Source organism: Hemiscyllium ocellatum, chromosome 34, assembly GCF_020745735.1.
Source record: "Hemiscyllium ocellatum isolate sHemOce1 chromosome 34, sHemOce1.pat.X.cur, whole genome shotgun sequence".
Taxonomy (NCBI): Eukaryota; Metazoa; Chordata; class Chondrichthyes; order Orectolobiformes; family Hemiscylliidae; genus Hemiscyllium; species Hemiscyllium ocellatum.
In genome coordinates this window covers 32498124-32616137 of record NC_083434.1, presented here as the reverse complement: position 1 = coordinate 32616137, position 118014 = coordinate 32498124, and the positions used below count along the sequence as shown (strand labels likewise).

At 41.7% G+C, this 118014-nt stretch overlaps 2 protein-coding genes across 3 annotated transcripts; both read right to left on the bottom strand.

Moving 5' to 3' along the window:
- Positions 1 to 1836: 1836 nt before the first annotated feature.
- tert (telomerase reverse transcriptase) lies at positions 1837 to 59448 on the bottom strand. Its single transcript, XM_060849908.1, has 17 exons — positions 59227 to 59448; positions 53810 to 56117; positions 52649 to 52844; positions 48692 to 48881; positions 45243 to 45431; positions 37742 to 37903; positions 36042 to 36137; positions 33847 to 33932; positions 31854 to 31967; positions 31640 to 31711; positions 28491 to 28679; positions 23424 to 23550; positions 20585 to 20646; positions 12665 to 12789; positions 11433 to 11570; positions 3102 to 3215; positions 1837 to 1869 (listed from the first exon to the last, which is right to left on the bottom strand). Exons 1-16 carry the CDS (start codon positions 59443 to 59445, stop codon positions 3112 to 3114), a joined length of 4377 nt encoding a protein of 1458 aa, XP_060705891.1. The 5' UTR covers positions 59446 to 59448; the 3' UTR covers positions 1837 to 1869; positions 3102 to 3111.
- A 12478-nt stretch (positions 59449 to 71926) lies between these two features.
- On the bottom strand, positions 71927 to 107387 carry clptm1l (CLPTM1 like). 2 transcript variants are annotated; one of them, XM_060849833.1, is made up of 17 exons: positions 107037 to 107387; positions 103824 to 103924; positions 100084 to 100273; positions 98447 to 98592; positions 96852 to 96930; positions 94793 to 94910; positions 93670 to 93764; positions 92536 to 92620; positions 91238 to 91341; positions 90687 to 90752; positions 80232 to 80282; positions 79848 to 79930; positions 79714 to 79748; positions 79570 to 79625; positions 75611 to 75655; positions 74366 to 74481; positions 71927 to 73790 (listed from the first exon to the last, which is right to left on the bottom strand). In XM_060849833.1, the coding sequence occupies exons 1-17, from the start codon at positions 107205 to 107207 to the stop codon at positions 73703 to 73705; spliced, it is 1629 nt and encodes a 542-aa protein (XP_060705816.1). In that variant the 5' UTR covers positions 107208 to 107387; the 3' UTR covers positions 71927 to 73702. The 2 variants fall into 2 exon arrangements, with proteins under 2 accessions (XP_060705816.1, XP_060705817.1); XM_060849834.1 differs by having other exon boundaries at positions 98447 to 98589.
- Between the last annotated feature and the right edge of the window lie 10627 nt (positions 107388 to 118014).

Below are 118014 nucleotides of genomic sequence, written 5' to 3'. Positions count from 1 at the left end.
CGTTACCTCTGATTTCTCTCCACAGATGCTGCCAGACCTGCTGAGTTTTTCCAGCAATTTTTATTTCTGTACAATAACATGGAAATTACAAGACAAAGCAATGGCCACAATCCCATTTAATTTCTGGTTTCATGAGAAGAAAATACATCAAATTTATCAAGACCTGTAAAATCTGTTTCATCGGAAAAAGGCTTTGAAGACAACCTGATTGTGGGAACTAGTCAAATTTCACCAGCGATGACAACCTCCTTCCCACAGTTGAAGTTGACAAAGAATTCTGGGTTAATGTGATGTGGGAAAGTTTCAAAAGTGTAGTGCACATTCACTATATATCTCATACAGAGTTGTGTGACCTTTTGTGACCGCCAATTACTGGTAAAGGTCACACATTTCCACCAGTGTTTGAGGACAGTAATCGTGACATTTTCACCCACAAAGTGCATGGTACTCTCACTCTACAGCTGAAATCCAGGAGCACTGCACTTTCTCTCACACAGAGTGTTATCAATTCTTCGACTTTATCTTCAAAACTGATCAACGACCAACTGCTGTTTATGCCGGTGACTGTTTTGCTCTTAACCTTTCGTACTGGTAACTGTATCATTGTCGAGTAATAAATGTCATTATCTCAGTGGATGACTTTAAAGACTGTGACACAATTGAAAAGGTTACCCAAATCATTAACTGAGGTTCAGCCCAGAGCTATGATTATTCCCAAAATAACTCATCCATATTCCAAAAAGGGAAGAAAGCAGTGTTAAATTTACCTAAAAGTTCTACCTTCCTTCCGCTGGACTCTGGGGGTGCGTAACCGATGACAATGGCAAACATTGGTCACACTATTTACTGGTCACGCCCCTGTAACTCAGCTATACAATGGTGGCCTAGGAGAGCAACCTCTCTGTAAACACACCTCACGCATGCTCAAAACAATGATAAACAACTCAAGTGCCATTGGTTAAGGCCTTGTATAAGAGAGACGAGTTCAGGCTGTATCTGTATTTGTTATCAGCTAACCTGGCATTCACTGGCATGCTACCATGCTTCAATAAGGAGTGTGGTAGAAGATCCATCAGCAATGCTTTTGCAAACTGCTGACCTGTATTCCAAAGGGCATTGCTCTGTAATGCCACGAGATGTGCTTTTTATCTAATACCAATTTATTGAAACCCAGCCATTTGGCCCGCTCAACCTTGGCTGACTAAATAGAAGTTAACGCCTAATGACTGTGAGCAAACTAACCACAGGAGGGGAGGCAATGGCCCAGTGGTATTATCATAGGAGTGATAACCCAGAGATGCTGGTAATGTTCTGGGGACCTGGGTTCAATTCCTGCTAAGGTAGATGGTAGAATTTGAATTCAATAAATATCTACAATTAGGAGCTTAATGATGATCATGAGTTAGTTCTCAGGAAAAATCTATCTGGCTCATTAATGCCCTCACGGGAAGGAAACTGCAATCCTTATTTGGTCTATAAGTGACCCCAGATACATCGTAATGTGGTTGACACTGAACTGCACTCAGGGCAATTAGGAATGGGCAATAAATGCTGGCTTGGAATGTGATGTCCAAATTCTATGAATGAATAGAAAAGTAGGTTACAAGTTTTCTTTACTGATAAGCTTGTAATATTGATATTTTCTGCAAATGTCACCACTTACCAATGTTATGAGGGAAAACAAAAATCAATGAGTACAATGCAAATTTTAAAATACGGATGATGGGAGAGTCTTCTGGTGATCTTGGGATCCAGATAACAGCGTAAAAACTGCTAAAGTTACTGTCGAGGTATTAGTTATATAGTTCAATTTTTTGGTTGACGTCTTCCAGTATTTCCACTTTCAGCATTTCCATATGTCAGTATTTCCTAGTAATGGGAATGAGAAAAAGCGGGTATGAAGTATTGAAAAAGTAAATGCGTATTTCGTGAATCAACACTTCAGCAACATGTCAGTCGAGCAATTTTTGTTGCTTTCTAATACAATGCATATTGGAGAGGAGCATCAGATGCACAGGGGACTGGGAGATACAAAGGGAAGAAACAGTGGGTCAGAAATTAGCGGGATCAGACAGTAGAGGGAGAATCACTGGATGGAGCAGGATGGATTAGGAGCCAATGGGCGTTAAAAAGATGGAGCATGCTAAAACCCGTTGGTCAGCTGGAGGTATGAATCACCACATGGATTACAATACAGTGACAACAAAAGGGACATGAAAGAGAGGGAAATGAAAAAGTGTGATTGCAATGTATTGGGGAAATATAGGGAAGCAAAAAAGGAATAAAAAATGAATGTTGGTGACTATGACATTACCACTGATTGTTATTAAAGCCCATCTGGTTCACTAATGGGAAGGAAATCTGCCGTCCTCTCCTGGTCTGGCCTACACGTGACTCCAGGCCCAAAGCAATGTGGTAGACTCTTACCCACTCTCTGAAATGACCTAACAAACTACTCCATTCAAGGATAATTAGGAATGGGTAACAAATACCAACCTTGCCAGGAGACAGCCATATCACACATGGAAATTAATAATTTTTTTAAAAATGGGATTGTTGACTTTATAAACAGAAATATTGAGATCAAAAGCAGAGATGTTATAAAATACTTTTTTTAAAAAATTAGGTGTCAGCTGTGTCCAAATGTGGGCACCACTTTTCAGAAAAATATCAAAGTTTTGGGAAGGGAGAAGATGCTAAGACATTGTCTTTCTCAAGCAAAGAAAAGTCTATGGAGATTTTAATAGGAGGTGTTTAAAACTATGAAAGCTTATGACAGAGTAAATTATGATCCAATGTTTGCAGTGGTGGAGTTATGTATAGCGAACCCAGAGTTTGTTTCATTTGTTAGAGAACTAGAAGTATGAAGAGTTGTATCATATTTAAATAATTAGAATGCACCTGAAAAACACTCAATATCAATGTTTCAGAAGGAAATTGGATAAACACTCAGAGGGAGCAAGTGAGAGCTGGAACAAGGGAGAGTGACTAATTGAACAATTTTTGCCAAGAGCTAATGCAGGCATGCAGGGCTAAAGCTGCTGTACTCTGTGGCATTACCACTCAGATTAGAGACAAATGAACATTCTGATGCTGTTTACCAGTTTCACTTCAATTCAAGATGGCTGCAAAATCTTGATGAAGAGCTGGGTGGGTTATAGACTGCAGCAGCTGGACGGTGTCGGGAGGGAGAATTTGCTGCAACTTAGCCCGGCCTTAAAGTGAAAACAAGACATTTAAAATATGCTTCTGTCCCAACCCCCATCAAAATGCATCACTTGCAATGCCCTTCACTAAATGGCATCTGCCATCTGTCTGCCCATTTCACCTTGGCCTGGAGCGTAATACTAATCTCCTCACAGCTCACTCTTCCAAGCTTTATGCCATCTGGTAATCCTTACAATGTCCTTGTATATTCAATCGTAGTTATTGAGATGGAAAAAGAACAGCCATGATCTGAGTACCTGTGCTAGACCTTTGAGGAATACCAATGCGCACGCTCCTCTAGTCTGGGAAACTTCACATCCAAGCTGTTCCTTGCCTTCTACAGAATTCAACCTTTCGGACATTCTGATATTCCTGACATGCAGCTTTACCAAACCCCTTACGAACATTCACCCACATCATCCGCATTAAGCCTCCCTCTTGCCTGGTCAGAAATCTCAATCGGATTCATTAAATATCATTTCCCTTTAAAAGAAAATCACACTGGTATTCTTTAAATTCATCAACACTCATCCACATGGCTCTTAATTCTGTTCTGAATTATTGTTTCTCAAAGTCTCCCTACCACTTTCATTAAACTAAGTGACCTCCAGGAGCAGGACTTATCCTTAAAATCCTTCCTGATCAAGGATGTAGCTTCTACAATTCACCAATCCTCCCCAAATCTAACTCCACAATGTGAATCTTTACTTCCTTTGGCACCTGTACTGGCATCAACATGATATAACCTAGCCTGTCTACAACATCTTTATCAATTTTCAGCCTATCCAATATCTCAACAACTCCTCTTCGATAATGTCCTCTTCTCTGGATGCAAACTCCTCACTTTGTACCTTGATCACACCACTGCTTTCATGTGTAGGGCTGCAACTGGCTCCACCCTACCTCTCACTATTCTTCTAATATTTTTGATTCCCTTTTCACGTTGGGGTGGTGGATTGGTTTAGATCAGTCGGCTAGACAGTTGGTTTGTGATAGAGAGTGACACCAACAGTTATGGGGATTCATTTCCCGGTATGACTACCATGAAGGATTCTTGTTCTCAATCTCTCCCCTCACCTGAGACAGTGTCTGTCAGGTCAAACCACCACCTGCTGTCTCTTTCTACTGAGAGAGCAACCCTACGATCTGGTAAGACTATGCTGACTTTATTGACACACAACTGTTCTGGTCAGGCTAACATATGAATGAAAAAGTCAAACCTGCGTACCTTGAACAGGAGCTTCTTTAAGGTGGAAATATTAGGAACCACACTCCAAAAGAATGTTAGCAAATGACAGTCATTACAATGTCTATCTTGAGGTAGGTAAGTACAGTATCGAGAATGACAAAACATTTTAAATTCACTAACAACAGATCTATCAGAGGGGCTATGTATAAGGAGGTAATGGGGTATGGATATTACTTTCGCACTCTACCCATTTGCCCAAAAGAGAATTTTTAGCTTATGCTACTCTTCCCAGTAATAGGCACACCCAAAGCCACACCAAGGCTCTGATGAAGTACGAAATTTGTCCTCAGTGCAGTATCAACTCTCTTGGTTTATGACTGCGTTGCTTTATTGGCTGGGAGTTAACCTTCTCTCTACCCCCCCCACCCCGACAAGCCATGACACAATGTGCATTGCCCATCCCCAAGTGAAGAGTGGTTTGATGTCTCAAGGGGCACAAATGGTCCAACAGCGGGGGAGGGGTGCCCGGAGAAATGCCGCCGCTGGGTTAATGCCAGCGGTGACTGTCTCCGGATGTCAGATTCTAGCCACAGTGTCAGGACTCGAGGCAGCCTTGGGGATGTACTCCTGGGAGAGTGGTGACGGCCAGTGATAAATTGTAAGAGAAAAAACCCCAAAAATTTACAGAGCACATAGAAGCTGTTCAACCCATTGTCTCTCACTCCAGCCAAAAACAGAGCAATTCAGGCCCATTCCACTCTCCAGCTCTGCTTGGTTAGAGTACTTCAGCTGCACTTACTTTTGAAATGATAATCTACCACCTTTTCAGTTACTGAACTTCAGACACCCACTACCCTCCGAGTCTAAATATTTCTAACCCTCCCCCAATTTTCTGTTTATTCCTTTCAAGCATTGCTTCCTGGGGCAGTGGCCTGTGTGCTGACTGAAATAGGTCCATCCTATACGCACACTCATCTGATTTTATGCTTCAATTAACTCTCCCCTCAGTTTCTTCTGTTTTGAAGACAGCAATCCCAGACTATCCAAACTTTCTTTCTAGCTCGTGTTCTTCTCTACTCTTGGCAACATTCTTGGAAGTTTCCTCTGCACCCTCTCTTAGTAGGATCACATCCTCCTTGTAATGTGGTGACCAGGATTGCTTGCAGCTCTCCAATACTGGCTTAATTTTTTTGTTAAAATAGCTCCAGTATCACCTCCCAGTCTCGGGACATCACTTCACTCTTTTGTCCTACCACCTTTGGCGATATGTGGATGCGTTCCCTAAAGTACCTCTGTCAATACTTCCCTGCATCCTACTGTGGGTGGATAAGGTGGTCAAGAAGGCATACAGCGTGCTTGGCTTCAATGGCTGGGTCATCAAATATAAAAATTGACAAGTTATGTTACAGCTGTACAAAACCTTAGTTGGGTCACATTTGGAATACTGCATGTAGTTCTGGTCGCTACATTATCAGAAGGACGTAGAAGGTGAGGAGAAGGTTTACCAGGATGTTTCCTGGTCTGGAGGGTTTTAGATACGGGGAGAGGTTTGATAAACCTTGGATTGTTTTTACTGGAAAGGTGAAGGCTCAGGGGTGACCTGAAAGAGGTCTACAAAACTGTGAGAGGCATAGATAGGGTGGATAGACAGGGGCTTTTCCCCAGGGTGGAAAGGTGAACTACAAGAGGGCACAGGTTCAAGGTGAGAGGGGGAAGGTTTAAGGGAAAGGTGCAAGGAAAATGTTTCACCCAGAGGATGGTGGATGCTCTGGGACACACTGCCAATGGTGGTGGTGGAAGCAGGCACGTTAACAACGTTTAACATATATTTTGATTGACACATGAATGGGAGGTGAACAGTGGGATAGAAACCACACATGGGCAGTATGTAATGGGTTTAAATAAGGATTAGAATCAACACAGGCTTGGTGGGCCTGTTCCTTTGCTGTACTGAATTATATTTCTTGTGTACTCACTTGCCTTGCTTGTCCTGCCCAAAGTGTTCAGAATTGTCCTCTTGCTATGTTCCTGACTAGCTGCTCTGATCTTTACTTGTGGTCTACAGCTGTCTTTGACACCAGTAGCCACACTGTTCATATTTGGTATCATGCCTCATATGGTCTCAATCATGTCACCTACATTCAAGTCTAAATCCTTGACTGACCACAAAAACCCAGAGACAGTGTTGAGCCCGACAGAATCCATTGGGAGCAGATGTCAGGTCACAAAAAAAAAATCCATTGAGCATTCCCCTTTGCCTTCTGTCACTGAGCTTGCTACTACTTTACCCAACTGTGTCCAATTCTTCACATATAGTTATCAACGGAAAGCAGCCAGTTTTGGAGAGTTAGACTGTCCACCTCGTGCATCCAAATAGAAACTGTTAAGAATCCACAAGAATAGAATCGAATCCCCACAGTGTGGAAATAGGCCATTTGGCACACAAAGACCACACCGACCCTCCAAAGAGCATCCCACCCAGACCGACCCTCTTACCCTGTTCCTGTAACCCTGCATTTCTAACCTGGCCTGTATATCCCTGCACACTACAGGGCAATTTAACGTGGCCAATCCATCTAATCTGCAGATCTTTGGACTCAGGCAGGAAACCCATGCAGTACAAACTCCACACAGACTGCCGCCTCAGGCTGGAATTGAACCCGGGTCCCTGATGCTGTGAGGCTGCAGCGCTAACCACTGTGCCATCCCTAAGTATAGATCACAGACACTGCATAATGTGACTGTCTCTTCAGTAAAAACAGATGCCACCTGTATCCATTAATCATGGCATATTACATACGTGTGCACAGAGACAACATTCAAACACAGAACAGGATTAGGTCATGCACCCTGCTCCTCAAATCTGAACACCCACCTCCTCCTGGTAACCTTTCACCCCCTTGCTTAGCAACCCTCTCAAAAATATTCAAGGACACTGCTTGCACCACCTTTTTAGGACAATATAAAGAGTTCCAAAGACTCATGACTCTCAGAGATAAAATATTGTTCCTCATCTCTGTCCTAAATGGGCAACCCCTGATATTTAAGCAGTGGCCCCTAGTTCCAGATTTTTCCACAACAGTTTGCGAAAAGGAAGCATCCTCTCCACGCCCACCCAGTTAAGGTGTCTCAGGATCTTATTTGTTTCAACTATGTCATCTCTTCCTCTGCTAAACTCCAGTGGATCTAGATTAGAGTGGTGCTGGAAAAGCACAGCAGGTCAGGCAGCATCCAAGGGGCAGGAAAATCAACATTTCAGGCAAAGGCCTTCATCAGGAATGATTTCCCTGCTCCTCGAATGCTGACTGACCTGTTGTGCTTTTCCAGCACCATTCTAATCTTAACTCTAATCCCAAGCATCTGCAGTACCGACTACTGTCCAGTGGATCTAAACCTAGCCTGTCCAACCGCTCCTCAAAAGAACAACCCAGCCATTCATCTAGTGAACCTTCTCTGAACTATTTCCTGTGCATTTACAACCTCTCTTAAATAAGACCGACACTGTGCACAGTAAAGTCATGACAGTCCCAGAGGATTGTATTCTCATTAGAGAGATATGACTGTTGGCAGTTTAACCTGAGGGTCACCACGGCTCATTTAGGGGCAAAGTTAACAAGGTGGGGTCTTCACATTACCTCAGTGGGTGTAGGAATTGAACTGACACTGTAGCTGTCACTCTGCATCGCAAAGCAGCCATCCAGCCAACTAAGCTAACCAACCCAGGACTCTTGATGTGGTGTAGAAACTGTAAGAGTGTACCATGTGTGGTGTAAAAGGCTGGCTCCAAATGTTGCTCACTCTATTCTCTTTTAATCAGCAGCAGCACTGTAGGAAGGTACCGCAACATCCATTTTCAAGGTTACTGATTGCTGCAAAGGTAGAACTTCTTACACATCTCTCAGCGTTAACTTTTGAACAAAGAACAAAGAAAATTACAATACAAGAACAGGTCCTTTGGCCCTCCACGCCTGCACTGATTCCGATTCTCTATCTAAACCTGTCACCTATTTCCTAAGGATCTGTATCCCTGTACTCCCTGCCCATTCATGTATCTATCTAAATACATCTTAAAAGATGCTATCGTGCCCACCTCTACCACCTCGCGTTCCAGGCACCCACCACTCTGCATAAAGAACCTTCCAGACATATCTCCCCTAAACCTTTCCCCTCTCACCTTAAACTCATGCCATCTAGTAATTGAGACCCCACTCTGGGAAAAAGCTTCTTGCTATCCACCCTGTCTCTCCTGATGAAGGGCTTTTGCCCGAAACGTTGATTCTCCGGCTCCTCGGATACTGCCTGGCCTGCTGTGCTTTCCTAGCACCATCCTCTTGACTCTGATCTCCAGCATCTGCAATCCTCACTTTCTCCTCCCTGTCTATACCTCTCATGGTTTTGTAGACCTCAATCAGGTCCCCTCTCAACCTCCACCTTTCTAATGAAAATAATCCTAAACTACTCAACCTCTCTGCATAGCTATTCCCCTCAAAGAGCAAAGAAAAAAAGGGATTAAATCCTAAAAAAAAATAAAATGCATGATCAAAACAGGAAAACAAATTTGTCAGTTTGATGAAGAGGTTAAATATGTAGTTAGGACAGAGAAACAAACAAAAGAATGAAGACAGCAACGAAGAGCATACAATGCTTCTTTGTAAGATGAAGGCTTGCTGGAGGTTTTCAGCCAGTTAATTTGTGGAAATTTCCAGCCCTGTATTGAGACCGCACTTGTTATTGGAGAAGGAAGTACACAGAGAAATGTTTAACTGAACTGATGTCACAAAAAAGGAAATTAGGTGCTATCTCACCTCCTCAGTAAGTAAACTCTCAAACATCTTTACTGAATTAAATGCAGCAAAATGAAGCTTTAATTGTCAGTGGAAACAGAGCATTTAATACTAATGATAAGTAAACATCAGTCTCAATACATGTACAACAGACTGGATTAAGAGTTGAGATAGCAACCTCCTGACGAAGGGCTTATGCCTGAAATGTCAACTCTCCTGCTCCTTGGATACTCCCTGACCTGCTGCGCTTTTCCAGCAACACACTCTCAACTCTGATCTCCAGCATCTGCAGTCCTCACTTTCTCTCATCAGTCTCAATATGCGTAAACAGACTGGATTAAAGGTTGAGATAGCAACTTCTCTACAAACACAATAGGTTGGGTTTCATTAGATACATCAATACTTTTTAATCCTTCTGTGGGCCAGTATTTTGTGCCCATCATCAGATGCCATCCAGAAGGTGGTACTGAACCACCCTTGTGAACCAGTCAAACTCATCTGGTGATCTGCCTACACAGAAGAGCCATTATAGAAACCATTGACACTGTACGTCTCCTGTACCTGACTCTCTCACTGCCTTCCCTTACCATCCCTCTATCTAGTGAATCCACTTCAAAGACATTTTAAAAACAGCTAGAGAAACAAGGGAACTTCATCCTGCACATCAAACTTTGCACTGACAGTTTATACTCAGATAAAGCCCTTCCTTTTCTCAATACTCAGGCACTGTGAACCACTGCTTTTCAGTTTGATTTTAAAATGTGGGGCATCTAAACTTCCAAGTCATTTTTAAAGGGGTGAGCCATTTGGCACATGCTCTCATCCAGATAACTACAACATAGCTCCAGTCACCAGTCTCTGCCTCAGCTTCCAATCCCCTTGGCAAATGGTGTGTGTGCGCAGTGTATGTGTGTATGGTGTGTGTGTTTGTGCACGCGTGCATGGTCTCTTTGCAAGTGTGCCTCTGTGTGCATATGTGTGTTTGTGTGTGTGTGTGTGTGCACACGCAGATGTAAGTGTGTGTGAATGCATACATGTGTGTGTTTGCGTGTTATGGACTTTAGGCTCGGTTCAGCAGTGAGTGGGATATTTATTTATGCTCACATTTGGCAGTCCAGCCTGTGGGATTACAGCAACCTACAGAGACAAGATAGAAGCCAGACTTCCCTCCAACCCAGCAGCCACCTGCTCTCCATCTCCTGCCAACGTGTGGACCCTGCCCCTGTTTTGATGTTCTGTCCTTGTCAACTTGAGGGGCATTTTTGAAGTTTCTGCCACTCCCATATCCTCCAAAAAATACCTTTTTAGCTGGAAAACACTTTGCCTAGTTCAATGGTCATGAAAACCACCATTATAATAAATACAGGCTTCCTTTCTTTCACACAGAATTGACTATTTATGGACACACCAGTCTATTATAATTTTATAAACTTTTAACAGTTGAACTTTGGGGTTACATATTCACAACTTTCTGATTTATCTTGCTCTCTCTACTAAGCTTCACAAATCTAGGCTGTGTTTAAAATTCTGGAAACTTCCCACTCACCCCAAGTGTTTAAAGACTCTCACAGCCTTCCTTTGGCACGCAAGATGCTAACACTGTGATGAATCCAGTGAAAAGCAATTTAGAAAGAGAATTTAAAAACAGGTCTAAAAGAAAACCGCACACAAGGAACAAATGATTCAGGAGATGCACTTCATGTTTTATTTTGTATGCCAAGATTGACTACACAACTCGGTCATATCTCTAGTGCTTATTAGTTTTATTATATGGCCTTTCTCAATTACTCTCTATCTGCCCTATTAGTTTCAAACAAGGCAGCCTGTAGTATTTAATGGATTTCCGATGTCAGACAGACATTTTGTAAATAATACTGCGCGCACACACTGCTTTCACCCAGGAGTGTCTCATTTAGTGCGAAACTTGATCATTTAGATCATGCCCATCATATTTTCCAAACGACAGCTGAGAAATACTATGCAAAGGCAATCTGCTGCCTAAACAGTCAGTGTGAATGCTTCATCAAATAATACTTATAGATCGGCTAGCTCAGTTGGGTGGATGGCTAGTTTTACACAGAGTGACACTACACTGGCAGGGCGGAGATATGATGAAGGACTCTCATTTTCAACCTCTCCCTTTGCCTGAAGTGCGTTGACCCTCAGGTTAAACCACTACCAGTTGTCGCTATTTCTCTAAAGAGTGCAGCCCCATGGTCCAGTTGGACTGTAGCAATTTCATCTTTACTTACAGCTTCTCAGAGGTCCTAGTAAACACTTGTAAACTGCCTTGTGATTGGACAATTTCACGGTGAAAGCTTGGTAGCAAAGCCAATGGGCAGCTTCGTAAGGAAAAGGACCAGCAGCATCTCTGAATCCTAGAGATATCCCTGGGAAAAAAAATTGTAGGTCACATAAATTCTAATAAAAACATCATTTATGTAAGTGATTTAGATGAGAACATGGTTTGTAAGTTTACAGAAGACACCAAAATTGGTGGCATAGTGGATAGATTAGATTATGTACAGTGTGGAAACAGGCCCTTTGGCCCAACAAGTCCACACCGACCCGCCAAAGCGCAACCCACCCATACCCCTACATTTACCCCTTACCTAACACTACGGGCAATTTAGCATGGCCAATTCACCTGACCCGCACATCTTTGGACTGTGGGAGGAAACCGGAGCACCAGGAGGAAACCCACGCAGACACGGGGAGAACGTGCAAACTCCACACAGTCAGTCGCCTGAGTCGGGAATTGAACCCGGGTCTCAGGCGCTGTGAGGCAGCAGTGCTAACCACTGTGCCACCGTGCCGCCCACTATAGTGAAGAAGCTTTTCGAAAATTACAAATGGATTTTGATTAAATGGGTAAATGGGCTGAAAAATGCCAGATGGAGTTTAACCTTGGTAATGTGAGGTACAGTAAACAGGGGTAGGGGCTCATACAATTAATGGGAGACCCCGGGTAGTGTCATAGAGCAGAGAGACCTAGGGGTTCAGGTACATAATTCTTTAAAGTTTGCATCACATGAAGAAGGATGATTAAAAAGACATTTAGCATACTTGCCGTCATTGCTCAGTCCTTTTCAGTCTAGGATTTGGCAAGTCATGTTGAGATTGTACATGACATTGGTGAGGCCTCTTCATAGAATCCCTACAAAGTGGAAGCAGGCCATTTGGCCCATCGAGTCCACACTGACCCTTCAAAGAGAATCCCAGCCAGACCCACCTCCCTCCAACCCTGCATTGCCCATGGTCAATTGACCTTCCCAGCACATCTTTGGCCTGTGAGAGGAAACCCATGGGGAGAATGTGCAAACTCCACACTTTGTCTGCCCAAACAGAGACGGCTTTTTAAAGTGCAGTGTGACACACAGTAACATATACTCTTCCCACATTAGGGAAAAACCGAGGATTCTGTGCTGGCCTACTTAACAGCCATCTCCCCACCTTCCACCATCACTGATGATTGAAGACTAACCTCGGTTTTTAGCTTTCAGTATGGAGTAGCAACAAATAGCCATATCAGAGATGACCTCAAGAAAGAACGAAGGGTTGTTTCTTACTCTTTGGCCAAATGGGAGTCGCAGAACACAAGCATGGAATCTGTAAACAATGAACATAATCATAGTGTGTTTCCTTTTCGCAACTTTCACTCATGAAAGAAAAATGGCTTTGATTCTTTTGACTATAGTTTACTATGCCACAGAGAGATCTCAATATATTAACTGATCATGGGACACGGGCAGCATTTATTGCCGCTCCATAACTGCCCTGGAGAAAGTGGTGGTGAGCTGCCTTCTCAAACTGCTGCAGTTCAATTGCTCAAGGAAAGTCCCAATGCTTTTGGGAGGCGGGGTGGGATTTGACTCATTGGTATTTAAGCGATGACAGCGATATGGTTCCAAGCCAGGGTGGAGAATGGTTTGGAGGGGAACTTGCATGTGGTGGTACTACCATGTATCTGTTGCCGTTGTCCTTCTTAGGTGATATCAGTTAAAATGTTTGGAAAAGTGCTGCCTCAGGAGCCTTGATAAGTCACTGCAGTGCATCATGTAGATGGTACACACCATCTACAACTGAGCATCAGTTGTAAAAAGGAATGAATATTGAACATGGTAGATGGGATGCCAATAAAGCAGGCTGTTTTGCTTTCTGGACTGTGCAAGACTTTGAGTTTTGTTGAAGGTGCACCCATCTAGGCATGAAGAGTAATCCATCACACTCCAAACTTGTGCCTTTGTAGACAACAGACAGGGAGAGGGGAGATTGGAATCCCTGGCTGTGGAATTCCTAGCCTCTGAGCTGAGCATACACCACATTCTGGAGCAGAGATTCCCAATTCCATAGATTCCCAACTCGCCACCATTAAAGGCATATAAATGGTCATTGCATAAGCATATGGACGATAATGGAATAGTGTAGGTTAGATGGGCTTTAGATTGGTTTCACAGGTCAGCACAACATCAACGGGGAGGAGGGGCTTGTACTGCACTATAATGTTCTGTTTTTTGAGAGAAGTAATTTCTCTTTACGTCTGCTTTAAATCTGATACCCCCAATTCTAAAACTATGGCTTCTGATTCTACATTGCCCCACATGTGGAAATATTCTCTCTAGGTCTACTTTGTCAATTCTTTTTAGCATCGGATATCCCTCAAATAGACTTCAAGCAGTAACTCACATGGCGTTGATGGTGCAAAATTCAGCATTGGTAATGTCACTGAATGTCAAGGTGAGAAGGTTAGAATCTCTCATTTGAGAAAGTCAATGCCTGGCGTAGACATTACTTATCATTTACCAGCCCAATTCCCGATGTTGTCTGCGGCTTGCGTTATAACGACACAAACTGTTTTGGTTTCTGTGCAGTCATGGATGCTAGTGAGCATTGTGCAATCAGAGAGCAATACATTTTCAATCTTCAGACAGAGGCAAGGTCACTGATAGCAGAGCCCAGGACACCGCCCTAAGGATCTCCTACTGTAACGTTTGACTTCCGATAATGCACAACCATGTTTGTTCAGAATGTATGACTCTGAAGTGCAACAGCTATTTTGGGTGCAAACATGAGCATTCAGTGCACAGTGGAATTCTGCAAACTGAACTAGACTTGTAGCAGCATGATAAATTTGTACAGCCAGTTAAAGGCAGACTTTGGTCTTTTATAGGACCTTTCAGATGCTTACAGAGGCCTTCATAATCAATTAATTACTTTTTGCAGCAATACTTAAGAAAATAATTTCCTGTTCCATTTAGATAACAGATGAGGATCAATAAAGCACTTCACAAAAACAATGGAGCTATACCATCAATGAATAAATTCCACCTGATTAATTGCAGGTGAAAGGCCCCCATTATCTATTGAGCATCAGAATGGTACACAATGTACATATCACCTCCCCTAGAAGGGGAATGAGGTTAACTGTGAAGTACAGAGGTGTTGTACTGCCACAGGACAACATCAGAAAGGCATTCTGTTGTCGCAATTACTTCTTCATTCCCCAGTGCAAGACGTTATCAGGGTCAAAGAGTCTTAGAACATCTATACTGAAAAAAAATCCGATTAAAGTCCCTCTCATTAACTTTGCAGAGGGAAGTTAAACTCCAGTAAACATTAATTGTGCTGTCAAATCTTGAGATCCAAGAACTAAGTGGAGGGTTTGTAACTCAGTCGGGTCATTAACTAAGATGCCATCTGCTCTCTCAGTTGGACAGGAAAGGTCCCAAGGCTTTTTTTGGGCGGGGTGGGGGCGGGATATTGTTGTTACAGTTTCCCACACTCCTAGTTAACGTAGATACCTCAACAGAGCTGAATGCTAGGCCAGTACTTACTGATCTATCAGAAGTAGTGTGTTTATCACATAAAGTATCTGTGTTTTTGTAACTGGTACCCATGTTAATGGAAACGTTCAGTATCATTGCTCCAATGTCTGCAGCTGGCCATAAGAAGTGTGAATGGTGCAACAATGCATATGAATAAAGTAAAACTCATGCTATAACAGAATCTAACCATTGACATTCAATGACAATACAATCACCGAATCCCCCACTGTCAACATCCTGGGGTTTAGCACTGACCAGGAGCTTAACTGGACCAGGCATATACAGGTGGTGGCTCCAAGAACAGAGAAGAGACTGGGAATTCTGCAATGTGTGAATCACCGTTTATCAATAATCTCTGCCTGGTTGTGCAGCTCCAATATTGAAGAAGCCCAACACCGTACAGGGCAAAGCAACCTGCTTTCTCTTCCTAAGAGAATTGTACGTGTTGCTATACCACAGAAACCAAAATGGTTCAAGAGGGTAGCTCTCCACCACCTACCCAGGGTAATCAGGATTGGGAAATAATTACTCGACATCCAACATTCCCTCTAATTATTTCCACTGCTGCCCACATGGGCCTCTGAGGTCCATGTGTGGCATTTGCTTCTGAAACCGGAAGTTGATAGTGGGAATGGCGTCAGTTTGTCAACTGATCTGTACAAAACTGCAACTAAACAGCTTAGAGGAAACATCATCCACATGCCATTTAAAAAAAACATTTCTTTGTACAGGCTGAAGGCAACAGAAAGAAGTCTTAAGGTGGATCGCAAAGCATCAAAAATATTTGGCCTACTTTGTTTTCAGTGATTTCCCATCAGTGGCTAGTATTAGAATGCAAATTTAGCCAGTTGTTCACTAGAATACAAGATTTGACTGAGTAAGACTGACATGACTGGTTTTGTTTTTCGCAAAATAAATAAACAAGTTAACTTATGATACAGCTTTTTAAAGTAAAACAAATTAATTAGCAGGTTGGCATAACTAATCAATTGTGCTTGTATTGTTTTCTTCTCAGACATGTGAATTAAGATCCAATTGTAGCAAAGTATTCCTTTACACAAAAGGCCTACCTAGCCACAGAAGTGTGCCTATTATGCAGTAAGGAAGTGTTTATACTTTATGAATGTTTACACCCAATGGAGGAAAGACTTTGTTTACAATGTCTGTTTAACAAAACAACCCTCACCAAAGTCCTGCTCCTCCAACTCACTGGCAACCTATCCAATCGACACATTGATTTTACAAAATCAGAGTCTGAAAAATGTTGCAAGTCAATCTTGATACAACTAAAAAACTGTGAACGCCCATGAAAATTGTAAAATCAATGAAAAACCGTATGATGAGTCCTTAGTGAATTTGATGCTGTTTGAGTAATGTGCTATTTCTGGTGTCATTCTAAACATTAACAAAGTTCAAGTGAATTATCAGGGAAGCTATCAAGGCTGTTAAATTGTTAACCATTAATATGTTTTTTTTTATAGGGTTATAAAATGTTAATCAACAACACACTCACTGCTATAGACTAAAATGTTAACTAACTGGTCATAGCACTAGGATCAAAGTCAACTTTATTTGATATGAGGCCAATGTTGTGAGTTCTACCATCCACATCTCCTGGTTCCTTAGAGGTTGAATGATCTAGTAGGTATGTGAGGGCAGATTCCCTCTGGTCTAATGTAGAGTGTTGTCCTGTAAACAAGTTGTAAAACTGTTGCAGAGATGCATTACACTGCAGGTTGTAAGAACAGGCTCTTTGTTACCACAGGACTGTTGGGAGGACATAGCACCAGGGTTGACTCACATGAGATCCTTTTTTACTCTCTTACCAAGTCAACATGACATTATTACAATGGCTGGTGCCAACTGTGCTCAATCAAGTATTAAACCTTTCAGATTCTTCCAGACACATATACAACATCTCTCCCCTCTCCACAAGACCCGAAGAAAAAAGAAGAGAATAGACCATTCAGCCCCTCAAGCCTGCTCCAGCATTCAATAGGATCATGGCTGATCGGAACATACCATCCCCACATCTCCAAGTGTGATCTTTTTTCCTGCTAACTTTTAGGATTATACATTCATTCCAGTGTTATGATGGTGTTAAAATGGAATATCAAATTTTAACTTCCACCATCTGATTGTTATGCCCGCGGTTTTTCAAGGGCTAAGCGAGGATGAAACATGAACCTGAATGGCTACAGTGTTCTAACTGAGGCAGACTTCAAGAGATCCACGTGGAACAAACAAAATCGTCCACCCTGAAATTGCCATTTTTATTTAAAGACGTCAAAACCAGACAACTGAGTCAGCATCAAGAAATTCTCGTTTTCTATTTTAATTCATAATTTTGGGAGCCTCAGATTGGAAGAATAGTGGAGCTATATTCAGGAATATAGACTGAACTATATTTCAACAGCTGTTTCTAAACAGCAGAGAGAAGAGAAAATAAATTTGTGACAACAAGGATTGGTACTCTCTCTCTCTTCCTACCTGTTCCTGTCATCATCTCAGAATTCAGTGAAAAAGGAAACAACCATTCATGAGAACTCAAAGAAATCAACAGATTCCACTATTACTGAGGATGCACGTCAATCACTAAACAACTGTGGTCCCAAATTAAGAATGGACTACATCAAGGATTTGAGGAACTGTTTATCCGAGTGACCTTTGTCTGTTCCAGGCAAGCTCCCTCTTAAACTTACTGCTTGTACAGGTGTTTGATTGGAAATTGCGTTTGATTAATTTGTTGGGAGTTCTTTGAGGATATTGTTAATAAAATTTATAAAGGGAAGTTGATGGATATTAAACAGAAAACAAAGAACTGCAAACACTGGAAATCCGAATCAATTGCTGGAGAAATTCAGCAGGTCTGGCAGCATCTGTGGAGAGAAAGCAGAGTTCACTCTTCATGTCAGGTGACCCTTCTTGAGAACTGAATGTAGCCAGGAAAAGAAAAAGAAATGGTCTGTCAACAGAAGTCAGAACTGAGGGAGGGTCACCAGACCCAAAACGTTAACTCTGATTTCTCTGCACAGATACTGCCAGACCTGCTGAGCTTTTCCAGCAACTTCTGTTTTTGCTTCTGATTTACAGCATCCGCAGTTCTTTTGGTTTTTATGTCGCCAGGAAAAGGTTGGTGTATACTCTGAAGATGGGAAGTGAGAATTCAGAGTTGTGAAATATGTATAGGTTTTCTAGTTTTTGGTGTTAATGAGTTGCATGCAGCATATTTCCGACTTCACTAGACCATGCAGTTGAATTTGTATAGCTTGAACAGTTTATCTTCAATAACCAGTGCCTGCTATCTGATAATGTTGTGATACTTACTCCTAAGTCTAAGCTTGTAATTCATGAAGGAGGGTCAGCTCACCATAATCTTTAGCCTGGATCATTTAGTTCCTTCAACAAAATTTGGATTTGTCTTGTACTGGAGACTGTCCAATCTCAGTTAACTCTTTGTGTGGAGAGTTGTTCAGTCTTTTGCTTTTCTGTGGTTATGTCCCACTTCAACATATTTTATAAGAGTGACCTAATGCTGTACACTAAAAGCATTTGGTTTAAGTAATTAGACACTGTTCACTCCGTGAGTTCTCTTTGCTTCGGTGTTGGCAAGGACTCGAAGTGTTCTAGCCACTGCATTGTCTTATCATGTGTATCTCTTGTGATTCTGTACTGTAAGAATTAAATGGCTTCTGAAAATCTCTTCAATGAAGTTTGATCTGTTTTCCCTTAGGATTAATTAGTATTGCTTTGGACCTTTGCTTTCCTCACCACTCGAAATCGGGTTTTGTCAAAAGTTATGTCTTCTTTGTACTGTAATAAATCTGACAAAGACTCATAAGCAATGCTCACAACAATTTCATCTATTATGAATTCTGACTTTGAATGAACATTATAGAATGTCTCCAGTAATTCATGGAAGGAATTAAAGATGTTATCTATGGGTACACCTGGATATGTATGTTTCTATTAAATGTTGCTTTTTCAAGACTTTTATTAATTCTGAAGTTAAAATAATTGTCAAAGGCTCTCAGTACCTCTTTGAACATGTCTTTTGCTTCTTTTACCCCTTAGAGAGCCATAACATAATCTGTCCCACTCCCAATTCTGTAGAGAAGTGTATTTACTTGTTCAGCTTCTGAATTATTATCAAGTTTAGATGGTAAATAATGATTTTTTTTCCCAGAATGCTCAATTTGCATTCTATTTGGTCCACTCTGAAATTAAACCTTATGGTCTAAATTATGTCTGCTGCCATTAATCCGTAACTATGTACTTCAACCTCTTTGAAAGGTTTTAATTCTTCAGTAATCGTGATTCTCCCATGCTGTGTTGCTGCTCTGGAAGGTTTCCCCACACTTTGCAGCTTTGGAAGAGAACTCTGCACGTCTTTTTCTTATTTGTCCACAGGATGTGTGCATTGTTGGTGTGGCTAGCAGTTATTACCCAGCATGCATTACACTAGGAAAGATGGCTGGAAGCTGCCTTCTTGAACTGCTGCTGTACCTTAAGTAAAAGTAAGCCCACAAAGCTGTAAGAAAAGGAATTCAAAGACTTGGACTCAGCTACATTCAAGAAACATTAACAGAGTTCCAGGTCAGGACAGTGTCTGGCTTAGGGTAGTATTAAAGACAAAAAATTCTGGAGAAACTCAGCAGGTCTGGCAGCATCTGTGCAGACAGAAGCACAGTTAGCACTTTGAGTCCAGTTTCAAAACAGAACAGTCCTGAAGAGGAAACACATCATACATCATGAATGGCATGGTGGAAAGGTCAATGAGGGCGCGCGGGAACTAATGGACAGTGAACAGGATGTGTGTGGGGAGGTGTGTAGAATGAACATTGAGGGTCTGTGGGGGGAATGGACAGTGAACGGGGTGTGTGTGGGGGCGGGGGGTGGAATGGACAGTGAAGGGGTGTCAGTGAGGTGGAAAGGTCAGTAAGGGCGTGTGGGAGGCTGGAATGGACAGTGAATGGTGTGAGGCAGGGGATAGAATGGACAGTGAGGGTGTGGAGCGGGGGTTAGATAGGATAGAAGCAGAGAGGGTGTTTCCACTCGGGCGGTGTGAAACTAGAACCAGGATGCATAACTTCAAAATAACCTCAGATCTGGGACTAAGTTGAGGAGGAACTCAGTGAATGTTTTAAGGCAAAGATAAATAGATTTTTGAACAGTTAAGAAATTAAGAGTTGTGGTGAGCGCGGGTAAGTGGAGCTAAGTCCATGAAAAGATCAGCCATGATTCCACACCTCCCCCATGATTTTAATAATGATCTTATTAAAACGGCAGAACTTGATAGGCTTGATAGGCCAGATGGCCTACGCTTGTACGGACTGGATCGTACACAGCATCCAAATCATTCTAACTTGGAAGCTCTTGGGTTGAGGAGCAGTGAATGGACATAATCCATTTTTAAAACTTTACAAAGACGTGAAAACAAACTTGAAACTCAGATATACTCAAGGCCATGTACAGTCTTTTTTTTAATCATCTAACATTCCAAATCATATGCCCCTTTGTGATGTGATGTTATAAACTACCCAAGAATAACAACTGATACACAAGTTTTTGGAAAGTACCTGTAAGCCTGGAGAAGGAATATCTTGTAGACGTTGATGGTAACTGTTCTCAGTGTACTAACCTGCAGAAATTATCAACATGTCTGATCATCAATTTTATATTTGTCTATACAATACACAATAGCCACCTCCCCCATCCCAAATCTGTAGCAACAATTTAAGGTATGTTAATCTCTGGGCAGATACACTATATAAAAAGTCAAAAAGAATATAACTAGGTTTGCTTTGCCTTACACAGCAGGAAGAAACTATCATCAGGTTCGTTTCTGCTAATAACGAAGTGCAGGTATACAATCCTTTATCCGAAATCCTTGAAGCCAGTTGTTTTTCAGATTTCAGAATAAATGACATTTTCACTGTGAAAGTTTTTCAAAATTACCAAACAGCAGACCCATGTGTGACAAGTACAAGCACTGAGACACAACTGATACCTGTGAGTGCTGGGCCAGGCCGACACATCACGTCTGAGTGATGTGGGTTGAGTGGGTGTGGAGTTGGGTCACTTTTTCGCACACCAAACAACCTTGTTATACAGAAAAAAAAACTTCACAATAAAAACTTCAGATTTCGGAACTTTCCGGATTTCAGAGAATGGATTGTGTACCTGTACAGAAAGCCAAAATGGTTTTACAATTGTGTTTTACCATTACATTAAATAATTATCTTGAAGTGATTTCAAATCAAAACATTTTAGCTACCCAACAGTTTGTAGCAGCAGTGCAGTGATGTACGTTTTCACTTGTGTGAAACCGGATTAACCAAAGGTTCTACTTTGGGCTTTTTTGACATTGTAACATCATAGATAAGCTGATGTGACAGTGAAGATCTCAGAAACCATTGCAGATCTCTCTGCGTGCAAGGTAGAACAAGTGAGCAGCTTAACTTGTGAAGAGGAATTTTGGACAAAAAAAATAATAAAGAAAGATAGGTCCTGATATCAAATTGCGGCAATCACTTTCAACTACAAACTCTTCTTATGAATTTCTCATCTCTCAACTCTTGTTACCTTTGAGAACAACACGGTGTAATCTTGCATATGGTTCATTAATTTTGTTGAAGTTACCAATTGCCCAACAAGCACATGTCTGACTGGATCTGTCAGATGGAAAGACTCAATCTTATTGCAGGTTGCAAGGCAATCTAATTTCACTGAAAACATTCATTTGAATGTTTGGACAGCAACATGAAGCATTTTACCACACATTCCCTATTTCCACAGTAACAGCGATCCAATCAGGAATCTCTGCCCTATGTTGGGCAGTGTCCAATTTGTTTAGACTCCAACCAGTGTACCTAGTTCTGAAAGCTGCCTACTCTCTGCCCTACAACAAAGTTCCCCAGCCCACTAACACTGTTAGAGCTTTGTCAGAAACCTCTCTTCCACCAGTCAGCAGCTGGGGCTCCACCTTCTCCACAAGCTTCCGATGTTCCTGGTCAAATTATGGATTGGTCCTTTGGCATCATCGCACTCTGCTGATAGACTGCACCTCCCTACAGATCAGGGCGAGTGGGGAGGGAAACCCCTTACGAGTGGCAGTGAAACTCCAGCGGGAAAACTCTCAGGTGACAGGGGAGAAAGCAGAAATTGGATGATGAACCGTGATCATATTAAAACAGCAGAGCAGGCTCAAAGGGTTGAATGGCCCACTTCCAGTTCCTACCTTCTTTGCATCACTGTCTGCAGCTCCAGCAATCTTTCAACCAACAGCCAGCCTGTTGCCAAGATGATGGTTGACCAGACAAAGCTATCATTGGCCCAGGTGCTGCTGTCAGGCTCCTTTGGGCCTGAGCTTCTCGAGACATTGATCTCTTCAAAAAAAAAAGTTCAGGGTTGGAGGGTTTGAGCTACAGAAAGAGGCTGAATAAGTTGGGGCTGTTTTTCCTGGAGCATCGGAGACTGAGGGGTGACCATACAGAGGTTTATAAAATCACAAGGGGCATGGTTAGGGTAAATAACCAAGGCCTTTTCCTTGGGATGGGGGAAGTCCAGAACTAGAGGGCATAGGTTTAGGGTGAGAGGGGAAAGACATAAAACTGACCTAAGGGGCAACCTTTTCACACAGAGGGTGCTGCGTGTATAGAATGAGCTGCCAGGGGAATGAGGGAGGCTGGTACAATTACAGCATTTAAAAGGCATCTGGATGGATATACGAATAGGAAGGTTTTACAGGTATATGGGCAAAATGCTGGCAAATGGGACTAGATTAGGTTAGGACATATGGTCAGCATGGATGAGTTGAACCAAAGGTTCTGTTTCTGTGCTGTACATCTGTATGACCCTACGATATGATGCCCTCCCAACTACTATCACCAGTGTTGTGGGTTTATCATGGAACTCGTGAATATGACATAACCAACAGCAGCTATAAATGCCAATTAGATCCTGAACAAACAGAGGAACCCAAATCACCTTCACACATCGGCCCTTTTACAACTGAAGCTTTGGAGAGAGAGGGATGATCCAAAACAGGGGTAGATGCACTTCAGGAATGAACAGGAAGCAAAGCTGCCTCCTAAGTTTTTGGGCCTAAACTCAATCGTTTGAGCAGCAAATAGGTAGGTCTCCAGCTGAATACTGAACTCTTTCTGTCTTACTCACGTGACCCACTATTGATGTTCATGGATGTGACAGATACAGAATTGAGAGTGTGTTGCTGGAAAAGCACAACAGATCAGGCAGCAGCTGAGGAGAAGGAAAATCAACGTTTCAGGCTGGAGCCCTTCATCAGATACAGAATCCACCAAGTCCTCAGCAAGTGCAATAGCAGGGAAGTGTGGCTCATGGGAAAAAGGGATTCACTTGTAATCTATACACTCTGTAAGGAACATCAGTGCTCACCTCCAGATCCAGGAACATGTGGTGACACTTCAACTTCAAGACAGCCAATAGCTTCCTCCTCAGATTCTTCCCAGCTTCCGAACTGCAGTTGAAGGTCATGCTTGACCTGATGGAGGTATTTGCATAGCTAAATATCAAAGAAATGAAATTACTTCCATAGCATAGAATACTGGCTATCATATAGTACAACAGACCTGGTGCCAGAAACTTTTACTATTTTCAATTCCTGGTAATCTTGCATAATTAAGTGATTTTTAGTTATTCTTGACTTTTTGAAAGTTAAATAACAAATTTTATTTCATTTTTTCCTCAACTAAAAGATTTTAATCCCAAAGAAAAATGCAAAAATGCCTTCTTCAACATGGAGCGGTCAGTAAAGCTCATATTTCTTTAGGTTAAAAGTTAAACACATTATTTTCATGACATTATGTTTTTGCTGGTTCAATATTTAATGGCTGTCTTTCATGGGATGATGGGAGACTTGTGATGGCTATTGGTTGCTGCTACAAGTTACCCCTTTTATTAGGACGTCCCACTGAAACCTTGCTCGACAACACCAGCAGGATGGTAGTGGCGGTCACCGGTACTACAGCTACCCAAGGCTCAGCCCAGAGATCCAGGCCGAGGTGAATGATAGTGAAAGGAGGATTTGCAGGAGAGAGGGGAAAGTGTACAGCCCACACAATTTGCAGGCTGCCTGCAAAATGAGGCGTATCACAAAATTCAAGAACCAGCCTTATTATTTTTCACACTGATGAGCCTCAGAGGATACCTTTTGAGGAGGAAGGCACCCGGGCAATTCACTCTGTACAACAACAACTTGCAGTTTAGATAGTGCCTTTGAAGTAGTGAAGAATCCCAAGTCGTTTTACAGGTGCATTACCAAGTGATTTCCCATTGAGCCACATAGAAACATGAAACCTGCAGCCGGCCATTTGACCCAGCAAGCGAACTTCACCACAAACTCATCTCAAAGGTAAGGAGGATGTGAAGAGATGGAGGGTCTTTGAGAGGACAAGTTTTTAAAAATTCATTCACAGGATGAGGTTATCACTAGGCCAACATTTATTGCCCATCCCTAACTGCCTGCAATTAACAGTCAGCCTATGGGTGCGGAATCACACATAAGGGTGGCAATTTCCTTCCCGAAAGGGCTTTAGTGAACTAGATGGGATTTTGTCGAGAGTCAATATTCATGGTCATCATTAGACCCTCAATTCCACATTTTTATTGAATTCAAATTCCACCACATGACATGGTGGGATTCAAACCAGGATCAACAGTCCAGCAACAATACCACTACGCCATCACTTCCCCAACAAGTGACAGAAATACTTCTGTTGAGGCACTAGGCAGCTGAATGTATGACTGTCAATGTAGCAGTGGATAACAGGGAAGAGTTAAGAAAGCAGAACGTGATATATCTCCTCCCACCAATTCCAAAAAAGAACTCTTTGATAAAATCCAAACGGCTCTTGAACAAAGCAGTTACTTTCACCTCTGAAGTATGGCCACTTTGCAGATGGAGGACTTGTACATCAGAACTCAAGAAATCAAGCTTAAATCAGCATAGAGCCTTTTAACCAAAGTCCTAGCATAGAGATAAGGGAAATCATTACCAGCACACTAACACAGCAATAGTTGACAAAGTAATCATTGTTTACACTGAGATGTCCTATTAAGTTTCAAGGATCATTCAGTTCTCCGTCTAGGCTAAACATTAAAAGGATATTGATAACACAAAGAGGTGAGACCACACAACCGTATGAGGCAAAGAGAAAACTGCCAGTTTTTACCAACTTTAAATTTTTTTTTGAGTATCTAGGAATATATGCTTTGTGAGATAACTCAGGGCTGTTTTGAAGTTTGTGGGGAAATCACTTCTCCAAAGCCTTATTCAATTAGGAGTGCTTTTCAGTAAGGAAGCAGGGATACTGAGTAAGACAACACGACACACCCGCTGTACAGCAAGGTGACAGCATGACACAGCATTGGAATGTGCAAATCTGTCCCCTCCCACATTAGCAGGAAGCTTCTTGTGACCCTGAGTCAAAGAGTGCTGAGTCAGGTATTCCAGCAGGTGAATGACAGAACATGTATCTCAGCAAATCAGGCAATTTACTAACAGAAGGACAAAAATTGTTATCTTGCACGTATTTTTAGGTACAGTAATGCTCCCAGCAGGGATCTAACCTGAGTGCAAGACCAATGAATCTATTCACAAATCAGCAGTACCTGGTTTGACTCGGGGTTATAGTTGAGGCACCAGCTTCACCAATGACAAAGTAATAGCTAATAACCTGATGGTCAGACATTCTTTCAGCGAAAAAGGTAAATCTGCCTGTTGACATTTATAGAGGGAGAGTTTAGAGAGAGATGCATTGTTTTCTACAGTTATTGGCTGGCTGTTTCTCAACTGATTATGTATCATAACGACAGTGATAGACACCAATTTCCTTTTTGGAATCACCTGGTCTGGGTTGGACTGTTGGCGGAAGTTGCAGATGCTGGAGATCAGAGTGGTGCTGGAAAAACACAGCAGGTCAGGCAGCATCTGAGGAGCAGGAAAGTTGACGTTTCGGATAAAAGCCCTTCATCAGGAATTCCTTTATTAGCCCTTCATTCCTGATGAAGGGCTTTTGCCCAAAATATTGATTTTCCTGCTCCTCGGATGCTGCCTGACCTGCTGTGTATTTCCAGCACCAGTCTAACCTTGACTGTCCTGGACTGTTGTTATGTCAGAATCTAAATGAAATTGCATTGTTGTGCCACATTGTTTGACCTGAACTGGTACTGGAGTTTAAAAAGAGGCAACTTGGTTAAAACATATACAACCCCTGAGGAAGTCCTAACAAGGTGAATGTTTCCCCTGTGGGAGACTCTAGGACTCAGGGTCACTGCTTAAATATCAGAGGCTACCCATTTAACACAGAGAGGAGGGAAAAAGATTTCTCACAGAGTCTTTGGAATGTTCCTGGTCAAAAGGCGATGCATGCAGGAATCTTTGAACTTCCTTAATAGTAAAAGGCATGGGTAGATAGATTCTTGATGAGCAAGGGTGTGAAAGGTTATCAGGGGAGGCAGCAATGTGGAATAACTAGATCAGCTACGATCTTGCTGAATGGTAGAACTGAATGGCTACCTTCAGTTCCTCGTTCATATGTTCCTAGTTCTGTCTGTGACACGTGGGAGATTGTGAATGCTGTCTCCTTGGAGATGCTGCTATGTATTAACAAGACAGGACTAGTTATTGACGCAACGTTCTGAAACATTGAGCAAGTTAACGACAGAGCTGAATAGTGTCTCATTACTGCAGCAGTGTGCCAAGGTGGAGCGGACTGGAGGCTTGGAGTGGAGCAGGATAGTTGTTGGACTGGGGGACCTGGCGGGGACGGTCAGACCGTGTGCACGCTGAGTTGCTGCAATGTAATGTCTATTTGAAATTCTTTACAGGACTGTAATGTCAACCCTTTAACTATGTTGTAATGACAGCTTATTTCTAACTTTTTTTTTAGATAATGTAAGTAATACTCTAACTTTTCTTTTTAATTCCTCTTTTGTATTCAGGATTAATACCTAGGTACTCATATCTAAGATGGTGCCATTAAAGGCAGCCATTGTAAAGACTTTTTGCTACACTCCTATACTCGAGTACACATGACAATAAAGGATATTCTATTCTATTCTAGAAGTAGCCATTGGAATTTTAACTGGGACTTCTTCATTGAAGAAATATTGTGTATAAATAAATATTACATAACCACGTATTTTAAAGATGAATCCAGCATATAAATGTGTGTACCACTTCCACATGAAGTTTCCAATTTATACCATTACTTGTTCGTATTCTGAAATGATATTTATCTGACAAACCAACTTGATAAAGAAGCAACACTCAATGAAAGTTTCTGGACAAGAGCAACCGGCTGACAAGGAGCATGAGCAAATAAAGAAACTGCTGTTCCAAGAACAAAGCTCAAAGAAAATTTACAACCCAAAGCAAGCCCTCCAAGCCTGAGCCGATCCAAATGTACTCTCTAAACCAGTCGGTCAATTCCTAAGCGTCTGTATCCCTCTGCTTCCCACCTACTCATGCATTTATCCAGACCCATCTGAGATGAATCTACTGTGCCTGCCTCTACCATGTCTGATGGTAACGAGTTCCAAACGCCCACCACCCTCTGTGTGAAGTACTTGCCATGTGTATCCCCCTTAAACTTTCCACCTCTCACCTTGAAAGCGTGACCTCTCGTTATTGAATCCTTCACCCTGGAAAAACATTTGTCTCTATCCATCTTGTCTAAACCCTTCATGATTTTGTGAACCTCAATCAGGTCCCCCCTCAATCTCCTTTTTTCTAATGAAAATAAACCTAACCTACTCAACCTCTCTTCATAGCTAGCACCTTCCACACCAGGCAAGGTCCCGTAAACCTTCTCTGCACCCTCTCCAAAGCGTCCACATCCTTTTGGTAATGTGGCGACCAGAACTGTACACAGTATTCTAAATGCGGCCGAACAAATGTCTTGTACAATTTTAACATGACCTGCCAGCTCTTATACTCAATAACCCGTCCAATGAAGGCATGCATACTATATGCCTTCTTGACCACTCTATCCACCTGTGCAGCAACCTTCAGGGTACAATGGACCTGCACTCTCTGCCCATAAACTTTTCCCAAGGCTCTTCCTTTCATTGTAAAATTCGCACTAGAACTAGACTTACCTAAATGCATCACCTCACATTTGTCTGGATTGAAAACCATCTGCCACTTTTCCGCCCAACTCTCCAGTCTATCTAGAAGCTTGATTTCCCCCTTTAAAATTACATTCTCCATATCCCTTCAGAACCTCGAGAAATAGCCAGTTGCTCTTTAATTCATTTTTAGTAACTGCCAACAAGAATTTACTCCAAAAGTGCTCGACCCCCACCACTCCTTTCTGAGTTGCTGCTCAGTCCCTGTTCCCAACTATACAGCTGAAATAGTTAACTTCTGCTTTCCCTCTAAATCTTGCAAGGGAACTGTGCTTGTGTGACCAGGCATGTGTGAAAGAAAACATCTCCTACCTGGAATAGTCACAATACACTTCAAGTGTCTGTGTATCGAAGAGCAGACCACACCAAGGGAAGAGAGAATGTTCCGGCAATGACGTGATTTTGCTGCAGCCTGGAAGGTCCTCATCAAGAGCAAAGTTAACCACTGTTTTATGGGGGCTTATGAAACAGCCGTACTCCGGGATTCCTGCTGCCAGTATTCTGGACCGTTAAGAAACATAAATGAACATTTGTTCTGTACGAGTTCTCTAAAGCACTAGCTCAAAGCAACAGAAAACAGTGTAGTACTTCCTGTATTAGCGGTCAGTCTGCCTCAGGTAATGGCTCTATTGCCTCTGATATACAAAGTTTCAGGTTCAAATCGAGCAGGGATTAAGGCTGACACACTATTGCAACGCTGAAGGAGTGCTGCACTGTCAGAGGCATTATCTGTTGGATGAGGTCCTCATAGGTGGGTGTAGATGATCCCGTATCAATATTTCTAAGAACAGACAATAGACAATAGGTGCAGGAGTAGGCCATTCTGCCCTTCGAGCCTGCACCACCATTCAATATGATCATGGCTGATCATCCTCAATCAGTATCCTGTTCCTGCCTTATCTCCATAACCCTTGATTCCACTATCCTTGAGAACTCTATCCAACTCTTTCTTAAACAAATCCAGAGACTGGGCCTCCACTGCCTTCTGGGGCAGAGCATTCCACACAGCCACCACTCTCTGGGTGAAGAAGTTTCTCCTCATCTCTGTCCTAAATGGCCTACCTCTTATTTTTAAGCTATGTCCTCTGGTTCAGGACTCACCCATCGCAGAAACATGTTTCCTGCCTCCAGAATGTCCAATCCTTTAATAATCTTATACGTCTCAATCAGATCCCCTCTCAGTCTTCTAAACTCAAGGGTATACAAGCCCAGTCGCTCCAATCTTTCAGCGTTAGGTAGTCCCGCCATTCCAGGAATTGACCTCGTGAACCTACGCTGCATTATTACCTCAATAGCCAGAATGTATTTCCTCAAATTTGGAGACCAGAACTGCACACAGTACTCTAGGTGCGGTCTCACCAGGGCCCTCTACAGCTGCAGAAGAACCTCTTTGCTTCTATACTCAATCCCTCTTGTTATGAAGGCCAGCATGCTATTAGCCTTCTTCACTACCTGCTGTACATGCATGCTTGCCTTCATTGACTGGTGTACAAGAACACCCCGATCTCTCTGTACTGCCCCTTTGCCTAAATTGATTCCATTTAGGTAGTAATCTGCCTTCCTGTTCTTACCACCAAAGTGGATGACCATACATTTATCCACATTAAACTGCATCTGCCATGTATGTGTCCACTTACCTAACCTGTCCAGGTCAACCTGTAATCTCCTAACATCCTCCTCACATTTCACCGTGCCACCCAGCTTTGTATCATCAGCAAATTTACTAATGTTACTATTAATACCATCTTCTATATCATTAACATATATTGTAAAAAGCTGCGGTACCCCACTGGTCACTGCCTACCATTCCGAAAGGGAGCCGTTTATCACTACTCTTTGTTTCCTGTCAGCCAACCAACTTTCAATCTAAGAAGAGTAGAAGATTATCCTCTGGCCAATATTTATTGCTCAATGTAACATTCAAGTCAGATTAAAAGGTCATTCACAAATTGCTGTTTGTGGGAGCGTGCTGTGTGCAAACTAGCGTCATCTTTCCTCAATTAAAACGTTTCAGAAGTATTTATTTCATTGGCTGTAAAATATTTCGAGATGTTAAGCAATCATGAAAGGCTTTCCAGAGGAACCTCGATTATCCGCCATTTGATTATCCAAATATCAGATTATTCGGCAAGATTACAAGGTCACAATGCTTGGCTAAACTGTTATCCGTCATTCGAATATCCAGAATTCGATTAACCGATGAAATACTCCCGGCCTGTGTCCTTTGGATAATCGAGGTTCCTCTGTAAACAATGAAAGTAATTTTTCCCCACTTCACATGTGTGAAACCCACACAATAGCAGGATGAAATTCTCTGGTGTAGTGGAACACTAAAGTGTCAATGTGAACTTCTATTCATAATCCATTCCCTGAAGGAAGGCTTAAACCCTCTCAGCAACAAAAGCTCATATTTATAATGTATCGTTGAAGTGGTCAGAAGGATTTCTTGCTGCAATTGTACAGGGCCTTGGTGAGACTACACCTGGAATACTGAATGCAGCTTTGGTCTCCCTATCCGAGGAAGGATGTTTCTTCTATAGAGGGACGGCAGTAAAGACTGTTTTCTGGGATGGCAGAATGGTATAGGGAGAAGTTAAATCAATTAGGATTATATTTGGAGTTAAGAAGGAATACGGGAATCTCACAAAACCCATAACATTCTAACAGGAGTACACAGAAGGGACATTTCTGATGCAAGTCCAGAACTAGAGGGTCACAGTCTAAGGAAGCAGGGTAAACCATTTAGGATTGGGATGAGGAGAAACTTCTTCACCCAGAGAGGGGTGAGTTTATGGAACTTTCCAAGACAGAAAACAGGTGAGGCCAAAACGTTGTGCGATTTCGAGAAGGAGTTGGATCTAATACTTGGAGCTAAAAGGATGAAAGGATGTGGGGAAAAGTGGGAAATGCTAATTTGAGTTGGATCAGCCATGATAATAATGAATGGAGCAGCAGGCCTGAAGGGCTGAATGGACTACTCCTACTCCTATTTTTACATTTCTATGTTTAAACACTCAAATGGGGATAATTCAACACAACACTTGAGGACCAGTTACCAAGACTTTAATCAAGGAGGTAGGTTTTACAGGGTGACTTAAAAGGAATAGAGGAGGAGAAAGACAAAGAGAGGACATTCTAGACCTTGGTAATAAAGATATGAAAGCTATTGGTGGAGGGATAGACATCAGAGCAGTTCAAGAGGTCAAGATTGGACAGATGTGGAGATCCCTGGGTGCTATCAGATTGGAGAAAGTCACAGAAACAGGAGAGGCCATGGAAGGGTTTGAAAACAAGGGTGAACCTTTTAAAAACTGTATTGAATAAAGTGTCCTGTCAAAGATACCATAACAAAATGGTGGACATGACCTTCCACTACATTGCCCTGTTATACTGAGAATGCTGAGCAAGGAAATGGCAATTTCTGTTCCCATCGATGGGCCATCTTGTTCCATCTGACATACCTTAGGAAGTTCTTGGCACACTCTAAGTGTGGAGTAACCAGCAAGAAGTCATCAACCAATCGCAACATCAACCTGAAGAAAAGAAACATTCCGATCAATCACTGTACAAAAAGTCATAACCTAACCGAAAACAAAACAGCTTTTATAGCAAGTGATGAGCAACATGTTAAACATTTTAAACTTACCAGCTAATTAAAACCGTGCTATCACTTACCCATCCCTCTGAATCCCACTGAGGAGTTTCTTGTCCATGTCACCATAGCACAAGCTGCACAGCAAGGTGGAGAGGAGAGAGCCCTGAGGGATCCCACAACACTGAGTGTAATATCTGCAAACAGAGACACCAGATTGCACTTTTTTTTTAATATGCATTACTAATAAGTTTCTCTTAACAAAAATCTCTGTACACGGTCAGAAGCAATCTTTGGACTTTAGTTCAACTGCTTCTGACACAAATTTAATTCAACTCCCAAGAAATGCCTTTGCAGTTTTTGAAAGAACATGAGAGAAATATTAGTGAGGCACATCATGTGCTCATGCAGCACATTAGCTGCTGAGTGGAAAACTCCGAACATGGCTTCCTGTGTCAAGTAAGCAGATTGTAAGTGTAGGCGAAAGTGAGTACTGCAGATGCTGGAAATCAGAGTCAAGATTACAGTGGTGTTGGAAAAGCACAGCAGGTCAGGCAGCAACTCAGGAGCAGGAAGAGCCCTGATGAAGGGCTTTTGCCCAAAATGTCGATTTTCCTGCTCCTCGGATGCTGGCTGACCTGCTGTGCTTTTCCAGCAGCACTTTAACCTTGACATTGTAAGTGTGTCACTTGTTACTGACAAAAACGGCAAGCACTCTATGGGGAATGGTAAATCCACATATTTATCATGGGCAAAAGTTGGGCAAAGGTTCCATTCCCAACAGTTAAGTAATTATAATTTATTCCAGTCCAGCAATTAATCTGACTCAAAATTCTTCCATCTGGCAGAAGATATGGAAGCTTGAACACACGCACCAACAGGTTTAGGAACAGCTGCTTCTCATTCGTTATTAGACTGATGAATGGACTCTCTAACTTCAAATAATGTTGATCTTGTCAATGTTGATCTTGCTAATGTTGATCTTGCTTCATGCATCTCCTGTGCAGTATGTCTCACTCTGTCTTAGCAGCCTATGATCTGTATGTCCTTGCTTGCTATGATCTATCTGTATGGCTCGCAAACAAAGTTTTTCACTGTACTTACGTGAACACAATAAATAAATCAAATCAAAACTTGATTTGACCTAACAGGATCCAGTAATTGATGTATGTAGTATTGATCTGGGAAGGTGGAGGTCTGTTAGCACAGTTGGCTGGACAGCGTGGGCTCATATCTCCGCACCAGCTGAAGTGACCATGAAGAACTCTCCTTCTCAACCTTTCAGGTTACCTAGTGTGGTGACCCACAGATTAAACCACCACTAGTCGAGAGAGCAAGACTATGGTAACTTTACATTACTTTTATATGGCTCTTTCAGTATTGACCTGCGTGGGCTCATTATCTAACTAGTCATGCTAACCAAATTTCTCTTGTTCCGGTCGAAACATGGACTGTCACTTGTATTTGAACTCACCTCTTTCATACATGTTGGCAGGATTAGTGTCTTCTGCCCAATATTTGTGCAAACCCTAGTAACATTCCACATTGACTGGGAGTGAACTAAAAGTAGTGTTTTTAGTGCGAACAGCTCATTCCCATTTACTAATAGTGCAATAGTCCACAGACATGGTGCAGTTTATAGTATCTGTAAAGATTTCTCAGCGTGGTTATGAGGTGAAGATGTGAAAGTACGCAGAGAATTCTCATGACTGTTCTTCCACAAAATGCTCTGGGGCTGAAATGTTTAGCCTCAAAGCACTTGCAGTAATCCAAAGCATAAGTGCATGCAAACTTAGTGAAGTTGTTTCACTCAGAGACAGTGAGAACCGAGTAAATTGGAGCATTTTGATAACTAATAAAGTGGAAGATGTGAGCATTCTCAATGCAATCTCAGATATGGCTTTTACAAGTCACATGTTTGAGACAGACCATGTGGCAGGACACAGACCCCACCTGCTGGTCACTGTAAAATTTACTTCAGTGAAAATAAATCCTTCTGCAGACTTGTATTTCTTGCATGGTTGTGGAGATAACCTATTAGTTCTCAATGAAAGATTCCAAGAAAATGCAGCTTACTTATCCCCAATTTTGATGGTGCTGTTCTCAATCATTTGCTTGAAATAATCGAATACATGTCCAGAGCTTTCATTCAATATCAGACCCTGAAAAGAACACAAGAACACATCCAATAAAAGAATATAAACCTCATCAATGCATCAAGATTCTCATTTCAGTCTATCATTAACACATCTCAAGAAAGAGAATTATTATTATTGGATTTTCCAAAATAGATGGATGGATAGAAATTTAGAGACACTCAGTAATTATATTTTGGAACACAGTAATAGTAGCCCCACTACTGAGTCAAAAAGTGTGGTGCTGGAAAAGCACAGCCAGTCAGGAATGTCATTCCTGATGAAAAGTTTACGTTCAAAACATCAACACTCCTGCTCCTCAAATGCTGATCTCCTGCATCTGCAGTTATCACTTCCACCCACTACTGAGTCAGGAATTCCCAGCTCAAGTCCCACTCCTGGATGTGCTGGCAGTGGAAAGTGTATTTTTAACAAGGTCAAACAGATGAATGATCAGGTTGGAAATCATTCTCACGCACCCACAGCAGACATTAAGAGTGATGAAGTCATGCTTCACATGGAGCAATACTCTTCACTCCTCAGACTAGCGCCTTGCTCCAGAAAAATCCAGCAACAGAAACAGAAAATCGAGTGCTCTGTTTGACTCGTACATCACTTTGTGCGAGAATAGCATATAAGAAAACAATTTTGCCTACAGCACAATCTCATAAAAAAGAACAGGTTTGATATGTTTATGGACTCTTCCGAGCTCAATCCAATAATGTACCCATTTGTCAATGTTTCTAAAAATGAAACAACAAAGAAAGAAGCATAGCCCTCATCTTTAACAATCCCTGAGGCAAAAACAATAACATAAGAGGTATAGTTACTAAGTTTGCAGATGACACCAAAATTGGAGGTGTAGTGGACAGCGAAGAAGGCTACCTTAGAGTACAACAGGATCTTGATCAGATGGGCCCATGTGCTGAGGAGTAGCAGATAGAGTTTAATTTCAATAAATGTGAGGTGCTGTATTTTGGAAGAGCAAATCAAAGCAGGACTTATACACTTAATGGTAAGGTCCTGGGGAGCGTTGCTGAACAAAAAGACCTTGGATTGCAGGTTCATAGTTTCTTGAAAGTAGAGTCGTAGATAGATAGGATAGTGAAAAAGGTATTTGGTACGCTTTCCTTTACTGGTCAGAGTACTGAGTACAGGAGTTGGGAGTTCATGTTACAGCTGTACCGGAAATTGGTTGGGCCACTGTTGGAATATTGTGTGCAATTCTGATCTCCTTCCTATCGGAAAGATGTTGTGAAACTTGAAAGCGTTCAGAAAAGATTTAAAAGGATGTTGCCAGGGTTGGAGGATTTGAACTACAAGTAAAGTTTTCCCTGGAGCATTGAAGGCTGAGAGGTGACCTTATAGAGGTTTATAAAATCTTGAGGGGCATGGATAGGATAAATAGCCAAAATCTTTTCCCAAGGGCATGGGAGACCAAAACTAGAGGGATTGGTTTAAAGTGAGAAGGGAAAGATTTAAAAGGGACCTAAGGGGCAACTTTCTCACGCAGAGGGTGGTCCGTGTATGGAATGAGCTGTCAGAGGATATGGAAGAGGCTGGTAAATTTGCAGTATTTAAAAGGCTGAAAATGTGTTGCTGGTTAAAGCACAGCAGGTCAGTCAGCATCCAAGGAACAGGAAATTTGATGTTTTGGGCACAAGCCCATTCCTGATGAAGGGCTTGTGCCCGAAACGTCGAATTTCCTGTTCCTTGGATGCTGCCTGACCTGCTGTGCTTTAACCAGCAAGACATTTTCAGCTCTGATCTTCAGCATCTGCAGACCTCACTTTTTCCTCGAGTATTTAAAAGGCATCTGGATGGGTATATGTATAGGAAGGGTTTCGAGGGCTGTTAACCAAGTGCTTGCAAATGGGACTAGATTAGGTTAGAGTATCTGGGCAGCATGAACGAGTTGGACCGAAGTGTCTATTTCAGTGCTGTACATCTCTATGATTCTGCGACTCTGTGATTGCACAATACTATTTAGATAAGTACATAGGTAAGAAATGCTTGGAGGGAGATGGGCCAGGCAGGTGGGACTGGTTTAGTTTGGGATTATAGTCGGCATGGACTGTTTGGAACGAAGAGTCTGTTTCCGTGCTCTATGACTCTCTCGTCATTGACTTGTCTCACCTGTTCAACTAGGATAGTGTCTTGCAGTGAGGCTTCCTGCTGTAGATGGGACACAAATTCCTTCATGTTTGGTAACAGATCCTTCATTGTGGAAACCTGAATACAATAATGTGTGATGGTGAAAAAATGGAGCTAAGTTATCCTGAAAAGATACAGAAAAGCTGCGATAGTAAGACAGGGAGGTAATGGAATAAAACACTAACTCAGGGAGACAGCACAGTTAGAAAGCAGGAGGTCAGCAGGCAGAACACAGAATCAATATTCAATTTGATAGATCAGATATTTCAAATAGGTGAAAATTCTTATGATTAATGAACTCATTTGTAAAAATGTGATAAGGCCATGGGAATTTGCTTCTGAAAATAGGACAAAACCAATCAGATATAGGGTCACAGATTTGCAAAAAGACAAGAAGCTAAGACATTTTCATGAGAGCTGAGGTGGGGATCTGAATATATGCAAAATGTAAATAACAGACAAGAAAATTAAAAAGTAAGTTATGAAAGAGCTCTTTACATAGTGGAATCCTTAGTCATGAACTATCATTGAGTAAGGGGGAGAGGCAATGGCCAAGCGTAATCATCACTTGACTATTAACCCAGAGACTCATGGAATGTTGTGGGGACTTGAGTTCAAATCTCGCCATGGCAGATGGTTGAATTTGAATTCAATAAAAATTTGGAATCAAGTGTCTAATGATGACCATGAGTCAATTGTCAGAAAAACCCCATCTGGTTCACTAACACCCTTGAGGGAAGGAAACTGCTGGCCTACATGTAACTCCAGATCCACAACAATGTGTTTGACTCTCAACTGCATTCTGGGTAATAAGGGATGGGCAATAAATGCTGGCCTGGCCAGAGTCACCTCTATCCCTTGAATGATTAATAAAAAGTTCAGATGAGCTATTTTAAAAAGAGAATTAGATGTTCACTTGCAAAAAGAATTATTAAATGGATTTGAGATACAAATAGAAGTTTGGGAGTAAATTAAAGGAAACTAAATTACTCATTTAGACAAAAACATATGCACATGTTTCATGAAATCACAGAATCTCTACAGTTTAGAAAGAGGCCATTGGGCCCATTGAGTCTGCGCCAACCCTCTGAACAACATATCACCCAGACCCAGCCCCCGCAAGCCCCGTCCCCCAACCACCTCACCACCACCAGTAATCTCACACTACCATGGCCAATCCACCTGACCTGCACACCTTTGGACTGTGGGAAGAAACCAGAGCACCCGGAGGAAACCCACACAGACATGGGGAGAATGTGCAAATGCCAAATAATCGCCCAAGGCTGGAATCGAACCCAGGTTCCTGGCACTGTGAGGCAGCAGGGCTAACCATTTTATGAGCTGTTATTGTTCTGCATGATTCCACAGTCATCTTTCCTGTAACTAGGCCCACCTCCCCATCTCACTGATCCAATCCAGTCTCACAATTCATTGGATCATCTGCTGAAACTTTTCCAGTGACTGCCACAAGCATCATGTAGGAAGCTGGCAAGTAGAGTGGACACTTTCGAAAAATAAAAATAATCCTTTTAAGGTTCAAAATTCATTTTAGCTTAAGATACCACATTCATACAGAACTCAAAACATATTCAAGGATATGCAATTCACCAATAATCCCCATTATTTTCAAGTAGCCATTTCCAGTCATCAGCTAATGCCCACACACAGAAACAAACCTGTACCTGGTTTTTGAATGATTTTTGAATCTGTCCACTGGAATCCACCCAAACCTTGGTGTAACGGCGGATGCAGTAACTTTCTTGTACTCTGGGATTCAGTATTCCCGAAATCACTTCCATTAATTTTGCGTGAGGAATGGTGTCATAGGCACCAGTAACATCTGCCTGAGAAAAGAATTGTTTTATGTTTAATTCTCCAGTGCCACTTTCCAACTGGCCATCCAGCCTGGATTAGAATCACACAATCTCTACAGTTTAGAAAGAGGCCATTCGGCCCATTGAGTCTGCATCAACCCTCTGAACAATATCCCAGCCAGATCCAGCCTCCACCCCCACAACCCGGCTCTATCTCCATAACCCCACACTACCATGGCCAATCCACCTAACCTGCACACCTTTGGACTGTGGGAGGAAACCAGAGCACCCAGAGGAAACCCACACAGACACAGAGAGCACTGAGGCTGTGTAAGGTACACGTATAATCTGGATGAATAATTCAATGCAGCACTGAGTCAATCCTGCATTGTCAGCGATGCCTCTCCTTCAGGCAGGTGCTCACCAAAAATCACATCTGTTGGTCGGGTGGACATATAGGTTCCTCTGGCATTTATCAAAGGGCAGCAGGACATTTTCCTCCATCCCTGTCCAACATGTCCTTCATGTGTCAACAAATTAGACTAATGGATAGCGACTTCATTTGTCATCCACACACAAGGCAACTACCAGATTGGACTATAAAACAACAGGCTTACAAAAACAATTCATTGGCTTTGGCTTGAATTTCCAGCAAGTGCAGTGGCACATGGATAGAATTTCATCCTTGCTTCTTTTTACTGCTTTCCTATCATGCAGCTAAGAGTAATTTCTTTATTTAACGTTATACTGAACTAATCAAAAGGCACACCATTGAGATGTTTGCAGGTACAGGACCTCAAATCCAACAGCCTCAGGACGGAAGTCATGCTGGATCTGAGAGCTGTCCAGAATTCGATCAGACACTGTGGGCCGTGGGCTGTTCAGGTCAAGCCAGGTCGGTTGGGGTCAGGGGTCACTGGCAGAACAACATAGAGAGTAGCAGACGAAGCTGGTAATTCAGCCTCACCAAAGTATCTAGTTAGGCTTCTTTTATTTTAGGCTTATTCAAGTAAAATTAATGCATGAAAGCTTATAACAACATCCAGTTTTCAGACACCACTGGGTTTCTGGGAGCTATATTGCAATGGGAACACACCGAGGTTATAAGTAGAAGAACAGACAAACAGTGCGCTGAGGCCTCACAAACTGCAGGAGGAAAAGTCAAAGGGGGTAAGAAACTCCAAGCATCTGAGGACCAGAGGATGACACACAGGCTTTGGTGCCAATACCGTAAGTATTCCGGATAGGACTGTTGTGAATGAGCTGAAAATGTGTTGCTGGAAAAACGCAGCAGTTCAGGCAGCATCCATGGAACAGGAGATTCGACGTTTCGGGCATAAGCCCTTCTTCAGGAATGAGGAAAGTGTGTCCAACAGGCTAAGATAAAAGGTAGTGAGGGACTTGGGGGAGGGGCGTTGGAGATGCGATAGGTGGAAGGAGGTCAAGGTGAGGGTGATAGGCCGGAGTGGGGTGGGGTCGGAGAGGTCAGGAAGAAGATTGCAGGTTAGGAGGGCGGTGTTGAGTTCGAGGGATTTGACTGAGACAAGGTGGGGGGAGGGGAAATGAGGAAACTGGAGAAATCTGAGTTCATCCCTTGTGATTGGAGGGTTCCTAGGCAGAAGATGAAGTGCTCTTCCTTCAACCTTCGTGTTAACCGTCGTGTTGTGAATGACAGATTTAGAAAAGAGGACAAGTCATGCCAATAAAATCAGAACATAGCGTGGATGAAGCCAACAGCCACAACAAATGACATCAATACAGCACCTTTAATGTCAGGAAACATCCTGAGATGTTTCACAAGAACGTCAGCAAACAAAATCTCACAACAAGCTACGTAAGGAGATTGGGTGCAGGTAGATTTTGAGAAGTGTCTTATCAGAGGAAAGGGAGACAGGGAGGCAGAGAGAATGTAGGAGAGTCCTCAGAACTTTGGGGCCTACTCATCTGAAGGCATGGCCACCGGTGATCCAGCAACTGTCATTGGGAATTTACAAAACAGCTGGATTACAGGAGCTGGGATATTTTGGATGGTTGTGAGTTGGAAGAGGTGACAGAAACTGAGGGATGGAACAGGCGAGGGTGTTCCAGCCAGAGCTTTGCTGTCCTCAGGAGCAGGCAGAGTGTTCACAGGAACATAGAAAATAGGTGCAGGAGCAGGCCATTCGGCCCGTCAAGCCTGCACCATCATTCAATACAATCATGGCTGATCATGCAATCTCAGTACCCCTTTCCCACTTTCTTGCCATATCCCATGATCCCTTTACCTGAAAGGGCCACGTCCAGCTCCCTCTTGAATATATCTAACAAACTCGTCCCAATAGCTTCCTACAGGAGAGAATACCACAGGCTTACAACTCTGAGTGAAGAAATTCTTCCTCATTTCATGGCTTACCTCTTATTCTTAGTTAAAAATCACCCAACACCAGGTTATAGTCCAACAGGTTTAATTGGAAGCACACTAGCTTTCGGAGCGATGTTCCGAAAGCTTGTATCTTCCAATTAAACCTGTTGGACTATAACCTGGTGTTGGGTGATTTTTAACTTTGTACACACCAGTCCAACACCGGCATCTCCAAATCATGACTCTTATTCTTAGATTGTGACGCCTAGTTCTGGTCTTCCCCAACATCAGGGAACAGTCTTCCCACATCTAGCATGTCTGGTCCCATCAGGATTTTACTTGTTTCCATGAGGTCCACCCTCATTTTATAAATTCCAGCAAATACAAGCCCAGTCCATCCAGTCTTTCCTTTATATATCAGGGTTGAGAGTGTGGTGTTGGAAAAGCACAGCAGGTCAGGCAGCATCCGATGAGGAGAATCAGGAATGATGAAGGGCTTATGCCCAAAACGTCGATTCTCCTGTTCATCGGATGCTGCCTGGCCTGCTGTGCATTTCCAGTGTGACAGTTTTCGACTCTGATCTCCAGCATCTTCAGTCCTCAGCTTCTCCCTTCCCAAGTACTGCAGAGATCTGTGCTTTTCAGAGAGCTCACAGCTGTTCAGACAAACAGAAGCTTCTATCAACGGACAAATTGTGCTTCTTTCTACTGCTTTGGATGTGGGACCCCTCTAAAATCAGAGGAGGCAATGTCAAGAGATGAAGCAAAAAGGAAGGTGGAATTCAGGGTGGAGAACAGGAATGTCCTTTGAGCCTGTTCCATCCCTCAGTGGTTTAATGTCATCCTCCCACTTTGGTTTTGTAACCCTTCATCCCTTTTGGAATGGATTATGCAACAAGGTTGAGTACAAGTTAAATAACACATCAGTAGCTGCCATTAACGGAAACTCTGCAGTGCATTGTCCTTTACGACTTCAGGTTTTAAGGAATTTTTTCTTTTTTAATGAGAGATTTCACATTTATGCACACTTTGAATGGTTTGCAGAGGAACCTCAATTATCCGAACAACAGGGAGTATTTGCTCGGATACTTGAATGTTCAGATAATGGAATTCCGGATAACGCGGTTTAGCCAAGCACCGGGACCTTGCGACCTTGTCTGGATAATCTGAAATTCGGATAATCAAATGCCAGATCATCAAGGTTCCTGTGTAAATATTAACTCAGCTAAAATGCAGTATACATTAACAATCTGGTGTCTTGAGCTATGTGTATGATTCCAAGTTTCTACACGTCCTTCAGAAAGATATGAATCCTGTGGTCACCATTACGGTGTTGTGGTGGATGCAAAGGATCTTGTGATACTCTCTGACGAACAGCTGGGATTTCTCCTGTTGTTCTGGCCAGTCTTTTTGCCTCAATAGAAAACATCTTCGAGGAGAAACTGAGGTCTGCAGATGCTGGAGGTCAGAGCTGAAAATGTGTTTCCGGAAAAGCGCAGCAGGTCAGGCAGCATCCAAGGAACAGGAAATTCGACGTTTCGGGCATAAGCCCTTCTTCAGGAATGAGGAAAGTGTACCAAGCAGGCTAAGATAAAAGATAGGGAGGAGGGACTTGGGGGAGGGGCTTTGGAAATGCGATAGCTGGAAGGAGGTTAAGATGAGGGTGTTAGGCCGGAGTGGGGGTGGGGGTGGGGGTGGGGGCGGAGAGGTCAGGAAGAAGATTCCTGATGAAGGGCTTATGCCCGAAACGTCGAATTTCCTGTTCCTTGGATGCTGCCTGACCTGCTGCGCTTTTCCAGCAACACATTTTCAGCTCAATGGAAAACAGACTAACTGGTCAATAATCTCACTGCGGTTTCAAAACATCAGCTGTAAGTTCCTGCACAGCAATGGACTGCACTTGGAAATTGATTGTGAGGAGTTTTTGAGCATTCTCAGAGAGTGAATAAGTTGTGACACAAATGCAATTAATTCTTAAAGGGGGAAAGAGAGGGAGAACAGAATGGAGACTGGAGAGTTTAGAGAAGCGTTGCTACTCCTTTTGGGTAGAAAATTCTTAAAATGATTTTTAAAAACTATTACTACTAATTGACAAATGCTACTTAGGTCATAAGAATGTCAAAAGTTAGTTAGAATCATTGTATATAAGGGATTAATTATATCTTTTTAAAGCATTCACCAGCAAAAATGGGTGGATTCAATTTGAGGTTGGATGTTTTCTCAGATATCCTCAGAAACAGCACTAAAACTGGTCAGATTTATAAATGATTGCAGACTATAATACCCGCACTGGTCTCAGCTCATCTACTGTTGAAACTCTGAACGGTGCCTTTGTTACACCCAGATTTGGCTGTTCCAAAGCACCTCTGGCCAGATTCCCACCCAACAGTAAACCTGAGCTCACCCAGGACTCCCTCCCTGCAGGCAGACATGCAGCATCTCGGGTTTGCTCATCTCTCACTCGCACACTTGCTGTGCTTGGCTCCCAGTCAGGCAGTCCCTCAATTTTTAAAAATCTCAACGCTGTTTACAAATCGTTCCACAGTTCCCTCCTCCCTTCCTCTGCAATCTCCTCTAGTCCTCAGTGATATTTGCAATCCTCTGATTCTGGCCTCTCACACAACTCTGAACTTCACTGTTCCACTGGTGCTGGCCATTGTTTTGCCTTACCAGACTCAAATCTCTCAAATTCCCTTCCAAACTCTCCCTCCCACACTCCCTCTCTCTCTCCTCCTTAAAGTCCACCTCTTTGACAAAGCTTTTGATTTTCGCCATGATATCTCCTTATGTGGTCCAGTGCTAAATCATCTTTGATAATGCCTTGCAAAGCACCTTGAACATTTTGATATGTTAAGGGCACTATATAAATGCAGAAGATTCAGGTTGCTGCCTCTTCTAAATATAGGGGAATCTCGATTATCCGAATACCAACTGTCCGAAAATCGGATTATCCAAAGGAGATTTCGAGGTCCCGAAAGAAACATTACATCAAAGATGTGTTTTCAACAGTGATATCGTCTTTTGTTTACAGTGATTAAACAGGCACCATCCCCAAATGACTGACCTCCCGCCCTCTCTCTCCACACTTTCCCTGGAGTTCTACACAGGGGTGTACCCTAAACCACCCCTCCTTCCCCAGATAATCTGACCAACATTGCTCTGTACAGGGCAAAGGTGGAACCTGTCAAAATGTTGCAGTAAAAAGGTGTGTGTGTGTGTGTGTGTGTGTGTGTGTGTGTGTGTGTGTGTGTGTGTGTGTGTGTGTGTGTGTGTGTGTGTGTAGACTTACCCCACAAAGGCAGCAGCAGTGTTATTATTGATGTCCAGTCCAGCTGCCCCAGCGAGGGGGAGGGGGGAATTTTGGACCTGGAGTGGGAGGGGCAGAGTTGGACAGGGTTGGGGGGGCGGGGGCGCGGGGGGTGGGGGGGGGGGAAGCACGGTGTCAGCAATGGTATTGGACGGGGTTGGGGAACGGTTGGGGGACAAGGGGGGTGGTGTTGGACGGGGGCGGGGGCGAGGGACGAAGAGGCGGACGGGGTCTTGCACACTGTGCACTTCTGCAGTCTCCTGAACAGGGAGCAGACTTTAAAAACTCCGAGCCCCAGAGAAAAGGCATTTAATCAATTAACAGAATAATCAATTATCCGAATGAAATACTACCCGCCCATCTCGTTTGGATAATCGAGATTCCCCTGTATACCTGTAGTCCACATGCTCAATGGTTTCTTAGATACTTATCAAACCACCTAGTTCATCGACAAAAGTGGCTAAACATCAACACACTTTTAGTCTAGCTTTAATGCGTGTATCACATGATATTTACCCACTTGTCGATATTTAGGGCAATTTACAGTCAGATCACTCAGAACTCTGAAATTAATAAGCAAAACGTGCAAATGAAAACCATGCAGCGAACTGATTCAATGAATGGACATCAACGTTGCTAATAGAGGAATCCTTCAGAAATTGTCCTGTGCAGACAGGCACAGTCTTGCAGCAAGGTTATGGCACAATTACGGAACATGTTGCAATTGTAACATAGCTAATGGAGTGCACAGGAAAGTAAATCAGAATCACAGAATGCCTATAACACAGAAACAGGCCATTCAGCCCATCGAGTCCACACTGACCTTGTGAAGAGCACCCCATCCAGACCCATTCCCCGCACCCCCCCCACCCCCCCCCCCCCCCCCCCCCCCCCCCCCCATCCCTGTAACCCTGCATTTCACGTGGCTACTCCACCTAGCCTGCACATCCCTGGACAATTTAGCATGGCAAATCCAGCTAACTTGCACATCTTTGGACTGTGGGAGGAAACCGGAGCACCTGGAGGAAACCCACATTAACACTGAGAATGTGCAAACTCCACACAGATAGTTGCCCGAGTGTGGAATTAAGCCCGGATCCCTGGTGCCGTGAGGCAGCAGTGCTAACCATTGAGCTACCTTGCCAACAGAACTTAACTAACTGTGAGATGAAATGAACTGTGCAGTGAAAAGGCTGGGTCAAATATTTAGTTTCCCTACAATTCCCTCCTATAACTGTTATTACATCATGGGTCTGATTCCAGTATCTCCTCCAAGTACGAGACAAGAGGAGAGATTCTCACACAGGAATTGATCACCGGCAAGTCTGCTCTAATGCATCTCAATAAGGAGGCGTATGACTTCCCCCCCCCTCTTTAGCCCATGTGCAGTGACCAACTGCAGTGTCTCTACTGATGCCCATCTGAACTTGGCGCAGATCAGGATTGAACCCGTGACCTTTCTGTTGAGCGCGGCTCAGTTTTCAGAGATCACGTCAGCTCTTTGTTCAGTGAGCAAGAAATTCCAAGGGTTATAATGATCAAGGAAAGTATCAGAATGTTCCTCTCATCAACAGAACGATGTTAACAATTAAAAGTACAAAAGAAATTCAAGTACGCTGAGTCTTTCAAGAGTATAGTGGTTAATCCCCACCAAGATGTCACATCACTACTGGCAATTAGATTAAAATTTTTAAAAATCTGAACTGTGGTTTTAAACTCACTTTCACAAAGTAATAAGGACGATTCCCTTTCAATTTTCCAGCTTTTGAACTCTGCAACACAAACTCCTTCCACGCTTTGTATATATCGTCAAGGCCGAAGACCGAAGAGCCCATTAGGGCTGGATTCTGTTGACATTCATAATTGAGCACACCAAACAGGACCTTCATCTGGGAGTCTGAGCGTTGGATCTGTTTCGAAGGAATAATTTTGAGAAACTGTTGAATGCCACAGAGGAGGATTCATAACCTCACGTGCTACAGGGTACCACTCCTTCACTGTCGCTGAGTCACCTGGAACACCCACCTGGGTCTACGTGCATTACATGGACCTCTGTGGTTCAGGTCACTCACCATCACCTTCTCAAGGGCAACTGGGGATGGGCAATAAATGTTGGCCCAGTCAATGACTATATGCCCTGCAAAACAATGTAAAGCAAAATTGCCCCGCACTAACTAGAAATCATTCCCTGTTAAAAAGTGGGCTAATTGCAGCAAGACGTGTTCCCCATTGCAATATCTCCTCTCCTTTTACATTCCCTAGAGACAGTGGATGGACTTCCTTCCTGTGCCACTCCTAAGGTGACAACAGTCCAATATCAGGCCCACATGTCCTGCTTTGGAAGAGATTTGAAAAGGAAGGTGTGTGGATGCTCAGGTTTTCCCGCTTGTTTCATTCGGCTTGTTGGAGACGCTGTTGGGGGGTAGGGGGACCCATCGCTGACTTTGTGGGTGCCCCTTCTCCTCTTTGACCAGTCTGAGGCTGGTGGCTCCAATGGGCCTTTGTATTTTCTCAATGAGGTTTCACAGGCGCCCCCTCTTGGTAACGGTTTGCTGTGACGAAGCTAGGAGGAGACAGCTCACTCTGTAAGTCTCGTGTCAGGCATGTGGATGATGTGAACCTCCAGGAGGGATGACTGGGCTGTGAACAGTGCCTCAGTGCTGAGTGTTGGCCTGAGGACACTAACCCTGCAAACGATGACCACCCTGCCGGAGGATTTGCAGGACTATTTTGCTCCTCAGATGAGCAAAGGGTTGGCACTGTGTGTGTGTGTGCGCGTGCACACACATATATGCACTTGTCTGTGTATATGTGTGTGCACGTGCGTGTATGTGCATGAGCGTGTTTGTGTGTGTACATCTGTGCATATGTATCTGTGTAAAAGTGCATTTGTGTGTGTGTGTGTGTGTGTGCGCGCGGTGGGGGGGGGGGCGTCTGATGCTGAATTTCACTGACAAGGATGCTCACAAAGGGAGAGATTGGATCCACCCCATTCAATGGCTCACTGTAGGTCATGGGAGCAATGGGAGCACACTCGTGGGGCCCTGTGAATGGTGGATGTGCAGCTGAGGGTACACACACACTGCGTGATGTCTCTGTGAGCATGGCAGTGATGGTTCGGCACTCGGTCCTGGGGTGGGCACTGCAGCTCAATGCCAGAGGTTTGCCTGGTCTTGGTTGTGGACAAGAGGCGCCCCCTGCTGGTAACAGTGCAGGAAGAACAGGCCCATCCTGTAGGTTCACTCCATTCCAGTGGGAAGCTACGTGGGAAAGAGGTGAAATGTTACAGTGAGGAAGGTGAGGTGCATCAGTGTGAGCATACAGGCTGTTTGAGTCCGGTTTGTAAAAGGAGTGAGTCGGTGGTGGAACTGTTGGCGACCATTAGAGACTGCCTACTGTCAGGCAGCAGGGGCAGAACGACGGAGCCCCGGTGGGTAGCCACATTTGAACAGAACGCTCCATTATCCTTCTCAGTTGTCAAGCGTCGAAGAGGACCAGGGATAAAGGTTGATTCTGCTCTCCGTTCTTGGACTCAGCTTGCACGGGGAGATCATGACCACTGGGCCTGTGGACAGACACTGTAGGCTCTGCTAGAGGCTCTTCAACCACAGGCCGGAGGCCCCAATGAGGAGGATTTTGGCAAAGCCCTTCTCTAGGCCAGGGGGCAGGAATGCAGTGAATGGTGGCAGAGCCAACAGTTCCAGTCAATTCAACCTGATAAAACAAGCAACAACTGCCCTATTACCCTCTCCCTGCCCACAGGCCAGGAGCCCAAACACTCTTTCCTGATAAAACAAATGATTTACCTCCATTTCCCTTTCAGCATGTGATTCCAATAGGGGCCAACACCAGAGACAGCCCTGCCTTAGCCATGCCCAGGCCTGGCCCACTCCTCCACAATCCCCAATCTGGATGCCTGGAAGACTGGATGCCTACTTGCAGAGTGCTTCAGAGAATATCTCCGGGACACCCGCATCGATCAAGTCCACTGCCCCATAGCTGATCTTTTCAACTCCCCCTCCCACTCTGCCAAGGACATGCAGGCCTTGGGCCTCCTCCATCGCCACTCCCTTATCACCCGATGCCTGGAGGAAGAACACTTCATCTTCTACCTCGGGAGCCTCCAACCCCATGGCATCAATTTGGACTTCACTAGTTTCCTCATTTCCCCTGCCCCCACCTTACCCCAGTTCCAACTTTCCAGCTCAGCACCATCCTCATGACCTGTCCCATCTGTCAATCTTCCTTCCCACCCCTCTCCACCCTCCCCACCAACCTATCACCTTTACCACCACCTCCATCCACCAACTGCACTCTCAGCTACCTTACCTCCAGTCTACCCCCCACCTCCCATTTATCTCACCACCCCCAACATTCCTAGCCTCAATCCTGATGAAGGGTTTTTGCCCGAAACGTCAATGTTCCTGCTTCTCGGATACTGCCTGACCCGTTGTGCACCACTCTAATCTTGACCACAATCCCCAATTCTTCCCCGATATCAGTGGGACGAAGGGACTGGATCAGGAGAGTCGGTGGGATTGTGGCCTGGATTCAGGGGAAGTTTGCAGGGTCACAAGGCAGAGGAAACTGCAAAGGAAATGCACAAAAAAAAATCAGCAAATGATTTTAAAAAAAGACATCTTGCTATCATTGAGCTGAAAGCAGGTTTCGAGATGGGTGACTTCAGCTCATGCCAACCAATGGAGCATGGCCTGAGGACATCCTGCAGTGCCTTACAGCAAGTATAAAGTGCTTCCGAAATGTAGTGACTGTGGGAAATGCAAGAGCCAAGATTTGTGCACAAGCAGGGTCATTGATGTAGTCATGACCCTTGGGCCTGCTTTAGAGACTTTGTGTGTGAGGGACAAACAATGGCTAGTGGACTGGCAAGAACTTCCCTGGTCTTGTTTCAAAGGAGAGCTGTGACACTGAGCAAGGAGGCAGACGGAGCCTCAGCTGAGTCTCGGCACCTCCAGCAATGCAGGACTCCCTCAGTCCTGCACCAATGTCTCAGCTTAGGTTCTCTGCACTGGGGTTTGAACTCAAAACCATCGGACACCAAGGGAAATAAAGTGTCACTAAACCAAGAGCGAGCGTTTACAAAAATCACTGTCAGGGCAGAGGTATTCCAGGCTTATCCGCAACATGGTCCACACAAAAGTTTACTAACCTTCCGGGAGCTGCTCGCTTTCCCGGGGAATTGTGGCGCAGCCACGTTCCGCATCCTCACGATCGGCCGTAATCCGTTTCTCTTCGGAATAAACCGTAAACTGGCAGGGGGTGGTAAGGCTTTTTGCTGCTGTTTCTGTTCCAGATCTTTGTTCAAGACTGGTTGCAGCTGTACTTTTGAGAGGTGATTCCTGTGTTAGTTTCAAAACAAAAACCCCTTATCACCTTCCATTTACAATGTCATATCATTAAAATAGTAGATAGCACATAAATAAAGGATTTGACAAAAGGTCGCAAACCTGAAATATTAACACTGATTCTCTTTCTCCAATGCCAGCCAACTCGCTGAATATTTCTCATGTTTTCTTTTTACATTATTTTCTAGTTTATTCTTTCATGGGATATGGGCACGGGCATCTTTGGTAAGGATAGCATTTGTCACCCATCCCTAGATGACCTTAAACTGAATTTCTTGTTCAGCCATTTCAGAGCATAGCTGAGAGTCTGGAGTCACATGGAGGCCAGAACGGGTAAAGATGGCAGAAAAAGGGCTTTTGTGAACCAGATGAGTTTTTACGTCAAGCCGTGATAGTTACTTAGTGTTACTGAGACATCTATGTTTTGAATTTAAACTACCCCATGGTGGGATTTGAACCTAAATATTGGTTAGGACCTCTAGATGACTTATCCTCTGGCATTACCACCAAGTCCTCCAGAATCCCAGGGAACTTTATAAATCAAGTTTTAAACTACATTTAACAGCTAAATTTGCAACATAAAACCACCCTGACTTAAGGAATAATGTTAAACACAATTAAGCAAACTTTTCATTTTTAGTTATTTCTTCCTGCCAGAACCCTGCTATTTTGGAATAAAAACTGAAAATGCTGGAGAAACTCAGAAGGTGTAGCAGCGTCTGTGGACAGAGAAGCAGAATTACTGGGGATTGAATCATAGAATCATACAGCACAGAAACAGACCCTTCAGTTAAATTGCCCAAATCACCGACCAGACATTCCAATCAGACCTAGTCCCATTTGTCAGCACTTGGCCCATATCCCTCTAAACCCTTCCTATTCACATAGCCATCCAGATGACTTTTATCTGCTGTAATTATACCAGCTTCCATGCACATCCGTGTGAAAAGTTACCCCGGGGTCCCTTTCAAATCTGAGGAAGTGTCACTCAACTCGAAACGTTAACTCTGATTTCTCTCCACAGATGGTGCAAGACCTGCTGAGCTTTTCCAGTAATTTCTGCTTCTCTTTCTGATTTACAGCACTCACAGTTATATCAGTTCTTCATTTAAATCTTTCCCCTCTCACCTTAAACCTATGCCTCCTAGCTTTGCACTGCTCTGCCTTGGGGAAAAAAAAAAGACTTTGGCTATAAACTCTATCCATGGCCCTCATGATTTTATAAATCTCAGAATAGTGGACTCAAGTCATACTGAACTCTTCACGCTCTTCATCTCTGAGAAATCTCCTGTCTTTAATCATTCTTCCAATACACAATGTGTGAAGAAAATTTATTATTTCTTTCCACATTATCCTCCTACACTATCCTGTAGATTGAAATCCTCAATCATTTCTCCACAAACAGATGATTTCCATTTGTATCTTTAATCATTATTTTATTTCAAACCTCTTAAGTTTTAGTTTGTTTTAAATCTTCTTTGTCAATGGACTAAATGTTTTGTTTACCTTAAAAGAATAACTTCAAACATAAATGAGGCCTTCATTATGTAAAAAGGTGTAATATAACTCATCATAGCCTTTTAGTCAATATATGAATCTCCTGAAGGAGATGGTTAGCTTGGGAAAAATAACGTTTTGCAGATTTCCCTGTGAAACTCAGCTCTGCGATTTGTTCGTTCATAATACTTTTTTTTTAATACGTTAATCAAGGAAGGACCTATACAGGTTTGAAGCAATTCAGAGAAAGTTTACCAGAGTTACACCGGGGAATAGGTGGGTTGTCATTTGAGGAAAGGCTGAACTGGTTAGGATTGTACCTGGTGGAGATTAGAAGAGTAAAGGATCACTTTATTGAAACACATAACGTCCAGAGATGTCTTGATAGAGTAGAGGTGGACAGGATGTTTTATCCTCTTTCGGGAGAATCAAGAACTAGGGGAACTAACTACCCTGTGAAAATTACAGATCACCATTTAACACAGAGATGAGATGGATTCTTTTCCCCCTCAAAGTGGGGTGAGTCATGGAATCATAAAGATGTACAGCATAGAAACAGACCCTTCAGTCCAACTCATCCACGCCGACCAGATGTGTGAAATTAATCTCATCCCATTTACCAGCACTTGGCCCATATCCCTCCAAACTCTTCCTATTCATATACCCATCCAGATGCCTTTTAAACATTGTATTTGAACCAGCCTCCGCCACTTCCTCTGGCAATTCATTCCATGCACACAGCACCCTTTGCATGAAAACGTTGCCCCTTAGGTCACTTTTAAATCTTGCCCCTCTCACTCTAAACCTCTGCCCTCTAGTTCTGGAGTTCCCAACCCAGGGAAAAGACCTTGTCAATTTACTCTACCCTGCCCCTCACGGTTTTATAAACCTCAAAAGGTCATCCCTCAGCCTCCGACGCTCCAGGGTAAACATCCCTAACCTATTCACCCTCTCCCTACAAGTCAAACCTTCCAACTTTGCCAACATTCTTGTAAATCTTTTCTGAACCCTTCCAAGTTTTCTTTAATATCCTTCCTATAGGAAGGAGACCAGAATTGCACACAATATTCCAAAAGTAGCATAATCAAGGTTCTGTACAGCCACAAAAGCATGACCTCCCAACTCCTATATTCAATGCTCTGACCAATAAAGGAAAGTATTCTAAACGCCTTCTTCACAATCCTATCTACCCGAGACTCCAATTTCAGGAAATATGAACCTGCACTCCAAGGTCTCTTTGTTCAGCAACACTCCCCAGGATCTTACCATTAAATGTATAAATCCTGCCCTGGTTTGCCTTTCCAAAATGCAGCACCTTACATTTACCTAAATTAAATTCCATCTGCCACTCCTCGGCCAATTGGTCCATCTGATCAAGATCCCATTGTACTCTGAGGTAACCTTCTTCGCTCTCCACTACACCTCCAGTGTTGGTTTAATCTGCAAACTTACTAACTATACCTTCTACGTTCACATCCAAATCATGTATATAAATAACGAAAAGCAGTGGACCCAGCGCTGGTCCTTGTGGCACTCCACTGGTCACAGGCCTCCAGTCTGAAAAACAACCCTCCACCACCACCCTCTTGTCTTCTACGTTTGAGCCAGTTCTATATCCAAATGGCTAGTTCTCCCTGTATTCCATGTGATCTAACCTTGCTAACCTTCTACCTGAAGGGGTGGTGGAAGCACAGTCTTTGAACAATTTTAAGGTGGAAATATGTAAATTCCTAATGAAATTATAGTTGGGTGGGGGGGCAGTGTGCAGTTTAGAGGGGTAACTGAGAATGCAGATTTGAGATTACAATCAGATCAGCCATGATCTCACAAAACAGCAGAGCACACTTGGGGGACAAAATGGTCTATTCCTACTCCTTCTTAATGCTGTCCATCTATGACTCCACTAACAAAAATGAAGCATCTGCATAGATTCAGTATTAATGTGACACATTAGGAAATCTTTACGTTCTCGCTCTCCTTCTGTCCTCTAACCTTCCAATGGGAATCACACCTTCTGCTTGACTACCACAGAAACACACCCACACAAACATGCACACAGTCACACAGACACATACAGTAACACAAACACACTAACTCACCCACAGACACAGTCACGTGCAGCCACAGTCTCACACACAGCCACACATCCTCACACACAGGTCTCAACATCACAGGATCCCTGACACAGAAAGGTTCTTAAACTGTGAGTGAGTTTGAGAGCCAGAATGGTTCAGGTTATAGTGATATGACAGCTTAATCCTTACCAGATACCAATCCTCTGCACCTCATTCCAGACACATTTTCTGTAGTAGAAAAGCATGTTTTTCATGAATGTTGTCTCCGTGATGTAGAAGAAAGACTTGAGCAGTTGTACCACATAGGTGCCCATTAACCAAACGAGAAACTTCGCCAGGATTTCTTCACGCAGCTGGTGCTCTGATGCAGGAACAAAGTGTGGCACTGGAAGACAAAAGAACTCCTTTAGATATAAAAGAAAGTTGGGTTAAACAAGTGCAACCATGAACAGGCACTAGACTTACATCTACAATAATCAGGCACATTCAGGCTGTCAGTTTGGATCACACAAATTTAATTGAGTTTAAGATCTTCCCCAAAAGGAATTAGGATCGATGGGTGCTTGTGACGTTGTAAAGATTGTTTCAAGTGTCTATTAGCACTAATCTACAAAGCAGCAGCTCCATAAAGGTAAGAGTCTACTCATGCTCCAACTGCGACAGTGCATGGTACAACAGCACCTCTCGCTGACATGCAAAGATTGAAAAACTGATCATAGACTTAACCTAACCAACTTAATGGCCTTCAGCAACACATTAGTTGTGAGAAATGAAACTGGTTAGTTCTAGATGACATTATGAGACAATTAATCATCGAATCCCTAACGTGGAAGCAGGCTATTTGATCCATCAAGTCCACACCGACCCTCTGAAGAGCATTCCAACCAGACTTACCCCATCCCTGTAATCCTGCATTTCCCATGGCTAATCCTGCACATCCCTGGACACCATAGGCAATTTAGCATGGCCAATCCACCTACCTTACCCATCGTCAGACTGTGGGGGTAAACTGGAACACCTGGAGGAAACCTGTACAGACACGGGGAAAATGTGCAAACTCTACACAGACAGTCTCCTGAGGCTGGAATCAAAACAGAGTCCCTGGCACTGTGAGGCAGCAGCGCTAACCACTGAGCCACCATTCCACCCCAAATAGTTTAATTAATAGAACGTAGAACATTACAGTGCAGTACAGGCCCTTCGGCCCTCGATGTTGCGCCAACCTGTGAAACTAATCTGAAGCCCGTCTAACCTGCACTATTCCAGTTTCATCCTTGTGCCTATCCAATAACCATTTAAATGCCCTTAAAATTGGCAAGTCTACTACTGTTGAGTTTGATTATGGATTACCTTTGGTTAGCCGAAGCCATGTACAATCATTCACCCTCATCTTCCACATTAGCTCACTGCAAGAGAATTTGTCAAACCTCCCCAAGGAAATAAACTTCTTCACGTTCTTCAGGAACCTGCATTTGTTGTGGTTGGAGCCCCACAGTTCATCTGGTACCACCCTGAGCAGACATTCTCTCACAAATCGGTGGACCTGAAGTGGACTGCTGTGCTGCTTCAGCAAATGCAGCAAGTCTATGTCCGAGCCAGGAGAACCTTCAATCCGGTCAGAGTCTATAGACACAGTGACCTTGCTGTTTGCTTCATGTTTCATTGCTACAGCTTCAGGTAGATGATCTGTCTGAGACCATAGGTCAAGATGATGCAAAGACCTCAAAGGGTCCGCTCGCTCCTCCAAGTTGCTTTCAACAGCAGAACCATGTCCACGAGGATCTGTTCTCATTGAATTATGATCCTTGACATTCTTACTCAATAATTGACCCTGTTTTGGAGTTGGGTGAATGGTTTCACCAATAGGACCATTAGCTTTTGACTCTACATCATGACTACAGCAATCCACCTTTCTGATGGGAAAAGAATTTGAGCCAGTGTTTCTCACAACACGTGAAGCACCAAAGATCTTTCTTCTTTTCCGGACATTCACAGAGCAATTTCTAGTCAACAGCTGCAGATAAGGGCACTTCTTATGATTCCCCAGCAATCTAAAGAAAATGTCTCTCATTTGCCAGTAGCGCTTTGGAAATCTCTTCTTTCTCCAGTAACTGTTAGGCTGCACCTGTGTTTCCTTCTTCTCAAATGTATCACTGTTCAAGAAGATAGATTGCACCAGCCTTTGACTGCCTGTGCTGAACCCCTGTAATTGATTTAGTATAAACGTGTTAGGCAAACGTTCCCTGCGATTAGTGCAATACATTATATTTCCTCTTTCAATATAAGTTGTAGCCCATTTTCTTCTATTCTTCGTCGGTTTGACATTTGTAGAGGTTTGCGATGATTGTCTAGCATATAGAGGGCTTGGGAAGAGACTATCTGTTCCTTCACACTGTCTGAGTGCATCAATGTTCTTTCCAGAAGTAGATTTACAAATTTGCATATTGCTTACAATTCTAGCTGTGAATCTGCCACCTTGATTAGAGTCTCTGATTCTAACTTGGTCTACCTCCTTACTCTTTTGTTGTTCTCCAGTATCTGCAACCGTTGGGTTATTACCAGTCCTCACAGAATCATGTCCTCCCATTGAGTTTTTAGCCTGTGGCCTTGTCTGCTCTGAATTTTCTCTTTGAGCCACAACAGGATCAACAGAAGAAATAATCGCTTCATTACACATGAAGTATCCCGTCCTATTGCTTTCAATTCCTCCTTCCTCAATCACTTTGGCTGCTTTGGCAGCAGAACCTTGTGTTCTGTAGCCTACCCCAGGGCTTTCCTCCCTTGTGCTCACACGTGCGCTGTATTGAAGACCTTTGGGTTCACATTTATCGATGTTACTATCTTTTCCTTTCCATTCACAGGCTCCATTACTTGGTCGATCAGTTGGCGTGCTAGATTGCTCAGTTATTTCTGAAGGTTTATTTGACTTACTTTCCAGATCTTCTGTTGAGTGAACTGCTGCACCTACCACCCACCCTGACGGCTGCCTGCCCTTTGACCTCTTTGCAAGAGGCACAGCGTCATCATCACTCCGACATCTTTTCAGCGACTTTACATCCGTAGTGACCTTTGATGGCCACCTGCTGACAACACCTTCGAGTCTAGGCCTCTTGGTGGGGTTTCTCTCAGGAACACTTCGGGTTCCTCGATGTATCTGCCTGCTAGACACAGCAGCTCGTGTTCCATTGGCGGCTCCTGCCAATCTCTCCTTCTGTTTCCTGCCCTTTGACAGGATCCCTTTATAAAACTGGACTTTCTTTTGGACACACTTTAATGAAAGACTGCACCAGTGTTTGGCTGGGTTCTGTCTCAGCCAGGTAGAAGGGAGTTTAGTGCCACTTGCAGTGAGGCTATAGATGGGAACTCCGCACAACTGAAAGCAGCAGCTTGGTGGAACCAACATAAACAGGGAGCAATGCTCCAACAGATACATCATGACGTCATCTCCAATTCGGCTGAGCAGTGTTTTCCACAGGATGCTGTTCTTGATGGTAACTGTGGTGGGATTGGGTTGGTAACTACAGATGTTGGGGGCTGATCGAATAGGTATGAAGCTTGATTCGTTTACACATGCGTAGCCAAAGCTTAGCACATTTCTTTTTCTCTTGTCACAAATCCTCTGAATTACTCGCAAAACCACATCACTCTGTGCAGATAGCTGAAAAGGAACCCGAGAAAGAAAACAAAAATCAGGTAGGAATTATAACAAAGGAGTCACCAGTGTATCACTACCTCATGGAAATCTTTGATAATTTTACAGAAAATTGTGAGAAAGATCAAAAATATCAATGCACGTTTCTTATCCTGATCAAATTTCACGTTGGCCATCAACTTGTTTGCCCACACGGTAAACACATTTTCCATCGTCAGCAAGTCCAGGCTTGAAACTGAAACCAGTAGCTCCTGATACAGAGCTAGGGAACCTACCACTGCGTCATTACAAACTAAAAATAAAATATGGATTTATAATATCTAACTGCCAGGTTTCCTAAATGACTATTCACAAAACTGGGCAGAATCCTTTTCTTGAAAAATATCTCAGACTTTGGAATTTCCTTCCTCAAAAAGCTGTGATGCAGAATCTTTAACAAATTTTAAGGCAAAGGTAGATTTGGTTTGATTTGCTTTATTATTATCACATGTGCCAGATTATTGATTACCAAGGGGATAAACAAAAATTGGGAGATATAGGAATGGAGGGTTGAGGTTAAAATCAGATCAGTCATCATCTTATTTAATGGCAGGGAAGGCTTGAGGGGTCTTGTACCACATTCACATGTATCCTTGGTAGCTTAAATTTATGTAGAGTGTTGCTTCTGATTCGCAATGATGCTCACTGTGGTGAACTGAAATGAGTCCGCCAGCTAATTCTGGCATAATCTCATCACTGTTAAAAGCAGGAGTCTCTGTTTTATTATTTCATTCATAGGATGAGGGTATTGCTGGTCAGGCCATCCCCAATTGCCAAGAGAATAGTTCAGAGTCAACCACATGACTGTAGATCTATAGTCAGATGTAGGCCAGACCAGGTAAGGAGAAAGTGAGAACTGCGGATGCTGGAGATCAGAGTCGAGAGTGTGGTGCTGGAAAAGCACAGCAGGTCAGGCAGCATCCGAGGAGCAGGATTCCCCCTCGGATTCCTCACATGCTGCCTGACCCGCTGTGCTTTTCCAGACCAGGTAAGGACAAGCTTCCTTTCATAAAGGATAGTAGTGAACCAGATGGGTTTTTGTTGACAATTGACATGGATTCATGGCCATATTTACACACTTAATTCCAGATTTTTAAAATGAATTTAAATTCACCATCTGCCGTGACAGGATTCGAACCCAAGCCCTCAAAACATTCGCCAAATCTTTGAATTAACAGCCCAGCAATAATATCACTAGGCCATCAACTGATTAGATTAGATTCCCTGTAGAATGAAAACAGACCCTTCAGCCCAACAAGTCCATACAAACCCTCTGAAGAATAATCCATTCCCCTACCCTATATTTACTTCTGACTATGGGCAATTTAGCATGGCCAATTCACCAAATCTTTGGATTGTGGGAGAAAACGGTAGTACCCGGAGGAAACCCACACAGACATGGGGAGAATGTGCAAACTCCACACAGGCAGTCACCCAAGGCTGGAATTGAACCTGGGTCCCTGGTGCTGTGAGGCAGCAATGCTAATCAGTGAGCCACTGTGCTGCCATCATTTCCTGCTCAATCATCCTGCAGAAGGGTTGTGTTGTTTAATCAGAAGCAAATGGAGGTCACCTAGGCTGGAGGTGATGTGTGAGTGATAGTTGGTATGTGTTAGTTCATGCAGCAAAGTTTGGACCCACCTGAAGTTTATTGAACATAGAATGTGGGAGACCAGGCAAGAGTGGTCAGGAGGGTACGTAACAATGGCATGGATGAGAGGTCTTAGCAGCAAGAATAACGGAGGCATGGGGCAGGGACGGGCAAAGTGGAAATACCAGCTTGACTGAAGTATATGCAAGAAAGCTCATTCTGGGGTCAAATATGGACCCAAGATTGCAACAGCATCAGACAGTCGCCTTAATAGGGATAAAGCTACAAAAGCAAAATACTGCAGGTGCTGGAAAAAACTGAGCAGATCGGGCAGCAGCTAAGGAGAGAAAAGTAAGGTTAATGTTTCGACTCCAGAATGACTCTTGTTAAAGCACTGGATTCCTAAGAGTCAAACTGCACTCGCAACGTTAACTGTTTCTCTCTATCCACAGCATCTGCCAGATCGGCTGAGTTTCTTTAGCAATTTCTATTTCAGATTTCCAGCATCTGCACGATTTTGCTTTTGTAGCTTTAACCCTATTTCAGCCAGTGTCTAAGATAAAGGCAGAGGGGCTGAGTTTCTCCAGCATTGGTGACATTATAGAGGTTTATAAAATCATGAGGGGCATGGATAGGATAAATAGAAAAAGTCTCTTCCCTGGGGTGGGGGAGTCCAGAACTAGAGGGCATAGGTTTAGGGTGAGAGGGGAAAGATATAAAAGAGATCTAAAGCGCAACTTTTTCACACCGAGGGTGGTACGTGTATGGAATGAACTGTCAGAGGAAGTGGTGGAGGCTGGTACAATTACAACATTTAAGAGGCATTTGGATGGGTATATGAATAGGAAGGGTTTGGAGGGATATGGGCTGGGTGCTGGCAGATGGGACTAGATTGGGTTGGGATATCTGATCGGCATGGACGGGTTGTTGTGGTGTACATCTGTACGACTTTGTGAGTACAGTTGGTGATTGGAGAACAGTGGGGAGTTTGAAGAGTGTTTTTTGTTGCTGACCCAACGCTTAAACTGGTGGGGATTTCTGTTCTACTGGGACTGGAATGTCAGTCTCACCTGTGGGTCTGGGGGGAATATCGTGCTGAAAGGTGACTGATAATGTGTTTTTACAGCATGCTGCCCAGGGACATAGGGAAAAAGGAAAACAATACAGACATTAATCCCGCCGAACAGTGATCCCCCACGTCTCAGAAAACGTGAGCGTGGCGTGTTCGAAATGGCATTTAGCCTAAATATTCCCCGCTGCAAGAATCCGGCGCTAAATTTTCAGGCAATCCCAGCAGGAGGGGGTGGGGAAAGCCCGAGGTGGGGAGTTTGAACTAGCCCTGGTCTCCCTCTGGGTTTATACAGGGCTGTTGTGAATTCGCAAACGTGCTCCTGTTACAGTACATGAAGCAGTATAAGACCCTCGGTGGCCGCATGACTGTTGCTGGGGAGGGCTGGTTGAAGGTGTTTCTCCAGCCCCCGGTACCTGCTGGAAGGTGAGCGGCCGGCACACAGCCTTGGCTTCCCCGGGAACGCAGACGATGAGCTGGGAGATGAAGCGCCGGTAGTGCCCGGTGTCGCTGGTTTCCATCAGAGCTGGCGGGGTCACTGCTGCCGCTGCACTGATCTCCTCGATGAACCGCTGCAGGGAGCGCACGGAGGGATAGACGGAGGCCAATAGGCCGAACAGCCTGCTCTCATTCATTGCCCTCTCTGTCTCAGCGAACCACACTCGCACTTCCCCCTCTCTATCTCCTCCCTCCGCCCCGACCAACAGCATTCATTCCCCGCCCACCCTCTCACTGGACCCCTCCAGAAACACACAGCGCAGAGGAGAGACCCCTTTGGCCCATCCAATCCGTGCTACCGAAATAAAAGACCTCAAGTCTGCCCCAGTCCCACCTCCCAGCACACAGTCCCCTGGCCTTTAATGTCATGACGTTTCAAATGCTCATCCAAAAGGCTGTGAAGTCATACTCTTCCACCACCCTCCCAGGTACTGCCTTCACATTTCTCACCACCCTCTGGGTGATTTGTCTCTCCCTCAAATACCCTCCAAATCTCCTGCCTTCCCTTTTCCACGTATGGAGTCAGCTATTACGAGGGGGCATAGCTTTAAATTAAGGGGTGGTAGGTTTAGGACAGATGTTAGGGATAGATTCTTTACTCAGCGAGTCGTGAGTTCATGGAATGCCCTGCCAGTAACAGTGGTGGACTCTCCCTCTTTATGGGCATTTAAACGGGCATTGGATAGGCCTATGGATGAAAGTGGGCTAGTGTAGGTTAGGTGGGCTTGGATCAGCGCAACATCGAGGGTCGAAGGGCCTGTATTGCGCTGTATCTTTCTATGTTCTATGTTCTAAAATTGCACACCCCCTACCCCCATTACTGACCCTTTAACTGAAGGGAACAGCTGCTTTCTATTCACCCTGTCCTTGCCCCTCATAACTTTATACTCTTCTATCTTGTTCTCCCCCCCCACCCGTCCCCAACTTTCTCTGCTTCAAAGAGAACAACCCATGCCAGTCCAGCGTCTCTTCATAGCTTACGCACTCGATCCCAGGCAACATCCTGGTGAATCTCCTATGCATCCCCTCCAGTGCAAACACATCCTTTCTATAGTGTGCTGACACAGTACTCCAGCGATTGTCTAAATAAAATTCTGTACAGCTCCAACATAAGACTCCATGCTCTTATTATCCATACCTCAACTGATACAGGGAAGTGTCCCATTTCCCTTCTTAAGTATCCTATTAATATGTCCTAGGAGAAAGTGAGGACTGCAGATGCTGGAGACCAGAGTTGAAAAGTGTGGTGCTGGAAAAACACAGCAGGCCAGGCAGCATCCGAGGAGCAGGAGAATCGACGTTTCGGACATAAGCCCTTCTTCAGGAATGAGGCTGGTGTGCCAAGCGGGCAGAGATAAAAGGTTGGGGGGAGGGAATTTGGGGGAGGGGCACTGGGAATACCAAAGGTGGCAAGAGGTGAGGTTGAGGGTGATAGGCAGGCGAGGGGGTGGGGCGGAGAGGTCGGGAAGAAGATTGCAGGTCAAGACGGCAGTGCTGAGTCCGAGGGTTGGGTCTGAGATACGGTAGGGGGAGGGGAAATGAGAAAGCTGGAGAAATCTACATTCGTCCCGTGTGGTTGGAGGGTTCCTAAGTGGAAGAAGAGGCGCTCTTCCTCCAGGCGTCGTGTGGCCAGGGTCTGGCGATGGAGGAGGCCAAGGACCTGCATGTCCTTGGCGGAGTGGGAGGGGGAGTTGAAGTCTTCAGCCACAGGGTGGTTGGGTTGGTTGGTGCGGAAATCTTCGGCAAGTAGGCAGCCTGTCTCCCCAAAGTAGAGGAGACCACATAGGCTGCAACGGATACAGTAAATGATGTGTGTGGAGGTGCAGGTAAAATTTGCGACGGATATGGAAGGATCCATTGGGGCCTTGGAGGGAGGTGAGGGGGGAGGTGTGGCCGCAAGTTTTGCACTTCTCGCGGTTGCAGGGGAAGGTGCCGGGAGTGGAAGTTGGGTTGGTGGGGGGTGTGGACCTGATAAGGGAGTCGCGGAGGGAGTGGTCTCTCTGGAACGCTGATAGGGGTGGGTAGGGAAATATATCTCTGGTGGTGGGGTCTGTTTGGAGGTGGCGGAAATGATGGAGGATGATACAATGTATCCGGAGGTTGGTAGGGTGGAAGGTGAGGACCAGTGGGGTTCTGTCCTAGTGGGGATTGGAGGGGCAGGGTTCAAGGGCAGAGGTACGGGAAGTGGAGGAGATGCGGTGGAGAGCATCGTCCTGCCACCTTCAGGGATCTGTAGACAAACACCCTCAAGATCCTCTGAGCTTTCTAGTGTCTGGCCATTTTTGAAGTACTCCCTCATCTCTTTCTTTCTTCCAAAGTACATCACCTCACAAAATAGGGTGAGATTCCATCTGCCACTGATGCCCCATCTGACCAGCCTGCCTATATCCTCCTGTAACCTTAGACCATCTTCCTCACTGTCAACAAACTGGACAATCTTTGTATCATTTATGGGCCAGGTGCTGGCAGGTGGGACTAGATTGGTTTGGGATATCTAGTTGTCATGGACAGGTTGGACCAAAGGGTCTGTTTCCATGCTGTACATCTCTATGACTCTATGACTCTCCTTTCCTCCCCACATTCTCATCCACAACCACAAATAATAAGGGAGCCAGCACTGATCACTGCGGCATGCCACTGGACAGTCACCACCTCTACCATCCCTACCCTGTCTCCTGGCACTGGGCCACTTTTGGATCCAACTTGCCAAGTCACCTTGGATCTTAATCATCCTCATACACTTATTTACCTTCCACGTCTCTGTACATTAGTGTAAGTAGTTAATAAATGTTCATCAGTTTGTGCTAGTGTCTACATCTCATCTGTCTAATGCTCTCAGAACCTGCTCATGATATTAACACACTCCTGAATTTCCCATTGGATTCATTAATGACTTCTCTATTGGGAGTTGGGCTTATTTGTAGCACTCTTGATCTGTTCCAAAATTAGGTTATACTGCAGCCTCTGAGCATAAATAAATTCAAGGTTGCTGTGCCATCCAGAAGATTGTCTCTTCTGGATGAAAGGTTAAACTAAGGCCCACTTTGTCTGTTCTAGTGGAAGTAAATGATCCCTTGGCACGATATTGAAGAAGACGCAAGGTGCCTCAGCCAAAATTTATCCTTCAATCAACATCGCAAAAGCAGATGACCTGATCATTGCAGTTTCTGGGAGTGTAAATTGGCTGCTGCAGATCATATGTTGATGACTAAACTTCAGAAGTATGGAATTGGTTATAAAAGTGTTTTGAGGCTGGGGCAAACACTCTGTAAAGGAAAGTATTTTTCTTTGCAGGTGAGGAAATCTTTCTTGAATTCCCTTGTGGATTTATTAGTAATATTTATGACCATTACTTCTGTCTGCCTTCCAGATAGAAACAAATCTAAGTCTGCCCTATAATTTTAAATGCCTGTCTCTCCTCAGCCTTGTTTTCTGCACATGGGCAATATCCTCTAAATTCTAGTATCCTCTTTGTGAGTCATTTATGTACCTCTCAGTAACTTCATGCTTATTTTGTAACTCAATGACTACAACTGTTCATTATTCTCCAAGTGTAATCCAGATATGGCTCTGTTCAAATTCCTTGCTTTTTCACTTCGTCCCTCTGGAAGTAAATTCTGGTGATTGATCACCATCCAGGAATTATAGTAAGGTTTAGTTGCAAATAGCCATGACAACATCAGATTCTGTGTAACCTGAGCCTTTAATTGTAACAATAAATTGCTTAGTGCCAATTCAATATCCTGGCCTAGAACTATAATTTTGAAAACATAATTATCAACACTCACCAACTCAATATATGTCTTTTCCCTGCTGTACCTTAGCATGCATTTCAAAATGGTAAACCCAACAGACAAAGATGTATCTGGTTCTGAAAGCTGATGTTTAAAATATTCCTCTGAAATGTGTATTCTATGAGTAAAAAAGAGGATGCTGAAATGTGTTGATCTAAATGTTCGTTTGTGAGGTAGTCACAAAGGGCCTTCTTTCATTAACATATAATGGTATAGGCCTGCGACGTTCTGTTAGTTTTGGAGTTAAAAAGTTTTTCAAAATTGCAGTGAGGGAAAGAAAATGGTAGATTTCACCTCATTAATAAGGCATGTCATCAATTTGTATTGTACACTAGTTTAAAGATGGAAAGCCTTAATTTGTGTATATTTCAGGGGTATTTGTGTTGGGGATACATTGTACATTTAGAATCCAGTGAAACTAGCACTAGCAGCAAACAGAAACCAAAACTGGGAGACTGGCTAAAAAAATGACCTGAGCATAAAAATTTTAAATCCAGGATCTGAGTTAAGGTTAGATTCTTGTAGAGAAGCCACAAGCTGAGCTTCTATTGGTCAAGAATTACAAATATTGTTAATTGACCTGACACAGGTGCTCAATTGTGGATTGAATGTTGCAAAACACTCCCACACAAGGGGTATAAAACTACACTTTCCACATAAATAGCATTTTAAAAAAATGCTCTTGAGATGGGGACATTGCCGGCTGGGGCTGGTATTTATTGCCCCGACTTGATAAAGTGGCGATGTGCTACTTTTTGAATTGCTGCAGTCCATCTTCTGTAGGAAGATCCACAATGTCATGGGGAGTTCCAGGATATTGACCCATCAACTGTGAAAGCATGGCAATATGTTTCGAAGACACAATGGTGAGTGGCTGGAGCGGAACATGCAAGTGATGGTGGTTCCCATGCATCTGCTGCCCTTGTCTTTCTAGATGGAAATGGTCTTGGGTTTGGAAAGTGCTATCTCAGGATCTATGTTTCTCACTGTGGAAGTCAGGTTAGTAATAGTGCACCTGTGAGGAAATTAGTGCTTGTCAGGAATATTGCCAGTTAACAGGGAATTTCCAGACGCTTAGGTGTTGTGTGAAATCCAGATCAATGTTAAAATCTCGCATTAGATCTAAAGCTGATTGCGAGAAAGAACCACTCAGCTAAAGCTGTGAAATTGGAGATGACTCTTATAGCAGCAAAGGTAATTAGTGTTTGTGTAAATCACAAGTTACCTTTAATTCAACCACTTATTAAGAAATATCACAATCAGGTACTGAAACGACGATTCAAATTTTATTGCAACCAAAATGGACCCGTCAAGTTAGCAAGTTAAGCCTCACAACTCAACTTGACTAATATCCAATTAATGGTAGAATTTGGCTACATTTCCACCAACTGTGCCTGTCTCTGGAAATATGCAGGGTTCGATCCTTCTGCAGTGTTGTTCTTCAAAGTTCTGCTGAAGTTTTGTGGCGTTGAATTCTTATACAATTTCTCTCTTTCAAGTTTGTGGTGTGATGTTATTGACGATCCATAAGATACTTTCAACCTCAATATTGATTAAACTTTTGGTTCCTCAAGTCTGTAGCTTGCCTTCTTATCAGAAGCAGTTCCCCGTTCCTTGTTACATTCGGTGTTGGCTATCTGTCTGAAACAGATTTACCCCTTTGCTTTAGGGCATCCTTTCTAGCAGGCAAGTCTTAATTGCTCATTTGTCATGAGGTTACCTCCTCTCTCCAAGGGAAACAGCATATTTATGTTGCTTTGACTCCCATGTTTAATGATGAAGTCTTAATTTGTGGATATTATTGAGGTGTTAAGTGTTACAGTGCCAAAATAACATACTTTATCTTTAAGAACAAATCGAGGCTATGGTTAGGATACAATTTACATTTGGGCTCCAGTGAGAGTGGCATTAGTAATAAACTGAAGCAAAACTGGCACAAAAATACAAATTGCTAGAGAAGTTCAGCAGGACCTGCTGAGCTTTTCCAGCAATTTCTATTTTTGTCTGATTTACATCATCTGAAGTTCTTTCAGCTTTTATTTAGCAAAACTGAGAGACTGGCTAAAAAATGGCCTTAAGATTTATAAGTCAGGTTATCTTATGGGTTTCCTTGGCAGATTAATGAAAGGGTGAAGGACAATATGTGTCTAGTGCATGTTTGGAAGAGAAGCAATTTTTAAAGAACGTATTTGCATAATCTCAGGTTGCACTGATACATCTTACAATGAAGTATTCTTTGAAAACAAGTCATTGCTGTAATAAAGGAACTCAATAGCTGAATTGTACAGTTCCAACAAGCCACAATGAAATGAATGTCTACAGAAGCTGAATTAACCTAATTGCTTGAGGCTTAAGTATGGGTCAGCATTCAGGAGGACCCCACCCTCCCACCAACTCTCTTGAAAAGTGCCATGGGATGATTTATATCCAGTTGAGTTAGGGCTTGAGTTTAATGACTGGTTGAAAGCCACTACTCTGACAGTGCATGACTTCAAAATAAATAAATATTTCAATCATTCATTATTAAAGTAACCTTTTAAGATTTACAGCAAAAATCAACAAGGCCACTTCTGGCCACTATTACAAGCAGGATGGTCAGTTACTGGATAGGGGTCAGCAAAGGACAACTAACTCTTTTTTTTAAATAGGTATTTTTATTGAAAGAAAAAAAAAGATTTTTAAACATTTTTACAAAATTGCAAAGTAACACAAACAAATATAAACACTAATATATAAAATAACAATTTAATATATATAAAAGAAATAAATAATAACCAAAACACAACAAAAGAAAAAAAAGGAAAAATAAACTCAGCTAACTACTAATCTATCCTACAAACAATCAATGCATAAAATATCTTACATTACTGGTAAGAAATAATGTAATCATTAAATAATTAAGTATGTACTCAAAATAGATTAACATCAAGTTATAATAAAACCCGAATTTATACAGGATTCCCTCCCCCTGGACCAGCCAGAATCACTACCACAGCCAAACAAAAGCCCTTGACAGTATGGCCGAAATATCTGTGTCTATATAGTTCAGAAAAGGCTGCCATATTTTATAGAATATTTCAGTTTTTTGGTGCACCATATTTGTAAGGAAGTCAAGAGGGATATATTCCATGAATAACCTGTGCCAGTTCGAAAGTCCTGGAAGGCCCTCAGCTACCCAATTAACTAAGATATTTTTCCTTGCACAGAAAGAGAGAATGGAGAATAGTTTCCTCCCGTGCACATTCATGGAGGGCAGATTTGAAAAGCCCAGGAGAAGAGACTTTGGATCCAATCCAATCTCTGTTCCCAGGATTTCTGTTAGAGCACTTGTTACTCTTTCCCAGTATTTGCAGATCTTGTGACATGTCCATAAACAGTGTGTGAGTGCGCCCACTTCTATTTTGCATTTAGGACACATTGGGGATGTTCCTGCCCTAAATTTTGCCAGTTGTTCCGATGCTATGTGAGCCCTATGGAGTATCTTTAATTGAATAGCTTGAGTTCTATTACAAATAGAGATCTTTCTGGCATTTTCCCAGATGTCCTCCCACATTTCTGAAGAGATTTCTAACCCCAATTCCTGGTTCTGTTTTAAACAGTTGTTCCATGCCTTTCGCTACCTCATTGTGTAATGAGTGATAAAGAGTACTGACCGAGAATGGACCCATTGGCCATAGCACTCTTCTCTCCTTATCCGATTTGTAGTGACTGTCTGATAATGCAGTCTTTTTCTGTATATAATCTCGTATTTGGAAATACCGAAAAGGGTCTCCATTAGGCAGTCCAAACTTCTGGTGCAGCTGCTCAAAAGACATCATAACCTCCCCATTGAACAGGTCCCCGAAGCAAAAGACACCTCTGGACCTCCAGGTTTTAAATGTAGCGTCTGTCAGCCCTGGTTGAAAACCCCACACTCCCACTATAGGAGTATAAGGAGAGGTTTTTTGTAAATTACCCTCATCTTGCCACATTATCCTCCAGGCTTTAATTGGATTTAATACAATAGGGTTTTTAACAATAGTCAGTAATAGCTCTTGTCTTATCTAAAAATAAATGATTGATGAGGGGACACTTTGCTTGGGAGGTCTTGGTGTCTAACCAAATTGACTGTGGGTCACAAGAGACCCAATCAGCTAATAGTCTAATAGAGAGCTCAACAAATACCTCCTAAAGTCTGGAAAATCCAGTCCTCCCCTTGCTTGTGGAAGCTACAACTTCTCTAATTTGATACGGGGCCATCTATGATGCCAAATAAAGGAAACAAGCCAGCCGTGTAGTTTATGTAACATCAGTCTCGGCAATATCAAAGGGAGCATTCTCATAGGATATAAGAGTCACGGCAGAATATTTATTTTAACTAGAGTTACTCTGTCTAACCAGGATATTTGGAGATCTCCCCAGTGTTGAAGGCCCTGCCTTATTTTCTCTAGTAGGTGTATAAAATTGGCTTTATACAGCTGACCAAATACTGGGGTGATAAAAATACCTAAGTATAGAAAACCCTCCAGTGACCATCAAAAGGGAAAACTAGATCCGTCTGATAAATTGGATACACTGGAGAGACCACCCAATGGCATGGCCTTCGATTTCATAAAATTGATTTTGTAGCCTGAGAACATATTAAGTAGATTTATTACTTGAATTAAGTGAGGCACGGATATCAAAGGATTACTTAAGAACAGGAGGACATCTTTTGCATAGAGAGTGATTTTATGTTTACCCGAACCAACCCTTGGAGCCATTATGTTAGAGTCGGTTTGTACAGCTTCCGCTAGTGGTTCGATTACGAGCGTGAATAATAATGGTGAGAGAGGACATCCCTGGTGACAGCCCCTACCCACACTGAAGCTATCCGAACCTAAACCATTGGTAATCATGGCTGCTTTGGGATCATTGTATAATATTGAGACCCATTTAGAAAATACCTCTCCAACACCAAACCATTCCAGTACTTAAAGATATGACCATTCAACCTGGTCAAATACCTTCTCTGCATCCAAGATGACAAATATCCCTAGTATTCTTTCCTGTTGACAGACTTGTATCACATTTAAGACCCTTCTAATGTTGTTAGATGATCTACGGCCCTTGATAAACTCTGTCTGTTCCCCTTTTATGATATATGGTAAGACCCTCTCCAATCTTAATGCTAACGTTTTAGAAAGGATTTTAAAATCTACATTTAGCAAGGATATTGGTCTATATGATGAGCAATCTTCTGGGGCCTTTCCTTTTTTAAGAATGAGAGAAATATTTGCTTCTCTCAACGAAGGCAGGAGGCAGCCTTGACTATGTGAGTAATTATACATGTCTATAAGTGGACCAGCCAGTTCCCCTATGAATATTTATAAAATTCAACCTGGAATTCATCTGGTCCAGGTGCTTTGCCACTCTGAAGTTGGCTAATTACATTGAATACTTCCTGGGTTACCAGGGGAGCATTCAGGATCAACACCTGCTCGGAGGTTAAATCTGGAAAGGCCATGTTTTTAAAAGAAGGGATCCATCTTCTTAGTTCTATCCTCACAGTCCTGCAATTTATACAGTTCAAAACAGAACTTTCTAAAGGCTGTATTGATTCTTTTACGATTACAAGTCAGAGTACCAGCACTTTCCCTAATGGGTTTGATAGCTGGAGCAGCCTTTTTTTTCCTAGCAAGATACGCTAGATATCTGCTAGGCTTGTCGCTATATTCATATAGTCTTTGCTTTGCAAATAATATTTCCCTTTTTGCTGTTTGGGTAAGTGCGGTATTCAAGGCTGTCCTAAGGGCTGTGATCCTTTGCAGCTTAGTAATAGAGGGCCTATCAACATAGGCTGTCTCAGCTACCTTCAAGCAAGTCTCGAGTAGGTGCTGTTGTTCTCCCTTTCATCTTTTCTGGGTTGCAGAATGAGATGATCAACCTCACGCAGAGGCCTTAATGGTCTCCCACATCGTCGACTACTCCCCTACTTTTTGAGCTCAAAAATGAGAAAAAGGCCTGGTCATATCCACCCTGTTGTAATTTTAAGTGCTCTTTGTCAAGTAGATGTGTCTCCTGTAAAAGAGCTATATCGACCCTTTCTTTTTTAAGGTTTGATAGTATCTTCTTCCTTTTGATTGGTGAATTACTCCCCTTGCCATTCCAGGTGCACTACCTAAGTGAATATCTAGCCATGATCGTCCAGGTAGGCCAGAGACACCCCGCCCCCCCCTCCCACAGGAGGAAGAACCCCATCCAAAACACTGAGTAAAGACCATGGAAATTTCACAAAAGCAAAAATTCTTTAAGACATTTACACCAATACAATTAAAAGCTATTCCTAAGTAAAAAAAACCAAACACATTTGAAAGGAGATTTTCCAGCTTGCTCCCAGGGGGCATAACTACCTATCAATAACCCCACCATGACCTCTCCTAACTAGTGTCCCGCCCTTGACCCAGGCATTATAAAATGGAGTAGACAAATTCAAGTATTCTATAAAACCAAAGTTAAAAGTGAGTGACCCACCGCACCCCACACCTAAGTGTGTTTAGCAAGCATAATACAAAATATAAATATATAAAACTACAAACTTACAATCCTAGCAATTATTAGAAAACTAAGTAAAATGACAGAAGAGAACCCTGCTCTTTTAAAAAAAAGGTAGGATAACACACACACACACACACACACATCAAATAAGCCATACGGCCTGTAAAAAAAGAAATCACAGTGAATAACAAATAAGGCCCCCTCCCTGCCCCTGGAGAAGGTAATGCACAAAAAAGGGATGGAGAAAGAAAGAAAGGGGGGGGGGGCAGGGGAAGCGTGAGCCCAAAGCGAAATCATTATCCATATGGTTTGAATCTTAGTCTATTTAAGAGAGTCCAAAATTTCTTTAGCCTCCTCCGGTGATCCAAAGTTGTATACAGATCCTTAGTGGTTGAAGCGCAGCGTTGCTGGGTAACGTAAGGAATATTGGATATTTAGGTCTCTTAGGCGCTTCTTCGCCTCATTGACTGCCCTCCTATTGCAAACCACGGCTAGTGAAAAATCCTGGAATAACATTATCCTAAAACCCTTGTACATCATGGCCTGGGGATCCTTCCCCAGGACTCTGGAGGCTTCCAGGAGCATCTGCTTCTCTTTATAGCATCGGAGCGGGAACAGAACCAGGTAGGGGGGCTGGTCCGGCCCAGACATGCGTATAACAACCTGGTGAGCCCACTCCACCCATACCTGGCCTGATCAGGACTCCAAATTTAATATTTGAGGGAGCCATTGCTCCAAAAAAAAAACTGCAAGCTGGCCTTTCTCTTCGTGTTCGGGAAGGCCCAGCAACCAAATTTTTTCAACGACCCTGATTATCGAGGTCATCGATGTGCACTTCCAAGGTCAGCAGCTTCCAAGATCATGGCCTTTTGCTCTGTCCCTCCAACACGTTGTTCGAGTTTTTCAATATCTCGATTTGTATGCTTCTGCAGCACGACCGAGAACAACTCCCATCTGGTCCAGGATTGTTTGATGAAAGCATCGATCCTCTCCTGCATCTTGTTGATCCCGAAGATCAGGCTTGCCTCTGCAGGTAAGTTCCCAGAGGTTGCCGTGGACGTCTCCGCTGCTGTGGGAGGGGGTGGAGTAGGGGTCCCTGCCTGTTGCGAACTTCAGGAATTTTTGCTCTTACTCATTTTAAGAACACCAAACTGTTCAAGTTTGATGCAAAATGACTTGGTATGTTGGGCAAAAGCTATTTTAAATGAATTAAAAGGTGTGGTGAAGGTGGGTGCCCCTCTTTGCCAGAGTCTTAGGCAAAGCACCACAGACTCCAATTTGCTGGGTCGCCGCCATCTTGAATCTCCAACTAACCCTTTTTAAAATTAAGACTAACCTGTTCAAGCAGCAAACTCAAAGAGCACATTAAATTGGAGGGGGCACAGAAAAGATTTACAAGGATGTTGCGAGGACTGGAGGGCTTTTGTTATAAGGAGAGACTGGATAAATTGGGACATTTTTCTATTAAATTGTTGGAGGTTGAGGGGTGACCTTATAAAGGTTTATAAAATCATAAGGGACATAGATAAGGTGCACAACAAAAGGTCTTTTCCCTAGGATGGGGAACTTCAAAACTCGTGGGCATCTTTTTAGAGTGAGCAGAGAAATATTTAAAAGGGACCCGAGAGGCAATTCTTTTTAAGAGGATGGTTCATGTGTGAAATGAACTGCCAGAGAAAGTGGTAGATGCAGGTAGAGTTGCAATATTTAGGTCCAATTGGTAATAATTTAGAGGGATATGGACCACACGTGGGCAAATGGGACTAATTTAGTTTGGGAAATGTGGTTGGCACGGACAAGTTGGACTGATGCTTGTCTGACTCTATGACACTTTTAACACACAGCATAATGGAAATCTGAAAACTCTGTTTTACCCCCTCCCAAAGAAAGGTCATGAGTACCAGATTGATTGGAATTATTGAGACTGACATTAATGGATTCCTTCAGGTAGGAGGATTGAGAGATCTGGAGAAAAGGCAGGGAAATGTAGTTGAGGTACAAATCTGCAATGACATAAATAAATGCCTTGAGCAGCTGAATAGATTACTGCTCCATAAGTTGATACCTCCAGTATTTAACTCCAGTCATCAGGGCAGTTGGTAGAAACTAGAATGTTTAGATTTGAAAATCAAGGATGATACTTAAACATTCAAAATCATTAACCATATAAATGAGAAATATTACAGGAAGAGGAGAGAATAAATGCATCTCTAATGAAAGAAAAACATTCACTTTAAATATCTACATAGTGTCACGATATGTAGATGGCATATATGTATTTTTAAATATACTTCCATAAAAAATAAAGTCAGATGATATGCAGAATTTATTTTTATCACACAGGTCTTTGAGTGCAATTTGTTTTTATCTTTGACAACTCCATTTGTTGGCAGTTTTTCATCCGATCAAGGTACTCAACACACCAGGTTTGGACTGATTGATAAGACACACTGCATTCATTATTGACACCACATCCTAAATGCCCAGCTTTCTATGTAAATTATTGTGCACCCATACTGCCTGTCCTGTTTGAAACCAATCTTTATTAAAAAGAGTAACAGTTTAGCTGGTACTAGGATTACTCCATTTTAATTCTCCCAACTAGATCAGAAAAACACACAGCTATAAGTCAAACCCAATCAGCCAGGACAGTGAAGAGTCTATATTTGTCACTCTAGTTGGTCAAGAGATGACTACAAATTATGCAATTTCATTAATTTAGGAGAAAACTTTTAGAGCCTATGTGCTGTTACTAAAGACAAGTTAAAACATACTTAGTACTATTCAGTACTTAAGCTTTGGGACTTACAAAAGATCAACTACTGCTGTAAAAATTTAAGGGAGTAGTACCAATATATTTGGAAAAAGTTGTATCGACCACATGTTTACAAAAGTTGCAGAGAACACTTTGGATGAGTATTCTTAAAAAATAACTTTATAACCTTATCATTAAAAAGAAGGGAATGCATATTCAATCAAGAGATCATTACAGCTGTTCTGTAAATCAAAGCAGATTTTACCAGAAAAAAAACTAGATAAAGCACTACAGAGTAAATTAGCCAGCAATGTCAATTATTGAATTAACAGAGCCTAGAACCTTTTCCAACTAAAACTAGCCTGAAATGACCAATCCTTGGCCAAAATAATTCAGAAGTTCTAAAAAGCCAAATAAAATATTGTTAAATATTAACACAGAAGAGTATTTAATTTCTTTCCTTACCATATCCAATTTAATCCTGTTTTGTCAAAAAATAATTTTTTTCTGAATTGAATCAAAATTATATTGCTGCAGTAAGGGAAGTGTTGTATTGGTTTGATTTTAATGTTTCAAGAATGCTGTTCAACAAATTCATGTTAATTATTGTCCCAATACCTCTTAAATATTGTACTGGAAAAATCTGTATTATACCCTACACAAACCAATCTTGTGGTCAGGTTTAATATCTGAACTGAAAGTAGAAAAGCAAATTCCATTCTGTGCTAACTTGGATTAGTTTCAAATTGTTTCAACCACTCATTTGGCCAAATCACAAACTTACAGACACAATGAATGGAATGCAGAATGGCAACTCCAGTAATAACCATAGTCACACAAAAACAATGACATCAAGTCACCATAAGTTAATCAGATTGTAAAGGTCATAATGTCTACTCAAAAAAAACAAAAGTTAGCAAAGTTTTTGTAGAATAAAAGCAAGCTAGGAAGGGTAGTGAAAGAGAATGTTTAAATACTTCGGTCCTTTAGTGAAGCTGTAAGTTGCCCTTGACCAACATTATGTACAGTTCTGATCAGTTAACACCTCAAAGTCTTGGACCTATGAAACAAGTTATATTATAAATTTGAATTGGGCTGTCAAACAGCAATATCATAGTTTACAATCTCTATCTTCTTCATAAGATTAATACTGTTTAACTCCAATGAGTCATGACCCAGAATTATAAATCCAGAAAGGTTGGCACGGCTGGAAATGTATTCATACTGCAGTCCCAAGCAGGAAAAGATAAACAAAGAAGTGGCTGCGCTGCAGGTAGCAGAGATTTAAAGGATGCTGGCAGCTGGGTGCAGAGAAAGCCCAGTCTAAAATCACTCCTTATGCAGTTTCTTCACAGTATCCTTTTCATCATATGATTCACCAAATTCATTAATTCTGCTTTTATCCACTGGGTAAAGCCTGCAAATAAACAGAACATTGAATTTCAGAATCAAGTTGGAGTGGGGGAGGGGTCAATTCATCTGACTATTGCTTTTAAGGACAGCAATATATTTATGAAATAATATCCAAGTCAACTTTCTCCCTTGCCTAAATAATTTCAAAATGTCAGAAAATCTTTTTGTGCTCAGCACGATGAATTGCAGGACAAAAGACTGAAACACTCTTCCAAGTTTTCTTTTCAGCATCTGTGTCAAAGTCATGTAACGGTCTGTCTGATTCTCCAATGACATGCCTGTAAAGTGACACTTACATCTCTTAAATCAGCTGCTGTTCTGATTCAAGGGACATAGCCAGCGTATTGCCAAAATATATTGTGCAGGAAAGCAATGCAGAAAGCTTCAATCCACTTCAGTGAAGGATTTTGCAACTTGTCAAGTAAATTGCTCAATTCAAACCAACAAATGAAAGCACTTTACTCATTCCCTTCTCTTTCTAAGGGAACTTCTGCTTGGAATGCAAAATGAAAAGATAGCTTATTTTCTAAAGTAGAGTTTTTATTTTTTCACATTTAGATGTATGTTGGAAAGTCTTACCATCTCTGGTAGAGGTAAATAAGAAAAACTACATCATCTCTGAAGCAAGCTAGTCTGTGAGATGTTGGCATGGTGATGATGAAGGCAAAGACATCATCAATAAAGGTGTTGAATGCCTGCAATGGAGGTACGGTTGTGACAATACAAAGTGAACATTATTACAAGTCAGATTGTGGAAAATATTTAACAATTCATATTAAGTTGCTCCGCTAACCTGAATAACAATGATCGAAAACAAACCAATATCTTCAATTGCTCATAATGAGTTAATGCAGTTTTTTTAAATTCATGGGATGAGGGTGACATTGGCTCGGCCAGCACTTATTGCCCATCTCTAACTGCTTTTAAAAATCTCAGTGCAGGAGGCTATTTATCCCATTGTGCCTGTGCCACTTCTTTGGCAGAGATTTCCAAATGATCCCACACTCTTGCTCAGTCCTGAAAGCTCTTAAATTGTCTCCATTTGAAGAATTTTCCAATTTATTTTTCAATAATGAATCTGTTCCTATGAGTCTGGAAGTGCATTCCAAACCATGTAAACTCACTACATGAGCTTTCATTGCTATGCTCAAGAAAATAACTCAAGATAGATTTAAATCTAAATACAACCATTTAATACTTTATGTTGCTTATGAGAATATTTAACTAAAAGTACATGAACGTCACAACATACATTTGTTTCTGTAAATCTATTGGAATCCAGCATGCATCTTTGCAAACAGTTTTTAAATGTCCAATATCTATCTTTAAATGGATAAAATCAACATCTGATCACATATGTTGAAGTCAATCTAAACCATCATATTAGAAAATGATAGGTTTTGGAACCCAAACCCAGGACCAACTTGGCTGAATTTTCAACAAGAAACACTGTCTGACTGCAATGGGTCACTGAAGAATACTCAGATACAAGAATGGCACCAGTAAAGGCCTGGGAAAAGGTTACCCGGCTGTCTTTTCAACCAAAGGTGCACAACTCCTCCTCTTCTTTAAAAGTTACAATATTTAAAAAATAAAATCAGGCAAGTAAATATTGCAAAATCCTTGCAACTAAATTACATATGTTTGTATTGAGGATGGACAAATTTCCAAAGTCTTCAAAACAAATCTTATGTTTGCCAAAAAAATGCAAAATTCCCAAGTTCAAAGCAACATATCACACGGACACCACTGTAGGAACTGCATTGCCTGAATTATTTTGTACATGATGTGAATCAGTTTTGAACTGCCTAGAAAATAGCTTACTTTATACATAAAGGCCTTCCATGGTAAGTGTGCCACAGATTTCAACTGCAAGTAAACAGAAAGCGACAGTTAGCAGACATCTTCAGTATACAACAGATTATGATTATTAGCTCCCTGAAGGAGCAGTGATCAAATAGGCCATCTGTGGTAGTTTTTTTTTAAAAAAGCGATATAGATAAGGAAGTTTCACTATCCCCATTGGAATGCTTGCTATTGAATATTCTTCACAGGAAGTAGAGTTGGGGAGGGGGGTGGGGAATTTGGTGGATGGAAGAGAATATAAAGGTTAAATAGTATCCCATGTTTAAGTGTGGTGGTGTTTCTTTAAATTCACCTGAGGGACATGCGTGGTGCTGGCTGGTCAGCATTTGTTGTCAGTACCTAGTTGCCCTTAAGGAAGAGATAGAGAGGTGTCCTGTTGAACTGCTGCAATCCATATGCTGTGCTTGATTCACAATACCCTTGGGGAGGGAATTCCAGGATTTTAACCCAGTGACAGTGAAGGAACAGCAGTATATTTCCAAGTCAGGACAGTGAATGGCTTGAAGGGGAACTTGCAGGTAGTGAACATCCCATTTATCTGTTGCCCTTGTCCTAGACAGATCATCAATTCGGCACTTTTGACTGAAGATAATGCTGAAGCATTTGCACTATCTTTTGCACTGATGTGTTGTGCTCTTCCATCATTGAGGATGGGTACATTTGTGGAGCCTTCTCCAGTGAATTGTTTAATTATCCACCACCATTCGGAAGTGGATGTGGCAGGACTGTGCAGTTTAGATCTGATCTGCTGGTTGTTGGATATTTAGCTCCATCTATCATTTGCTATTTATGTTGTTTGGCATGCAAGCAGTTCTAAGGAAGGGTCAATAGACCTGAAATGTAAACTCCAATTTCTCTTAACAAACGCTGCCAGACCTGCTGAGCATTTCCAGTAATTTCTGTTTTTGTTTCTGATCTACAGCATTGCAATTCTTTCACTTTTTTATGCAGGTAGTCCTGTTTGGTAGCTTCAGCAAAGTGACACCTCATTTTTAGGTCTGCTCATGCCCTTCTGCACTCTCTAACTAGGATTGAACCCTTGGCCGACTGATAATGGTTGAGTGGTGGGCCATGAGTTTGTAGATTGTTCTGGAGTGCGACTGCTATTCATGGCCAACAGTGGCTCATGGATGCCCAGTTTTGAGTTGCTAGACCTGTTCGAAGTCTGTCCCATTTAATGCAGTGATAGTGCCATGATGGAGGTTATTCTCAATGTGAAGGTGCAAGTTTGTCTGCAGGAGGACTAGGCAGCAGTCACTCTTACTGATACAGTCATGAACTTTAGTTGAGAACAAAACTGACCTCAGATGCCAGGAGAGCTCATGTTAATGTTCATTATTCAAAATTACATTGAACAACGGCTGCTTGAGTGAGATATTAAAGGACTCAGTTTTCGCAAGACTATAAACAACTTCCTTATGAACTGGTGAATGTGGGTACAATTTCAATGTTTAAAAGACATTTGGATAAGTACATGAATAGGAAAGGTTTGGAGGGATATGGGCCAGGAGCAGGCAGGGTGGGACTAGTTTAGTTTGGGAACATGGTCAGCATGGACTGGTTCGATTTCAGGGTCTGTTTCAATTTTCTATGACTCTAAGTAAAAATAACAATCAGGCATAATTCTGTGGGTAGGTACAGTACCCTGAATCTAACTCTTCAGAAAGTGGAATTGTCCAAAAACTGGACATGGTTTTCCTCTGGGAGCCACTCATAACATATCCTGTCTGTTTACAGAAGGTTTGTTTAAAAACTGCCCTTCTGCATTTAGTTATGAAAGTCATGACTGTCCTCAGTTTACTTTTGAAAAACAGGTCAGACTCCTTTCAAACAACAACAGGAGATCTCTGCAACATTAGCCAGACAGCAGTAATGGAACACTTAAGGAATCCATGCAGCACTTTATCATGACAATGTGGACATTTTCTGAAGATGCTGCTACTTAAATCCATTTTGCATGGCCTTAGACCAGTGGTCATATTAACAGATTTTAAAAAAAACTTGTGCATCCTCCCTTTAGAGTCAAGCAACTACAATTTGTTGGATAATGGGTAAACCAAAGTCCAGGAAAATCTAAAATCTAGCACAGTCTCGGTCCCATGGGTGCTGGATTTGGGAAGGGGTATAGACAATTCATCTTGTGATGAAAATCCTCAAATATAAGTCGAGTTTCACTGAATGCATTGCTTAAGTACTGAGTTAACATGCTTGTTACGCAATGCAAATTTCTTCAGCACATATCAAAAGGTTAAACTCTGGATAGGATTAAAATGGCAAACATTGTGGAAATCTTGATATTTATTAAAACTTTCTTTAACTAAATGCTAAATTGCTTTATTGGACAACAATACTTACTGTGCACAGAAAGACTACCAATGCCAGTCATTACAATGACAGATGAATCTGTTCAATAACCAGCCCGTATATTCATTTCAAATTAAACCACCTGCAGCTGAGACAGTCAAGGTGGCATGCTGTCACAAAGCTGCATTTAAAAAAAAACTGACCCTCTCAGAACAGAAATGGAGCATTTCTCTTTAACTCAGAAAAGCGCTGTTATTTCAATTTTTTTTTCACCCAAAACACTAACAATACCGATCAGATTAAGAAGTTTAAACACTGTCTTTAGATAGCTGCATTGGAATCATTCAGTGCCTCTTATCTGACAACTCTGAACACAACAATTACAACACAAAACTGTAAAACCTTACAAAACGTTTATTACTTCCAGTTCTAACATAAAACTACTATTCTTATATTTAAAATGTCTTGAATTTTGAACCTTTAAACACACACAATATTTACAACTCATATTGAGGGACCAATGGACAATTGTTATGTCCCTGCAGCAAATTCAATATTTATGCATGTTTTTGAAGTTTTAACATTAAAAAAAACTTTATTTTTATATCTTAAGTGAAAGTTAAAGTTTAAAATAATTGTTTCCTCAACTCTCATTAGACTCACGTCCTGATTATTCTTAAATGCGTGAACCTACTGCGAATCCAGACACACTTTCTGATCATTAAGAAAGATAGTCCAACTCAAATCAATTTCACAATGTTTTTGAGATTAGATTCTCGACAGTGTAGAAACAGACCCTTCAGCCCAACCAGTCCACACTGACCCTCCGAAGAACAACCCACCCAGACCCATTTCCCTTTGACTAACGCACCTAACCCTATGGGCAATTGAGCATGGCCAATTCACCTGGCCTGCACATCTTTGGACTGTGGGAGGAAACCGGAGCACCCAGACATGGGGAAAACGTGCAAACTCCACACAGACAGTCACCTGAGGCTGGAATCAAACCTGGGACCCTGGTGCTGTGAGGCAGCAGTGCTAACTACTGAGCCACCATGCCGCCCCAACACACACAGTTTTTGCTCCAGTTCACTAGACTTATCTTAAGTAAGCACTTCTACCTACTCCATACCCAGTGCTACACAAGCTAAAAGCACTGAGCTAGAAATGTCTCATACCAACTACCAAAATTATAGATTTAGCAATTGAGTGTTCAAAGAGACTTCAATCGATGCTCCAATTTTGGATGCCGGGTGCAGGTTCAAGATTCCTTGATCTGAGCTAAAGCTTTCTCACAGAATGAGAAAGTAGTAGGAAGGGGTTATGTGTGTGTTTCTGCTGTGGCTGGAGGCCGTGAGATAAAGGAAGCACTCAAAGCTACTGTCTCACACTTATAGTGACTGGCTTTCCCGTTTATAAAGTTACAACACACATTCAAGATTGTCAAAAGAGACATACAGAATTTAATTCACAAACAACATGGTGGGTCGTGAACAAAGGCAGAAAGATTTAAATACTACAAAATATCAAGGGGATTGTTCCATTTTCAACAATAGTAGGTTGAATTCTCCTAAAATAGCTACAGGAGCAGGATAATCGATCTAATCACTAACCTTATAATTGACGAACAGTTGAGGCAGCATAAACAGGAATCCAAAAGCATAAACGCCTGCAATAACCACATAACCATTTTAATATCCATGTGAGTAAAACAGAGCAAATATATACAAGTAACTGCATGTGCAAGGGACACTTACCATTAACTAAACTATTTATCAACCACGAGTACCAACTGAAAAGATATGAAATATTATAAATCCAATGCATTAGATATCCTTGCTTTGAAGATGAAAAATAAATTAAGTTTAACTGAAGAGCCATTGATAGTTACCTTTTGTACTTTATATTTAATAGTGAGTATACTGCTCCACCAAAACAAAGTGGATAAAGTATGTAGGACAAGAATTTCATTGCCTGAAAAAGAGGGAGAAAAATCCATAATCATCAGACATTCAGATAATTATATCTATCATATATTATGCAAGTGAACACATTTCTTAAAAACTGTATCAAACCTTTAAATATTTCACTTTTGTTTTTGCAGATTCAGTTAGTTGTTTTCCTTATACTAATCAAGGCAAGCTCATGTTGGCATAATTATGGAGATCCAAGTACAGACTGAGCAGTACAAGCTCATTAGCCCATTTAAGTTTCAACTGTACATTTGGTTAATCATGTCAAACCCAAATAGAAAAGTCAGAAACCACCCAAATACCTGAGTATCATATTCCTCAGTCTTTTTTTCAGATTCATCAAAGGTTCCAAACTGCAACAGAGAATACCCAAAGTATTTCACTGTTCATTTAAACTCACATTTATTTCACAAAACATGTAAGCATACATGGTACATTTAGAGTTATCTTAGAGCAGTTAAGGTGGCAAGAGAGAACAACTGGCTACAACTTCCTGGAGCTTGGGAGGAGAAAGTAAGAAACCCGTTAGCCAACAGACCTTCCCCAAAACACCGCATGGAGGATTGCTGAGGAAAATACGAGCTTCAACCAAATTCTTCATCGCAAATCATCCAATCCCCTCAGAGGTCTGATCTCTCTAGTTTCTCCCCAGTCTCCTGTGGAGACCACCCATCTTGCCCTAATTATGATTCATTTAAGCTTCCAACTTATGTTAGGTAACGTAATTTATATATTTGTAAGCAGGATCCATCCTCTTGTGTCTTTTTCAATTAACAGAAATGCGGCTCTAATAGTTCTCCGATGCAGCCTCTATGGCAATGGCACCGACCAGAGCCAACTTATCAACAAATCAATGACCATTTCTCATGCTGGGTAAAGGGTGGCTCTCTTTGAAATTTGGTAAGCTTGCATCTATTCTGATGAAAAACCTCAAAGATATGTCTCCTTTTCTCTGCAAAACGCCAGTGGTTGCAAGGTAAATAGTTCTTTCTCCTAAAGTACTAACTCTTTTCTTTAGAAACTGTCATCATTCCTATGTTAAGTAAACCAAGAGGACCACCATCCCACTTCAATTTACTGTTCCTTTTCAACATCCTTGTACAAGTATTCGACTGCCAAATCTGTGCCTTCCTTTCCTTCAACTTCCCAAATTGAAGCTTTTTCAGTCATGTTACCACACTTGGTGAGGGGCCAAAAATACTATAACCAAAGTCACAACTGTATTCTTGAGTGTGGCAGTATGTGCATTCAACCCTCCTCACTTATTTTTGATTTTTCAGATTCTTTGCCATAGGTGAACACACTGACCTTTCTATCAATGTTTCTTCTTCAGTGCCCAGCCCAGTAAAACTTCCCTTTCTATGGTTCCACTCTTAGCTATTCAATTATATTTGAACATCATCAGCAATCATCACATTGCAGTGGGTCTGCACAGACATACAGAACAGACCAGGTAAGGATGGCAATTTCCTTCCCTAAATGATAACTGTTTTTTCCAACAATCGACAATGGACTCGACGATTACTCTAGATTCTTATTGAATTCAAATTCCACCACCTGCCGTGGGATTCGAACCCAGGTTCCCAGAACATTACCTGGGTCTTTGGATCAACAGTCCAACGGTAGTACTGCTATGCTATTGCCTCCCCATAGTTTGAAAGTCTCTGTTCAGCCAATCAAAACCTTCCCTCAAAGCTCTTCACTGCTTTAGGTCTAGCATTTTGTTCATTTGTCCTTTTCTATGACCCTTCATTGATGGTTATGTCTTAGCCACTTAGACGACACCACTGGAATTACCTCCTGCTCAAACAGCTCTGCACAGTTCCAATATTTTCTCTTGAAAGACTTCCCATAAAAGGGTTCTTCTTAAAACAAGTCACTGTCACTCTAAGTAATATCATCTCTTTGATTTGGGTCACATCTTTATCTGACCATGTCTCTGTGAAGATCTATAGGACATATTTTCTTCAGTTTTTAACAATTTTCATTTATTAAATTTTTTTTTGTAGATATTTTTATTGAAATTTAACATTTTTGCAAATTTACAAAAATAAACAAAACTCTCAAATACAAACATTGATGTACAATTAAATCATATATACAATAGTCATAATTTAACAAAGAAAAGAGAAAGAAAGAAAACAAAAAAAGAAAAAAAAAACGAAAAAAGAAAGAAAAAAAAACTCAACTTTCTACTAATCTAACCTATAACTAACCAGAGTGTATACCTAAGTCTCTTACATGCTCGGAATGTATAAACATCAAATATAATAAAACCCGTATTCGCGCAGGATTCCTCTCCCAAGGGGCCCCGGAGCAGCCCGGTCTGAAATCTTCACTAAATAAAAGCCCTTGTTAGGATAGCCGAAATATCTGCATTTATATAATTCAAAAAGGGCTGCCATATTTTATAAAATAATTCAGTCTTTCGGTGCACCATATTTGTGAGGAAGTCAAGGGGGATATATTCCATAATTAATCTGTGCCCTCAGCCACCCAGTTCACCAAAATATTTTTCCTTGCACAGAAAGAGAGAATAGAAAATAGTCTCTTCCCATGCATATCCAGAGATGAGAGGTTCGAAAAGCCCAAAAGGAGAGATACAGGGTCCACCCTAATTTCCGTTCCTAAAATTTCTGTCAGGGTATTTGCCACTTTAGTCCAGTATCTGCGGATTTTCTGACAAGTCCACAGACAATGTACAAGAGTACCCACCTCTATTTTGCATTTAGGACACATTGGAGATGCTCCTGCCTTAAATTTTGCCAGTCGAGCCGGAGCTATATGGGCCCTATGAAGTATCTTTAGTTGGATAGCCTGAGTTCTGTTACAGATAGCAATTCTTCTAGCATCTTCCCAAATGTCATTCCACATATCCTCAGAGATTTCTAGCCCCAAGTCCTGCTCCCATGTTTTAAGCAGGTCATCCATGTCTCCTGAGACTCCATCATGTAGCAAATGGTATATAGTACTAACGGAGGATGCCCCCGCTGGTCGTAAGACATTACGTTCTCTGTCTGATTTATAAAGACTATCTATTAATGTAGTCTTCCTCTGTATATAATCTCGAACTTGGAAGTATCGAAAGAGATCCCCATTAGGTATTCCGAATTTCAGACGCAGCTGCTCAAAGGACATCAGGATCCCATCTTTAAATAGGTCCCCTAAGCATGAGATGCCCCTGGATCTCCAGAGTTTAAAGGTGGCATCTGTAATCCCCGGTTGGAATCCCCATGCGCCTACTATTGGTGCATGGGGGGATGTTTTATGTGAGTTACCCTCATTTTGCCACATTATATTCCAGGCCTTAATTGTGTTTAATATTATGGGATTTTTACAGTGGTCTGTAATGATTTTCCTCTTATCTGAAAATAAAAGGTTAATAAGTGGGTATTTTACTTGGGAGGCTTCGATATCCAGCCAAATTGATTGTGGATCAGATGAAACCCAATCAGCTATGTAACTTAGTAGGGAGCTTAACTGATATTTCCTAAAGTCTGGGAAGTCCAGTCCTCCCCTTGCCTGTGGAAGCTGTAGCTTCTTCAGCTTAATAAGGGGCCGTCTACGGTTCCAAATAAAGGAGCCCAACCAGCCATATAATTTACGTAGGGCTAGCCTTGGCAGCATCAGCGGGAGCATTCTCATAGGATATAAGAGACGGGGCAGAACATTCATTTTAATTAATGCTATTCTCCCTAGCCAGGAAATCGGAAGGTCTCTCCATCGCTGGAGGTCCTGCCTTATCCTTTCCATTAATTGTACAAAATTAGCCCTATACAGCTGATCAAATACTGGCGTGATAAAAATACCTAAATATAAGAAGCCCTCCAGGGACCAACAGAAGGGAAAAGGGGATCCGTCCATTAAGTGGGGTATCATAGCCAGACCACCCATTGGCATGGCTTCCGATTTTGAAAAATTAATTTTATAGCCTGAGAATGCACTAAATGTATTAATAACTTGAATTAGACGAGGCACTGACATTAAAGGATTACTGAGGAATAAGAGAACGTCATCCGCATAGAGGGTAATTTTGTGTTTACCTGTACCAATCCTCGGGGCCGTTATATTAGGATCAGTCTGGATGGCTTCTGCTAATGGTTCGATTATCAGTGTAAACAACAATGGTGAGAGAGGACATCCTTGACGGCAGCCCCTACCCACACTGAAGCCATCCGATCTTAACCCATTAGTAATAACAGCTGCTTTGGGGTCGTTATACAATGTTGAAACCCATTTGGTAAACACCTGTCCAACGCCAAACCTTTCCAATGTGTAAAATAAATATGACCATTCAACCCTATCAAATGCCTTTTCCGCATCCAATGAAATTACTACTCCTGGTATCTTTCCCTGATGACAGGCTTGGATCATATTCAAGACCCTTCTGATATTATTGGATGATCTGCGGCCCTTAATAAATCCCGTCTGGTCCTCCTTTATAATATATGGCAGTACCCTTTCTAGTCTTAGTGCTAACATTTTTGAGAGAATTTTAAAGTCTACATTTAGTAAGGATATTGGTCTGTAAGATGCACAATCTTCTGGGTCTTTTCCTTTTTTGAGGATAAGAGAAATATTTGCTTCTTTCAGCGTGGGCGGGAGACAGACCTGACTATGCGCAAAATTATACATATCCATAAGTGGGTCAACCAATATTCCTGTAAATTCTTTATAGAATTCAGCTTGAAAACCATCCGGGCCCGGTGCTTTTCCGCTCTGAAGTTGCCTAATTGCCTCAAGTATTTCTTGGACTGTTAAAGGGGTATTTAGGGCCGACACCTGTTCCGGAGTCAGGCCCGGGAAGGTCAAATTTTTAAAAAATGACTGCATCCTCCTAATCCTATCTTCACAATCCTGCGATCTATATAGTTCAGAATAAAATTCTTTAAAGGTCGCATTGATCTTTTTATGATCATGAGTCAGGGTACCTGTACTTTCCTTGATGGTCGGAATAGTTTGAGGAGCTTTCTTTTTCTTTGCAAGAAATGCTAAGTATCTACCCGGTTTGTCGCCATATTCATATAATCTTTGTTTCGCAAATAATATTTCCCTTTTAGCCGTTTGAGTAAGCGCGGTGTTTAAAGCTGTCCTAAGAGCTGTAATCCTCTGCAATTTTGTGATAGAAGGTCTATCAGCGTATGCTGTTTCGGCTGCTTTTAGGCGAGCTTCGAGCAGACGCTGTTGCTCTCCCTTCATTTTCCTCTGGGTCGCTGAATAGGAGATGATCAAACCTCGTGCATAAGCTTTGATGGTCTCCCACATCATTGACGGATTGCTAGCCGTACCAGTATTAATTTCTAAAAAAGTTTTAAGTTCTTGGGAGAAGTACTTTAAAAATTTGCTATCTTTTATCAGGAAGGGGTCCATACGCCAATGCCGAGCAGATGTCCCATTGTTCTTTACCTTAGTTTCCATGTATACAGCGGCATGGTCAGAGATTGCTATAGTACCTATTTTACAGGTTGCTATAGAGTTTAGAAAAATCGATGGGGCAAAAAACATATCAATTCTTGTGTGACATTTATGTGGATTAGAGTAGAAAGAAAAATCTCTACCCTGTGGATGGAGACATCTCCATACATCTACCAATCCTAATTCTTTATTCAGGTCCGCCAGTTGTCTAGATCTGGGAGATACTCCAGCGGCACTCTTGGGAATCCTGTCTATTTCCGGATCCATAATACAATTAAAGTCTCCCCCTATAATTGTATGACGGGCACCAAAGGCCATCAGTTTTGAAAAAGCTTCCGTTATGAATTTAAAGGGGTGTGCCGGGGGGCAGTATACATTTAAGATCCCATATTCCTCTCCATTTATGAGGGCTTTAATCAAAATATATCGTCCAGATTCGTCTTTTATCTGATTTAGAATTTTCAAAGGGAAGTTCTTCCGGACAAGGATAACGACTCCCCTGCTTTTTGAATTAAAAGAGGAAAAAAAGGCCTGATCAAATCCGCCCTGTCGTAATTTTAAGTGTTCTTTATCCGACAGGTGTGTCTCCTGTAGGAGAGCTATATCAACTCTCTCCTTCTTAAGATTTGATAATATTTTCTTCCTTTTAACTGGCGAATTACTCCCCCTGACATTCCAGGTGCACCACTTAACCGACTGTTCAGCCATAATCATCCGGACAGATCCGAGACCCCTCGGGAGGGGAAACCCTATCTAGAACATCCCGAGCATGGAGCATACAAGATTTACAAAAGTAAAGATTCTCTGATACACTCAAAACAATATAACAAAAAACTCTTTCTAAGTATAAAAAATATAAAACATTCCGAATTGGAGATTTTCTCCCTTGTTCCCAGGGAGCGTCACTTCCTCTCCCACAGTCCATCTTACCCTCTTCCAACCAGTGCCCCACCCTTGACCCAGGTGTTCCTCAATAAAATGAGGAGAATTCAAATATAATATAAAGCTAGAGTTAACAGTGAACACCCCACCCCCACCCACACCCACATCTAAATATATTTGGGAATACCATATATAACTATAAGATTATAATCTCAACATGTAATACTTAAATATAATACCACAAAATAACAGGGGAAAGAAAAACAACCCCGCTCCTAAAAACAGAAGTAAAATAGAATAAGGTAACCACCTCTCCCCATCAACATTAACCAAACGCCCCAACATATATATATATATTACACACATAGGGGGAAAGATAAGAAAAGATGAAGGGATGTAAACCAAAATAATGGGAAAGGCAGACCAGCGTCCACAATCTCTTACAGTTTATTTAAGAGAGTCCAAGAATTCCTTAGCCTTCTCCGGTGATCCGAAGTTATATATGGATCCTTCGTGGCTAAGGCGTAGCGTCGCTGGATATCGTAAGGAGTACTGGATATTTAAGTCCTTTAAACGCTTCTTCGCCTCATCGAATGCCTTCCTCTTTCGGACCAAAGCTGGGGAGAAGTCCTGGAACAGCATGATCCTGGATCCTTTGTGGGTCATAGCTTGGGGATCTTTTCCCAGATTTCTTGAGGCTTCCAGGAGCATCTGCCTCTCCCTATAGCTCTGCAGCTGGAACAGGACCGGGCGTGGGCGCTGGGTTGAGCCGGGCCCACGTACTGTGACCCAGTAGGCCCATTCCACCCTTACCTGGCCTGATCCATTATGCAGATTTAAAAGTTGTGGCAGCCAATGCTCTAAGAATGCTGTCAGCTGACCTCCCTCTTCCTGCTCAGGCAGGCCCAACAACCGAATATTTTTTCTACGACATCGATTTTCGAGGTCAATGTGGTTTTCTAGGTTCTGGACTCGATTCTCGAGAAAACGGATGTGGTCGGCTGTTGATTTTATCCCAGTCTCTGAGGCTGCGGCCTTCGACTCCACCTCTCTGACTCGGCACTCCAATTCCTGAATGTCTCTGCCCTGCTTCTGCAGCTCGGCTGATAGTGCTTCTCTGCTCTGCCGAGACTCATCGATAAAAGCATCAATCTTCGCCTCCCACCTGGCAAACATCTCCTCAAAGCTCATCTTCATTGGTAAATCTCCTGAAGTAGCTGAAGACACCTTTGTTGCAGCTGAAGAGGGAGAGGGTGGGGGAGGGGTCCCTGCTTTCTTAGAGCCGCCTGTTCCCTTCCCTTTACTCATTTTCCAGCTAGTATTAGACTATTTAAATGTACTAATAGGTAACTATTTAAGGTTAACAACTATTATAAATGGTTTAGTGAGTGTGGTGGGGGTGGATAGCCCACTTTTCCCAAGTTTTGGGTAGAGCACTGTGGACTCAGTCTTGCTGGGTCGCCGCCATCTTGGATCCCCCCATTTATTAAATTTTAAGTTGATTTTTATAATGTGCCTCATCATCCTGAGATGTCTCAAAATGCTTTATAACCAATGAATACTTTATAAGTTGATCACTGTTGAAATGTCAGGAAAGGAAATTCATCTCCCTGTTTCCTTAGAACAAAGCCCCACAAACAAAAACAAAATTTGTTACGCACATATTATATTATAATTTAATTGTTTTTGTGGACTTGAGTTTGAAAGATCAAGGATACCTGGATAATTTAAAACAGGCAATGGAACTTTTCTAAAAAAAACACTTCCTGAGAATCATATGGCTCCATGTAAATTGCTGGTCTTGGTTGCTTGAACTCACTCCAGGGAAAACAGTTGACTGTTTTTATGGCTGTACTGTTTAAACAGTGTTTTGCAGGCCTAGAGATTGTTTCGAGAAAGATTCCAAACTCAGCTCTTCTATTGCCAGGAAAAAGAAATGCAATGTGAAACCTGATGGTCCCCTTGAACAGCATCCGGAAAAAATTGTGATATGGTGTGTCCTAGTAATCCCAGATACTGCTTATACCCATCCACATATGCCAGAACTCCAGACTATTTGGTCATTCCATATCTTATCTTTTTTGCCTTAAGTACAACTGGCCAAACATGTTTCTTCTCACTCCGGCCCCTCAAAATAGTGGATCTCCACAGAAAGAAAATCTATTTTAGTTTTCAATTACCTGGTGAGTGTTGCTTGGGTATTTTGTTTTATTTAGTAGGGTGAATATTTATATTTTCATGTTACAAACTACATGTGAGAATCAATTCTGCAACCTTGTGGATTTTTTTTTTAAAATTCAATAATTATGATTATGAAAAAACCCTGGTTCCTAAGTAATGTTACCCTAAGTCTAATAATCTGGTGATTGAAGGATGGGTCAGCAAGTTTGCAGACGACACAAAGGTTGGAGGTGTTGTTGACAGTATAGAGGGCTGTTGTAGGTTGCAGTGGGACTTTGACAGGATGCAGAGATGGGCTGAGAGGTGGCAGATGGAGTTCAACCTGGATAAATGCGAGGTGATGCATTTTGGAAGGTCGAACTTGAAAGCTGAGTACAGGATTAAGGATAGGATTCTTGGCAGTGTGGAGGAACAGAGGGATCTTGGGGTGCAGGTACATAGATCCGTTAAAACGGCCACTCAAGTGGACAGGGCTGTTAAGAAAGCACATGGTGTTTTGGCTTTCATTAACAGGGGTATTGAGTTTAAGAGTCGTGAGATCTTGTTGCAGCTCTATAAAACTTTGGTTAGTCTGCACTTGGAATACTGCGTCCAGTTCTGGTCGCCCTATTATAAGAAAGATGTGGATGCTTTGGACAGGGTTCAGAGGAGGTTTACCAGGATGCTACCTGGACAGGAGGGCTTATCTTATGAAGAGAGGTTGACTGAGCTCGTACTTTTTCCATTGGAGAAAAGGAGGAGGAGAGGGGACCTAATTCAGGTATACAAGATAATGAGAGGCATAAATAAAGTCGATAGCCAGAGGCTATTTCCCAGGGCAGAAATGACTAACACGAGGGGTCATAGTTTTAAGCTGGTTGGAGGAAAGTACAGAGGGGACGTCAGAAGTGGGTTCTTTGCACAGAGTTGAGAGAGCATGGAATGCGTTGCCAGCAGTTGTGGAAGCACGGTCATTGGGGACATTTTAAGAGACATGCATATGGTCACAGAAATTTGAGGGTGCATACATGAGGATCAGTGGTCGGCACAACATCGTGGGCTGAAGGGCCTGTTCTGTGCTGTATGTTCTATGTTCTAATAAAGTATACTGTTGGCCATATCAGGAACAGAGTAAATAATGGCCTATTTATTTATGGGACTACAGAAATGCAGTATACTCCTCCCATCTTGGTCCTGACAGGTTGGGGATGATGATTGAGGAATAAATTCTGGAATCAGTTATTGATAAATGACAGCACTGCAGGGAATGAGAGTCTCTTAGCTTGGCTTAATTATTAATGCACACAATACAATGGAGATTGTCCTTGTGTTGGTGACAACTTATTTTTTAACTGGGCAGTGACCAATTCTATCATGAATATTTATCCAGGTTGGTAAGAATGACAAATTTTTACATTTACAGGTAGCTCTCCTACAACATCACAGTTGTGTTCCTGCAAAAACTCACTTGATGGAAATAATGGGGCCTATGGAAAAAATGGGATTGGGGCAGACCAGCAAAAAATATCACGTTTGATCAATCAAAAATCACCCAAAAGTCTAACGCAAAGCATAGCACAGCCTGAATGAAGGCTGAAATCATATTTATTATCAACCAAAGTAAATTTAACACAGTACATTTAAAACAAATGTAAGAAAGCTGTTCTCTGTACAGTATCTCTCTCATAAAGCTGCTCAGTTGGCAGCTGACATTGTACACGTGCGAATGGCACGAAGATCAGTATTGACACTGCACACGTGGGCCAGCAGACACGGCACACGCGCAGAAAGGCACAAAGACTGTGGCATGAACGTCAGCGTACGTGCAGAATGAAACTTGCGAAATGATCCCTGCTGGAACTACGCTATTGCCAACAGAGGTAAACATTCTCAAAAATACCCGTTCCCTAATTCTTCAATGACATCATAGCCAAACTGCGCTGCTGAAATTGCGTTATCCCAATTACTACCTGTATTACCCAACTGCTGTGGGACAGTTGTCAGCTTGGAACTCCAGGATTATAACCCACTTCTATAACTACTAGGCTAACTACTAGTGGTCAAGATGTTAGGCTAACAACTCTTTAAAAAAAAAATCATATGGAATTTTATAAAAAAGAAAACATTCTGAATAACCTTCTATATATGATCAATTTGGCTAATTCTTTGAATTCTTTACAAAACCTTAACTGAGCTCACAACATTAACAGTAGTTCATGCAAATTCTTTAGGAAATAGGGCATTCAAAGTCATCTCCATTGCACATGTAAACAAACATTCCAGCTTTTTTCATACTTCACCTGAAATAGTGGTCTTAAGCCATACCACTTAACAGTCATCTTAAAGGCTTTCTTAACTTTCCAGACCTACAGCATAAAGGAGTATAAAACTAAGTTACTCTTTGTGACATGAACATGAAAACAAAGATTGAAACCAAAGTCCAAGTTAAAAAGGAATGAAAATATTTTAAATGCTTCCGTGGGCGGCACGGTGGCACAGTGGTTAGCACTGCTGCCTCACAGCGCCTGAGACCCAGGTTCAATTCCCGACTCAGGCGACTGACTGTGTGGAGTTTGCACGTTCTCCCCGTGTCTGCGTGAGTTTCCTCCGGGTGCTCCGGTTTCCTCCCACAGTCCAAAGATGTGCGGGTCACGTGAATTGGCCATGCTAAATTGCCCGTAGTGTTAGGTAAGGGGTAAATGTAGGGGTATGGGTGGGTTGCGCTTCGGGGGTCGGTGTGGACTTGTTGGGCCGAAGGGCCTGTTTCCACACTGTAAGTAATCTAATCTAATTGGTCCAATTCCCAACAGTAAAAACAAATCTTGTATTTAATTTCAGATTGTTACTTTACCTCTATGACTGCACCAATGCCAGCTGGAATAAGGACTAATAAACTGGTCTGCTCATCCAAAAGGAAAAGAAATACAACAATAGTACTAAAACATCGCCACAGCACTGTAGGAAAGAACCAGAGGGAGAAAAAATGTTACACTCTATTAATCATTTTATTTTTAATTTAGCCTTCTTAAAATTATTGGTCATCAAAAGGTCAAATATATAACACCATCACGTGGCTTTGTTCAAAATACAAACAAATACAGAGGCAAGGATTATAACATGGCGTTTGTCTCTTAAAGTCATTACAGTTCAGAATCTAAGCACTCATGCAGTCTAAACACAAGTATACTACTTAACTGTGAAGCCAGCATATAGAAGCCATACTCACATATACATTTCCAATTATCAATCTTCTTTCTTGCCATTCCCCCTATCTTCTTAGGGACAAGGGATCACAAAAATCTAATGATTAACACTATTCTATCTCAGAATCACAAACTTGATAAAGATCAAGAAGTGAACCTGATCTCTCTCTCGTTCAGTATGTAAGACAACTATACCACCACGACAGTGTTCCAGGTCCAAATGTTTCCAACAAGCAAGTTTACAGGAGTGCAATTTGTTTGTTATACATGATCACCAGTATGACATTGTAAGGTTAATAAAATTGACAATCATTCCATTTCATTGGCCTCAAGTAATTGGGAAGCAAAATTTTATTTGAAAAACGATGCATGTTAATTCACACCTCGAAAACAAAATGTAACAAGTCTGGTAGCAGTTTACACTACTGACTAAACGCATGTCAAATCCCAAGTGAGGAAGTATCATTGCTCATTATGAGTGGTAAAGAAGCAACAATAGCAGAAATTCAAACAAATTTCAAATCCACTATCACAGAGTATTGGTTGTACAGAGGCATATTATCTGCAGTTCCCTGATCTGACAGTTCAGGTAAAACAAACTTGATGGAGTTTCACCACCAAGGTTTACACTATCATCATTCTTATAAGCTTAGCATTTACTTCCTCTATCTGACTAGCTCCTAAACTATGGCTGGAGACTTAGGAAAAATTTATTGCAGTACTAAATTTGTATCTTAAACTGTGGGACAAGCCCAAACATAGTGAAGACTATAAGTTAGTGAGTGCACAGAGCTGCTTCTGCCAGGAGCAGTACATTGTAACCATTAACTGACATGAATGCAAATAAAAATAATAGACACTCTTTGGTCAATTTAAGAGACTCCTAGTTTTAAACATGGATGTTTTAAATAAGATACTTCAGGTACTAACTGCATTTAATTCTTACCTGCTTTTGTTGACATTCCAACCATGCTTTTCTTTCGCCTCCAAAAGGTAATATCATTCTTAAAAGCCAAGAAATCAAACAGGAGCTGTGCAACAAAGGCAAAAAAAAATTAATGCAGAACTGCAACAGTAACTTGCAACAATACAGCACCTTTAATAAAGGAAAATGCCCCAAATACTAAGAGAAACTGGCAGAAATTTAAGACAAAATTTGGGATGGATAACTGAACACACATTTGAAGGGTTATTTCAAAGTAAATAAAACGTAATTCATGCTTGCGGATTGTTAATTTTACTGTCATATTAGATGCTGGAAACAGGTGTTTCCATTTAATGTAACTGCATTGCTTACACATACCCAGCTGTTAAGTACCCATGAATTGACACTTATATACATTTTGCTTTGAAAATGTTAAAATGGTGGATTCTAACTATTTATAAAACTTTGAATACCAAAGGAAACATTTCATAGGCATTTAAAAGTCAAAATGTGTAGAATCAGCAGCCAATGTCTTTAAACTGCAGAATTATCAAAGAATGGCACCAAAAAATTTGTCTCCCTGATAAAACACATCTCCTGTATAATAGCCCCTTGAATTGTCCATTGAACATCTTGATGAACAAACCTTAACAGTGTATTTGATTCTCTCTCTTACCAGGTAGCATCACCAAGTGTAAGCATGGTAAAATGGCATCATTGATATACAGGCATGCTCTCACTGACCTTACCAGCTTAAACAATGCAGAAAATGCCTGGTTCACATCTACTCATAATCCAAAGTGTTTCCTAGTCGTATTGATGATGACAGCATGGCTGTATTTGAGAGTTTCAGATTACTAATCTGCACAGAGGTGGGAAAATAGTTGCCAATCTCAAAAGGCAGACTGTGGTTTCATTAGCCCCAGATTTGATGTTCAAATGAAGTGGGAAAATTGTTTTCCGTCAATTTGGGTACTTTGCTCTAACTGTCTCAGCTGAGATCATGAACCATTGAGAAGCCACACGAAAATATAAGGCAGGACAGATGCTAGAACTCTTTTTCTAAAATGCAAAACCTGTCTATAATAAAACAGTGAAACCAAAAAGAAATAGCACGACCTCCACCAAGTGAACACTGTTTTAGTTACAACTTACGTGGAATGCTGCAACAAAGAACGTTAAAGCCAAGAAGTAGAGGTTGGTGTCCACAAAGATCCCTTTTACTTCATCAACATCTTTTTCTGTGAAGCCTAAAATGTACAGCGTGAAAAGACAAAGAAAAAGCATTAAAATTTCTTTATATTTGCGAAAGTAAACATTCCTTTCTTCCGAAGATGCGGGTTTGGGAGTTAAAGAGTAAAAGTAGACCTGATAACTATACAAAATTCAAAATAATTAGCACCATTATAACTGAGTAAAATTATTCAGCAGCTGAGTTTTCTTTAGATGAGATGGTACAGCTGTGAGCAGGCATTTCCTACACTGAAGGAGGAAATGCCTCCAGCAGGAATTAGACAATTATAAACACTACATCTAAAACAACAACATGGAAAGAAAATTGTGCCATTTGTCATTTTCAACAATATGAATGTATACTTCCATACCATACCCACACAATTAAGCACAGCATTAAGGATTGCCTTTCAGGTCTTCTTATAGCCCTTTCTTACTCCTTTACTTATTTTCTTAATCCACAAAGATTTGAGGGACCATAATTATGATTAATGTAGCAATCAGACAGTTACAGTAATATTCCAGCACTTACACGACTTGCAAAACAAAAAGGCTAGATGTTAACTAAAATATAGTTGAAGTAGTTTATATGAATTCTACAGGTTCACAAAATTACCAAAACATTCTCAATAAAACTGCCAAATTACTGCTAGGTGTTGAGCACACACTACTTTACAAATTTTTCAATACTGAAATAATGGGCATCTCTAACTCAGGTTCCAGTGTTGGTGCTCCAATGCAGTCACTCACACAGCAGCTCGAAATCATTAAAGATGGAAGATGTAGCACGTGACAATTGATGCAAGATATGGAAATGCAGAACTAGTAGAGTAGTTCTTCTGAGATTGCTGCAACAATTTATCTAACTACCAGAGTTTAATTTTGTTTTTGTCTGATGAGCTGTTATGATAGTATTATTATTTAAATGGAGCCTCAACAAGGAAGAGTGTTCAATTCCCTAGGACTGACATTCCTTGATTTGAAAACAAAAAGATCGCATTTTTTAAAAAAAAAAGAGAATGTCATTTTCAAGGATATGGCATACCAAACCGTTGCAATGAATAGACAGCCTCTTGCATATGGGTCCAAAACCTTAGTTTTCCAAGTGATATTGCATCATAAGAAATAGTAAGAGGCAACGTAATCGATGTAGCATTTATAATCTGCAATAGAAATTTGAATATCAGAAAACAAATTGTTCAGAAAGATACAAAGCTATTGGAGCATTTAAAGTGTTTAGTTCAAAAACATCACATGCAATTTCACTTAAACTATCCAATTTACAACCAGTTCCTGATTGAAAGAACAATCTAGCAGAACTCTACAAAACACAGTAGTACATGAACAAATCAACCAACTAAGTTAATCTGATCATTACTTCCCTCTGTTGATAGGTAAATTACAGAGTATAATTTATAGTCAAACAGCACAGAAACAGATTCTTCAATCCAATTCATCCATACTGATCACACATCCCAATCTGACCTAGTCCCATTTGCCTGGCCCATATCCCTCTAAATCCTTCCTATTCATATACCCAACTAGATGTTTTTTAAATGGTTAATTGTATCCATCTCTATCACTACCACTACCATTACCATTACCTCTGGCAGCTCATTCCATACATGCACCACCCTCTGAGTGAAATAGTTACCCCTCAAGTCCTTTATAAATCTTTCCCTTCTCGTCTTAAACCTATGCTCTCTAGTTTTGGACTCCCCCACCCTTGGAAAAAGACTTTGGCTATTCATCCTATCCAAGCTCATGATTCTATAATCCTCTAAAAAGTCACCTCTCAGCTGCTGATGCTCCAGGGAACAAAGCATCAGCCTATTCAGCCTCTCCCTATAACTCAAACTCTTGAATACCAGTAACATCCACGTAAATCTTTTCTGCACCCTCTCAAGTTTAACAGTATCCTTTCTCTAGAAGGACGACCAGAATTGTATGCAATACTCTAAAAGTGGTCTCACCAGTCCTATACTCAGTGTTCTGACCAATGAAAGCAAGCGTGCCAAATGCATTCTTCATCACCGTGTCTCACTGCAACTCCACTTTCAAGGAACTATTCACTTAATTCCGAGGTCTCCATGTTTGGCAACACTATCCAGGGCCCTATCATTAACAGTGTACGTCCTGCCCTGGTTTGCCTTACCAAGGTGCAACAAGTCACATTTATCTAAACTGAACTCCATCTGCCACTCCTCGGCTCATTGGCACATTTGATAAAGGTCCCATTGTACTCTGAGATAATCTAATTAATTATCCACTACACCACCTATTTTGCTGTCATCTGCAAATTTACTAAACATACCAATGTTCACATCCAAATCATTTATATAACTGAAAAGCAGTGGACCCAGCATCGATTCCTGTGATACACCACTGGTCACAGTCTGAAAAGCAACCATCCACCATCATTCTCTGTCTCCTACTTTTAAGCCAATTTTTGTATCCAATTGGCGAGCTCTCCCTTGATCCCATGTGATCTAACCTTTAACCAGTGTTCGAAGTCGCCATGTTACAATGGTGGTTAATATGCCTTTTTTTTTAAAGTTTGCCTTTCACCCTCACAGGGAACAGACCAGAGATTACCATCCAAATCGAAATATATCTTTGTTGGAAATATCCTAAGCCACAGATTGTCATAGTGGCACCTTGTGCGACACAGTGATAATCTGGAAATTTGCAGTTATGATTTCCCACATGACGAATTAGAGATTTCAACCATTTTAGCATGGGCATGCCAGATGCTCCCACACCAGGTAGGAGTGACTAAGAAACTCTCTAATATCACAGAACAGCAAGTATTGGAACAGGCTGCCTGGTGACAAAAGGATTGAGGAAGAAAGCATTTAGGAATGTCCCCCAATTTTTGTCATGAAACATATTTGGCAGTAAATAAGCATGGAATGAAGCACATTCTTACAGTGAAGTCATTGCTCAGAAAGAGGCCATTCAGCCCACTGTGTCTGCACCTGCTCTGAGCATTTTGACTGTGTGCCAAACTCCTGCCTTTTCATCACAACCATGTGTATTGTTTCTGGGTATGGTAAACGAAGGCCTTTCCAGTTGCAGGGATGAGAAAAATAAATTGAACCTACCCTCAAATCTCTCACTCGGTTGCTTAGCTCGTCAACAAACAGGATAGGAAGATACTGCATAGTCCTGCCATGCTGCATCCTAAGATATCAAACATAAAACTGAAGTGTTAAAAAGAGGATTGTTGTCATGAAACCTTTAAAAGGTCAAAATGTACAATTTTTTTTTACAGCAGAATCCTTGAGCTTATAAATATTTTAGACTTGACTGGTAAAACATTGAGAAACAAAGTATTCAGAAATAGGATTAGGCTATTTGGCCCTTTGAGCATGCAACACTATTGTGTAAAATCATGAGTGACTGCCTCTGGTCGCAATCACTTTCCTACTAGCTTCCATCACCCTTGACTTTTTTTTTCAAAAACCAGATTCTCAGCCAGGAATAAATTCAATTAGCTACCTTCCATTTCTTCCAGGCTAACTTTCCTCAGAAAAAGATTTCCTCATCTCCACCTTAAAGGGGAAACCTCTTATTCTTAAACTACATCCCTTAGTTCTAGTCACCCCCACAAGAGGAAACAGCCCACACTGCCTACTCTACCAATTTTTCAAGGGATATTATGCATTCCAATAAAATCACTCCTCTATCTTCTATACTCTAATGGGTACAGGCCCTCCTGAAATCTCTCCTTATTGGATTCCAAAAATGAAAGGAAAAATAGTTGAGGTACTTGAGCACACATACACACAACAATTTACTCCACCTAAATGTTTCATGACTTTAAACACCTCTTTCAAATCTCCTTGCAGCTTTCTCTGCTCGAAGCAGAATAATCCCAGCTTCACCAGTCTATCCAGAAAACTCTAATCTCTCATCCTGGGAATCCTTCAGGTAAATCTTGTGTCCTCTCAGAAGTTCTCATGCTTTTTCTAAAAGTGGTGTCCAGAATTAGACAATATTTCAGCTGGCACCAGGCTGATGTTTTCTATCGTTGTAGCAACACATTGACTTTTGCACTTTGTTAATAAAGTCTAGGATTCCATGTGTTTTACTAACCGCTTTATTAACCTTTCCTCCAATCTTAAAAAGTCTGTGTACATAACATCACCCAGGTTTCCATTTCCTTGCAATTTGCATAAAATCATACCATTTAATATCAATTTCCAGTCTTACCTCCCTCATCTAATCTGAGCCAAGTGATGCATTCAGCACTGTCAGCCTTACTAGTACCTCCTCTCTTTATGTTTAACCCCATTCTGTATCCAGACAGTCTCTCATACCCTAACTTCAGAAAATTCCTTTCATAAATTTAATTGCTTGGTTCGTGCCTCAGCTATGCTTTCAACATTGCACACTTTGATCCCTAATCAGTCCCCATCATTCCTGACATGTTTTGTGAATAAAAGATCATTAGATTCTTCTTTATGATAATTTCAGTGTATTCTCATACAAATCTTTACCATACTTTTTACATTCAGCTTGCTCCTCCCTTGCATTATTACTGGCCACATAATTTGTTTTAATAATAACATCCTTTGGTATAAAAATGTATTGATTCTAACAGTTTCTTTTGTTAAATTTTACGCAACTAGATCAATGCAATGTCTTAGAAATGTTAAGGATTGCTTTCAGTATCTTGAACTAGTCATAAACTTACAGCTTCAAATATCTATGTACATCAGCAGGAAGTGCAGATCCATCAAAAGTGAAGTTATCAGCCATAATATTGATGGTGAGTTTTGAACGCCAATGTGCTACAGGCTGATCAGCAACTTTAGTTTCAGTACGGCCATCTGCTTCCTGCTTTTGTGGAAGAAAGCAATGATAAAATTAACTCTGCAATAGAAAAATCAGTTAATCATTGAGAAGCTCAAAAATAAGTAAAAAATTGTTTTTCATTCATAGAAGTGATTTGGATGAGAATATAGAAGGCATGGTTAGTAAATTTGTGGATGACACCAAAATTGGTGGCACAGTAGACAGGGAAGGAGGTTTTCTAAAATTAAAAAAGGATCTTGATCAAATGAGTCAATGGGCTGAAAAACGGCAGATAGTGTTCAATCTGGATAAATGCAAGGTATAACTTTGGTATAACAAACTTTGGTATAACAAACAAGGGTTCAGCTTTTACAGTAGGGCTTTGGGTAGTGTTGTAGAACAAAGGGACCTTGGGGTGCAGATACACAATTCTTTGACATTTGCATTACATATAGACAGGGTGGTTAAAAAGTTGTGCAGTACTCTTGCCTTCATTGCTCAGTCCCTTCAGTATTGGAGTTGGGAAGCCAAGTTGAGGTTATGCAGGACTTTGGTGAGGTCTCTTTTGGATTAACCTCTTTTAGGTTAACCTCAAGCAGGTATCCAGGGAAGTTAATACAATAAGGAATTAATTCCATTGGAGGGGGCAGGCTGCAAATCCACGAAGCTTAGGTCCTGCTACTGGTTAGAAAAGCAAGAATATGGCCATAAATATTCATTTGACATTGCTTTGATGGGATGGGTGGGGGATGGCTAGAGGAGCTATAAGTATTACCTGTATGAAGGGGATGTGTTTCCTTCGCTAGGGGCCTCTTTGACCTGACTTTGCATGCATGCGAAAAGGGTCAAAGGGGGTCACCTTACTTGTACAGGCTTTCATAAACTTTAACTGTTTGCAGAAGTTGGTGCTTGCGAATTGCATCTCATGTGTGAAACCTCGGGGGGGAAAAAACCTAACATCTTGATAATGCACCATAAAACTTCAGGACAGTTAGGCTGGTATTTGGAAAGGGTGTTTTGAAAACAAAAATGAATTGGATTGTACAAATGGCACCATTTATTGAGCTGTTATTTTAAAACACTCCAATTCCATACTGCAACAATAAACTTTAAATGTTAGATTCTTTTGAGAACTCAGGGAGAAGAGTCACCACTGCAGCACCAGGCTGTTTGGCAGGTTACTTGACGCTGCAACATCATACTATAATAATTCATTACATAAATCGACCTTCAAGTTAGAATCAGAAACCATGTGCCACTGCTAGATTAAAGACAAGTAGTTAAACCCATTTCTGTGAGAGGTGTTGTGCAGTTATGTTGAGCACTTTTGCCGCTGAACCCATTAACTTAACGAAAATGACCACTTTTGCAGAAATCACCTCTTCCAATCTGAATGTCAGTTTACTGCTAGTTTTAAAGTAAATCATTAACAGTCCACTCTGAATGTGCTGTTTTCAATCTATCATTTAGGTAAAAAAGCTCCATTTGCCTAACTTTAAATTAATTACTGTTTATCATATTTAAAACAGCACATACTTGGGCCTCGGTTTCTCCTGTAATCAGGTTGATTTCCTCAGGTTTTGGAATCATGTATGTTGTAAGGTGCCCAAGAGCATACACATGATTATTGTCATGCCAAGGCAGCATGCCAACATGGTGGAGAAACAAATGAGTGTACAGCGTCCCATTGCTACGGGTTTTCTTTGGTACTGAAACATTGACGATCCTTTGTAAAGATAAATAAGGGTATGTTAACATAGAATGATTCTTAGAAGCATGGTTATTGCATAGCTGTTTAACAAAAGCTATTTTTTAATCATTCTAAAATGATAAATTCATGATAACCCAAGTTTGAACAAAGAACGTAGCATTCAAATTGAAGTGAAACTAAATCCAAAGAAAAACTCATTTAACCTCATAATTTCTAACTTTCGGCAGTTATTGCTGAAATGGACAGAACATAGCATTTAGTAAAAAATGAGGTCTGCAGATGCTGGAGATCACAGCTGCAAGTGTGTTGCTGGTCAAAGCACAGCAGGTCAGGCAGCATCTCAGGAATAGAGAATTCGACGTTTCGAGCATAAGCCCTTCATCAGGAATAAGAGAGAGAGCCAAGCAGGCTAAGATAAAAGGTAGGGAGGAGGGACTAGGGGGAGGGGCGATGGAGGTGGGATAGGTGGAAGGAGGTCAAGGTGAGGGTGATAGGCCGGAGTGGGGTGGGGGTGGAGAGGTCAGGAAGAGGATTGCAGGTTAGGAGGGCGGTGCTGAGTTGAGGGAACCGACTGAGACAAGGTGGGGGGAGGGGAAATGAGGAAACTGGAGAAATCTGAATTCATACCTTGTGGTTGGAGGGTTCCCAGGCGGAAGATGAGGCGCTCCTCCTCCAGCCTTCGTGTTGTTGTGTTCTGCCGGTGGAGGAGTCCAAGGACCTGCATGTCCTCGATGGAGTGGGAGGGAGAGTTAAAGTGTTGAGCCACGGGGTGATTGGGTTGGTTGGTTCGGGCGGCCCGGAGGTGTTCTCTGAAGCGATGTGGCCTCCTCTATATTGGCGAGACAGGCCGCTTACTTGCGGAACGCTTCAGAGAACACCTCCGGGCCGCCCGAACCAACCAACCCAATCACCCCGTGGCTCAACACTTTAACTCTCCCTCCCACTCCACCGAGGACATGCAGGTCCTTGGACTCCTCCACCGGCAGAACACAACAACACGATGGCTGGAGGAGGAGCGCCTCATCTTCCGCCTGGGAACCCTCCAACCACAAGGTATGAATTCAGATTTCTCCAGTTTCCTCATTTCCCCTCCCCCCACCTTGTCTCAGTCGGTTCCCTCAACTCAGCACCGCCCTCCTAACCTGCAATCCTCTTCCTGACCTCTCCGCCCCCACCCCACTCCGTCCTATCACCCTCACCTTGACCTCCTTCCACCTATCCCACCTCCATCGCCCCTCCCCCTAGTCCCTCCTCCCTACCTTTTATCTTAGCCTGCTTGGCTCTCTCTCTTATTCCTGATGAAGGGCTTATGCTTGAAACGTCGAATTCTCTATTCCTGAGAACATAGCATTTAGCCAGCTACTGTCCAACTAAACACTTCTCTATATAAAAGCAAATACTAAAACATACAATAACTAAAAACTCAATTAAATTTGAGATCTATATCGATGTTTAATCTGTAGATCACTATTCCTCAATTATTTTATCTTTCTTAAAAGCTTACACATCCCCCTGAACACTTTAGCATGGCCAATTCACCTAACTTGCACATCTTTGGATTGTGGGAGAAAAGCTCAGTCACATGGACAACTGCTAGGAACTACTCATTTAACATAATTCTACTAAAATTCTCCATTTTAAGACATATGTGTAAACAACATTATTATTTCACAGTTCTTGCATTAAGTGCATGCCTTTTTCCACACAGTGTTCAACACTTTAACAAAGCTTATTTCTTAAAAATTACTTTTAAAACTTGCATTTACATATAAATTATACAATTCTTGCAACTTAATCCAAGCAGTTTGTGTTGGTATTTATCCTCTACAACCATAATTAACAGGAGAGAAAGAATATGTTAGCAATACTAAACAACCTGAATAATAACACCAATGGAGCAGAAGAAAAACTGATTATCCGTTTATGCTTCAGATAGTAATGACATTTTCACATTTTGGTCAAGATCAATTTCGTACTGTGGTCTCATACTTGGTAGAAATACATGAGCTAACTGCATTTCACTTAACATTCTTACGCTTCCCAAGATAACATTGATATCAATTTCAAGATCCTCACTTTCAAATCTCCACCAGCCTTACACCACTAAACTTGGGTAACCATCTGTAGCTATTCAGAGTGACAGTAAGGACAGAACAAAGATAACTGCAAGTTTCAATGGACCCATGTGAAATAAACAAATCCCATTTTTATCACAAAATATTGACATCAGACTAGGTCAGTGACAAGAAATTTACTTCAATTTAATTGTTTAATTCACTTGGGCCATAATTTTCGATGTTGGAAGACAGAAGGGTCACACACGCTGCTTAGCAATTTGAAGAGAAGACACCTCCAGATTACACACTGAACTGCATTTCAATATCTATTTTTGAGCAGCGAATCAGGGAAGGAAAAATACCAGATGGAACTCTCTTACTACATTTTTTCTCATCATCTCAGGATATACACCCAGTGAAAAAGCAAATCGATGAAACAACCATTCATCTAGAGCGCAAAGATCTACAGATTCTGCTATAGTTGAGGATACAAGTCAACCATTAAACTGTGATCTCAGGTTAAGAAATTAAAACTTTAAAGATTCTTTAACTGGATAACTTTTATTCTCCATGACACACACTTTTCTAAACTTAACACCCATATTTGTGCATGTGCGTTCAGCATCACATTAGTTATTTATTCTCTCTTGGGGTTAGAAGGTAATAAAAGAAAATTCTCCTCCTTTCACTCAGGAAAGACTCCTTCAGTTCTAGTGAGCTATATTCCAATGAACTGTAAAAATTTTGGGCAAAAAACAAAATATAATTATTGGTTGTGGCCTACTATTTAGGATTAACAAGAGGGAAGCTGATTACCCCTCTATTATCTTGGGTTTTGTTAGATTAGATTCCCTACACTGTGAAAACAGGCCCTTCAGTCTAACAAGTCCACACCAACCCTCCAAAGACTAACCCACCCAGACCCATTCCACTACCCTATATTTACCCTTGACTCACCAAACACTATGGACAATTTAGCTTTGCCAATTCACCTCAGTGGCACATCTTTGGATTGTGGGAGGAAACCAGAGCACCCGGAAGAAACCCAGGCAGAGACAGGGAGAATGTGCAAACTCCACACAGACGGTCACCCAAGGTGAGAACAGTACTTTTGTAGTAGTACTTTTAAATAAGAAATATCAACCTTAACAGAAAGTCAACAAGTTTGAAGTGAATACTATTTAAAGTCATCAGGGGAATAAGCAGAAAGAGATTCTGGATCTATGGAGTCCGATAACCCAAATTTTACTTCATGTCTTACTGGCTCATCTACACAAAGCAGTATTTTCAAATTTGAGAATTAACTAGTAATAACAAAGTGTCATTAAACCACTTCCCTGTTAAATCTGTTTTCTGGAAAGACTGAAGAAGTGAAGTAGAATCAGGATTCTTCAGACTATGGACTTCACCTTTTGCTCACAGGTAAGTGTGGAAGACTCACTAATTCATGGAAGACTTACAGATTGCACAGCACAGTAAAATGCATAATAAAACTCAAAAATAGATACCTCTCAAATTTTGAGTTCACATCAAAGTGTTCCATCTTCAACATTAGGTTTAAATTGGCTCCATCAGTAACACTGCTTTTTGTAGACGCATAGATACTCAACTAAAATACAAATTCAAAAGTCTAAGCAAAGTTTACAGAAAGAATGTTTTTTTTAAGGCTGTGTTTGTGAAATAACTATTAATAAAATGCAAATTTTTACATCAGCCAGATGAGCAAACCAAAACATATCCAGCACACCGGGAATGCAAACTAAATGTCAGAATCACAACACTAAATGTCAGAAACCTGCAAATAGTTTAAAAGCTCTTAATTGTTAGCATAATCAGTAACACTTTATATGTATTCATAACAATTCAAGAATGAAAACTCATAGCAGCTCCCATTCAATAATCCATCTCACTGAAAACAAAATAATGGCACCAGAACAAATTGAGATGCAATTTCAAACATATACCATCATCAACTTATCATCCAGCAACCTGATCCTATTTACAACTGCATTTATTTGCCAGGTTCTGATTTTTAAATTTTGCCATTCTAAGATTGGAAAGGTTGTTTTTTAACCCTTGTTTGCGGCAAAGGGCCATTTGTAATGCCTTGGCTTGGACCACTCCTATTCAAATGGAATAGGATACTTTCTCAGCACAATGCTGCAGCTGACCTCAACATCATTTGACATACAGCATTATAAAGTTGAATGCTAACAAGGCAACCATAAACGAAGCTTCCATTCACTCATTGTACAACCCAATGTGTACTCATTTTAAAAAACACAGGAACTTCAACAAAGCCTTTGTTTGCTTACACACGTTCAAAAAAAAAGTCAATGTTGTAATGTGTGCTAAAAATGTGGGGCTCTGTGGCACAGTGGTAGTGTTTCTACCCCTAGATTAGGAGGTTCATGTTCAAGTCCCATCTGCTTCAGAGGTGTGTAATAACTTCTCTTAACTCATTGATCAGATAAATAGGTTTAAACCATTAAAGTGAGCGGCAGCATTGTCCTGGCAAATTGTGCAGTCAATTTTAATCCAGTTAGGCCACCTTGTTCAGGACTGAGGATGACTTGCTTCCTCTTTGATTCAAATGATTCCAAAGTAGATGATAAGTCCAGTATTTGATCTGCAGGTGTTGCTGTGTGCAGAGCAGTGATGCTTTGTTAGTTAGATTTTACTCCACTGTCTTTAGTTGTGTCAATAATTCAACTCAAAATTTAAAAGTAGAGAAGACAAGTACTGGAAATTAAACTGCTAACATGGCTAAAGGAGTCACAGCTGCTAGGCAAAGTTCAGTAATATTGGCCACAGCCAGTAGATTTCACTCTGAACAATGGCTCACTTCTAAGTCAAATGTGTGGTGCTCAAATCCAACTATTTGAGCTCAAGTCTAGCCTTACACCTCTGTGAGAGAACTGCATTGGGCGAAAGTGAGGACCGCAGATGCTGGAGATCAGAGCTGAAAATGTGTTGCTGGAAAACTGCAGGAGGTCAGGCAGCATCCAAGGTTCTTCTGCTCCTTGGATGCTGCCTGACTTGCTGCGCTTTTCCAGCAACACATTTTTAGCAGAGGACTGCATTGCTCAGCTTCAAGCCCCCAACTATGTTAGGTGGATGTGAGAGATCCAATTGCATTAATTTAAAGAGCAAAGGTATAACCTTCAGTGTACTGGGCGGATATTTATTTCATAATCACCAAGAACAGTTTGTCTTTATCATTTTACAATTGTCATTATCACATGATCTTTGTAGGAGAATTCTGTGAGCTAATTGCTGCTGCATTTCCTGCATTGTAACAGAGACTATACTTCAAAAGTTTTAATTGGTTACTAAAATATTGTGCGAATGCAAGTCTCCTTGACTTCTTGGTCTGTAATGTGTGATCCATGCACCAGGTGGATCAATAAAACAAAATTAATTTCAGCTCATGTTACCCGCACAGGATTAGTGATAGGCTGCAGGATAATTGTACTGCGATAAAAATCTAATTATTTTCTGTCAAACTGATGCTCTCATAGATCGATAATTTTAAGCCACCTCTATCTGACCACATTGTATAAAATATGTGGAATTGATTTTCTTTAATTAATTTCTCCATATTAATTATCAGATGGAAAGAAATTAAGAATTCATAGCCAAGTGTACATAATAAAAATACAGCATTAACACATCAAAACGATTCAATCATTCAAATATTTGCTTCTACAAAAAGGAAATGCTGTAGTATAATCCAAATGTAAGCATTTAAAAGCAGGACTTGTATAGTGTAATGTTGAATTTAAGAGAACTGTTGCTACAGTTGAAGACATGATTCCATTATTCTTTGGAGTTGTTCATAGAATGTTAGCATTGCATGGCTATTTCAGGAAAGTGTCAGCTACAAGACCTCCTCCTCTCACAACTATTCAAAAAAGTTGCCACGATGCAATTCACAACACAAATAATTGATTTTCAGTTAACCAGAGGTCCATGCACAAAGGAAAGTGACAACTAGCCAGGTTCTCACTGCCTCTAAAAGATAGTTTTTTTTATAAATCATGATTTTGTTTACCTTTGAGGGAGCTACTGGTTTAAAAAGAACTGCACATGTTTTAAACAGTTTGAAAGTTGCCTCTCCATAGCATAAATGAAAAAATATCAACAGCAAAATTGATTGTGATTGCAAGTATTATATTCCTCAGATGTCTTCAAAGCATTCCTAAAGAGATTAAAGAATCCATGGGTTGTTACAGACTGAGAAGATTCATTTGGGAAGACACCAAACACAAATACACTTCATCAGGAATATGCAGGGGCAGAGATGAGGCAGTGGAGAGTGTATATAGACCTCCCAACACCCCACTGACCTGAACCTCCATGTATCACTACTCTTCATATAGCAACCATCTGAATATCAAACACTGGACTTATCACGCATTTTGGAATCAATCAAACCAAAGCTGAAGCAAGTCCTGAGAGAGATTGCCTCAGATTCAGAACAGCATTGTGAAACTGCAGCTGCACACTTCTGAAACAGTTGCACTATCACAATACTTCATTATCAAAAAATAGCGTCTAAACTGAATGTCTAAAAGCAAAATGAGCTTTTAAGGCACGGCAAACTGATATCTAAATCTAAAATGTGGCATTTAGAGAAAAGTCATCAGCTTAACTGATATCTGACACGTTGAACAGTGGAGGAGAACCAACTGGAGTGTGCAAAAAGTAAAGGCACTGACCTGAATTCTAGGATTAACAGCTAGATAGGGCTTGATGCAGTTCTTGTTCTTGGGGTTAGCGCAGGACTTGGTGTAAACTATGCCATACATCACCCAGCAAGTATGTAAAACATAGGCAATAAATACCCCCACAATCAGGGTGGTAAAAGAGGTTGTCTTCAACCCAAACATATCGGGAACAGTTTCGAACTACAAGAACCGCACCATCTCTGAGTTTAGAAACAGATTTAACAGGGCAGGGTTCTGAACCACACTAGCAGCTCCCCCTGTGAGTGGGAGCACAGCCACACCAGCTCACACACTCTGCCTCCACCTCCATTGCTGCCTCCACCTGGTAACCGCACCGACACACACACTTCCGCCAGGACATGACGTCACCGCCACGCGCCGCCGGATGCAGAAGCCAACACGCGCACACTCCGCCGTTAACTTTCAAACTGAGAGCGCGAGAGCACGCGCTCATACCCAGCCCCCATCCCAACACCCCACCCCCATCCAGGCCTCCCCACCCCATCCGCCCCTCCCCCATACACTCCCCACCCCCATCCGCCCCTCCCCCATACACTCCCTCTCCCACACACTCCCCACCCCCATCCACCCCTCCCCACACTCACAACCACCCCATCCACCACCCCCCACACACTCCTCACCCCCATCCATCCTATGCTCCCATCCGCCCCTCCCCCACACACTCTCCACCCCACACCCCCAACCACCCCACCCTCACATACCCCAGTACCTTCCACCCCACCCCCAAACTGCTCCCCCACTCCCATCCGCTCCTCCCCACTCTCATCCATCCCTCCCCCACATTCATTCACCTCTCCCGCACAACCCCCACTGCCATCCAACCCTCCCCCACTCCCAATCATTCCTCCCGCACATCTTCCATTCCTATCCATCCCTTCCCAACATCACCTCTCCGCCACCCATCCTCATCTATCCACCTTCACCCCCAACACTCACCATCCCATCAATACTCTCTCTCAAATCCCCCATCCATGCCATCTCCCAGTCCCATTCCACCCCCACCCCTATCCACCCTCCCCAGACCCCACTCCCCAATCCATTTTCTTCACCAACACCTCCCCAACACACCAATTCCTCTGCTCCATATCACCCCACCCAATCCCTCCCCAGTACCCCATCCTCCCCAAACCCTTCGCTATCCATTCTCTCTGCCAATACCCCTATCCATTCCTCACCACCTCTCCCCAAAACCTCTATACACCCCCTCCCTCAACACACTCCCATCCATTCCTTCCATCCCCATCCATTCCTTCTCTATCCAATCCCTCCCCCTACACCCCCATCCATTCCCTCCCCAACAGCCCCATCCATCCCATTTCCCAACACCTCCATCCTTCCCTTTCCCAAACACCTTTCCCCATCCAACCCCTCCACCAACGCCCCCATCCCATCCATCCTCTCCAACTTCCCATCCACCCCAACACCCCATCAATCCCCTCTCCTAATCCACTACCTCAACACCCCATGCATCCCCTCCCCAATACCACCATCTCCTCTTCCATTCACCCCTTTCTCCCACAATCCATCTCCCTGAAATCTCAGCCATCCCAAATCCCACTATCCACATTCCCTTGTCCCGAAATCCCCCACCCCCAACACCTTCCCATTCTCCATTACCCTCCCCCAAACTCAATCCACTTCCACCAAACCCCAAGTCCCGAACTCCCTCACCCCTTCCTTCAACACTCTCCCCTAAATCTCCCAACCCCTCCTGGAATCCACTCCCTCAAATCTTACCCCCATTTCCCAATCCCTGCCCCTTCCCAATCCCCCACCCCCCAGTGCCCTACCTCCTGCTTAGTCCCCACCTCCTCCCCAATCTCTTTATCCTATCTCTCACTTCCTCCTCCCCGATCCCCTTGCTCCCATCTCCACCCCCACCTCTAATCGCCCTACTCCCCAATCCTCTTACCCTCATTTCTCACCCCCTCCCCCAATCACCACACTCTCTCACCAAGCCTTTCATCCCTCGTCCTAAACCTCATCTTTCTCCTCCATAACTACCCTCCCTTCCCCAACCTCTCTGTCCTGTCAATCCTAACTATCCTTCTGCATGCCCCTCCCTCCCCCATTGTCCACCCACAAACCCTCCTCCCTGCTCCAGCCACCATTCACCTGTGAGTGGAATGCTGTTTTGCAAAACAGTTATTAAGAAATGCAGTTTTTGCCAAAGTTTCATCCCAAGCTGCACCTTCGTGCCGGCCTCTGCTCCACAAGCTGTTCTCACTGGGACACGTCATATTCTCTCTTCTTTATCCTTTAGATTTTATTTTGCTTTGCATTTATTTCATTTTCTAAACTGACTGATGCATAAATCTCAAATGTCCCATTATCTATTTTGGAGCTCTAGGCAATTATGGAACTGAATTCCATTGTTGGTAAACTCATTCTACAGGCTAATTCTTCCAGGCAGTGGTGAGAACAATTAAGCTATTTCAAGTGCATGATGCATTTAACAAGTTCTTTAAACTCTTCATAACTTCTAAGAGACTTGAGAATACTGTTCACACCAAAACAGGGTAACGTTCTAATGTACTTTAATCAATGTTTAGAGAAAACCATTAAGACAACGTTTTCCATTGAAATTATTTATTGTTTGACAAAAATAAAATGGTTATACTTATCAAAAACAGTTTAACGCAACATATCACTACAACAAAGCCAGTTACTGTTCATTTGTGGAGTACTGAAGCTTTAGTGCTGAATTAAAGTTCAAAAAATGCAAATACACAATTGTAAAAGCCACTGAGAATGTTACAATACTGATGGTAGGCGCTGAAAACACCACCAATCATGCAGTAACCAAAATGGCACCACATACAGAAATCCAACTAACAACCTTGTCTATTCTCTGGGATTAATAATGGTAGGAATCACAATACACTTGACTGGAATTGTTGATTGGGCAACATCCTATAGAATTTGGGTCATAAATTCCATCTTCATGTTGATGTAAGGACTGATACTGTGGCTGGCTTTTCTGTGGGAACCATTTGAAAGGGAAGGAGGAACTTACATCAGCACAGCTTTTTGACAGCAGAAATGTGATATAACATGAAAAAAAAGTGGGTTATTGTCAATTTTGTTAGTTTCAAGAGTTCTACATCTAATAAGAAAAATTCAGTTAAAATATCAGCAAAACAAATAATAGCAACTCAAAAACAACACATTGCAAAATGTAAAGGCTGCACAAGCTGTTTGATGACATTAGATCATCATCATGCTTTCTCTTCTGATTCTTGCTCTTTTCTGTGTTAAATGTTGCATTTCTGAAGCAAAGATAAAATTTCTTTCATAATCTGCACTAACAAAATGTAACTCAAAAGCTCTTCTTATTTATCCTTTCAAAATGTCATGCTTACAGTCAATTTTCAACTTCAAAACTCACCAATTTAAACATTATTCTTACATCTTTAAAAAGTGAAGGAAAACTTTTCAGAGACTAGAACCTCACAATCAAAAAAAAGCTTCGTAACATACGGATAGCAATCCAAATTTTCTAACTCATTCAGCCAACAGAAAAATAAACAAATACAGCAAAACAGGGAGTTCACAACCAAAACAACATTGTCCCATAAATGTAGGACAGTTAAATGCAGCTTCCACTCAAACCAGAGCTTACAAATTCTGCCTCTGGCATTGGCATTTAAAAAATTCAATGATAACATCGCAGCTGGAAAGACAACATGGTTTTGCTCCAAATGTACACTCGCAAAACGTAACTTAAAGCCAGTGGTTTGGTACTGCAAATCTGATTATTATTCTCATTTTACTTAGACCTGGTGTTAATGCATGTACATTTGCTCCATTAATAATTACTTTTCGCCTTCCCAGAATATGCCAAGAAGCTTTCGATGGGGAATGTTTCCTTTAACAGATTTGTTCAAAAATGGAATAGTGCAAGTAATTTCAAGTCGCCATTGACAAATATAAAACCATATTATGGAACAGAATCTCCTTCTGACTTACTCCTGTTGGATTTGAGTAGAGCACTTTGTTTGCTGGTTCCTGGTCACCAGCCAAATGAAATGCTTTTTACAGACAGCTAGCTTATTCCAACATTTTTTTGACAGCAGAAATATGATAAAACAAGCAAAAAATGGTAGGTTATCACTATTATGCTTATTTTGAGAGTTCTACACAAAAAGTTTTATGGCTATGGTTTCCACTCCATTTATAAAAACTTTTGCCCTAATAATGTATACAACTAAATATTTGGAAAATTAGTCTGGCATCATTCTCAAGCAGGTAAATTAAGGTTTTTAAGCTCCAAAATTGTTATCTGAAACCTATACATTTGGAACCAACCTCAGTTCTGTAGTTACTGTTCAGACTAATTTCCAAAAATGTCCACACAGCTAATTTAGTATTTGTAAAGTTATTGAGTCTCAAAATATTGTGGGAAATTAAACACATACAAATACAAACAATTATCTTCTCATGTTCTGGTCTGCTTAAATAGGTGTTAGTGTCAACTTTATGAAAAAATGTCACAAATATGATTGCAGTCCTTTCAATTATTGTTGAAAATAGTGAGTATTGAATGTATTTTAAAATAAACGAGCTGGTAGGAACTTTTGAAAGCAAGTGTTTCTAAACTGCCATGTACACTTGACACAGGTTAATGACTTTTACTTGAGTTACTTGGTCCAGTTTGCTTACATAATATTTTTTATTTATGTGTATCCCCATAATTATGTCATCGGTATTTACCATTTGAGTGGAAACATTCCACAAAATAAGTCAATAAACATATAAAAGTGCGTTAATTGTGACTGTTGGAGTAGCCTTAAAAGGCATACCAGTAATAGCAGCAGCTATTTCAAATGGCAATTAAAATGTCACAGATACAGCAAATTTTACAAATTATATTCTTCTAACCAAATTATTATTGTGTAAAAATGTAGCCTTATACAATCAAAGTATTAGTCTTTTTTGAATATTTAGTGTACTGCATATAAAATAAACAATACTAGTTTAGTCAAAATAATAACTGAAACGGTATAACGCAGAATCTCTATTCTGAAAGGATGTATCTATGTACATCATCTAAAGCAGAATGAATGCTAAATGTAACACTGTAGTTCTGATCCTATCAAACTTACAGGAGCTTGGGCAAATGTCAGTGCCCAATTCTGACTTACAGACAACACAAGAATCAGACACTGTCTCATACTTTGGCTTAGAACATACTTGCATTCCCGTGCCTTAGCGTTGTCTACAGTTGAGTAAAAAATGCATACATTCAGAAATGGGATGCCTGCTACATTACTGCCAATTCTACGCTGTGCAGCGTGAGAAGTCAGAAGAAAATTCTGAACATCTGTTTCATTTTATGATGGTTTTCTTATCTTACATTAAAGATAAATTTCCCCATTTATTAAATGCTCATGAGATTAAACACAAGACAGGTGCTATCACTTAAGATTCCACAAATTAAATAGAACAAAAAGAAATTCTGTCCATGTTTATTCCAGCTTTTGCTTATTTAAATCTTCAAGAAATTCTCAAGTTATCAATCCTTTACCTGGTTAGATTTTTATTCTTTGCCACACTAAAGGACTCAACCATATTTTCATGTTCTTTTAGCTCAACCACTAAGTTTCACCATCTCAAGAAACAGATTCATGTTTCTTGGAGGGCAGATTCAAAGATTCTGCATTATAGGACTGTCTTCATTATGTAGGAGAAAGTGAGGACTGCAGATGCTGGAGATCAGAGCTGAAAATGTGATGCTGGAAAAACGCAGCAGGTCAGGCAGCATCCAAGGAGCAGGAGATTCGCATTTCAGGCATGAGCCCTTCTTCAGGAATCAGGATTCCTGAAGAAGGGCTCATGCCCGAAACGCGAATCTCCTGCTCCTTGGATGCTGCCTAACCTGCTGTGCTTTTCCAGCAACACATTTTCAGCTCTGTCTTCAGCATGTCCTTTGTTTGTGCTCTTAATATATTAATGTTCCTTAGCAATCTTCAATGTATCATTTGCAGACTTCTCAAATGTTTCTGCAGTTAGTCTATGGTTGTCTGCTTCAATTGTTTCCATTGGTATTTATTATTCAACATGTTCACAGACATGTGAGTCAACTCCTCAAGAGGTAGCGTGTAATTCAACGGTGTTTACTTCCTGTTCAGTCACATTCACTCTGGTGTCACATGCAACATCTTTCTCCATAATTTTAAATATGTTTTCTACATCAGATGATGTATTGCTCTGGACACAAGTAACAGAGCCCAGTAAGGATTGATATTTCTTGCCAGCATCAAAGTCCTCTCTTCCCACATCTATAATATCCTCTTCAGTTTCCTGAAGCTGCAATGGGCCCTCTTGCTTTGAATGCCCTTTCTCAAGACAGTCAGTCTCCCAACCATCATCTGTTACAGTTTTCTTGTTTTTAACATGCTGTGGAATGAACGATATTTCTTTAATGCCACCTGATTTTGTTTCTTCAGTGTCATATTCTGCATCCCAATCTTCTCCGGACATAATTCTTTTTCCAGAAGATATTAATGCTTTCTCTTTATCTGTAGTGTCAATTGTTTTTGACCTACAATTCTCTCCAAAACGTTTGTTTTCCTCCTGTGCCCAGCCAGTTTGTCCTCTTCTATGCTGCCAGCTGTGTTCAGCATTCTCTGACAGGCGCATCTGTTTGGGAGTAGAATATGAATCCTGATTCGATGACCAAAAGTTATCGTCTTCATTTCTCTTTCTGGCTCTAAAGTCTGACCCAAATGATCTTCCCCTGTGTTCCCTTTTATAATAATCACCTGCACCTCTCACCCTATAACTGCTACCTGAATCATCATTATACTTTCTTACAGACCTACCAAAGTCCCTGCCTTGCCATTCACGATTATCATTCTGACCACGTTTCCAATTCCCAGATGTTCCTGGAAGTGACGTACTTCCAAAATAACTTCCCTTGAAAGAATTTCTTGCCTGATTAAAACCACTATTACATCGTTCATTGTAAGAAGCTTCATCAAAGTTTTGCATTGCTTTGGAATCATCCCATTTCTTTATACTTGTTGAAGACAGTGAAGAATTAATCTGTTCCCAACTTCTGTTTGTGTGAACATCCACTTCTCTATTAGCAACATGCTGACCGACATTGCTACAATTCTGACTTGGCACTGAGTTAATTGGACCAGGCTGGTATCCTAGATTGACAAAGCCTTGATTGGGATAAATTGCATTAGTAGAGGTATGTTGTTGGGTCAAATATATAGGTACTGAAGGACAGTCAACTACATTAGGAGTTCCTCTATGACAAGGGCAGTAGGTCAGGGGGATTGTGTTCCTACATGCAGCCAAACTGCACTGGTTGGCAAAACTTGGCACAGGAGGTATTACATTATATGAGTTCGTAACAGCTTGATTTAACAAATAGGCAAGAGCATCCAAACGCATAGGTACTGTCAGAGGAGATAAACTCCCCATTGGCTGAAGAGATTTTCCTAAGATTGAAGATTGCAATTCCATTGGACTGGATCCTGCGGGGCTTTGACTGCTTGACGGATGGGTCTTGGCTCCATCAGAGCTCTTTATGGCTTTCTTAGAACTCGTAATAGAGGCTGGGGGTTTTCTGATGATGCTGAACTCCCTGCCCTTCTTGTGACATTCCTCTTTCTTCTGGAGGTCCATCACTGCAGTTTTGTGAGTTGGTGTGGATTTTAAAGTAACAGTTGCCTCAACTGAAGCATGACCAATAACTGCTTGACCAGATTTTGTACTATTCAATTCTGCTTCCATTTCACCTTGCACCTTTTGGAAATCTCGAGTAGAATCAGAAGGACTGCAACAAAATAAAATTTAAACAGTTATACTTCTTATCGTATCTTAGAAAGCTATTTGGAGTTAATTAGACCTATTCAGAATACAACTTCCTTACCTGACAGCTCGCATGTAATACGATATGTTTAATACAAATTGGTGACACTATCCAACCATTTAGAGTTCTGTGTGATCACACACAAACCAAGCTAATGTAAATTGCAGAGAGAAACTAGGATATAAAGTGGGTTGTGCAACATTCTTTTACTTCTGGGCACTGGATTTAAAGGGAGATTGATAGCATTAAACTTCAATTGCTCTAAGATGTCAAAGTCTACGTAAAATGGGTTTTGAGAATATTAACAAAAGCAAAAAAAACTGCAGACACTGGAAATCTGAAATAAAAACAGAAAAAGCTGAAGAAGGCCTGGCAGCATCTGTGGAGACAGAAACAGAGTTAATGTTTCAATCCCAGTACGACACTTTGGAATAGGTGGTAAAGTGATGTGTTTGGTACTGTAAAAACAGCAGGGAAGAGCAAGTGGGAGAGAAAGGAAGGATTGAAAAGGTTAAGAGGATGAGGAAGATTAGAGGTCACATGTGTCACAGGAAAAAAGCCAAAGGGAGTGGTTGTAGCTGGAAATCAAGGCCAGCTACTCCTGGCATTATCACAAGTATGAAAAGATTTAGTTTAATTATCCAACTTCTCTGCCTAATAAATTCAACTCAACATAATATATGCCATAATATTTGTATACATAATCAGAAGAAAACTATTTATATTGAATAAATGGTCTTTAACTGATGATGAAAAACTATGAATTACTAACTTAAAATTCCATGACCCTACCTCCAGATACACATTCAGGCATGCTTGGAGGTAAAGATAAAAACAGGGATAGCATGGCTGGATAGTAACAATCTTGAATTCAGGACTCGATGAATGGTTTTAGTTTGATGTCTTTCCAGTTTCCTTCGACACTTCTTCAATTTTTTGCTGGTTACACAAGTTTGTCTGTACCAAAGTTCAGTCTTCCAGTTACTGGTTGACAACTTACCCTTGGAATACCTGGAAAGGCTTTCCTTCCTTCAGCAGGGATATGGAGAAAGTAATTTATAGAAAGAGATGGGTGAGAACAACAAGCTGGAGCTGGACAGCAGGAGGGAAAGAGAGATATATCTTAATGTTTTTCCTTCAGAAGTTAAGTTCCCTCTTATACTTCCGAGTGCTGTTCTAGTAGCTCAAAACTTTCTGCCCTCCCAGCTCTGGCAGGCAAGGCTACTTCAGGTTTACTTGTTAGTTCAATTAGCCTGGCTTTTGGGAACTCTTGCATGTTCATGAGGGACACCTTTTCCATTTGCAGGAAAGCCTCAGCAATTTCTAGTGCCATCACTTCTTTCTTAGTACAAATTTGTTGTTTTATCTCTTGCTAATTCCAAACCTAATTTTAAGTTGTCTCGTTTCAAGTCCCTGAACTACAATTCTGAAGAAGAGTCATATTTGACTTGAAACATTAACCCTGTTTTTCTCTCTCCTCAAAAGACAAGGGTAGGTAGGATTGGAGTAGACAGTTCTAGTTGAAGTGTTTTCATGAGCACAATGGTTTAATATGATGTATCTTCTACTAACACTTGCTGTAGGCTTCATCAAGGTTAGCTTGTTCTGCAAAACAAATGCAAAAATCTGAAGTTCTGAAGAGTCATACCAGTTTGAAACTTCAGATCTGTTTCTCTCTCCACAGATGCTGCCAGACCTGCTCAGTTTCTCCACCATTCACTATCTTATTTCAGATGTCCAACATTCACCGTATTTTGGTGTTATTTAAATGCAAACATCTACTGGGACTCTCGGGATAGGGGATGGCACAGAATACATTATCCAACTGTGTTCCCAGTTTGTCTATGTATTTCTTTTCATTACCAACCCTTCGTGCAAATCCAAATACGATAGACCTCCTTAACTATCTACATAAATCTGGTCATTCAGAATGGAATGGCACAGTGGCTAGCACTGCTACCTCACAATGTCAGGGACTTAGGTTCGCACTCTTGGATGACTGTCTTTATGGAGTTTGTATGTTCTCCCCATGTCCCCTCCAGGTGCTCCAGTTTCCTCCCACAATCCAAAGCTGTGTAGGTTAGGTGGATTGGCTATGCTAAATTGCCCTGAGTGTCCAGGGACGTGCAGGTTAAGTGGGCTAGTGATGGTAAATGACGAGTTTACGGGGATAGGGTATGAGGCTGGATTTGAGTGAGGTGCCCTTTGGAGGGCGCTTTCTGCATTGTAGTGACCCTATGATTAAGAGTTTAATGATGAACATGAATCGGTTGCCAATTGCCAGAAAAATCTCATCTGGTTCACTAATGCCCTTTAGGGAAAGGAAGTCTGCTAGTCTGGCCTACACGTGACTCCAGACAGAAAGCAATGTGGGTAACTCTTACCTGCCCTCTGGGCAATTAGGGATGGGCTGCCCCAACCAGTGACGTCCACATCCCATGAATGAATTAATAAAAAACGACTTGCTCCTTTGCTACCTTTTTTGTCATTATACTGACTCACGCTACAATGATCAAACTGTGTACTGGCTGTGCTGCTCAATTTCTTCTTGAAATATTTCTTGTCTCTGCACACCAGCCAGCCAAGTATTTCCTAGACCCAACTAACGCCCTGTTGTGAGGAGAGAACCCGATGCTTGGGTGGGGATTTTGGGCTACCTTTTGTAACTTCTAACCACAATTTCTTTCCTCCTGCCTTTTCCTCTTTCTGTTCAGAAACTACAAGAACGTTTGCTAGAAAACACCTAATTTCCATCGGAAGGGGACAATAATTTTAAAATTATACCTTTGTGGCGTTGTCAGCGGTGAAAATTCCAGCAAATTAAAGAAAAACCTGAATTTCTAATCCAGCCAGCTGCCCTTTCGGAGATCATTAGTTGCAACCAATTGGATCCGAATTCTCATTATCGTTCCTTTTGTTTACTACGTGAAAAATGAGCTTCCATCTCCCTAAAACCTACAATTATTTTCTCTCCACAATTTTGAGCACCTCACTCATCCCCAACATGAGTCATAACTTCAAGTTGCTTTGAGGGCTAAAGTTTGGAATCCTCCCTCTTTTGTCATTATCTTGGACACAGTGGGATCCCTTTTCCTCTCTCTCTTTTTTTACAACAATTCT

Coding starts and splice junctions, on each gene's coding strand:
- tert (XM_060849908.1), bottom strand. CDS start 59,445: ATGAATGAGAGCAGGCTGTTCGGCCTATTGGCCTCCGTCTATCCCTCC. Junction 52,845..53,809: donor ATGGCTTCGGCTAACCAAAG/GTAATCCATAAT, acceptor TTTGTCTTCCAG/TGCCACACTTTGTTCCTGCA. Junction 37,904..45,242: donor GTCCTTATTACTTTGTGAAA/GTGAGTTTAAAA, acceptor TTCTTTTCTCAG/GCAGATGTTACTGGTGCCTA.
- clptm1l (XM_060849833.1), bottom strand. CDS start 107,207: ATGTTTGGGTTGAAGACAACCTCTTTTACCACCCTGATTGTGGGGGTA. Junction 91,342..92,535: donor TGGAATGTCAACAAAAGCAG/GTAAGAATTAAA, acceptor TCTTTCCTACAG/TGCTGTGGCGATGTTTTAGT. Junction 75,656..79,569: donor AACTGTTCGTCAATTATAAG/GTTAGTGATTAG, acceptor GTTTACTTGCAG/TTGAAATCTGTGGCACACTT.